This window comes from Sylvia atricapilla, chromosome Z (assembly GCF_009819655.1).
Source record: "Sylvia atricapilla isolate bSylAtr1 chromosome Z, bSylAtr1.pri, whole genome shotgun sequence".
NCBI classification, from domain to species: domain Eukaryota; kingdom Metazoa; phylum Chordata; class Aves; order Passeriformes; family Sylviidae; genus Sylvia; species Sylvia atricapilla.
Window position 1 is genome coordinate 70,026,748 of NC_089174.1, and position 144,179 is coordinate 70,170,926.

The window sequence follows — 144,179 nt, forward strand, 5'->3', positions numbered from 1 at the left end:
TATCGAAGGGGGCTGTGAGGCGGGAGCTGTATTGGCTGTCAGGGCAGGGAACTCTGCGCTTGCCAGCCCGTGGAGCCAAACTGACTGCAGCTATGACTTCAGTCTGTGTGGTATCATTTCTTAAACAACCACAAATGGGATGTATTCTCTTTTTGTTATTCACTGGATCTTCTTCTCCAATTAGCAGGAACTGTTTTGGTTCCTGACTCCAGAAATGTACTGCTATGGTATGTGAGCTGGATGTTTTTCCCAGCCAAGGCATGCTTGACATGGCAGCACAATTCCACACTCAGCATGCTGGGGATACTCATCAGCATGCTGGTGATACACAATCACTCTAGAGGGCTTTGTGATGTTCCCGAGCCCCTTCTTTTCATGGCCTCTGCACTTCAGAAGTGACTTCTGTCACCCAGAGCATGAGCTATTGCCAGGCTCCTGTGCACAACTGGCCTGAGATGCTGCCACTTTGGCACAGGAGCCTGAGCCGCTCTTGTCTCAGTGAAGGTCTCTTTTCTCCATCTGTGAATAAGAGACTCAGGGATTAGTCAGCAGACAGAAGACACAGTCAGGTCTCAAAACAGATGAAGGCATCCTAACTCATAAGTAAGGGCTAGAAGGAAAGAGGTGATGTGGTTGTAAAAGTCCTACAAGAGTGTCTTTGCCAACATGCCTGCCAACCTTGTAATGTGGACTTTAATGCAAATTTTCTAGGACTCATGACCAAAGCCTGAGAAGGAGGAGAGGTATGGGGTGGGCCTAACATTTTCCAGCACTGGAAACAGCACTGCTGGCAACCAGGTCAAGTGGCTGCATAGCACAGAGGAACATGCACAAGAATAGGAGACAAAAGCCTAAGCATGGTCCTCAGAGTGACGGAATCATAGAATGATCAAGGTTGGAGGAGATCTTCAAGGTCATTGAGTCCAGCTGTCAACCCAGCAGCACAATAATCATCCCTAAACATAGTCCCAAATGCCACATCGAGATGCCTCCTGAACACTTCCAGAAAAGGTGACTCCACCACCTCTCTTGGCAATTTATTCCAATGTCTGACTACCTTTTCAGAGAAAATATTTTTCCTAATATCTAGTATGGACCTTCCTTGGCATAACTTAACACTATTTCTTCTCATCCTTTGGCTTGTGACATGGCAGAAGAGACTGGTTCCCACTACATCCTCCTTTCAGGCAATTGCCAAGAGTGGTAAGGTCTATCCTGAGCCTCTTTTTTTGCAGGCTAAATGTACCCAGATCACTATACTACTCCTTATCAGACTTGTGTTCCAGACCCTTCTCCAGTTCTGTTTCCCTCCCCTGAACTCTCACCAGCACTTCAATGTCCTTTTTGATGTGAAGGGCCCAAAACTGAAGCCAGGATTCAAGATATGGTCCCCACCCCAGAGGAACAGTCACTACCCTGGTCCTGCTGGCCACACTATTGCTGATTCAGGCCAGGATGCCATTGGCCTTCTTGGCCACCTGGGCACACATTGGCAAACTCCTCATTTCTTCCCATTTGCTCTAGCTTAGAAGTCAGATTTAAAAACTTATAATTCCAGGCTAGGTCATTAGGCTTCCTGAGCATGCTAGTTTTCAGCCTTGGTGGAATTAGAATAGCTTAGCGTCCCTTCCAGTTTCATAGATCTTTAAGCTTTAGATATTTGGGAATCTCTCTTAAAATACATGCATGCATCCCCTACCTGAACAGTGGACCTGTGCAGGTGTCTTTGGCACATTCCAGGCAAGCCCAAGGGAGTTTGGGGTCAACCCCCACCAAAGCTTCCAAGGGAGCAAATGTCTCCCACAGACATTCACAATGTGCAGCAGAGGGATGGGGAACCTGCCATCACAGCATGGGGTACTGACCTGAGCCCACACCTCGAACAGGGCATGCATAGGGAATAAAGATGAAGACAGACCCCTTCTCCACTATCTCTGGCTCCATATAGTTTTGCTTGCGGATTGTTTTTTCCAGTATCAACCTCCAGCATCCAGCCTGGGCATGGTCTTCATAGACGAGCCAAAAGACTCCAACTAGAACTTGTGAACTGTGGCTTTGTGAATGCTGACTAGGAAAAACTGCCAAATCCCCACACTGCAGTTCTGGGAATCCAGTTATAGATGTCTTTCTATACTGTTCTGTCTCTTTCTATTACAATGGCTTTAAAGGCTTCAGCAAAACAAATCTGACTATAAAAGTCCTTTTTTAAAAAGAATTCACATGAATGGGTGAATGTAAACTAGTTCCATCTGCTTACTACCCCCTGTGTATTACAAACCGCTGAAATGAAAAAATCACCGTGCTGAGGGAATTATCTGACAAGGAAGATGTTCTCATGCCTTTGACGTTAACTTTTGATTCCACCTAGGTAGCTCAGTATTAGTGGTAGGAAAGGTTCTGAAATGTGTGTTTGCGCACTAAAGGCTTAATTTGGAAATTAAAAATTAAAAAGAGCAGCTCCTTGCTTTGGTGTTTCATTCACAGCTATTGATCTCTAAAACTTACAAAATTTGGATAATCTCTTTCATCAGTGGACATTCAACTAGAGACATATAGTCTTGCACTACTTTTACTGTTTAAAAATTTAAAGGCCTTTCCTACATGACAGCTTGACCAATTTGCTGAGAAGGCAGGCAAGAAGTGCAGCAGGGTAGCTGTGTAACCTGGCACTGCCATTGCTAGAAAAAAGCACCATTCTTCTGCAGAGCTTCAGGACAAGGGCCTGCAGGCTTGCTCTGTCTGAACTTTTCTTGATCTGCCTATAGATTTGTTTTACTTTCTGTGACAGCAATTTCTCTAAGTGATGAGTTGCATGAAGTAACTAATTTTAATTTTGTTTTATTTCTTTGTATGGTGCAGATTTACATAGGTAGAAATAACAATTAGTACTTCTATGAGTAATGGAGATATTTACATCCAATACAATATCAGAATGGAGATATAGCATGGAGCTTAAAGCAGTACAGGGCATGAAATGATGAAATCTGGGGCACAGGCTTGGCGGTGGAGAACTTGCTGCTCCCCAGCAGTGGTCAGATAGAAAGATATGGAGTTGTAGCTGGACAAACTTGGATTTAGAAGTAACAAAGGTAACAAAAAGAAGAGCCTTTAGTGTATGTGGAATAAACCACATACAGAAAATTCAGCTGTCAAAGTTAGCTGCAGACCAGTGGGAAAAAAGGATGTAATGTAATTCCATCTTAGGTAACACAGACAAATGACCTCAAGTAGATGCTAGAGCATCAGTGTGATAGCTTTTCAAGAAAGAACACCAGAAGCTGAAGATTTGCAGTCTTAAGTCTGCAGGCTGCAGATTCTGACTTGTTTAATGCATTCTTTGTCTATGTCTTCAGCATTCATGATGGATGAAGGTGGTCTTAGTGCCTTGAGCTGGAGGACTAAGAATGCGAGAATGGTCAACTCTCTGTCGACGCTGAATTCGTGTGTCATCTGTTTCCCCAGCTGGATCCCTACAGATCAGTGGGATTCATTTGCGAATCCTCAAAAAGCTGGCTGACATCATCACAGGACCTCTCTTGATGATTTATGAGCATCTTGGGAATCGAGAGATATCCTGGCTGACTGCAAACATTATCCCAGTTTTCAAAAAGGGCACGAAGGAGGACCCTGGAAACTCCAGGTCTGTCAGCCTCACTTCAATACCTGGAGAAGTTTATTCTGGGAGGTATTGAAAGGTCAATGCATGTATCAGCCCCCACCAACATGGCTTCATGAAAGAAGAAAGTCCTGTTGTGGAATCTCTTTTCCTTCTACAACAGGGTAGCCCACCTAGTTGATCAAGGGAGGCCAATTTTTTGGTACTGTCTCTCACAGGATCCTTCTGGACAAAATGTATAGCTCACAGCTGGACAAATACATCGTGCCATGGTGAGCAACTGGCTCATGGATGGGGCACAAAGGATTGCAGTGACTGGGGTGACATCAAACTGGTGTCCTGTCACTAGTGGGGTTCGTAGGGCTCCATCCTTGGCCCTGTGCTTTTCAACACCTTTATAAATAATTTGGAAACAGGACTGGGATAGATGCTAAGCAAGTTCACAGATGATACAAAACTGGGAGGAGCCATTGACTCCCTTGAGGGCAGAGACCATGGAGAAAGACCATGACAAATCAGAGGGCTGGGCCATCACCAACTGCATGAAGGTCAACAAGGGGAAGTGCTGGATTCTGCACCTGGGCCAGGGCAACCCCAGACAGACTCTGGGAAGAGATGCTGGAGAGCAGTGCCGTGGAATGGGGCCCGGGGCTCTGGATCCAGGGCAAGTTGAACATGAGCCAGCAGTGCCCTGGCAGCCAGGAGGGCCAACCCTGTCCTGGGGACATCAGGGACAGCACTGGCCAGCCGGGCAAGGGAGGGGATTGTCCTGCTCTGCTCTGTGCTGGGGCGGCCTCACCTCCAGGGCTGGGGGCAGGTTTGGGTGCCACAGTGTAAGAAAGGCATTGAACTATTAGAGAATGTCCAAAGGGGAGCAACGAGAATGGTGAAGGGTCTGGAGGGGAAGCTGTGTGAGGAGCAGCTGAGGTCATCTGGTCTGTTCAGCTTGGAGAAGACTGAGGGGAGACCACATTGCAGTTACAAATCCCTCATGAAGGGAGAGGCAGACCCTGATCTGTTCTCTGTCATGACCAGTGACAGGATCCAAGGGAATGGTCTGAAGTTGTGTCAGGGGAGGTTTAGGTCATATATCAGAAAAAACTGTTTTCACCCAGAGAGTGGTTGGGCACTGAAACAGGCTCCCAAAGGAAGTGGTCACAGCACCAGCCTGACAGGGTTCAAGAAGTGTTTGGACAATGCTCTCAGGCTCACTAACACTTTTGTAGTGTGACTTTTGGGGCGTCCTGTACAGGGTCAAGAGCTGGACTTGATGATCCTGATGGGTTCCTTCCAGCTCATCGTATTCTGTTCTGTGATTGTATGACTTTAAGACATAGAAGAGCAATGGAAGGGTGAGCATAATCCTAAAAAAAGGACAAAAATGAGTGTATTGTAATTGTAATATTAATATTACTATCGACACTTTTAACTATATTGCAGTTTTAACTGCCTTGTTACTCTTTATTTTTCTCTATCAGATTTGGATTAGAGTTAACATACTCTGCATATCTCAATTAACAATAAAATCTTGGTTTTACTTGTATGTAAAAGTGTTTTTTCTTTTTGCCTATAAACAAAACCTTGAACATAACACAATGGAGGAGAGAGGAGTATGAGGGCCTCTTCAAACTCAGCTCCTAGCAGGGAACCAAAAGGCACTCCAACATTTCTCCTGCTTTTTGTGAGGTAGGTGACACATTTTGCCAGTTGCAAACTGCTTTAATGGGAAGTTAGACTGTTATGTTGTGTGTCATTTTTTCACACCCACAGAGCTGAGGTCTGTCTTAGCAGTGAGATTTCTTTGCTCCTCCCTGTTACCATTTCCCTTGAAATGGGATGGTGGTTTTCTTCTTAGCTGGGAAGTTAGGTAGGTACTATCTATCTCTCTGTGGGCTGCAGGGTAATGATGTCTTTTTGTAGGCCCGTTACTTGACCCTGTTTAGCAGATAATCAAGAATGATTTTAAATAGAGACAATAATATGTCTTGGTGATGCTCAGCAGATTTTGACATTGATTATTTGGATCCACCACAGATCCTCCTGTCCAACCTGTGAGGGAACATGCTCTACCTATGACTTAACCTTTCCTGCACACCAGCCAGAAAGTTTCTATCTGACTTCTACTTTAGCAAGTAATAAGAACACCAAAATTGATGTTAAATTCCCCAAATGCACCCAAGATTTTCTTTTATAATCCAGGTGCTCTTGTCTAGCAGCAGGTTGGGTGGGAGTGCCTCCAGGAGCAGGAGAGCATTGCTCCCAGGCCGTTATTCAAGATCCCACCTTGTACAGTGCAGTAGAAACCTGCGTGGCTTGTGTGGGAAGGGACCAAGGAGCATTGGACAGTGGCACAGATCTACAGAGACATGCTGCAGAGGGGATCAAACAGGGAAGTAGGCACACACCATGCTGCAGAAATAGTAGCAGGATTCCACAAATATTTCCAACTCCATTTGCCAGTTACAACATGTTACAGACCTTGCTGTTGTTCAAGATATTTTCCAACAGTCAAGTTATAAGTTTACTCCCTAGCAAAGTTCCTGTTGATTTTAGAAGTGTAGCATCTAATCTGTGTGTTTAGGCCTGAGTCAACAGAAATGAAGTGCCTGATATCTGTATTGCTCCCTAATGTTACGTCACCCAGTCCCCGGCCCTTCACACACATGAATGTTCTTGCTCTGTGTCTTCTTGTGCATACCTATTACAGACACTGATGTTGATGGGGATCCTGCCACAGCACAAACCACTAGCAGCTACCATGACACAATTATTCTAGGATATTGCCACAAGTTTGCATTTAAGTGTTTGTGAACTGCTTTCTCTGTCTGAAGGCTTATCCTTCTTAAAAACAAATTAGTCATATTGTCTGAAATGGATTCTTCTAGCAAAAAAATTAGTTCAGACATGTGAACAAGAAACCAGACTACAGCTACTGCCATGTTTCTGATACACCATTCCTGCATTCGAGGCCAGATAATGCTAACAAGAATTTGTTAACATTATCTACCCAGAAATTGCATAATCTGGCATGTTTGTTATCTGCAGGGGGAAGTCACTATCTTCTGATGGATGAAACCTCACAAGTTTCTGTACAAACAGTCATATCACCCGGATGCCACCAAAGATGGCTGTTTCGATGATGCCAAGAAGGAAAAAAATCCCAACAAATTAAAACGCCCACCCCCAAAAAAAAAACCAAACCAAACAAACAAACAAAAAACCAAAAAAAAAACCAGCTCACAAAAAGTAACAAAACATTTCTTAGAATAGAATATTACAAGACAAATGTTAATTCTAATTTTACTATAAATATTATGTAAGCTCTAGGGATGGCATGTTCAGCCCACCACCAGTTGTCTCTGCCAAGGACGGAGGCTGTAGTGCTGTGCTGCAGTCCATGATGTGCAGCTTCCTGGAGTGTAAGAGGCTCCTCCAAGCAGAAACTCCAGTGTGGGAGTCCAGCTTTTCTGCTGACATGGCTCTGCCTGCCTGCACTGACCTGGCACAACTCTGTCCTGCCATCACCAAAAAGGCATTCAGCATCAAGAAAGAAAGTGGCTTTGGCTGCTTTCAGCCATGGTTTGGCACAAATGTCAAGTAAATACTCCTAACTGCACTGTCACATCAGTCCCTTGTTGCCTGTAAGGAACCAGACCTCATCTAAAGAAAAACAGAGGGCTCTGGACCTTTGGAAAATTTGAAGCTCCAACCATACCTTGGAGGATTTGTCATTACATGGCACAAAACTGTGCTTGTTTCTTAGGGACAAAGTGAGTAAAGTGGCATGATGAGGACTCAGCATCTTGCCTCCAGGCAGTGGGTCTTTCTGAGAGGTTTGGTGCCTGACCTCTTCCCTGACAGACATTGTTGCAAAAGTGATTCCAATCACAACAAACCTTCAACTCTTTGCTGCCACTTACCCCAAAGTGGTGAAAAAGCATGTGTTACCTATTCCTTGTTTGTGAAGAGAAGATTCATTTTAGCCTCTGAAGAACCCACAGGAAAAAGAAATGAAGGCCGAGTTGAAAGCAGGATATTAAAATGTCTTCAATATGAAAATAATGGACCTATCATGGGAGTTAAAACAGGAGTAGAGTCCATGGCAAGGTAGTAAGTATTCTGAAGGCCAGGACTCCTCTGCTCTATATATGAAAAGGGTTTGCCAGCAACATTTTGTGGAGATTTGTGGAGGGCAGGTATGCTGAATTTTTCATTTCTGTGTACAGTTCCCTAAGCAGTTTGGGTTATCTGCAAAGCCCATCTCCATTCCTCACAGTTCCAGACAGTAGCTTTTTAAATAACAGACTTCAAATAATGAAGCAAGGCTGCGCAAGCCATTAAGTGGAAGTTCTCTCTCCCTTCCTCATGCACGTTCAATTCTTTACCATGTTATTCCTAGACAAAGCTAATGCAGTCAGATAAAACAGATCTAGATAAGCACATTTAGGGAGTTAAGTCCTGCAGTTTCAAGTCCAGGTATATCCCTGGTGGATCTTGTATTTTGAATAAAATACAAAACATTTCTAGGTATGAAATCCAGGTCAGTGTAGTTTTTTTATTAACTACCAACATTTCAGTTTACACTTGCTACCCAAATTGAGGCATGTGGAAAGAAAAGGAAGCACAAAAAGCAACACATCTCTTCCTTGGGTAGCGTAACATTTTCTCTCGAGGTTTTGGATTTTTGCTTGGCACATCCCTGGCTGTCAGTGCGAGAAACCCTCTGTAGGTTGAATGGATACAGCATCAGCCCCCTGCCTTAATGTTTAACTGAAGCCAAGGAACACAGTGGTGCAACCCTTGGATGGTACAAGATTTCTTTTGCAAAGTTTACAAAGCACTTAATTCATTGACTGTCTAGTCTAGGGTCTTTCCTAGAAAAGTTTCCTGGAAAGGGACAGTGTGTTACGGGTTCCTAACATGGGGATTGTGAAATGTCACAGTTTGGATCCAAAGCCATTGAACTCCTTCTGCCAAGAGTTCAGCCCTTCACTGTTGCAAGGGAGGGGAAGGAGGTCCTTTTGAAAAATTCTGCTCTAGTCTTGCCTGAATCTTGTGGACCCTGCTCTGAAAAGGGGTTCTTCAGCTGATGAGGAAGATGAAAAGTTTGGGGAGTTTGTAGCTGTCTTGTAGAATATTCAACAAGTTTGTCATTGAGTGGCTGGTGTGGAGAGCTAGCTAGCTGTACACATAGGCAGATATTTAAATAGATCTTTGTCATCCTGCACCATCTGTTGTGTAGAGTTTTTGAAGGCTGTCCATGGTTTTCTGGACAGCAGAACTTTGCCTCACATGAATACCAAGGTTATTTCAAACACAATGATACTTACCTTAACTGTGGTCTGTTGGAAAGTAGCCCACAATTTCCTGTTGCAAGTCCAGAAGAGTGTGTTGTGGTGTGGGATGGGAAGTGGCAGCATTTGGGTGGGACAATCACACATGCAGCTGGCAAAGAGGCTGCTGACACAAGGTTCGTGCTCCTGCTTAGGCAGACATGCTCTGAAAGAACTTTAATCTTACAAGTAGGCATTGAAGTGGTAATAGGAATAAAGGATATTTTCTATTCTTCAAAGATATTTATTGTTCTATTCAAAATTATTAATTGAAGAGTTAGCTAACTTCATTAACTTATAAACTATTAAAATTTAAAGAATTCACTATTTATAGATTTGACAAGGAAGTAGCAATCAAATGTACAAAAGCAATAGAACCCAGTTAAAGTCTTGCTTTTCATCCATTACAGGTAGAACTCCAGCACTTCCCTGAGTTTTATGAATCAACTGGCATATCACTGTTATGCACAAAGACCTCAGTTCCTAGAAGGAGAAGTTTGGCATAATGTGAATGATGTTTTTAAATCCTTCCTGCTCTGCTGTAGAAAATTAAGGTGTGTGCTGTAGCAGAGTGCCCTACTGCAAGCAAGCCACAAGCTGGGATGGACATTCCTGTGTCTTGTGTCTCTGTAGTTCATACCTACTTAGTTGTGGACTTCTGAAACCACGTGAAAAGTTTTTTGCATCTTTCTAGGGTCACTTTATGTCACCAGAAAGTCAGGAACACAGCAAATTTGAAAATGTTGCCAATGAAAAAAAGGTCAAATCCAACAGAAACTTGACTCTACACAGGTTGATTCATTACGGTGCTCTTCCTGATTTTGTGGTAGAAATCAAGGTGGAAGATAGCAGAGAGGGCTGGAGTTCTTGATTTTAAAGTAACAGAGAAATGAAAAATATCTTGAGAGTAGGCATCCAAGGAAAAACTGTTGAATCTAACACTGTACTGTTGGAACCCAAGATTAATTTTGCAGACTATGATATTTTATTCTTCTTTGCAAGTGCTAAAAGATTTTAGAGCAAAAAACCAAAAGCTCACATTTCTTCATTGTGATGTTGAGCCTTGTTCCTGAACATGCTTTTCTGGAGGGGTATTGGTTTAGTATTTATGTGCTCCAAAGTAAATGAAGTGTCATCTTGTGCTGTGATAAGCTCAAATTGCCACACTGAACATTTCAGCTTGGATCCCTTTGAAGGATCTACAAGCTATGGGCTCCAATGGATAGAATCTATAGCTAACCTAATGACTGGTTTCATATTTGTTCTTTGTTCAAATATGCTAATGACCTCACTCAAGCCCATTAACAGTTCCCAGGGGAATAACCACATAAGACATGGTTTGCTACTGCTGCTACAAAGGCCTTCATTTCGACAAGAGTAAAATCAAGTTTGTTACTTCTTACAGCTCATTAGTAATTACGGCTCCTGGCAATTCCTAGAGCTCGTTAGTGTTATTGTTCGCAGTAAATTGTGATTGAATATCTGATTATATTTCAGCAGCAATTCAACAGTAAACAAGTTCATCCCATTTTCTGGAAGTGTTTTTAAGGTTTTTATATATTTATAGCTCTAAATTCATTTCAAATCACTCAGAACCAAGAGCTCTCACCATAATTCATGCTGTCATCCCATCTAGCAGACGGCTTCCATGTTTGTGCATACCTGGGACAGACTGCCCAGCCACTTGCTCCCCCAAGCCTGCACATCCCAGTGTTGCTGTTCTACACTTGCTTGGCTACTGCTTTAAAGCCCCTCAGTGTTCTTTAACCAGTCTGCAATGTTTACTGCACAGAGAAAACAAGTTTCTGGTGCTTTGTGAAGCCCTTCTAAGCATTAGTTCAGAAGGTCTGACTCCCAGTGCCTATGTCTTCCCAACCCACCACTGAAATGTCTGAGAGGTAAAACCACAAGTATTTTATTTTGGTGCTCTGAATTTACATAACGGTTGCTCACACTCTCTCCCAAATCACTTCCTCAATTTCCCTGTGTCAGGATAACCCTAACATCAAGCCATGCATGAACTGTGCTGGGGTTTAATACCAGAAATGAGAGGCAAAATCCACAAGGTGATGGCACAGTTCTGAGCCCAACACAGGCTCTTGTCGCTCCTCTGCAGTTAAAGCTACATATTAGGCCTTAGGGGACAGCCATCAGCATGTTGTGATCAGATTTCCTACAGAAAATACATGGTGAGGCTGAGAGCAGCAAAAGGTGATAAATTCACCCCAGGAGCCAGCATAACTCACACCTCCCTTCCCACCACTGCTCAAACACTCTCCCACACTTTGCTTTGTCTCTCAACACACTTCTTTGTCCTGTCTCTCTCTGCCTTAGGTTGGCTTTGCCTCATTCCTTTCCACACTCTGAAGGGAGTGGTGGTATGCCACACTGGCTGCCACGGGCCTTGTGCAATAGCCCTGGTGTTTATTTGTGGAACCTGGGCTTGAAAGCTGTTGCTTGCTCACTGAAATATGTTGGAAGTCATACACCACTTTTGTGTTTTCTTCATGATTCCCATAGATTTTTGTAGTGGTGCATCCTGCACCACTACTTTCCAGGCTGCAATATGATCTGAGAAATGCTTGTTAGGCCTTGTCCTTGAAAACATCACCTCGGCTCAGCTTTTCCCTGAGCTTATCAGAAACACTGTCTGCTTCCAGAATCTCCTAATAAACTTGTTTTTCTCGTGACCAGCCTTAGAAAATATTTTTCTGGCCTGAATGGCATAACATTCCAATTCTCACACTTTCAAATAAAGTGCTGACCCAAACTGTGGCCAGGATAAAACCACTGTTATGACTAAAGCCTGCTGCTCTCTGGCAACCCTGTAAAAAAAGTCCAAAATGGGGCCCTTTGAGCTCTCATGGACTGCAGCAGGTCTGTGACCAGCAATCTTCCTCTTAGGAGATCCCTCTCAGAGCCAGCAAACCCTCAGGCTTGCCATACTGGAGGATCACTGAACCATGATGTGTCCTGGGCCAATACCCTCACTCCTCAAGGCCCAACCCTTTGCCCACTGGGAGATGCAAAAGCATCTGAAGGAAGTATTTTCACTGACTTCTGAGGGGGATTTTTTCCACAGCTACCTTATCTTGCACTGACTATGTCTGTGTGCATACCCTTTGTGCATATACTGTAGCAAATCTGGAAGTTAGGTTAAGTTACAATTATAATTCAGGCTAAACACTGTTAAGTGATTTCTCTGTTAGATTGTTGAAGTTAAGCTGTAAATTAAGGTATAAGCTCAATTTATAAGCATTCATTTTCATCCTTGTTTACACTGTCTTAAAACATACACACACAGAGACACCACCCCCAGGTAATTTTCAATTAATTTCTGTTTTGATTGCCTAGTTTTTGTTTGGTTTTGTTGTTGCTTGCTTTCCCTTGTTGTGCCTCAGTTGTCCTTTTTAAGTAGAGTGAATCTTACCAATGAACTGGTTGTGCTTTGTAGTTTAATATTAAAATCTGACTTTTGCTTATACCCTTGTTGGTAATTTTTTAGGCAATCTCAAGCACACTTACTCAGGACAGATTTAAAACCAGCAAAAGCTTCCAAAACAAAAAGCATGATGTTTTAGGAGTACAAATGCTTATAGAAGGAGCAGCCTCTAGAGGAAAAGAGGAATGGAGAATACAGAAAATTCCCACCAGCATCTGGCCTTTATGAAGTTTACTTCGAATAGATGACCTTTCCTAAACTCTGAAAATTATTTTTTTGAATGTGGATTATTTAACTGTAAGTGTTTACTTGGATTTCAAAGGCTTAGGAGCTTTCCACAGACGTGCCTATGCACTGCCTCAGTCACAGCACATCATCTTGCTTTGATGTTGACTGAGCAACTGAAAACACACTTTTAACCAGATGTTTCTATGGGAGGAACCTGAGACTTTTTCTTGTGTTTATGCGCAGCCCACATTCATAAATCACTCCAGTACCTCACCTTTGTTCATAAGCTGAATCTCTCTTTGCAATTCAGGTCATGCTGCCTGTGAAGGGAAGAGAAATTGTCTTCTCTCTCAGCTAGGCCCTGACCAACTTTGGCTTTTTGATAAAGCTCTCAAAAGTCCTGAAGGCAATGGCATGTGATGAACCAATGCTGAACAAGATGCAAAAGACAGGATGTTTATGGAGAGAAAGGGTAAAGATCTTTATCACAGCATGCAGAGCAGAGACGAGGATGAACAAACACCATGGCACTCTGCAGGGGGAGCTGCAGAGGGAAGAGTATAGTTAATTGACAAGCCTGGTAATTTCACAGTCAGGCAGATGGTATTTCAGAAGATGTAAAATCCACTGAACACTCAATGTAGTTTCATTAGCAACCGCTAACAACTAAACACCAGAATTTATGTTGCTCTCTGAGCAAATAAATGTCTGACAACAACTGAAAGTTAGTATTAAGGACAATTCCCATCAACTGAACTGCACTGATGGTAGATTGGCAGATTTATGAGTAGTAACTTCTCACACTAGGTTGGGAGGAAGAGTGTGGCTGGTTAACTATCTGGAGAATGATTCACTTCCCTATTCAAACCACCTCTAAAAAAAATACACACCTCTAAAAAAAGATCACTCACAGAATCACAGAATAGTTTGGGTTGGAAGAATGTTAAGGTCATCTAGTTCCAACCTCACTGCAATGAACGTGAACATCTTCAGCTAGATCAGGGTGTTCAAAGCCCACTCCAGCCTGATCTTGAAAAGTTACAAGGGATGGGACATCCACCACCCCTCTGGGCAACTTCTGTCAGTGTCTCACCACTCTCATTGTAAAATACTTCCTTATATTTTACTTCAATCCACCCTCTTCCAATTTAAAACCGTTATCCCTTGTGGGCCCTATCTTAGTTGTAAACCCACCTGAAGCATAAAAATGCTGCAGTGAGATCTCCCTGGAGTCTCCTCCTCTCTAGGCTGAACTAACTCAACACAGGCTTTCCTCACAGGAGAGATGGTCCAGCCCCTTTGTGTCTCTCCTCTGGAGTTGCTCCAACAGATCCATTGCCTTATTATGCTGGGGACCACACAGCAGGATGCAGCACTGGTGAGTCTCACCAGAGCAGAGCAGAGGGCCAGAGTCACTTCCCTCAACTTACAGAGACAGCAAAATTTTAATTAAAAAAAACAAACCAAAACTCTTCTTCCTTTACCTTTTATTATTATTGTGTAGGGAAGATAAAAGCAATAAATATGTAAGCATTAGAAGATGAGATGGAGTCCTTTGCAGTGCCCATCTCCTCACAGATGCAGTGGATCAGTCTCTTGCCTTTATTCTCACCATCTGCCTGGATGAACTAGAAGGAATTATGTCCGAATATGAGTCCTTACAGAAAACAGGGAGAGATGTAGGGATCCCACCTTTCATCCCACTTTATGCCTCACAGAAATACTCAGTGCCCAGTCCCAGGAGCACAAAGAATCTTCACAGGTTTTCCTGACAACACCAGGTATGCAATATTCTTTTTGATTTCCCTTTTTAATGTGCCTTCAAGAAGACTCAAAATGATAACCAAAACAACGATGGATTGTCTTCTAAAGTGTGAATATAGCTTTAATAAAAGTGTAACTTTCACCTGGAAAAAAGAAATATGTCAAGTTTCTCTAAAAGACTACTTTCAAAAACACCTCAAGGAAGTATGAATACCTAAAATACACCAGGGAAAATGTATTGCAGAAATTATTTATTTCATGCCAATTTTAAGTATTTGACTATATATATTCCAACACACATTTCAAAAATGTTATCCAATACAACACTAATTCAGAGCACAGAGAAAAATGTTTAACTCAGTGAATTTCAAAACAAGGTATTTATGCATACATACTTGTATCATAAGGCAAAAGAAGATAGTCTATCCATAAGCAGCACTCCTACAGCCTATCTTGATATACACTGGAGAATGAAGGTCTATTACTAAACCCATACTTACAAATGAATTCCCTTACCTTCCAGATATCTCTACAGAAACAAAAGGTATTTCTACAGAATATAATTCATTTCTATGGTGACAGCTGAGGAGGTATCACTCTGAAACTACTAGTTTACAGGATTATGTCAAATATAACATTATTCTGAGGAAATAACTGAAGCAGCATACTAAAACACACACGCACACAAAAGCATACTGAGGACTACATTCCAATGCATTCTAAGAGAAACAAAGAATAAGCCTGATTTGGCTTAGCATATGACCCAGAGGGTACCAAATATAATGTAATAAAATCAACAACAGCAATTAATGTTTTTAAAAGGGATCTAGTTCAACGTGCTGCCTTTTTTTTTTTTTTTTTTCTCCCTAGGAATGCTGAATTTCTGTTAATTAAATAGTGTAGGAGTGTCTCAGCTTCAGATTAGACTACTTAATTAGAGGCACAGCTAGTGTTAGGTGACTGCCATGAAGCAGTACATATTCCTGCAGATCCCATTAGAGAAGAGGAATGTAAAAGTTTCAGAAAGTTTACAAGATTCACAACTCAGCTGCTCTGAAAAATGTAACTATTTTTTGAATTTCAAAGAAAAAATTTAAAAGCTAGGACACAATATATCCCCTTAGTAGTGCTATTATTAATAATCAAAATGCATCTATTTGTCTGTAATGAACCTGTCAGATTACTTTAAGAGGCCTCATAGAAAGTTTTCCTTCATAAAGTGATCTCTATTTGGTATTATGAATGCCCCCCAGATTTCAAGTAATTAAAGCAATAATGAAAACTGAAACAAAATCTAGTATTTTTCACATATTTACAGTATTCCAAGACAAATTTAATAAAATATAAATTACCATAATTATAGAAAATCATAGTAGTAATTTTTAATACTTCCTATGTAAAAATCATTGTTCATGTTATATTTTAAAATAGCATGAATAAATATTGAAAAGACAGCAGCTTTCCACCATTCCTATTCATACTGTTAATGACTACTTTACAAGTGCTTGATTGCAAAATAAAGGCAGATTATACACCCATGGGTTTTCCAGTAGTGTAATTTATAGAAGTATAAAGTTTTTTTCTTAACAGGTTACTCTAGTTAAATATGAAGTTATGTCTTCATTTGCCCAAAGCATCACTATGAGCACAGATTAGAAGTTACATTCTCTTTTACCTTCCCTCATAAAAACACTTCCTCACTTCACAGCTGAGAGATGTAACCCTCTTTAGCTTAGCAGGATATTTATTTCCCAATATACATATCAAAATATCTATTCAGAAAAAGAGAACTACAAATCTAGTAGAAGTAGTAAGTTTGACATCGACTTTTTGCTATCCGTACTTTTTAAGAATTCCAACACTGATTAGGTACCGTTTTCACAATGCTTTTTGAAGTTCATTGAGACCTGCACACACTCTTTTCACTCATTAAAATCTTTGACAGGAAGACATTCAAATCCCATAACTTCGGTGGGATTTTTGGTGTTTTGGGTTTTTTTTTTTTTTGGTATTTACTGATGGAGAGAAAACTGCAGAAATTATGGCAAAATGTATACACTAACTGCTCAGTAATTCAGGAAGTGAAATAATAAATATATAATTGACATTCTTTAGCAGCAAATAAATGAGACTCTATATATACACTGATGGAAAAATCTGTTAACACTCAGTTCCCAAAAGCACAGTCTGCAAAGGGATTGTATTTAAAATCACCTGCCCAGGAGCATCAGAACATAGACTATGCAGGAACATAGTCTACAGTAAAGTCACTGCTTAAACATATCAAAGCTAGTCTTTAATTTCATTTAGCTGTAGTGCTACTGGCACTGGAGCTATAGTAGGGAAGAACCCAGAAGAGTTGCCACAATCTGGCTGAGAAGCACCATGGAATCCCAGAACGGTTTGGGTCGGAAGGAATCTGTAAAGGCCACCTAGTCCAACTCTCTTGCAATCAGCCAATACATCTTCAACTAGATCTGGGTGCTCAGGGCCCTGTCCAGCCTGGCCTTGAATGTTTCCAGGGACGGGGCATCCACAGCTCTCTGGAGGGGGTTAAATCCTTGGGGGCACAGACCCTAGCCAAGTTCTGCATTATGTGTACTAAAAGTAATCAAACTTGTTTGAAACTAATCCAAGTGAACAGCAAATAATTGCTCTTTTATAGTTGTACACCATATTTCTTTATTGAAAATATTCCAGAATCAGTCATATGAACCCATAATGAGCTTTTAAAACATACTTTAAATTAATTAGCCAATAAATTGCATGTAATTAGAGCCTGGATAACTCCTGATCAGAAATGCACACTACAGAGGAGATGTGACTTCACTTATCAACTCCTTGTTTAACTGAACAGTATCCAGGGAAGATGTGACACCAGACACTGCCAAGCACAATACAGAGAACTCTAGACCTTTCCAGAGGTCAAAAAGCAGCCATTGTTTCTCCCCTGCACCACTGCAACATCAAAAATGTTAATGGATTCCCACTTTAATGGGCTCAGAATGTCTATGCTAGAATCTGAAATCCCACTGACATTAATTTATACAGTCAACTCTTCAAATTTCTGTATTCCAATGAAACCTGCACCAGGAACAAGTTACCTGTTATGTATAAAATCTTGACCGTGTTTTCCCTAAAAATACTGTTTGCAGCCATTTCACTGAGAGGGGAAAAACCAGGCCCCAAGACGGGTCAATCCCACTATCTGGTCACCAGGGACTAGGTCAGGTTATTTCACAGATTTTCAAAAAGACAATCCTTCTAATAGCTTTTCTGAATTAGAAAATTGGCCCTGAATTAGATCCCTTTGCGATGATATCTTAAGAGTTAAACTAAGAGTTTGGATTTTACTTCTACCAAAGATTTTTATAAATAAACTGCTGAACAATTAAATGAGATACAAATTTTGAAAACAGAAATACAGAGTCTAAGAACATTCACGTGGATGGGTGTCCAAGAACATATACACCGTATACAACCTTTCATACAAGGATGAATTCAGGATAGCACTACCCAGTAGTTCAAAAATAAAATAAATAGGTGCTACCATAGAATTGCTAAAGAAATATCTGGATAAAGAGAGACTCATCCTCTCAACTTCCAGTCCCTGATACGATTCCAGCCTAAAATATGGAGCAAGCTTTTAGAAACACAAAATACTCAAACTAAAAAGTGGCCTCATATGAATGATCTGGAAACTGCATGAGCTTGAATGCCTGTGGGCATGGCTGATATTCACTGTATTCACCTAAGAACAAAACTGACAATTATTTTATGTCTGCCAATTTATTAATATAATTACTTCTATACAAATAAAGATTTTTTTCTCCTTCATAGTAACAATTCAGTGTTTCAAAACAAGCAGATCAATGTATTACAAATACTACTACTGTCAAAACACATGTACTAAAATCACAGGAGGTAGAGTTAGATCCCCATTAACAATTACTTGAGAAAACACAGACTATTTTTAAAAATTAGTAGGCTATGTCATTCATGAAAACTTTTCAGAATAACTCATTCCTAGCTGCTTTAAGGGATGTGTTTTTTAAGCATGATAAACTAAGTATGATATAAACACATTCTCTTTCAGTTTTCAACACATTTTTTTGCAATAAGCATGTAAGAAAGCTCCCAAGTGGTAAAGACTTCAGACAAACTGGAAGAAAGCAACATTTTAAATTCAAATTATCAGTTATCAAGAATTTGATGACATCTTTTACCTTATGATTACATTTGAAAATTCATTCAACTAACTACAGTTTAAAAATATGCCTACAATAATGAAATTATTGTGAAGCGTTTACATTGTTAATAATTGGCATTTCTGAATGGCAAAGTATTATTCTTTTTGCAACAATTTACTGCAAAATACAGGCACCTTAAAAACTGATACATAATGCAACCAGGGTATTCAGGATATTAAAAGTGTTTATCATTACCTAGTCATGCTATGTATTTCCCTTCTTTTAAAGAAATACTCTGCAGTTTGAAGCCGTGCCTGAGGTGCGTGCAAATTAGGTTTCAGTATTTAACTCCACTTTCATAGTATGTTTCTTTTACAGTTACAAAAACACTAGTGTGCCAAAATTTTGAATCATTACATGTGTAAAGACCTTAAGCAGACATTGTATCTTCAATACTGTATTCTTGCCATTGCACATATGCTCATATGACAGTGACACTCAGGCCCATATTCAACTATTTACACATGCTAAAATCATGTATCTGCATATAATGTTGGTAAAGAAAAAAATACAGCCTTTCTTGACCAACACCCATCACTCCAAAATTTATGCCAAAAAAATTTCAGCAAATCATAGAATACCAGCGTTACTTCGTGTGGCAACAGTGTTCTGTGTCCAGGGAGGTGCAGGCACCGGCAGGGAAACAGAGGAGACAAGTCTCTTTGGTTTAGCACGAGAGTCCATTTCATTTCCTCCGCCCACCCTGAGCTGGGGTGGGAGAAGGCAAAGAAAGAGAGGATGAGGGGCAAGAGAGGTGAGAGAGAAAACTCCAGTCCTGTCTCCCCGTAAGTGGAGGGTCTGGGGGCGGGGCAAAGGGCAGGTAAAGGCATTGACCTGAATGGAGGACCTGAAAACACTCCACATACCAGGATGGAAGGAACCTCAAGGAGATTATCTGTTGACAGCAAGCAGTGTGGTGCAGTCGATATGCGAGGGAAGGGAAGCCATGCAGGACAGGCTTGAGAGGCAGGTCTGTGCAAAGCAAGGGCAAGGTCTTATATCACTTTTCTGGAGACATTATTCCGATGGCTGATTTTTATAATTGTACAAAAATTTCTAATTCTGACCAACTGGAATCTTACTAGGAGTAACTTGTGCTTATGATATCTTGTCTTTTCCATGTGACTCCTTGTAAAAAAGTGAGTCAGCATCTCCTTTGTAGCTCTCTAAATACTCAAACTTGTATTTTCTGATTTTATGAAGAAAGTCTGCCATTCAGGCTTTCTCCTTGTATGGGGTTTGATTCAAATAGCACTGAAGGCAAAAGAAGCCTTATTTTTCTTCAGAAGATTTTGGACTAGGCATAAAGTATAACTAGAAAAGTAATAGAAAGTATTTATTATAGCAATTTGTTAAGCTTTCAGCCACTACCACTACTCAATTTAACACCCAGGGTCTGGCCTTGGCAGGATAGGCTACCCCTCCTGCCTGAGGGAATGCTTCCTCCAGTGTGCTCTGTGCACAGTGGTTTGGTCAGTTCTGCTCCCCCTCAATGACTTTGGCCTTGTGGTTCCTTCCCCCTCGGTGTGTCCCCATTGGCTTCAGGTCAATGCCCTTACCTGCCCTTTGCCCTGCCCCCAGACCCTCCACTTAAGGGGAGATGGGAGTGGGGCTCTCCCTCTTGCCTCTCTCCTCCTCCCTCCCTGGCTCAGGCTGGGGGGAGGAAATGAAATGGACTCTTGTGCTTAACAAAGAGACTTGTCTCTTCTGTTTCCTTGCAGGCGCCTGCACCTCTGTCCTGGGTTGTAGTTTAGGATGTATTCTATCACCATCTTCAGTTAATGGCCCATCAATGCCTTTTGCATGACTCAGAGATAACTCCCAAAAGGAGTTATCTCTCTCTTTAATGGGCCATTAGGGCTCTCTTCCCTGAGTCATCATCCCATTGTGAGACGCTCCGCCCACGGGGAGGAGCCAAGCATTCTCACCTGGATATAAGCTGAGATTTGGGACAGTAGAAGCAGCCCTCACCCACTGGATTCCCAGAGGACCGGAGCTACCAGACCTTTTTACAAGATTTCTGTTTCAGGAAGACCACCTTGTCTGGACTGTTTCCATCACCCTGATCAGGTTGTACTCTGACTCTGTCACTGGTTTTTCTTTTTGTATTTATTTTATTTTATTTTATTCTATTTTATTTTCCTTTTCTTCTCATTAAATTGTATTTCTGATTTAGAGCCTCTCACTTGGTTTGTTTTCAAAACCACAACAACCTCCCTGGACATGATGATCACTGTTGCTGCATGATGCAACAGTAATTGATTTAACTGCACTTTGGATGCATCAATATGCTCTCTGGTTGAAATACAAATTAAAAAATTCCAAAAATCTCTTCCCCAAACTTAAGACTGTTACAGTTCAAGTTGAGCTCTAGATATATTTATGAGTTAACCATCTATTAGCTAGTTTTCCTCTTTTGATCACGACACAAAAGCCCACACTGATGCACAACAGTATTTACAACAGCAGAAGCATATTCCTATCACAAGTGGTGAAGTTATCATACACGTGCATTTCCAAAAGAGTTGTTCCTTCACGATTTTTTTTAAAGCGTCTTTGATGGTTCAGTGATATATCACAAATACAGTATTTTCCGAGAAATGGGTAGGAGCTAGATTTCCACTGAATTTTCTTTAGCTTTGATGAGCTTAGACATCATCAAATATTTTGCTTCGAGACATAGACAGGTATCTTCCACCAGGCTGGTACCTGCAGAATCAATTTTAAAGGTGAAAAAATGTCACAGGAAATAGAAAAATAAAGACCCATAAAAATCATCTAACTCTCATTGCAATCTTACTTCTTAACTCCAGTGAATTACAGGCTTTGATTTCTCTGAAATTAGTTCATGAGAACTTGAAAGATAGTCATTAAATTAAACCTCATGTGACAAAGAGAAACAGTTCTATAAATACTAGGAGTCTTAAAGAAGTGTTTCCTGAAACAATGGAAAGAAGTTGGATATTTGGTTGAACAGGACTTTTTTTAAAAATCCCAACCACACTAACAACTAAACAAACGAACAAAAACCCAAAACAGAATAAACCCAAACAAACAATGGCACCCATAAAGTAGCTTGTGTGCTTAACAGTACATCTCATGGGGTATTCTTAGAAGAAATACAGTATCAAAGATAATGCAAACAAATGTCTGCATGCCTAGTGGGAAAAGAGAAACTTCATAAATTAATTGGTGGTCCAATATATTTTACAAACACTTTAAAAGCACAAATAAGCTCAACATAAGCACAGTGTAGTTCCTTGCTGTAGTAATTACTGAAATCTGAATGAACACAAAGCCAGAACATGGTGTCCTAACTGCCCTTACTGTCCAAGGATGTTCTATCTACTGCGGGAGCTCTAGTTTTGAAAACTATTTTTACATAAGCTACTCCTAAATTAATTGAAATTCCATATACAATTACTCTTGATTTATTACCTCCATGAAATCAAATGAAGGTTACTAGGTGAAGCTCAAATAAGCTTTGAAGCTCTTGGTTTTCTTTTTAAAGAAGAAATTTAGAATGTTCCACTTTGCAAAGCATGTACAGATGCCTGGAGACTTCTGACACTGTGCTTGAAATGCTCCTGGTTTTAGCAGACAATCCCTTTCACACTGCATAGAAGCCAACTGCTGACAGAAATTCTAGGCTAGTTCCTCTTCAAACTCTTGCGCTTAAAAACCTTTCAAGTTTTTCAAGAACTTTTTAAGTAAGGTAGCATGAGACTAAGCCAGTTGTTTGAATCAGCCTGTGAAACTTGGCAGTGCCATTTAAAAGCATTCTTTACAGGTTTCTGAGGCAGCATCTGTTTACTGACCTTATAGATTGAAATCCACTGAAATAATGACATTTTCTGACTCTTTTTGACTGGTAAGCTAGTTTTAGCTTAAAAACAACAAATGATAAGTTTTTATACGTGAAGTTTAAATTTGTCATTTAGTGGTTCTACACCCTAACCACTCCAAAAAATGAAGGACCCATATAATGTAGTGCTTATTTCTTAAATATGAGCAGAGCTTAGTAGTTACATAAGGTATTCTATGACTGAGGAAATTTGCAGTCAAATTGCAGTCACAACCACAGAATCACAGAATTTTCTACTATAGAGAGAACTAAACAATGCAGTCTGATACTCTCTGTTCCGCAAGTTCAGATTTTAATTTACTTTAGTAGTTCCACGATCTAATACCCAGCTGTATTCCCGCAGCAGATCCTGTAACATTCAGTTTTCTTTCCTGCAGCCTTTTCATAAAGGATTTTATACTGGGAAATCAAGTGAGCTTTCTCCAGTTGAGCTCTGTAGGAAATTAGGGAATACCTTATATTGCACATCTGTCTGTTGAGGTATACACTTTGACCAGGTAGCTCAGTATGCAGCTGCAGGTTGGTTCCCTGGCTGACAGGAAAAGGGAGTCCCAGGCAAGGTGCCATGAACAACTAACAAATGGCACAAGGACCCTTGGCCCAGCCAGGACACCCAGAGACTGTGCAGGAGTCAAGGACTCAGCTGGAAGAGCCTGGATTATGCTTCACATGGACCATAAGGGTGTAAAAGCTCAGGGATTTTTTTTGTTTTGGGCTCCTCCCTGGAGGCACCAATTGCACTCTTGCTGTCAATGCACCATGATTAAAGGAATCAGATATCTAGGACTCTGCCATGGGAAACCTGTGGTCGAATTGGAAATAGAAACTTTTCTGACTGTGAGAGTGGGGTAAGCAGGGAGTGAAAGGGGGACCCTTTGGGTCACTGCTGCCTGTGGTGAAGAGGCTTCAGTCTCAGCAGTGAAAGCCTGGGGTGGCACAAGTGTGACCCCCAAACTATGCCCTGCCTGAATGATCACATCAGGATGTTTCCTTAACATGCAGGTCATTTGCCAGTTTTATATAGAGCATTTTTCAAATTATGCCATCCATAACATTATATCCAGCTCAAATCTTACTCTGACATCTCTAAAAAATCTGGAGCATCTTCAAGTTTTAATAGGTTCTTAAATTATTTCTTTACCATAGGGAAAAAGGAAGAAAGGAAAAAAAGTTAGATGAAATTATAAACTTAATTTACAAAACTCTTTTTATGAAACTGTTTGATACAGCTGTCATAGGTCAGAAAACAGAAGGCATTAGAAACTTTTAACTGGAAATTACAGAGAATATTCCTCACCTTCCTGAGTCCGATTCAAGGGGGTCGTCATTAACAGAGTCTGCATTAAAATCCAAAGGCTCTGCATCCTGGAGGAGTTCTATTCTATCTCTTTCAGTCCTATTATTTGAACGGGTATACTTTGATAGTGCTGAATAAGTAAAAGGAATGAAAGACACTTATTTGCTTTGTGACCAGCCTGGAGTGTATGGAGAGATCAAATTTAAAAACCCGTAAGAATAACAAAACACTCTAATCCAAAGCAAAAGTGTAATAATTTGGAGTACATTTAGTATTAAACCAAACTTGCTCAGATTTGTAGTATTTTGATTTTGTATCTCCATAGAAATACAACTACAACTTTCGCCCCTTAAATAGGTTGAAATCTACCTTGCAAAGAATGACGGAAAATGAGAAACTACAGGCAAACATTACTTTAAAGAATCCATTAATCCTCCCAGCAGCTTCCTGCTTTAACTAAGTTGTTTGGAGGCGTTGTTTGCTTTTGTTTGTTTTTTAAAAACAATCAATCTCATGAATTAATGAAATACAGTTGTTTTGCAGTTCACTCTATAACCTTCCCTAGGTCAGTACCTTTGGCTTGTTTTAGAGTTGGAATGCTACAGAATCACATGATGACTTTAAAATGTAATTTCAGTTAGTCTACCACTAAAAATCTAGGTTTACAACTTTGTACAGAGGAGCGGGAAACCTACCAGGATTTTTTTAAAAGCATATTCAAAGCTTCCCTCCTCCTCCCCTTTTTCCTCCTTTACCTTCAATTTCATTTTATTTGTTGTTAGTTTACAAGAGCACAAAAAATACAGAAAAAACCATTCACATTCTGACAAACTTTTTAGAAGTTTAAAGCACCACAAAGAAAGTATTTTTCTAAGAGACAGTATTAAATATAAGTATATACACTTATGTGATGTTACATTTGTTGGTCATCTGATTGCTTCATTATTCCAGTCCAAGATAGTTAATTTGCAAGCAGAAGAGGTAAATTTTAAGATTTACAACACCCAACTTCAAGATGTACCATGAAGTTTCTTCGTTGACAACTGCTACTCTAATGACAATCATTAGACATCACATAAGACCAAGAAATTGTTCTGAAGAGTAGCCAGAATCTCCAATCCCAGCTAGCTGGAGATGGAAAGAAATACAGTACTCTTTTGAGTGCCTTAAATGGCAAGGTGGCACTCAGCCACATAAATGAACATAATCTGCACAGCATCTAAGACAAAAAGGAAAATATTTGAAACTACTCTCACAGCCAGTGTTGTGCAGACAAGGTACTGAAACAAAACAAAACAAACTTCCTCTCCAACCCACAAAGCTTACGTCTACTGGCATTGGTCTCTGAGAAGCTGGATTCTTTCTGGTCTGTGTGGACAGCTCTGCTTCTGGTGGAATCATCTCTATTTCCATATCGCTCCTTCCACTCCTGGGAAAAAGACCATGAAAGAAAATGTAAGTTGGGAGGAAAAAGCAACACAACAACTGTTCAGTATCTTAATGCTGGAAGAATTTTTGTTTCATTTTAAACTCAAAATGTATTGCTTCCCTAAACCACTTATCATAACTGTTCTTAAGAAAAAGACTTTCAGAAAACAAATTGCATCTCAAAGTTCAGCCAGCTGCTCTGAGTTATGGTGAGAACCGCCGCTTTTATTGATCATTACTTCCATCTAGTGGCAAAACGGAAAAATAACACAATGCACACAGCACAGAAAAACTGACAGCTTGGTGTCAGCTCATTTCTGTCTATATTAAATGTATCATACACTTACTATTTTGCTTCCCAACAGGTTCAAGTTTTAAAATTATGAGATGGAGGGAAAGGATCAAAAGAAAGGTCTATGCAGTATTGGCTGTCATCTAGGATTAAATTGTACCTGAGTTTGGAAAACCAAGATGTTTTAGTCACAGTACTATCTTGCAATGCATCCTTTCTCTCATCTACCTTTTATTGTGGCTTTCTATGCTAGACTTTGTTATAACTAGTGAAAAACTAAAGCTTCACAAATCTTTCAAGACAATATGCCCAGAAAACCTTACTTCAACCAAACATTCTGACTGTTATTATGTGGAAACTATTGATTCTGTCTTAAATGGAATTCCCTCCTCTGGAAAAAAAACAAAAACAAAACAACAACAACAAAAACCAAACCAAAACAAAACAAAAACCAAAACAAAACACAAAACAAAACAAAAAAACCCAAAAACAAACAAACAAACCAACCAAAAAAACCCCAAACCTGTGCCAGTGACTTTCCAATGAACACAGAAAGCAACAAGTTTGGGAGGAATCCACATTTCAGTATGACAACCCTGCAACTGCTGTTATTTCAAGCAGAGCAGTATCAGTATAAGAGACTGAAAAGCCATGTCGAACTATCCTGTAGCCTAGAAATCAGGACCCTTTTTAATGTTTGTTATATCTATCAGCATACGCCACAGCACACTGAGTAAAAATAGTGTCCAAGTAGAGTCATTAAAATTGTCCTTTAACCTCCTATAATTAACCCCCAGTCAAGACTATTCAGCAAGATTAAACTGATTCCATCAATTATTTGCAACTAATTTTTTTGTGAAATACCATTGTGAATTAAGTATCAATGGTAAATCCTATCAGCTATTGCAGAATAATATTATAAATTAGCTGAATAAATCTCATACCCTTCTTCTGTTTTCACCTTCTTCCTGCCTCTGTCGTTTTCTTTTCTCTAAAAGTAAAAACAAAACTTTGTCAGAGCTTCATATAAGGAAAATCATTTACATTTTTTTAAATAAACAATGAAAATCTAAAGTTACCTAACGAAGATTCTTATTGAAATACATGACTCTTACAATTAAACACAAAACAAAAAGCTGCTTGTCTATCATTACAGAGTTTACCATCAAAATTAAACAAACAAAAACAAAACAAAAAGTTTGTCTATCATTATGGAGTTTCCCATCAGAATTATTTTGTCATGATGCTATCTTGGATCATAGTGTAACATTTAGATACCAGCTGGAAAGCAAAAAACCAAAAACCAAAAACCAAAAACAAAACAAAACCAAAAAACTCCCAAATGAACAAACAAACAAACAAACACACCCCACAAGCAAACCGTTTGAAATAACTGGGAAAGTATGATATTAAGAAAAAAAACTTCAGCATTTTTGAATCAAGATCTTAATGAAGTTCTGTGAGAACCCAACCTGTGACCCAAATACTTTGTGCCTATATCTTTTATAAAGTTGGAAGTATAACACTACAGTACCAATGTCATCATATCTTTTATTTAAGGGAATGAAAATTTGATCTTTCCCCAAAAGAAAAGAAATACTAGTACTCTAAGTAAACACAGGTTTTGTTTTTCATCAACTATGGGAATAGAAGTCTTCCATAATGTAACATTGTATCTAGAAATTTTAACTTCTAAACATTTACTCAAAAATTGCAATGGCTTTTAACAACTTTTAAGGAACACTTTCAATAGAAATTAATATAAAATAAAAAGCTTTCCAAACCAGCAGGTAATTCCAATTCTACATAAAAAACATACTTTCTCTAATAAAACACTAGTTGACATAGCAAAAAATTACTGAATTTGTGCAGCTCAATCAACACACTTATGGAAGAAAGATTAGTTAGTTGATGATAAAGACAATTTAAATGTTAACCATCCTTTATAACAGATTACACAAGCACCTGCTAAGGTATTATTTGATCAGTAACACACTATAAGATAATTTTGAAATATCTAAAAACCATATACTGGATGAATAAAACTTGTTAAGGATGTTAATGAAGTCCAACAATGGACTTCACATAGTGACCTCAGTGCTGTAAGTTTATGGCAGTTTGTGCTGTGGCCTTCCTCATTACAGCTTTCAAAGTACTGACAGACAGTATGCATCTTTTTTTTTCCTGCAACATTTCAGACAAATGTAATCCAAAAACATATATGATAAGGGAAAGACTGAGGTACTTAATGCTTTCTTTGCCTCAGTCTTTAAGACTGAGACCAGTTGTTGTCAGGGTACCAGGTTCCCTGTGCTGGAAGGCAGGGATGGCGAACAGAATAAAGTCCCCCAAATCCAAGAGGATGTGACCAGTGACCGGCTATACTGCTTGGATAGACACAGGTCTGTGGGGCCAGATCAACACAAAAGCACAGAGGGAGCTGGTGGAAACGCTCACCTAATCACTTTCCTTTAAATTTTCAACTGGGTCACAACAACCCCACTCAATGCTAAAGGCCTGGAGCAGAGCAGTTGGAAAACAGACTGTTGAAAAGGATTTGGGAGTGCTGATTGACAGTGGCTTAACATGAGCCAGGGTGTGCTCAGGTGGCCAAGAAAGCCAGTGGCATCTGGGTTGTATCAGCAAGAGTGTGGCCAGCAGGATCAGAGCAGCGTCTGCCCCTCTATGCTGGGCACCGGTGAGGCCACATCTCAAATCCTGTGTCCGGTTCTGGGGCCCTTAATTCAGGAAAAACACTGAGGTGCTGGAGTCCAGAGAAGGGCAATGGAGCTGGGGAAGAGTCTGGAGTATGAGTCTGATGAGGAATAGCTGAAGGAGCTGAGGGTGTTTAGCCTGGAGAAAGCTCAGACTTTATCACCTGACAACTCCCTCAGAGTGTAGTGAGGTAAGGGTTGGTCTCTCCTTCCAAGTAACAAACAACAAGACAAGAGGAAATGGCCTGAAGTTGTGCTAGGGAAGTTTAGATATTAGGAAAAAATTCTTCACTGAGAGCATTGTCAGACACTGGAATAGGCTGTTCAGGGAAGTTTGGAGTCACCATCCCTGGAGATATTTAAAAGATGTGTGGTATTTGTGGACATGGTTCAGCGATGAACTTGTCTGTCTTGGTTTAAGGGTTGGACTCTCTCTTAGAGGTCTTTTCCAGCCTTGATGATTCTACGGTAGTATGGTTTTACAGGAAAACTAATTTACAGGACCTAATTTACCTCTTCTGATTAGTTCTTTTCCTTCATCAATCAAATCAGAGGTCATTTCGCTATCACCCATGAACTGCTGGAATCCTAGAAGATTCAAACACCGAGTTCCTAAACTGGTAAAAGAAGAAGCAATTTCCTTTATTAATTTACGATTACTAGTTTAGATACATTACAGAATAAAATGTAAACCAAACTGTTCAGAACTGTATGAACAATCCAAGTAAAGAGGAAAAATGGAGAAGACAGACTATTAAACCAGCTGAGAAAACAGAAAATTTCAGAACTCAGAACAAAAACTGGTGACCTGAACAGTAAAGGTGACCTAGGTGACCCAGAACAGTAACACATTCCTATATACAATTGGAAGTGATGGAATAACCCTATTCTAACAGAGAAATTAAAATGCATATAGTCTGAGAGTAGTGCAAATGACATTTCTTTCAAATGCTTTTAATATAAGATGCTTGCTTTAAATGTTCTCAGATACAGCAGAATTTATGCCTATGTCATCAACTCTTCCTTGCCAGAAGACAATTACTGTAAAAATTCTGCCTGTTATAATTTCTGTAGTTTTGAAACAGTAAAAACATTGGAAATCCACTTTCACCTCAGGGTTTCACTCAGGAGAATGTATACTGCATACTTTTAAGCTGTAGGGATGTTTGCTGCTCTTTTGGATAGCAATTGGCAGCAGATAGCAAGATTGGTCCACCTTTTTTAAGCCAGTCCTGGAATTACATAGCATGAAACCACTTTCATCTTTTCAACTTCACATCAGAAAAAACAACTGCTGTTTTTGCACTGTTTTTCTTCCTCCCAGCTGGAGTACTGATGTATTTTTTTCTTTATACTACCTTAAGACTGCTGGATTGAACACAGGAGGCTCAGCTTTCCTCAGAAGACTTTATTCAACCTTTGCTTTTGCATGTATTTTAATCAGCAGAGGTCATTAAAGCAACCCTCTCTTCTCCTTTAGTTTCTATTCTTCCTTTTCCCTACAGCATTCAAGGCTCAGGGATGATCATCGTGGACAAAAGGTTCCACAAACTTCTCTTTTCTCTTTCCTTCTCATTTGCTTTCCTGTTTGTTGTTTATTTTGTTGGGGGTTTTTGCTTTTGTTTTTTAGTTCCACCACCACTTTTGTCATTTAACCTAAAGGTAAGCAGGGAAAACTCATAACCAGATACTTGTTGTCTTACTATCTATAGATGCACGTACAATATTAAAGGACATCCAAAGCATTTCACTACATTGTACTTGACTAAAAACACAGATTGCTTCTAACTGGCAATGCAAAATTGAACATACTAACATAGAAGTAGTTCAGCAAGATCAGACTAAAAGTATCTCATTCCTTAGAGTCTTCAAAAGCAGGCATTTTGAAATTATAAAGCAAGAATGTAACAGTGTTTTCTGCAATTACCCTTCCAGCCTCCAACAAACTGTGGCTTAGGGATGCAAGACCAAATGACTTAAACCAGTATGCATTACCAGATGTCTGGTAACACATCAGAAACTTGATATGAGTCTGTTAGAAAGTTCAACACCTAAAATTGCTGCTAGTGCTTCTTAATTTATTAGAAAACTTGGTTGAAAACAGCTTTCTCACGGTAATTTTTATCTCAAAAGTATAATCTAAATGTCCCCAGGCTCCAAAGTTTGAACAGATCACCCTTTAAAATCTAGGAATGAAGTCTGTATTAACTCATAACTGAGTTAACTTAATCAATATTTTTTAAATGTACACATTTTACCTATATAAATAGCAGTCTATGGATTTAGGTTTTGCATTTTTATTAGAATGACACAACTCAAGTGCTGGAAAAGGAGTACTATATCACTTCCTGAATTAGATGAAACTAATTATATTAATGTAAAGAAGCATGGAGGATCTCTCTTGCAAATCACTCACCTGAAGTATGTAGCAATACAGAGAATGACAACAAGCATTGGGTAGTATATATAGAATCCATCTGCAATGAAGGACAGCACTCTCATGGATCCCATTATCTAGGAAAAAAAAAAATCCACAAGAACAAGCTCTAATTTGCAATATTCTACATAAACCCATGAAGATTGTGCCTTCTCACATGAATACACAATCCTTTACAGTAAGTGAAACAAAGGCAATATTATCATAGGTCTGCTTGAGAATAAGCAGATGTAAAGGTCACCTCCCACACTTTGAGGTATTTTCTCAAGGCTAGATTTTCTAATGTCACCGACTCCAGAGGAAGAGCAAATGTGGTGGATTTTTTTTACCCACTATGAAGACAGTCTCTAGACAACACAAAGAATCTAGTTACTAACAACAAAGACTTAAGATGTAACTTGCCACAGAAACCAGTTTTAAATAGGAAGTTAGGACTGCTCCTGATCTATAGGGATGCCCTACATGCTAAAGCCAGTGAAAGCTAAAGCTAACAGGAATCTATGTTAACTACCAGGATTAATTGATAATCAATTAAACAATAATTATTGATTTATATTAACTAACTAAGGAAGAAAGAACACCCTGAAGTCTAAAGTATAAAGATAAAAAGACAAAAAAACAGCGCTACTGATGATTCTAGAAATCATTACTGAATTCCTCACCTATAACCAATTATTTTTACCCTGTTGAAAAGATTGAAAAGATTAGAATATGTGAATTTTACTGTAAGATGTATTTTAAAATACTCTGCCTGTTCTCCAAACCTTATTGAAAGCTCAAACCCACATTTTCTTACTTACAGATGTATAAGCAGTTGGCTGAGTGTTTTTGTGAGAGATTGTTGCATCCATATGGGTCAAACCCAGAAAGTTCAAGCACAATGGTGGAGTAAGACGGCAAAATAACCTGCACAAATGCAACAGGGAACAGCTTTTTAAAGTTTCTCATATTATCTACAAAATCATAAATGGATCTAACATAGAATAATGATGTAGAGCCCATTAGGAATTATACCCATAATAAATGACAAGTTAAAGAATGTAAATGGTAGTTCCATGGACATTTTCAATTCAGTATTTGATAGAACATCTGCAAAACATATACCAAATACTCACATGCCACTGAAAAGGAGACTGTATGCATCTGTCTGATGATGTGAAGCTAAGTAATAATAGTTAAATACACGGATCCTGAAGACAGTAGAGTAAACACAGATACTTAGGAAAAAGATGGTAAGAAAACAGGCCATCTAGGGGGAAAAAAAGTGTTATTAAATTCTTTAAATGTAGAACTCTATTAAAGGCTTTAATGCGTTCAGCAGATAGCCTGTCACATGCAGAGACCATCTCCAGCCTTAATATTTCATTCTGAGATGTGAGAACACCTGTGCTGAGTAGAGTTTTAGGAATTTTTCAGAACAACTTAATCTGGAAATAATAATTATAACATTCTACACATAAGCTAAATCAGTTGGTGCTAGAAACATTCTACTATTTCTTGTTAATGTAAATAAAACTGCCGTAATTGCCTCATTCATTACTATGACTGATCTGGCATTTCATCCCACAAAAAAGGCATAAACCCAAGTGTTTTCTGATCAATCTTTCCTAAATATACTGAATTTTTTCAGCTCAATACCTTTACTGATAAATCTGTGTGCACATATGCTACCCACACCTGTGACTGGATTCCTGGTCACCTGCAAATTCCTGTTTAGGAAACTGAGGTCACACCATGGCTGATTAGACAGAAAGTCTAATTAACACCTATGCTTCAAGCTAGTGTTTCAGAAATTACTCAACTCAGGCCAGCTGGATCATGCCTTCACCTGGTATTTGAGAGTCTTAACAAGTGGCAAAAGGCAGACTCCCTCCACGGAAATGAAGTTGTGTTCCCTATATTTAGAGACTTGCTGGAAGTTGACAGATTATTTAGAGAGTTATCTTTAAATCTATTTTATCTACTGCTGTTATCATAACCATTGATCTGAAAATATTTTTCTCCTGTGATCTCCAACTTACCTCTATGTATATATAATTATATGTCTTCTCTGCCAGCTGTATGAAAACCGCAAATAGTGACAGAACTGGTTTTGTGCTGAAAAATGTGCACTCTGACCACACAACAATTACAGAGAACGTGGCCAGCACAACTGCAAGCACTCTGTAAAACCATGGTCGGAGAAGGCATTCCCAGTACCACTCTGGAAAAAACAAACACAGAGATATCCAGAACACGTTAACAGAAACTACACAACCATAAACAGAACTCCCTCACAAAATGCTTCAAAGTTTGTTGTTGCTTTATTGCAATATATAACTGCTACTGAATTTGTAAATAAAACTAAGGCTTATGGCCAAGAGCATAAATTAGTATCTGATGGCTTATTCAATTCATTAATGCATTAATATTGCAGACTTGCTTCCCCCTCTGCTGCAGCTGAACTTTTAAATAAAGTTCAGAATGGTATCAGTTATACCTTAACATACCCAAAATCTGCATGACAGCACTTACCAACCGTTGGTGTGTAGAAATACTGAATAATTTTATTTTCTGGTTCCTGGGAATGAAAGGTATGAACAAACTGTCGAGTTGCACTGCTTTCATTTTTTGCCACATCTTCCAGGTAAAATGCCTGCTCTAGAAGAATTTGCCACTGGACCTGTGTACGACGGTGTCTCTGCACTGAATAGATTACCTACAATAAATTGCAAAAAATTAGGGTTACAAGGTACCTGTTTCAAAAAATGGCAGAAAATCCTTGCAAAATCCCTTGAAAATGTGAACACTGCAGAACTGCAAAGACTGTATCTTCAAAAAAGCAGGTGGTTAATTCTCTACATAAATGATAGAAGTACTGCATACATGATAACTGACTTTTGCAGGTCTTTCATCACAAACTATCTGTAGCAGTTAAATCTTACTTTTCCCAACCTACCACTTTATTTTTGCATCTCGGTAAATATCAAGCTTTTACTGTAATTTCTTTTTCGAAATGCACTGTCAATCAACCATTACAAGGCTTATGCACAGATAGATAATATAACACAACCAAGATATAACACACAAAGAACACTTTGCATGCACCCATAATTTTGATCACTTGGGATATTAAACATCCATGCTTTCTTTCACCAAGAAAAGTTTCTGTTAAGTAGCTTAAACCCACTATACTCAACAATCCAGATGAACTGTATTCAAAATCTTTGACCAGCATTTACTCTCACTACATTAGCATAAGTGAAGCATTCTCCCATCTATTAATATACCTGCTTATGAAGTTTGGCCAAACTTTTTTCACTGGGATAACTGTTCTGTCTTTCATCAAAGTCTTCATAATCATCCATGTTCCTACCCATTCTTTCCTGGTACTCAGTAGGGCACTGGAAGGAAAAGTGAAAATTAACTGGGAGGCAAAAGAGTAAGAAGCAGCCTTTGCTAATTATTTGTGTAAGACTGGGGCATTTCATGCACCTGAAAAGCTCCCTCTAAGCATACATTTTTCTCTTTCTACAACACTATGTCATAATACATCTGATAATTACATACATCATAAGAAAGTTTCGTTTCACAAAGAATTTCAACTCTCAGTCTCAATAAAAACTCAAACAGAGATTTTGTATTAAGAGCAAAAGAAAATAATGTACAAGTATTCTGTATGTGCAGGAAGCACCTCCTCCCAGCTGAATAATTATGGTTGAAGATAAGCAATTGGTTACCTTTTTCAGTATTGTATCAACACATTTCCTCAAGGGGTGGTTATATTTGATACTTTCACTTACTTTACGGACTTCCTGTTGAGAGAAAAAAATAACAGAGTAGTTTAACTCTGCGAAATTAAAAACATCAATTAAATAAATTTTTCATAAACTATAACTTTTTACTGGTGAATTAGAGTTGCAGCTCTCTGAACTGGAAAAGACAACCATCAAAGTTATTTAAAAAAATACAGCTTTCTAAAAGCCACAGCGTTACTAAATATCTCATAAAAGGTAAGCGAAGTATCTGTAAAGAAGACATGCAATTTTTTTAAAAAAGAACAGCAGTGAGCACAACAATACAAATGTGTGGAGAACTGGTTTATATGCACAAAGGCTGAAATGGAAAAGACTTTCTTTCTTAAGTTAGAGACGAAAAGGAGACAAAGAGTAAGTCCCACTGACTGACTCAGGGCACTGACCACCTCTTTAGGAAGCCTGTTGCAGTGTGAGACCATCCACCACCCTTGTGGTAAGGAACTGCTTCCTAATGTCCAGTCTGAACCCCTCTGGACACAGCTCTGAACCTCTCCCATGCATCCTGTCACTGCCTACCAGGGAAAAGGGATCAGCATCTCCCTCTCCAGGCATCTGAACAATGCCCTTAGTAATTTGCTTCAACTTCTGCTCAGACAGAGGCATCAGATGACCACTGTTGGTCCCTTCCAGTGGGAATAATCTGTCTGTTTTAAGTGATCGTAAAAAAGGTCATCACGGCTCATTTTCCAGTAAATTTTGTAGTTATGTCCCACTTAGACGTTTAGCAGTTTCTTCAAAATGCATTATGGATGAATGAAGATTCTGTTACTAATTTGTATTGACACATAACACAAATTTCCACCCTACCCTACAGTTATTCCAAGCCATGGTATCCCAGCAGAAGAACTGGGAATAGCTATTCAAAGGGCTAGATTTCCGTTCTGTTTCTGAACTACAATAAAGCCTATTGCTCACTGACATTTAAAAATGGAGTCTCAAAAAAACCTGAAAAAACTCCATTATCTATATATTCTCTTCTCAAAAAGCATGTAAGCACGACTGCACAATTTGGAAACTCTTCACTCTCCAGAAATACACTGTGAGCAGAGCACAAAAAAGTACACAATTTGAAACCTCGTGAAGCATCTGTTCACTTACTCACTCTGAAATGTTGTTAATGACCAGTACTATTCCAAAAGTGTCAATAAAAGCATAGACTCAACTCAAAAGTGTCAATAAAAGCATATCAAGTTTCTATGACTTTTAAGTTTATCACAGCAAGGACAATTACTGTTTTGACTTTTGCACAGGACTGAGTGTTATCAAGTGACACATTACGATAATTTTCTTAGTTTACAGATATTTTATAATAAGTTCATGCTCATGATAGAATTGTTGAACACCAATGAATTCAGACACAATTAAGAGCAGCCTTCACTTTTTTTTCACAGGGAGAGCTAGTTACTTACCTCCATAATATCCTCTAAATTCTCCTCTGCATCTGCTTTTTCAGTCATCAGTTTGGCAGCTTTGAAATAAGTCTTCATAAGTAGATAACCCCTCTTGGCCCCATTCCAGTGAGAACGAGGGATTTCCACCAAACCGTAACCCAAAAGCAACACAAGAAGGAACAGACCCCATGTGTTTGCAGCAGCTATTCCAATAGTCTGAAGCTGATTCCTAATGAAACAAAACAGTATTAAAAACCCAAACAAACAACATCCTCTTATTCCACCTGCAAGAAACTAGCCTTAAAGTATCAGTATGTACCAATATGGCTTTCAAGTTCACAGGAAGGGACTTGGTATCAATTTTTTGCCTGGAGCCAGGCCTGCTGCTTGGCCATATTTAAAGCTGCCACAATTTTCCTGTATCTCTCATGTTCTGCTCACTATGGAGAGAAGATAAGGACTTGTTTGCTTGCTCTCAAACAAATTGTTCTCCGAAAGTAATATGTTCCATTAGGAAACAACATGAACTTGTCAAACTTACAGAAAGTGAGGCCAAAATAGCATAATGGCACTCACTGTAAGAAACAGCTTAGAACCCAGGATTTTAATTCAGAATATCATGTTCAGAAATTTGTATTCAGATTTGTATTCCATCTAGTATGGAAGACTATAATCAATTTATAGATGTCAATTATTTTAACTTTCCTTTTCATCTTTAAAGTCTACAGAATTCAGATGCACTACACAGGAAATACTGATTTTTTGAAGTATGTTGTTCTGAAAAAACTGAAAGCTTCTGCACTAACTTTGCAAATGTGTTTGTATGGAGAATAAAAGCACCGTTGTAAATACAAGAGGATTCCTCTGCTATACATACCAAAATCAGAAAACCAAACACCAAATTTCTATAAATCCTTCTAAAAGCTTCTTTCATATAAGAAGTTAACATAACTTTCCAACTGCCTGGCAAAATACTGTAACGAAAACTATTTTTTTCAGAAAGACTCATTTCATCCCCAGAAGAAATTATCCAGATGGCTCTGTAAGAACTCACGGAAGAGTTTACAACATTATTCTTACCACTGTAAGTTGAAATTTGGGTTTACAGCCACATATATTAGAAATGCTCCAAAAATCAGCAAGTAAGTGCCATAATAAATGGCATTCTCAATCAAAGCAGTTTTAATCTTTCCAGTGATAGAGAACCCTCCTGATCTAGCATATGACTGCATGAAAGGTAGGAGAATCCTAGGAGAAAAGGAAACAAAACAACACCACATCAGCCAATAAAAAAAAAAAAAAAGAAAACAAAAATCCCACCAACCACCAAAAAAATCCACCAAAAATATCCCGAACCCAAATCACCAACCCCCCAAAAAGTACTTTAGCAGTGTCAGGTTACTGAGGCAGGGGTGTTAAAGTTTAAGACTCCCAAGCTTCTAAGAAATTAGCTACTTAGATGTTTTTATTCTAGATGTACCTTTCTGATGGCAAACCTTAAACAAGCTGCAGATAAAAACAATATAGTTAGCTTTGCTATGAAAAATCTGTGATAAATAAGAATGAACTACCAACCCTGATATCCTTGAATAACTACAAAAATAATTATTTGATGATGGGTTGATCAGAAACTACACAAAGCACAGAGAGCCCAAAAACCCCAAAGATATATCTTTTTTCTGTAGCTATATCTAAAGCTTTATACAATATTTTCAATATAACCAACTAATTTACAATATTAATCAAAAATCACACAAATTATTAATGGAATTATTTTGGCATGTGGTTGCCAAAACCCAGTTTTTCAATCTATTCATAAACACCTACAGGTGTAAATTGCTTCATTTCAACTACAAAAGTGAAGCAAGGGTAGATGGCTGCCACCTGAAATTTGCTTTCACAGAAGCAAGAAAGAAAAGGAATATGCCTAAATTAGTACAGTAATTATTACAGTAATTTCACTACTAAATAATAGACAATTTAACTCTTTGCCATGGTGATACACATTTTTAAAGAATGGTATGACTGCTAAGATGGTACACTTAAAAACTATATCATGGTCTTTGCCATGCTCTTTACCTTACTTACCATGTTAAAAACTGAGATGTCCAATATACTACACGCCAGAAAATTGGCATAATTCCATCAGGAATATAACTCCAGGGTTTGAAACATTTTTGCTTGCTGCAACAATGTAAAGATTATTGTTAGTTGTAGAGTCATGAGTATAAAAAGCATCTTCTAGAAATTCCCATCTAGAAAGGATTTTGAAAAGAACATACAACTAGTAAAATACTATTTGAGTCCAAAGTCAACAATCAACCATCTCCCAAGTAAATAAACTGAATGATCACTTTGAATTATTTATCATTTTCCTAACCACAAATAATGTATCTGGACAGGACATCTTTCTTAGAGGAAAAAAACCCCAGAAGTTCAAAGACTGAAGAGGACTATTCAATAATGCATTTTGGGGTTACAGTTTCTGGTTCCAGTAGTAATTATTTCATGCACAGAAAGAACACTTGTTTAGACAGAGAAGCATTAAACTTTAGTTAGTGCAGCAGATTTTTAAAAATTATCTAGGCATATCAACATCTAGAGCACTTGGTCATACAAAGAATGTATTAGTTGCTTCTTCTGCCACCAAGCTGGAAAAAAGACAGTCTTATATAAATTTTGATTTAGTAAGCCAATACTCTTCTGACAGTGTTCACTTCAGAAGACTAGAAAAGTCATATGAACCCTTTTAGGAAAAAAAGAAAAAAAAATGATTAAAGGACAAGGTGTCCAACTAAGGCAGTTTGGTTTTTTCCACACACCTGTCTGGGTAATGAAGCAAGGGTGAAGCAAGGGTGAGTCAAGGGGCAATAAACTCAACTTAGATAAGATTACATAATGAGAAATAATTAGTGTTTTCCAGGTTCAAACTAGTTAAGCCTGAGTTGTATATTTTTATGTGTACAACCTAAATATTTTCAAAAGTATCATATTAAGATAAAATGACAGGTAGTATGACTAAAGGTTTCAGCACCTCTCCTATGAAGACAAGCTGAGTGAGCAGGCGTTGTTCAAACCTGGAGAAGAGATGGCATCAGGAGACCTTACAGTGCCTTCCAGAACCTAAAGGGGGCCTAAAAAAGTGAGGGAAAGGGACTTTTTATACAGGCACAGTGACAGGACAAGGGGCAATGGTTTTCAACTGACAGATGGCACGTTCAAATTAAAGATTAGGAAGAAAATCTTCACTGTGAGGGGTAGTGAGGCACTGTCACAGGCTGCCCAGAGAAGCTGTGGATGCTGCATTCCTGACAGGGTTCAAGGCCACAATGGAAGGGGCTGTGAGCAACCTGGCATAGTGGAAAGTGTCCCTCCCCTTGGAAGACGATTGGAACTGGATGATCTTTAAGGTCCCTTCCAACCCAAACCATTCTGTACCTCTATAAAAAAAGTTTGTCTGAAGCTATAGGTAAAATGAATTTGAAAAGTACTCAGTAACCTTTGTGTATATAATTAAATAGGCTTAATTAATATCTGCTGGGTGGTCTTAAGTATAGAGTGTAATACTGTGTGACGAAGTCTGTAGTTTCACTATTCTTCCAGACCCTGCTTTGGGGCAGCAAGACTGGCAATACTTTGCACAGACATATCAGCTGACATCTTAAAGGCTCTGATCATCTTACAGAAAACTACGCTGCACACATTAAATTTACAGGGAAACTGCCGGTGTAGGCCAAAGGATGAGCAGGCTACCATTACTTTGGTGGAATACAGTATATTTCAGATAACTGCAATTACCATATACATGTAATTATAAGAAGCAATTAGATATGCCCATGACATATAAGACAAGCAGCTAAATTTATTCATATGGTATAAATTAAAGGTATAAAATTAGATTCTCAGGTTTGAAATCTTTAAGATCATAAAGGATAAGCATTCATCAAAGTCTCTCCTCATAACCACAATTGCTCAAAAAGCTTAGTCCTATTGCTTTAACAACAACAACAAAAAACAAATCTAGTAACATAAAAACAGAATAGTTTAGTAATCAGCTAGAACTACTATATAATTACTACATAATTACTCCCAGTAGATTGACCTTTCACCACCTTTTCCCTCACTGTCCTGTATATTTGCAAATTTCAAATTTTGCATCACACAGATAACATTTATTTATCAGTATTAAAAACACAGTATGCTCCTATCAATTAAAAAAAGAAAATCATAAAATACAGTGTAAAGAAAAAAATCATTTAGCTCATACCTTGGAGCAAGAGTAACATAAGACCCATTATTTTCTGCAGGACTGGAGTTAACGGCAAGTTTGCATCGATTATAAATAGTCTAAAAGACAATTTATTTTATATCAGTGACCGAAGAGGTATAATGCTTATTTGAAAGTAATAAGTCATATTTAAATGACATTTCCTGTACTCTAAGTTTGCATTTGAATTAATTAAACCAATAAACGTTCAAATCAACCTGCAATCAGCAGTCAAGTAAGTAAAATGCTGAAAGTGTCCTTATGCTGCCTAAGTGGAAAAAAAAATTGTTACAAACAATTAATGAAATTTTAAAATGTTTGAAATACGTTTGTTATCTGATGAGAACAACAAACAGTAAAATTAATTATAAACACAAGGGATTGTCATGTTTAATTTATTAAGATACTACATGGAAGATTTTTTTGGCGTTTCTAAGAGTTGGTCTTTTGCCATCATTAGTTAAGAGAAATGTCATACACATTTGATACAATTAGGCAGGAAGTCTTGCACATTTCTTACCGTACTGACATCCAGTGGCAGTATGAATACAATCAGGAAGCAGAGATACCAAGCCAATAATGTTGCTACGATCACTAGCCTATGCTGTTTCTTGAAGTCTCCATACCGGTGAAGTAGGAATAAGGCCAGGAAAAAGACAAACACTATCTCGAGGCCCAATGCTGCACCACTCATTGTTAAATATTGGCTCCAGCCACACCACACTCACTTGGGAAAGCAGATCAGAACTGCAACACAAAAAGACATTTAACTACATTAAAATCTCTGGAAGATATTTACACAGAAGAGTTGTTGAATGGACACTTTTAAAACACATTAACAAACTTTTCATACTTCACGTGACCAGGATTCTTATCAGACAAAACCAAAGATCTTCAGCAAGGTGCCCTGAAGTCCTCTGAAGAAACTAAAATATATCATTCCAATGCTATCATTTCCAGAAATGTATTTAGGACAACTCCTCTCATCATCCTGATATACAACAGATCCAGGAGGTAAATCTCTGTCCTTGAACAGACACCTAGCCCAACTTAAGGTACAAATTTCAAGATGAAAATCTATTCTGCTCTTTAACCTCTTTAACCTCCATTTAGGAGTAATTAACTAACTTTTACAAAAGGTTAAATGTTTAAATTAAGTGTTTCTGGATAGAAAATGAACAACTTTTTTAATGTAGCATACATCAAATACATATTTAAAGTGTACATAAGAGTTAATAGAGCATAAAAACACAGCAAAGTATGTCAGTCTACTCGTAATGCACCTTTTTTACATTTGAAATTTCAGGAATTTCAATTCACCTTCCTACTCCTCCTGTGCTATTCAGAGAAATTACTGCATTCTCAATTCATTTCGTATAGCTTGCTATGATGCATTTTTGCTTTGCTCATCCTTCTCTTTAGTTACTGTTGCAGTCAGGAAAACAGTCAGGAAAGTTCATACAGCTTCATACAGACAAGCTTATGCAAAGGTGCAGTGAGCTGCACAAATCCATTACAGAAAAGTATAACTGACTTGTTAAAGTTTTATTTAAACTGCTGCACACCTTTTTAATAAGCATCATTTTACCACAAGCATTTCACGCATTATTAAAAAGATAAAGTTTGTTACTCTGACCATCTGACTTGCCTTTCCATCAAGATTAACGTTTAGCTAATTTGATTTCAGTGAAATAGTTTTTGTTTTGGCTTTGCTGTTAAGACTTCCAGTACTTTCACTTTTCTGGAGATTTAAAAGGATTGCTATTACTGAAATTCCCCTCTACTTACTTTTAAATCTCTTTAGAACTTGGTAAAGTGAACCGTTTCTTTTACTAATTTCTCAGTAAACTGCTTAAGCAGATCTTGTTATACTTGAGGACACTAAGCCGTGAAAACTCTCGTTTTTACACTAAAAAAAAAATCTAAAGTTTGTGATGCCACTACTACCTTGAGGACACAGAGAATTATTCTGTGACTTTTTTTCCCCCCAATGGAATTTGTTTCTCTCCATTTTCTACTTTCACATTTGAATTTCAAAAAGTAAGAGCAGTCATTTTGCTCCATATTGGCTGTTACATACAGAGCATCCCGTATTCTGAAAATAACTTAAGTTACCTTCCTGTTTCTAGTCAAAGTTTCACAGTTTTTCTTTTCTGCCTTTCATCAAACATGTTTATCAAACTACGAACACTTCCATTCCGACAAACTATCTCCTTAATATCTGTCTGTACTCTCCTTTAGCTAGGTCATTTGTACATTAAAAACTCAGGATATCTCACCATTTCTCAACCACTTACTTGAAGAAAGCCCTTGACTGTTCTATTGTACCATTCTTGTTTCCTCAGATAAGTCTTTTGTATTTACAGCATAGCAGCAAATTCCACCGAAGCACAAATAACAAAACAAGTACGTATCAGCTTCATTAAGGCATTGCTATCTGGCATGTAGCCTTTCATGCCCATTACAGCCACACCTTTTGCCATGTAAACAAAAAAATTAGACAGCATTCACTTCATTAGTCACAAAGTTTTATTACAGTCACACCTAAAAAGCTTGTTACCAAAACAGAAGGTAAAAAGTTTTTGGGCAAGATGCTGCACTCACCTATCATAAGCGTTCTCCCAGAAGTGCTATAAAAAGGTACTGAATATGCTAAAATGAAGATGGAATTGATTCCTACTACAACTGAACTCACTTTCAAAGACAAAAGTGATTTTGTAGCTATCAATAAACTACATCTTTATATTATTCTCTGGTTCCTATTTTAATCTCAAAACACAAAAACAAAGGCCTGTTTTTTTTCACAAGACTGAGACTAATAACAGAGTTTTTGAATTAATGAACACTCATTTTCAAAATAACAGTTTAAAATTTTTAGACAGAAACCATTTTAAACCAGCTCTCCACGCAGAAAGATTACATGGAAGAAAATCCACTAAGTGAGAAATGCAATTCTTGAGATGAGCTCTTCTGGTGAACTAAATACAACCCAACAATGCAAACATATCTGGGTCCTGTGCTACTAGAATCAGGCCTTAAAATACATTACTGCAGGCTATAAAGCCATGCCTTCCTGTGGAAAGCAGCATTTGCTACTGAACCTGGTTGTTAGCTCAAAGAAAGGTAACCTCCTTACCTATCATCCCGTTTCATCACTTTAGACAGCCATCTCACTATTGGCATACAGCTGGCTGAAACTCCAGAATCACCAAAAAATGTTCTGAAATAACTACTGCAGAAGAGCTCTCTTGTACCTTACAATGGCTTAGAAGATGCTCCTATTAAAGCAATGACAAAATAACAAGAGCTCTCACCATGAACGGAGAAGTATTTATTGGCAAACTCGGTTTCTGAACAGCCAGGCAGATTAATACAAGTAAGATTAAAAGTTAAACACTGGCACAGGAAGTGCAACTTAAAATACAAAGACACACTCTTTGTGTTAGCTTAGAGTTTTTCTGCTCCTTTTCAGACACAGACAAAATCGGTGAAGTTTTTAATTTTACCCAGCTACTAATTCCGTATGCACCATAAAGGGCTCACTTCAGGCTTAATTCCCTTTATATGACAGACTCCCTACTATCAACAGTATTAAGTTACCCTGCCAACCCATAATAACTGCACTCATGACGTCTACATTACAAATGAACTAACTACTCTGCCTGGTAAGAAATCTCAGGTTACTAAAGGAAACAGCAGAGAATAAAAACCCCACACTTTCTTAGAGCTTTAATACAGCACCAAATTTAACAAAGACACTTCAATATTATATTCTTAAAGAAGGGCTAGAACAAATAAAGCATATCTGTGAAGGATTCCCCCAGTCTCCCAACAAACGCCCAAAGAGGCCTGAACAGAGGGTAAACACTGCTTCACATGCCTTACTAGAAAGTATAAATAGGATAATAGGATGTTTCCTTCACAAATTCAGCTTTATTTATTAAGGCCTCTGAATTCTTTCCCTGCAGGAAACACAACACTACTTCTCTACTCTGTATTTCTGTGGCTGATTACTCCTGTTTAACACAGGCACAAAACTCTGCTCAGCTGTACCTGCTCCCCCAAAAAAGTTTCCAGATCTTTAGGGTATTATTATATACACTATCATTCTCAGAAAGACCTGAAACCTCTCATAGTTTTGTGCCTTCTGTAGTTTTAGTGGTCATAGTATTCCATTAGGGAAACTCTGAAAACCATTAAAGTATATGACAGGGGAAGGGAAAGGCCTCCTTAGCCGCAGCAGCGGCTCCTCCCAGCTTCGCTTCCAAAGCAAAAACATCCTAAGGAACAGAAAATAAGTCCTACTAAGCAATACATAAGATTATAAACTGATCCTCTTTTATACAGTCGGTCTGTGAGTCATTACTGAAACAGATTATTTTACTTCAACTATTTATCCTTGACAAACCAATACTGTTTTTTTACTGTGTACTTACAAATAGCTTTAGCGCCAGAATTTTTTTTCAGGAATTCAAAAAGAAGGCGGATCTGACAATCTGTAGCTCTGCCTGTCCTTCAAACATTACAAGTAAAGACAGCCACCATGCTTCTGTTTTTTCTGTCTGGTACCTCAGACATTTCTAAAGACTTTTTTTTTTTCTTGTTCTTCAAGCATTCTCAGATAGAGCTCAAACAGATTTGAAAAAGCTGCATTTCTAGAGATTTTGGGTATTTCAGTTGAAACCAAGCAGCCTTTCTTTGTATTTTTAAAGATCATAATTACATCTGAAGAAAAACTGTCACCAAGAAGGTTGCTGAACTATGAAAGGGATTATCAGAGACAGTCAGAGACAGAACTGAGAGCCTTAACATACCAAAAAAAAATATCTGGGCAACAGCACCTCTCACATCCAGCTGAATTCACAACTCACCTGCAAGTACAAAAGCTGCCATCTCCAGCAATATATCAATGGCCAGCTCAACAAAGACCTTCTGCCTTTCTGTCAGGGAATAATCTGCTAGCTCTTACTGAGGCTCTACCAACACATTTCACTTGGCAAAAAAACCCAGTGCTTGGTTTCTGAAGCCTTCCCTGCTTTGGCAAAACTATGCTGCTAAGAATCATAAAGAAAGACTTGACTCTACAGACATGTAGTAGTAGACTGCAGCCTTTAGTACTGATAGAACTGCCCCACACTAAGAGCCCTCAACACTTACATCTTAAAACAATAGAATGGGATAACTTACATTTCAGAACTTGTAAACAGAGAAGAACAAGAGGCAAAGTAACACCACAAATAGTCCCTTCAGCCATTTTAATACCCAAGCCTGTATAGTGTGTTGTGGGGATTTCTTTTAGGTTGGTTTCAGGTTTAGGGGAGGGATAGCATCGTGGGTTTTGGCTGGTCGGTTGGTTTGGGTTTTTCTATTCACTTTTATTATTACACATTTGCCCTTACTGCTTGGGAGAAATAGTAGGTATTTACAAACAAAGTATTTATAGACAACAAGTATTTATAGACAAAGACCTACTTTATCTCCGCACAGTGAGAAAGCAATCTAAAGAAAGAAAATAGCCACAAACTGCCCAAGAAAATCAACCACAGATATTATCTGACTGCACTATTTGAGAGAAACAACCTATGAGATTAGTGAAAAAAGCAATTTGCACAGCTTTGTTCTTCTAAGAAACACTAGTCAATCTGTGTATTGACTGATACTTTATTGACTGAACTTGTCAGTCCAACTATTTTGCAATGAAGAAAAATTTTAAATTGACTAAACATTTATTGGATAATAGATCTATATTTAGAGAAATATGTTTTGTATCTTCTAATTAAAAAATAAAATGCTGTGCTGACGCCACTCAGAAAGGCAATACTCTGATTTTACAGGGAAATAGGTTCCGCACAGCAGCACTAAATGCAAGACAAATGCTTGGCCAAGGAACATTAACATTCTTGTGTTCAAATGAAACCAGGAACCATCAGCACAAAACCACGGCGCAAGCTCATTTGCTTTACATGGTGCTGCCTTGTCCTTTGCTAAAGGATCACAGATTCATTAAGATTGCAAAAGTCATCCAGTCCAATTTTTAATATATTAAGTACCACAGAGGCTAAAGCTTTCAAATAATTTAGTCAAGTATGCTGAAAATAACACACAGAAGAAGTTCCTCCATAGTTATGGAGGAACTGAAATAGAATCAAATACAAGCACTGTACAGTTGCACTGTACAGAATCTAAAAAAAGAACAGAAATCGCTATCTGGGCTACCAGACTGATGCATTCACACAAAGCAGGTGTCAGTAAGGCAGTCACACAACTACTGCCAATATCGCAGGCAGGCAAAACGACTATTTGTTAATTTCCAGGTTGTAAAAAACACTTGGATTTTCCGCAATTCATCTTTCAAATTCCCATACATTAAGAAGAGTGGCATGATTTACAAAGAAAAAAGAGCTGCAGAAAAGGTGAAATAAACTCAGCTTTTGTTTTCTTAATCAAAACTCCACCTCTTTTTCACCTGATTATCTGCTTAAATAATCTATGAATAATTGTTGCGTGACTTAAGTTAAAACTGGAAACGGTTAAAAATACTTTTTAAAAGATGATATGAATGTTGATAAATTATGAAAACATAATTTTCTGTATGTGAGTTAAAGTTGTGCCGTCTTTGCCACGGGTTCCATTACCACCCTCAATTTTACAGGTATGTCTCTCCATCGTTATGCAGTAAACAAAAGAGAGAGCATTTGCAAGCAAGTAGTTTACCGAGCGGGGTTGTAGGTGTGTTCAGGATCAGTTCTCCATCCCCACCAATTTCAAAACAAGCAGTCTGGGGGGAAAAAAACGCAGGAAGAGCTGCATTGCTGTAAGTCCCGCGGGCTGTAGAACACGGTGTGAAAAGACTGCAGGGTTTCAACAAGCATGGCGAGGGTCAGGACCAACCACGGGCAGTTTCAGGTGTTCCCAGAGAAAACCTTCCACGGTGACATGTGCCAGCTCTCCCGGCCCGGCAGTGTGCGCACAGGCCTATGCGACACACACCGACTTCCACGGACACGGAACCAGCACCGCCCCGCGCTACGTGCTCGGGGTCCCTGACGGGGGGCAACACCCGGGCTAAGAGCCTGGAAACGAACGCGCCGACCGCCCCCACCCAGCACTGCCCCACGACCATCCTTCCCTCCGCGTCCTTGCCACAGGGGACGTGCTCGGGGGCTGCCGCTTCCCACCCGGCTCTCGTCCCCGCTCAAGAGAACCGGCCTGGCCGTGACTCGGCATCTGCGGCCCCTCTACACCCGGCCCCGCGTCCCGCCCACCGCCGCCTCACCTCTCTCCGAGCCGCCGCTCAGTGCCGCGTCCCTCGCGGGGCTCCGCCGCCCGCCATCCCGGCCGGCACCGGGCTCAGAGCGTAGCGTAAGGAGCGGCGGCCGCTCCCGGCTTCTTCCGCATCGGAGCCGCCGCCATTCGCAGCCCGCCGCCGCCGGCCTTGCACCGCCCCACCCCGGGCGGGCGAAGAGCTGCCAACTACAGCTCCCGGCAGCCTCTGCGCTCCCCCCGCCGCAGCTTCCGGCCGGCGCCGGGATGGCGCGGTGCTGAAAGGCGCGGGGAGCGCGCGGGCCTCCCAGCGCCATGTACAGGTACGGGGACACTGGGACACGGGAACTCCGGGACGAGCCGGAACGCGGGGATGCGCCGAGATATGGGGATGCGAGTACCGATGCTAGGCTGCACGGGAGCCGCATGGCGCCGGGGCTACCCCTGAGCCCTCGCGGATCCCCTCGGGTCCCCCGGCAGCGCGGGGGTGGCTGTGCGTGGGAACCCTGGGAGCGGGTGTGGGACTCGGGGGAGCGGGAATGGGCTCCCGGGTGTGCGTGCGGTGCGGGGATCACACGTGTGTGTGCGGCCTCGCGGGTGGTCCCGGGGGAGCGGGGAGCTCTGCCCTTGGGGCTGGAGAGGGTGCGGCGTGCGCGGGATCCGCGGGATGCCCGGGCCGCCTCTCTCCCTGCCGCAGCGGGCGGCAGCCGCGGGGAGAGCTCCCCTACTGCATCCCGTCCCGCAGCCCGCGCTGACGCCCCGCCGTGCGGGGGTCCCGCCGGTGCTGTAGGGGCTGTGTCCGGTTTTAGTGGTGTTGGGAGGCTGCCGTATCCTGCCGCCTCCACAGGCTCTGCTCCCCGGCCCCTCGCCCGCCCCATCCGGGAGCGGGGCGCGCTCAGTCCCTGGCGGGATCTTCCCCAAAGTCTGGCAGACCGAGCACACGCCTGCGCTGTGGCCGCTACTTGTGCTCCCAGTGCCCGCAAATCCCACACTTAATCGCCCTGCGTGTGGATGCGGAGTACGAGTGACTGAAATGCTTCAAGGATCCCCATCCTGTGCATGGTGTCAGTCTGGCAGTACCCTCAGAGCCTCTGGGTTTCGCTGTGTCTGCAGAAAGCATCTCCAGGAGATCCCATCCTCTAGCACTAATGTTTCCACCAGCTTGGAATGGGACTCCGGCAAGACTTCGGAGCTTCTCTCGGGCATGGGAGTGTCGGCCCTTAAGAAAGACACGCTGGGCAATGAAAATACACCACAGGACCTGCTGGTGTCGTCGCCCTGCCTTCCTCCAAAACGGCAGAAGGTGAAGGACAACGAGAAGGACTTTGTTATTGTGCGCCGGCCATGGCTGCTCCGAGAGGCAGAGTCAGGTACTGTCACCCTGGTCCAGGTTCTGCTTGCCCTTCAGTAGAGTTGGAGAGTGGGCACTACTCTGCTCTGCTTTATTGTTTACTTTTGCTCTTACCCAGCAGAATGCCACTTCTAGATCTAGTGGTTTTCAGGCTTGGGGTGATAAATCCTCTTCTATGTATGCCTTTAAACAAGGACAGTGTGTCTGGCTCAAGAATTGTGGCCCATGAGTTCATGGTTCTCTGCTTCCTAATCCTATGAGTGCCTGTGTATGTATGCTGGGGGATTATGCTGCATGTCCCTGTCTGCTCTTGTGTATGGGACATAGGTGGTGGAATTTTGGCCCGGGAGGGCTGTGTTACGAATCAGTGTTTTAAGGTTGCTTAAAGAATCAGCAGCGATAGTAGGTTAAAGACAAAAGCAAAAGTGTGACGAAGCTTGTTGCAAGCGTTCACTCTAGTTACTAGATGGTTAAAGCACACAGAGAAAAAGCAAGCTAAAATCAATCAATCTAAACTCAAAGTCAGTCCAAAAATTACCTGTTTGGAAGCAGGAGGAGGAGGGTAAGTAGGGAGTACAGGCTGGGGTGTGCAAGCAGAGCTGTGTCCTAGCTCCTAAAGGAAACGAGCAATGTGCCAGAGAGCTACAGAAAAGCACATCAAAGGGTGGAAGCCTGCTGGGCTGGAAAGGGAGAGAGCAGGACCCTTGAAAGGGGTGTCACAGAATACTGGGTTCCTTTCCCTGATGTCAAAATGTCGTTTTAGTCTGGGTAAGTATGGCATGCAAAATAAATAAGCAGCTCTCTCCTGACATTATGCTGTCACACAGAAGGTGGGAATGCCTTCAGACACTCCTGTTTTTATATAAGGTGGAATGCTGGGTCAAAGGCAGCTGTTACTGAGCTCCACCTCACAGAAATCTCCCATGTGAATGATGACATCTTCTGGAGCCCTGAGAGAAACTGTGATTGCACCACATTGTTTCACATGTCTTGGAGTGGTGATAGCATGCATGTTTTGGGAAGCAGTTTGTAGTACCTGATTTTTTTCTGTGTATCTCATAGAAGCTTAGCTTACCTAGAGCTCCCTTAGGGAACCCTTGCATGCCTAGGAAGAGTGGGCATTACAGCAGAGGGGAAAAAAACCTCCAGAGAATTATACAAGTGTTAGATTACAAAGCTAGTAACTAAGATTCTCTTGTTCCCCAAGTGAGTATGTGAGTAGTGTGCATGGCTTTACTGTGTATACAAAGTGAGTATTACAGGAACCTTTGCATTTACCAGTAATGCCTAAGTAAAGATGGTAAAAATGTTTTCCTACAATGATGAGCTGCAAGGGGGATGAGTAGTGGAGCTGATGTCTGATGTAATGTGATGTATAGCCTATAGAGAAACCATAGAGGGGCTTTTAGCAACCAAACCAAGCAAGGAATCTGACCAGCAGGCAAAAATGAACCATATTTAACTAGAACATGTTTTGCTCTTTCCCTAAAGGTATTTCTTTGGATGCACTTCCAGATGAATTACTTTTGGCAATCTTTGCCTATTTGCCCCTCAAGGATTTGCTGAAAGTTTCTGTGATTTGCAAGAGATGGCATCGACTTTCGTAAGTGTTACTTCTCGTCATTTAGCACAAAGAAAAAGTCTTTGTTTCCACAGACCATTAAATGGTGTGGTTCTCATCTTATTTATACGTACATCATTCAGTTCAGGCCATATGTGGGTATGTATAACTGAAAGATGTGTCGCATGTTTTGACATTATTGTAGTCTGTTAAATAGCTTTCCCTTCTCTAAGTCTGTTTTTGATACTGAAAACTTTCTGTGGTTGTACTCATACCTTTCACCTGTTACCCATTTAAACTCACTAACAAAATTCTGTGCCCCAGGTTTGATGAATCTCTCTGGCAGACTCTTGATTTGACTGGTGGGAATCTGCTGCCAGGAGTGCTTGGACAGTTGTTGCCTGCAGGTGTTACTGTGTTCCGCTGCCCGAGATCATGCATTGGGGATCCGTTGTTTAAAACAAGCAAGTAAGGCTTTTTCTGTATGTTCTGGATCCTGAAACTGGATCTCAAATACTCAGTCTGTGTGTTCTTGGTTTTAAGGTAATAGTAACCAGCAGCAGTGTTTGTGCTGTCTCTGGAGCGTGGAAGAGCTAATCGGTGGTTAAGCCTGTGTTGAAACAGGAGGATCTGCATTTACCTGTCAGTTATTTAAAACCCAACTGAGGTGATTTTTTTTTAAAATATCAAGCACCATAATGCCCTTGTAGATTTTACCTTGTAGGGCAAAGAATTATCATAATCTCCAGCATTTTTATATGATACACTCAAAAAATAGTTTAACTCCAGCAGGATAGACTTACAGGTGTTATGAGAAATCATGCTTGTAGTGTATGGGATATATTTGTGATGTAAAGAATTTATGAAACAAGTTTTAATACAATTTTAGTGCATTTAATGCTTTCTTCTTCTTTTCTTTTTTTGGCTAGTGTTCTTAAAATTCAGCATCTGGATTTGTCAAACTGCACAGTGTCTGTTGCAGATCTCCACAGTATTCTTTGTCTGTGTGAAAAGCTGCAGAACCTCAGCTTGGAGGGCCTAGTGCTTTCTGACAGCATCATCAAGTGAGTGACATGTTTGGGAATATTCAGTAAATACCTTCTGTTTGGTGCCATCATTTTGTGCAGGCTAGTAAAAGAATGCAGTGGAAAGTTGTTCATTGTGGGAGTCTTTTGGTCTTTTGACATAGTTCTGGGTACCCTTTTTTTTTTTTTTTTTTTTTTTTTTTTTTTTTTTTTTTTTTTTTTTTTTTTTTTGTCCTCCCAGTTCCCTAGAGCAGCAGGAGGTTGGAGAAACTGCTCACATTTCTAGGGTTTATGTGTCCATATTCCCACAGCTAAGCTATACAGCAGTGCTACTTTTATTTTCCCTTTTTTGTACTTCCACTTGTTTAGTGTGCAGGTTCTTTTCTGTTCTAAGGGCTCTCAGTAGCTCTCCCACCAGGTGCCCATTGTGCTTCTGCACTGTTGCTCACTTTTTGGGTGAACTTCTGAAGTCCTGGAAGATGAGAGCTTCTGTCAAGCCAGCAAAGTGTTTTTTGCAAAGACACTAATGGGTGTGCAGTCAGCTTCCTCTTCAGTCACACCAGGGGATTGTGGAGGTGCCAGGGACCGTAGGTCAGATGGCAGAGACACTGACTGTCTTGCTTTCTGATGCCTTCCCAACTCCAGGGAGGGGGAACCAGAATGCAAATGAACCAGTATAGTTTGTCTTTTTATACTATCAGTAGTAACAGTTAAAACTATCTGAAAATTGGGTACTAATCAGGCACTAATGATGGAATTTTTATTGCCTTCTGGGCAAATGTGCATACTGAGTGTTCCAGGTTTTACATGTGTGCTCTAGTCTTGCAAACACACACATTCAGGAATGCTATTTGGACATAGATTTTGTCCTGGAATAACCTCCATCTGGCAGTGGGGTAACATCAGAAATGGGATGGTTGCTTTGTCTTTTGTAGAGGTGTAGTTATCGCTGATAGGCTGTGGTGGATGTTTATTAGCATACAACAGGAGAAGTTGAAAAGAAACCATTTCCTTGTAAACTTAGTAGTTTGTAAATACGCAGACTTGTCAGCAATGTCAAGGAAATAGACAGGTATCCCTTTTAATGCTGTGCGTTGATGCAGCAAGTACAGAGTTGGGACCTTTAGTGACTCAAGTTGGTCAGTTGATTAAAGATGCAGTGCTTCATGTTTAATGAACAATTCCCTGTCCAAGAAATTAAGTCTTATTAAATAGTCACATGCTAGCAAAGCAAGAAATGTTCCAGCACTTAAATTTTATCAGATTTTCTCTCTCTCTCTCTACAGGAGCATTGCTAGAAATCCCAATTTGATACGACTAAATCTCTGTGGGTGCTCAGGGTTTTCTGCAGAAGCCTTGGAGCTGATGTTGAGCAGCTGTTCTATGTAAGATAAAGGTTTTGCTATTCCTGAAATAAAGGATTTATATTTTTCCTTAGGCATGCCAGTAATTCTTGTATATAATACTTATTTCCGTGTGCCTTGTTTTGTTCCTAAATGCTTAACAGTTGATGATTAGCTGAATAACCTGGTAATTTCTTTCCATCAAGCTATTTTCTTCTTTAATAGCAAAGATGCATTTCAGTAGTTTTTCATGGGTTTTCTGAATCATCTTTCTGGGTGCGTAAACCCTATTTATGTTCCTTTGATATCATGTAAATTTGATTTTCTTTATGAAAATAGTACATGATTGTCACAAATATGGAAGTGTGTGTTTTGGAAGTGGAAAGTGGAGTTCCAGAGCTCCTTTTGCAATCAGAGTACGACATGAGTGGCCAAGAAAACACTGTGCCTTTCCATGGTAGAATAATCCTTCAGTAACCTTCTAGTTTATGAAGGGCTGTGTTTAGATTGACAGCCCTAGTGATTAAACCATCTGCTGGCAGAATGTCATTGAACTGGGCCCCAGTGAATTCGTGATTTATATCCCAATCTTTCTGCTGACTTCCTGTGACCTGCAGGACAACATACGTAATCATTCTTTCTGCAAAAGCGTGTTTTTTAATCAAATTGTGAGTTAGTGGGCAGCCAAAGCCTTAATCCTTCTGTTGCTTGGTCTGATGACTCAGATCATGAGCTCTTTAGGGGATGGCAGTCTGTGCAATGCACAGTGAATAGCAGATGGCAGACCTGATCCTAGGAATGCTAGTGGCAATTTAAATGTTTTTTCATTTTATGTAGAGAGTGCTAGCTAAATGCTGTAGTTGTGCATTCACTGTGTCTTTGTGCCTTGGTTACAGCTACAGCACCTGCACAGAGAACAATAGTTGGTCCCAGCCCTATGGTGACGGGCTATAGGTAATCAAGCACGTAAAGAGAGTTGAACTCACAGTATGACCGGTGTTGATATAAAACTATGAATTATTTTATGCTAATTAGGATTAATTGGTCATCTGACTAATGCTAATAGTGGATGGTTTTTCCTCTCAGTGTGACCATCTGTTCAGCTGTCAGGTCACAAACCTGATGAAAATACAGTGTCTCCTTGTGGCAGTTCTGGAGAGAGCTTTCACTTCCCAAGATAGTACTGAATCATTCCAGTTGAAAGTTGCTGTGGGAAGTTACTTTAACCTCTTTCCCAGACCAGGATCTAAAATTAGCACTGTTCAGGTAGATGAGGATTTTCTCTAGTTGGATCTTGAAAATCTCCAAAGACAGATTTGGCTGGGTAACCTGCTTCATTCATTAGTGCCTAATTATTGTCATACTAGAATTTCTAGTCATGAATACAGTAAGTTGGCAGTAGGCATGTTACAGGTATTTGCTTTAAAAGTATCAACTGTAATGGGAAATATCAGATTGTCAACTGCATTTCAGCCGTATTGTTCACAACTCTCTTAATTTGTGTTTAGGTTGGAAGAGCTGAACTTGTCGTGGTGTGAATTCACAGCCGCTCATGTCAAAGCAGCAGTCGGTCACGTTACTTCAAAGGTCACCCAGTTAAATTTAAGTGGATACAGAGAGAATCTACAAATAGCAGGTAAACAGCAGTGTGACAAACCTTTATCCCACTATTGGGATGAAGCAACAGCCTTTATATTTTCTTCTGGTTGGCATTCACTCTTTGTATAGAAGATTCATGTACTGACAGTATAGTTTGAAGTTCTTGCTGTCAGAGACTCATACTCATATTTCTGCCTCAGGCATGAAGGGTGAGATGATTTTGCTTCTGAGTTTAGAAACAGTCAAGTGAAAATTCATTTCTTCTTAACTGGAAGGAGGCAGGACTTTGTGTCCTATGAATTAGCATTCCAGATACTGTCCCTGGAGTGTTCTTAAGGCTTCTGCTGTTGTGTCTGCTGAAAGCATATTCTAAAAGAGAACAGTCATAGTAAGTGCTTGAGTTTCAGACTGACATCCAGGTTACAGTTAATTTGGAAGGCAAATAATCTCAGTAATCAACATTTAACCATTTATTTGCTAATAGGTCTAGGAAGAAAAGTTCTGTTAAGTTGGAGGGTTATAGAAAATGCAGGTAAGTCAAGATTTGGGGGAGGGTGCATCAAAATAAACAAGAGCATAGCTAAAGGGTGAAAGTTCTTTTGTGGTAAAGAGAATTTAATTTTCGCAATAAGTGAATATGACAGTAGGGCACTGGATGACATGCAGGGGGTGACCTCTCATTTATATTTAAATATCACATAGACCCCTTTGTGCATTCCCTTTGTGGGGAAATAGGCAAATCTTCTTATCTCAGCCCCAAACCCATAAACAAATACACTACATAGTCTTTTCCACATCAGGAATTTGAACCTTGGGCCCTCTAATTGAGCCATTAGAGACCATGTGCTGACCCGTTCTGTTTGTCACTTTCTCTGAGTGACGTTACTCTGTTTCAGTGCAATTTTCAGGCATAAGACTTGAATAGTACATTAATAATCATAATTAAGGTATTGTTTAGTTTCTGCACATGAATTCTGAAATACAAAATTCTCTTGCATGTTGTTGAGCACCTTGCTATGGGTTTTAGGTGATATCTGAACCACAGGTGATTCCGTGCTATTTGCAGATAACGAAAAGAAAGTCAAAAATTTACAGTCTAAATCAGAAAAAACCATAACTTTTTGTCATAAGGAAAGAATTTTTTGGGGGTAAAATGGGGATGCCTAAAGGATGGAAAATTTTAGTTACTTTTCACTACATATAAGTATTTCAGGCTGCTCACCATTACTGTGCCTCAGTAGATTTCACAAAAATCTAATTTGAATTACTGTCTTCCTAAGTTGCTGGTTGATGCAACTGACTTCTAGGGATAATGTGCTGAACTAAACGCATCTGTATTGCTGAGGGTTAAAAGAAGTCCATGTAAGGTATCTTCATAGGCAGACTGTATGCTATGTCTTAAGCATGTATCTTGTAGTTGAAAAATTGTGCTTCAGTTGTTGGGTTCCAGTAGAAAAATATAAATGAACATGTGTCCATGTCTATCTTGTTACTGAAAGGGGGACTATATGTGACCTCTTTCAGATGTGAAAACACTGGTGGAGAGATGTCCTTTACTTGTCCATTTAGATCTCAGGTAAGAAGACCTGTATTGCCAGTCCTTAAATCCTGGTGGTTCAGGGGATTAGCACTGAGGCAACATTGTGTAGCACTGCACATCCAGAAAATACTACTGCTCAACTTCAGCCTACTAAAGATTTGCTATCTGGCATGACCTAATCTGAAGCAGGTAAGTAATTGAAGATGTCTTTGTCACCCCAGATACCTACAGGATTTGTTAACTAACAAGAGATGGTAATTGATTGGTAGAATAGATGGAAGTGTTTAGATGCCTACAGTTCATTAGCCTAGCATCCTAGAGAGAGTTTAAGTAATCTCTAATACAAATTTGTTACTTGGCCGTGTAACTGTAAAAAAAGGTGTATTTTGGTTTTGACCTAGTCAATTGCAGTATTTTGAAATCTCTGAAGAACTTGCCTGTTCACAGCATAAGTTCTGCTGCAAAGTATCTGTGTGAAGAGAAACTTCTGCTTCACTTGCACCTTCGCATACTCAACACATACACATCAGACATGGGTTGCCTCCATATTCAGAAACATACTTTGGTGGTAGAAAAAGCAGATATTCAATAAATTCCTCTGCCTGAATCTTCAAAATACCAGATTTACTGCTGCTGTATACTTAAACCTTTGTTTAATGTGTTCTCTGTACAGTGACAGCATGATGTTAAAGCCTGAGTGCTTCCAGTATTTTAAACAACTTGTGTTCCTACAACACCTGTGCCTTAGCCGATGTTACCAGATATCACCTGCTGCCTTAGTGTAAGTAACCTCTAATTTGCTTTGGTTTTTTAGTCATGCAGAGGGTAAGTTAATTTAAATTTGCTTTATTTTAGGTTAAAATTGCAAATAGTGTTTAAAAAACCCTAATGGTATGAGGAATTGGGAATAAAACTAAAATAAAATAACCCAACTGTTAGAACCTGCACCCTTTGAGAATCCAGACTGGGACCAAAGCTGAGATAAATCTTTCAGTGGTGCAGGCCTTACTCATGGAACTGGCTGCCCCTTGTGTCTTCTGTTAGTGGTATTATACCAGTGGTGCTCATTGCTGGCAAGGGAGGTTGTAGTCCTACCAGTGACAAGTACTGATGTCAGTACCAGATTTCTGAGTGTGCAGCAAAGTTTGCTAGAGCTGGCAGAGTTGACAGTACTGGCTGGACTAGTAAGCTGTGTATATTTGCTTTTGTGTGCACCTTTATCAGTTATTGATTATGACTGAAATATGGCTTAGAGTGACTGGTTCATGAGGTCATTCTACCTTTTATTAGTATAGAAGCTTTCAATCCAAATACTTTCAGGAAAGGTGTTCAGCACAAAGGAAATGGCCAACAACAAGAAAAAAGGTTGAGTGGAATGGGATTATTGAAAATGAGGATGTGAAGCACCTTTGTTGTAGCAGCACATGCCTCAGCCTTTTGACTTTGTCGAGTACTTGCTTGTAAGATACACAGTTCAGATGATGACTGGGAAAATGTAAAGCAATCAAGAAGCTGGATCTGGCTATTCACCAAGATACTGCTACAAATTGAAGACTGATTGATAGTACTCATGGGCTTGTGTCCTCTGAGCCACATCCTGGAACTTCATCTGGGTAATTTCCTTCACTTGTTTTAGATTTTTAAGTCCAAGGATATGAAAAGGGAAGAATCATATTTCAGTATTTTCAATATTTCAATATTCTCACAGACTGAAAATATTTCAATATTTTCAGTCTGTGAAAGAGATTAGCAAAGAAGTAATTTATTCAGCCAGTTTCCTGAATATCAGTGCTGACTACTAGTTTCAGTTAAGTATGTGCTTAAGTAGTTTACTCTCTTCTAAAAATTAGTAGAGATGGAGTTATCCAGTTTGGGTACAGGCTGAAAAACCCCAAAAAAATTCAGTTGCATGATTAATTTCATATTTTTCTCTTTCTAGAGAGCTTGGTGAAATTCGAACGCTGAAGACTCTTCAGGTATTTGGAATAGTGACTGATAGCTCCCTGCAGCTCCTTGAGGAAGCACTGCCTGACATGAAAATCAATGGTTCACACTTTACCAGCATTGCAAGGCCAACTGTTGGCAATAAAAAGAGCCATGTGATTTGGGGCATCAAATGCAGATTGACACTGAGAAATCCTAGTTTCTTGTGATCATGTACAATGCACCAGATGCCATGGACACACTGTGCATTGAAGCTCCTTAGGGAAAAAAGTGCTGGAGCACCTTTTATCATAGTACTGTTACTCTCTAAATTGGTTTTACACCCAAATGTTGTTTTGTATTTTGTATCAATTTTTTGTACTTCAAGCCTTTAGAAATTTGATTATGTGTGAGCAGTTACAGAATATTTTTTTCAGTCTTTCTTTTTTTACAGGGGATCTTTGAAAAAAAATTATGAAACAAATCACCATAATTAAGTATTGTCAGCTTCTAGCAACTCTCTGCAGCTTTTGGAACAGTTTGCAGAGGTGCCAGATACCTTTTTAAGGTTTATTAAGGAATTTGCAGAATTCAAAATGAATACTTATATATTAAATCTATTCAATTATCTAACTGAAGAAAAGGTACAGTAGGATGTATTAGTCAAACTTGAAAACAGTAAATTGGGGATATCTACACAGAAGCAGCTAAGAGACAGCTCAACACCTAACAAGTTAAGCAGCATAAAGGACCTATAGTGAAGTTCTTATTTAGGAGGCCACAAAGGAAACTTTAATCTTTTGTAGCCTTCATTGTCAGCCAAATACAGTCTGAAAAGCCAGTTCAGAATTAGCATCTGTAAAAATAGATGCTGGTTATCCACTATTTCATGTTGTGGTCCTAGGTATTCTGATTACACATTACAGAAACTTAATGTAGCTTCTGTGAGCCTGATCGTAGGTAAAACTTTCTCTAAGATCTTTCAGCTGCAACTGATATATTAGTAAAAGTTTTGTAGGAAGAGGGCTCAAAGAGTTCTACTTATGACCAAAAACCAGAACCTAAGACTGCTGTGTAAGAATGCTAAAAGGGAGAGATGCTTTGGTGCTATCAAGAGACATAAATTTCTCTGTTGTATTAGTTTGCTTGTAGTAGCATTTCTTGTATTTTTATCACTAACCACTATTGTCTAGTGCTGATATTTTTTTAAAAGTCATAGGGGAAGCTGAGTAACTTTCCAAAAATAAAACCAAATAAAGGCCACATGAAGGACATGTAATCACTTCAAATGAACCTTTCATTTGCATCTGTTATCAGGGCCCTCATGCATAAACCTAGAATGTTCCAGCACATATTTTAGCTCATAATTCCTAGTGCAGAACTTGGGCCCTCTGTAGGACATAAACATGCTGCTGTTTTTCCCATGAATGCAGTAAGCAAGTAGCTGAATTTATTACTATAGGCCATTGCATAGATACAGCTTTTCACATTGCGGTCTTGAGAAAAAGCATTCAGGAATGAATACTTAGTTGTGCAGATTAATTACTGTGGGGAAAGGTTGTATGAGTACTAGAATTTGATATTTAACTTGACTTCATAGAACATAGTAAATAATGCATTATCTTGTTAATCTACATGGGTTTGTTTAACAGTGTAAGTAACAGGTGTTAGTAATGGGCTTGTACGCCTTACGAAGGTGTTAATGGGCAACATACCTTGTGGAAATTGGAGGAGTGATAGGAGGCTGGAGAATACAGGATATTCTACTGCCTCAGTGTGCTGCCTTAGAATTCTGCCTTAAATTACTTCAAAAAGAAAAAGTAAATCTTTGCAGCGCAGCATTACTGTAAATTATTCTCCTTATGCACAATGTAACTCCATGCAACTTCTCTTGAATTTAATAAAGATCTAAGAAATTGCTAGATAGTACAAAATGACTGAGGGATGGTTGAATGCTTTCCATGATTTGCCACCAACTTTGTGTCATGGGTAAAAAAGAAATTTCTCCGAGCAGTGTGTCATCGTTTTTTAAAGGACACAGTGTTATCATAAATACTTTCAGCATTTATTAGATTATGCTTTAAAACCCTATGCAGAATTGGAACTAGTAAGCCTTTAACTAGAAGGAATAATTTTACATACCAAGGTTCAGTGGGAAGGGGATCAGCATTCCTGTTGCTTGTCTATTTAATGATTATGATAGCAGCTGTAGTAGATATAAAATGAAAATCCTCTGGATAAGGTGCTCAACTGCTCCTTTTCTAAGGGAAATAGTAAGAAGCCTTAAGCACTCCATAACAAAACCTGCTACACTGATTAGTCTCTGTACTACATGTAAGTGCATGAAGGCTCACAAACCATTAAAACAACCTGAAACAGGAAGTGAGAATAAACTGAGCACATGAAACTTTTGAAGGTTGAAATAAGACACAGGACAGCTTCATTTGTCAATTAACTTTTTCATTTTTATTAAAGAATGTATAAACACCACTTGGGGGGGAGAAAAAAAAAAGGCAAAGAATAATAGGTCTACTTTAGGTCTAGAACACAGTGTAGACTAGGATTAAATGAAAATACCATGGAATTGACTCAGCAGGTAGAAGGGGTGCAAAAATCACTGCCAGTCATGCAGATTAAATCAGCATTAAACCAAGACTCAGTCCTGTCCTGGAATATTGTCTACCAAGTAAGTTGTCTGTACTCTTAGTCCTTTGTCATAAAGGATCCTTTAAAAGATCATGATTAAAAAAAAGGTAGCTGCTTACTATTAATTATAGATTTCTGAATAATCTTAGTCAATTTAAGCATTCACCAGTAAATGCTTCAACATGACTGCAATTAAATGCTGACAAAACCAGCAGAGACCACTACTGAGTAGGTCAGGCTTCCATTTTGCTAAATTCAGAATTTGACTTGGAAAATTTAGCAAATCCTGATCTAGATTTGGGGCTGTAGGGCCTGAAAACATTGCCTTTTAGTGTTGATGTTCATAATGAGGAATGACAGGCATGCTTAAGAGTACGCTTACTGATCAGACTAACCATTCTGCCTTAAAACATTACAGCACACAAATGTCTAAATAAGCCAGGGGTGGGATTTCTGCCGTAGGTTTGCTGTGCACGTGTTCAATACCTAAATCTGATTGAAGAGTGGTAGAGTCCTAGAAAGTAATGTTAATGGCATTGGTGGGCTTGGGGATTTTTTGAATGCTAACAGCATATTGATCAGTGTACTTGACAGAGGCACATAAACAATCTCTAACTAGTTACAGATGGATTGAGAAAAACTAGAACACCCTAGTCTGTGTGCACACAACTTTTAGAAAGATTAGTCTTTTATGTCTTTACCTTCAGACAAGCTTTGCCTATAATTTTAGACAGTAAGAGCTTTATTCTGATAGTTCCTGACCTTACCAACTTTTGAAAGCTTGTTTGGCTACTTTGATTTTACCCTCTGGATCTACAATCACCACCACAATGATAGTGTAAATAACTCCGCAGCACACTTAGAAGGTGAAATGTACACAGTGATAGCTTATTCAGACATCTCCATCAATTTCACATTTTCCTAGAATTGAATGGTCTGGTTAAATCAATATCCTCTATGTTTTAAGTTCTATTCACTCTTAAGTCTAGAAAGAAAAAACCTTTTGTCCGTTTCCTTCACCAATAAAGAGCAGTTTACATTTTGCAAGTGCCAATAAAAACACTGAATGATTTGCCACACTGGAGAACATTTCCATTAGGCCTGGGAACATCTGTTACAGAAGTCTCTTCATTCAAAAGTCATCTGAAGAAAACTCACTCTTGCAAACCAATCTGTAGTAGACGAAACATACTATTTTCAAGTCACGTAGCAGAAGAGTTCCTGCTGTAGGAATATTTGTTTTGTCAAATTCTGCCTCTCCTATGCAATTACAAGCACAGATTTCAAAAGGCAGTCACAGTTCACAGTTTCTCTAAAAGGCTTAAAAGGTCATTTGCTCTTCTTTAATCAGAGCTTTTTTTTTCTTCTTTCTATTATCAACTTGATTACCTAACATGAGCAGAGGCATGTGAAATTAATTTGTTGTCATTTACATGTCACTGGAATGCAGAATAGGATTGGAAATTTAACTTCTCTGGAGAAGGTAAAAACATTTTGGGAAAACAAGAACATAGGTATTAGCTTGTACTCCAACTCTTAGTAACCAGCATATCTCATTCTTCTTTAAATATTAAAAATTCAAAATCTCAAATTCCAAACCATTCAACTTAATAAGGCCAAATATATTTCTTAATGATAGCCACTTACATACACTAGTGTCTCTGATCATCTGCCTCCCAGTTAATCCATTCAGTGAAGGAATATATCCTACAACGTGATTTCTATAATTTGTATATTCCTGATGAAGGGCTCAAGAAAACCTTTGGGTTTGAACTCCCCATCTAGCCAAACAGAAAAAGTAAAAGCTACCTCATTCAAGATTTATTAAAGCAGACTTACACTCTTGATGTACGTCTACAAAGTAGAAAAAATACTGGAAGAACAAAAAAAATTGCCACAAGTTGTATGAAACTACAAAGTTGAACAATTTTTGAAAAGCATACAAAAGATTTGTATTTTCATTTCTTTTACATCAACATCATGGTTTACCAAAATCTATATATCCTTGCATCAAATTGCTAGTTTGACAGTCAACTTTTCTACAAAAGTGTATGTATGAAGTATTTAGTTTCATCAGTCCCAGACTGTTACTATAAAACTGTACATCAGAATGTTTAATGCTACTGACTTAATACTTAAACTCATTTACCTGTGTTTACAAAGCTTTCAATGTTTGCCTTACAGGTTAAAATGTCAATTTTCACTGAAGTTAGAGGCAACACTTCAGACATATTTTACACTAGATGCAAAAAGAGCTTAAATATTAGGCTAATGATTCCCCAACCCAAAGGAATGAAAAGCATTTCTAGCTTCTTCCAAATGCTCTTGCATCCAAAAAGGCCAACTTGCAATATAATGCAGCATTGTGATATCCCCATGGTTTCCCTCTATGGATCCATAAATGTTTCAGCAAAAGACATCAGGCTCCTTCATTCTTCCAGCAGAACAGTGCACAGTGAATCCTCTGTGTCAATCAATATCGAAGCTATTGCCCCATCATTGAACTCAAAAGATGTTCCTCCATCTACAACCATACAAGCATCCCAACAACGGGAACGGACACAGACTCTGCAAAAACCCAACAAGTAATTTATCACAGAACAGCTTAAAAATTTAAGTATTTCACACCAGCACTTAACAATAAAACTGGTTCTGGGACATTCTTTTGCTTGGGCCAGTAAATGCTTAACCTCCACTTAGCATAGTACTAAGCACTAGAACCCCCAAGTTATCAGTGCTTTGTATGGACTTAGCAAAGATTTCCAGCAAGGACTGAAGGACTTGGTCAATGGAGCCTATTGCTCCCAGAGTCTCAGCACAGCCTCTAATTTAACACTTGGTGTTCAAAGCTGGAGTAGGTGTAATTTTCAAAGAAAGAAGCTAATGACGGTGCTTAGGTGTAATTTTCAAAGAAAGCTACTGATGATCCTATTTAAGTGCGCTTTACTTAATCTTCACAGAAAAGTTTACAATTGATTTAAGATTCTAATATGCGGCCTTCCTGTTATGTGAAATATATATTTTCAAGTAACAATGCTTGAGATTCAAATAATTTGGACATTAATATAACCTATTTTGTTATATTAATCATTTAGAGAGAGGAAAAGTAATTACAAACACAAAGCTGAAGGTCAGGGTGCTTCAGACAAGTTCAAGAACTGCAGCACGTTATTGTCAATATTTAGTGTCTGACTATACCATATTTAAGTTAACAAGTTTAAATCTAATCTTAAAAAATTAATTTCTTTCAGAGCTGAACAAGACAGAATAAAGATTTCGCTCAGAGCTCCTTCAGACATTTGTTTTGATATAAAATGTTGAATTTACTTTTAATTACAACTGAAATACTGTATCACTTTCAATAGTTTCTATGTTATTGTCTGCATGTTCAGTTATTCTGATCATATAACTAATGGCTATATGTGTTTACAACTGTGGCATATGTTTTTATAACTGTTGCAAACTCCACATATCGTAGAATCATTTAGATTGGGAAAGATATGCAAGATCACTGAGTTCAACCATTAAACAAGCACTACCAAGGCCACCACTATGTTCCTAAGTGCCATGCCTACATGTCTTTTAAATATCTTCAGGGATGACAATTCCACCACTTTAATGGGCAGCCTGTTCCACTGCTTTACAACCTTTTCATGATAAAATTCTCCTAATATTCAAACTAAACCTCCACTGGCACAAGCACTCAAAATGACAAATTAGCAAATAATTCAGTTTGGAATTGCATTTACTCCAACCTTCTGCTGAAAGCAGGCCTTACTTTAAGGACAGTTATGTTGCTTAAGGCCTTGCCCAGGCAAGTTTTGAGTATCTCTCTGTTTTGAGAACAGTGATAAGACAATCTACAGAGACAACCTGGTCTACTGCCTGACTATTCTCACCATGAATTTTTTTTTTTTTTTAATCAGAATCTTACATCCTATAAAGTCATGGCTGTTGCATTCATTATACTGTGCTCTGAAAAGAGTTTAACTTAAGTCTCAGTTGTAACCACCTTGGGTAGCTGAAGACAGCAACTGGATTGCCCCTCAGTTTTTTCTCCTCCAGGATAAAGGAAAGCATTGTTTGAGTATTTCCTTTATAAACCACTTGTTCCAGCCCCCTTTTCCTCCCAGTGGCCCTTTCCTGAATTCACTCCAGTTTGTCAATGTCTGTGTCTCATACTGAGGAAAACGGCACATATCAAAAACTGGGCACAGTGAGATTCTTTTATTCTGTAAGACTGTGCAGGGATCAAATATTAAAAAGCTGTAACACAACTAGGAAGCATTTTCACCCTGCTGTTACAAGAACAATACTCAAGTCATTCAAAGCACAAAGTGGATGTTGAAACACTTCAAGGGAAAGTCCTAGATTGCCCATACTTTGACAGATACACAGAAAGAAGTAATTCTTCACTACTGCAGCCAACACTTACTTTGAAGAGAAGCCACGCTGACGGCTACTTGAGAAAACTCTGTTTACAATAGGCTCTCGAACACTGAAAAACATCTTTGGTTCCTCTGGACTGTAGAGCAGAGACTCATTATAATCATTTGTTACTGTAAGCAGAGGAGTCAGACATTAATTTTTCCAGAGAAAATAAGTTAATCTCAGAATCACACATTCCTCCAGGCTTCTCTATCAATAGGGAACATCAAGTCTTGACATATGGTTAATAGTCTTTACATGCAAAAAAATTACTTTTAGGGAAGATTCATTTCAGATCTGCATGATGAACACTCAATAGCTCTCGACTGGTGATTAAATATTAACTGTTTGAAATTTTAAGAGAACTGAAATTCTCCTGAAGAGGATATACAGAAGTCTAAACACATCTTTATTTCCATTTAAGACATTGTTTGCCAACTGTGCCTAATTAATGTCTGTAAGAAAGACTATTACTTCAAGAGTGCTAAAGCCCTGAAAGCTCAGTAATACAGAATGCAAACAAAATGAACTGCCAAAGATACTTTAAAAACATCTTGCCTTTTTTACTAACCTTTCTGTACCAGTTCTGTGTTCAATGGCATATTCAAACTTCCATGCTTTTTTGCTGTTGAGTCAAGAGAAAGAAGCCCAGTTAGATAGACGTATCTTTATATAAACTTGGCTAGTAATGCCACATTGTTCACTCACCAATCTTAAGGATCTCTTCAATAGCTTGATGTGCAACCCTGTTAATATTATAGGACCTAGACAGAGAAGAAGTCTTGTTTGCTGGGCAGTACAATTTAGGACAAAAACCGAGCAAAACCAAAGAAACTTGCACACTGATGACAAACTAAATTCAACATCTGGGGAGGAAAGAGAGTGCTATTAGGAGTGAGGTGATAACAGTTTATTTTTAAAAAAGTCTTAAGTCAACTCTTGCTTTGGCATCTACCTGTCGCCTTGTAAACCTTAAATATCCATTAAGTGATGTCTTCAGGAAAGAAGAGCATGGAATGTAGTCTCCTTGTCAATAATCCCCCTGCCTTAAAACCCCAATACCTGCTGAATTTAAGTCTTCATTAAAAAACTGAAGTATGACAGTTCTAGAGATTGTGTTCTTACCCTGTATATCCAACCCTTGCTAATTGATTTATTCTCTTAGTTCTCATTTATCAACCCAACACTTCTTTACAAATATTTTACCTCTTTAGAGGTAAAATGTTTACCTCTTTATTTATACTATGGTGTGGTCTTGAATGTCACAAGAACTGGTGTATATAGAAAAGAAACAAATCAGACAGCTCTGCATTTGGATGAAGAAGTCAGCACAGCCTCAGTCTGACCTAAGTCAGAACTTCAAAAAAAGTCTCCCTCCTCTGCCCACACTCAAAAGGGAGCAGGTGCTAATCACAATCTCACAGGCCCAGGTCTCAATACATCTTAAATTCTTCAGTCCAGCACTTTTATCATGGCAGTAAAATGCCTCAGATTGCAATACATATCCACTACACCCTTATTTGACCACTGAGCTGCTGAGTATGGATGTCCAAGGCTCTCTCTTACACTTAATGACAACCTGCACACCTAAGCAGATGCTATCAGGGTATCATTTTACCCAAGTTTTGGCAGCTACAGAAAGCGCTGGACATTTAAATGTCTTTCAGTCCCAGGAAGTCTAAAATTTCAGGAGAGCCTTTAGACAACAGGCCAAGGGAGATCACTCCATTGAGGCTTGGCCTCAATTTAGAGAAGTCCAGCAATACCGATTACAGCAATGGAGAAGGGCAATCCTGGAGCTTGGTCCCTGATTCTAGGTTTGCTCAGCACAGAGTGTATAAGCAAATGAAATGCGTAAGAACAGCACTGAATTAAGACTGTACTTTCCCAAGGTACTGAACACTAGGAAAGTTTCCCTAGCAGTCTGCCAATTTCATCCTTGGCAAGCTCCAGGACTAAGCTATGCTGCCTGAATACAAAATTCTGAATTACAATGAAGAGCAAAACCTAGTAACCATGGTTACAGCATGAATACTCATTTTTCGAATTTCATTAAAAGCTTCTGTTTTAGTTCATCTTAGCCTGCCACATAAATCCAGTGCCTACTGTACAACTTTAAATTATGAGCCCAAACACATCTCTCACATGTCAAAACTAAACCAATTGGACTTACATGCAGTACTGAGCATGTTTAAACTGAAGTTTAAATAATTTATCCCTCTGATTAAGCTAGCACAGTTCTATGTAGATAAGGCCATCTCTGTTTAAGGGGAGTATTTTGGTAAAGAAATTGTCCCCTGTCAATTGAGTATGAAAGAAACAAGAGGCTTGAAAGGAGAATGAACATTAGATGTGCCAGAGAACACTTAATACTGCTTCCAAATACATGTTTTCCCATTCTTCTTAAAGCTCAAATTTTTCTAAGATTACAGGGCTACATCATCTAAGCTTTTTAATTTTAGCCAACCAGAGCAGTTCATAGATCACCCCAGTATGCTCTCTGCAAGTCACAGCAGAATCTCTTTCCCTCACCACTCCCAATCATTCATCTTCACATATGGCATGCTACATCTTCCACTGAAATTACACCTAAAGAAAACTTTTGTTTCAGTGCCACAGCTCCTCACCCTTTCAAGGCTTCTCTCCACACCCACACATGAGTGCCCTGCTCTTCTCATACACCTGGGACAGCTCTGAGCCATACTGACAGTGACAATATTAGACTGACTTACCCATAGCCCAACAGAGTCTCAGTAAGGACAAAATGCACAGGCCAAATAGGTTCATCTAGCTTATCTGAAATGGTATTTTCTGTCAAAACAGCAACATGTACTCACCATGCTTTTGATCCTGTTCCAGTACACACATTAAGCCCTGAACTCTTCTGTTTCTCCCACGGACCATCATCAACTGATATTTCATAATAGGAGGCCCTATGAAGCGAGAATTTAAAACTGGGTTTGCAGGACTTAAAGTTCTCCCTGAATAAGACAGAACACACAGCCTTATCAGGCACATAACAATTCAGAGGGGCTGCTTTTAAATCTGGATCACAATTTCACAGGCTTTGTACAGTGTTTTGACAGCTATTTCTGATTCACTATTTTATAGTAGTTTTTATGATGGACTAAAATGATTTGTAGCATGAACTTCCAGGCACTTTTTCTGCAGCCACTTTTCATGTTAATTTACATACAAAACCACCTCTGTGGTTCATCTGCAGGGCTTGCTGGACCTACAAATAAAACTATTAATAATTACCTTTCTTGCATAACTGTTGTACAAAATCTGTGTTTATGCTGTGATTGGGTCTCATTAAATTATGTCAAGGAGCACTAAACATTTCAACATCAGTAAGTAATAGCATGATTGAACCTGAATTCTTGATCACTTCAGTAATTAAAAATCCAATGATTCTTCATTAACAGCTTTACACAATCAGCAGGCTTATATTTCTCTCTAGGGCATATAAAACTCAAAAGTACTAGGACTTGATGTACACTCATCTCCTGCACGTAACTGTTCATCTCTCAGGGGATTCCTAGTGCTAGGCCTAAAGACCAAAGATTGTCTCTACAAGCTTCAGAATATCCAAGAGTATATTTACAAATTTAACTTGATATTCATAGTGCCTAATTCAAACTGTGATACAGGCTTCAGATTAATAGATATCCTCTCACAAATACCACATTCACTGTTTTATGCATGACTGAGTTTCACCTTTCTTAGTAAACAGAACTAACTGAGCTATTTTTTAGTCTGGATCCACCAGAAACACAGCTCTTGGCTCTTTGGTGTCAAACAGTTTATACTCTCAGTAGCTAAGGGCATGTTGTGTAACCACTCTTGAGAAGATGGGAAGATTAGAGAATAGGAAGTAAATTAAGAACACAGGTGGACAGCTTGATTCAGTTTAATGTAATTTTTGCAAGCTGGGTATGACAGGTTTTCTGGTTGGGTTTTTTTTCTTTTCTTCAATTTACTTATTTTCATCACTAACATGCAGAGTAAGACTTTAAAAGGAGCTCCTAAAGTCATTTTGTCTAAATAAACAGCAGACCTGTATTTGAAACTAACAGAAAATTCATCTTTATGACATTTAAGTCTTCATATGTAAGGTCCTATCAATACCATACTTATTTCCAGAAGTTTGTTTCTAGAGCTACTCTGTTCCTCAGTGGTTCTCAAATACATTGGAACCAAGAGCACAATGTATACTTATAGCTTCGGAAAACAGCTTTGTGTTCCACCATCACTGCACTTTAACGAAACTTCTTAAGAATCTTAATAAAATTAGGTTTGATTTAGCAGAAGCAGGATTTGTATCTCTTAGAGATTAATTCCTTCTGCCAGTCTGAGGCTGAAGTCCAGATAAAAAATAAAGCACTCACAGGACATTTATACTATTTGCACCTGCAGTCAGTGTCCCAGGCACTGTATAAACACAAGCTGTTAAACTCTAAAGTGGCCTTTCTGTTGTTTTTTGTTTGGAGGTTTTTTCCAAGATAAACAATAAAGTGAAAACTGATATAAAATACAACTAAAGGTTTGGTCAAATCCTGACTAGGGATCAAATCTTTTACCACAACCCCAGTCACATTCCCCATGTCCTTCTTATTATCTGGCTGCCAAAAATGTATTGATGTTCAGGACAGAAAGGATAGCCAAATGTATCCTGGATAAGGCAGCACCATGATTTGATACAAACACATTTCTTAAATTTTTCATCAGTAACAAGATTTCTGCCAAAAGCAGGCCTATGCCTTTACATTCAATGACAGAAAGGCAGAAAAAGGAATCATGATAAAAGCTATTTCTGCTTGGTCATGCTAAAAGCTTATGAAAAGATATCTGAGAAGATATGGAGGAGAGGAGGCAGTTTAAGGACAGATATTTAAATCATCAGTAAAAGGGAAAGAAAAAAGCCAGGAAAAATGAAAGAATAACCAGAGAGGAGGCAGAAAACCAGAAATTAACATTACTGCACTTACATCTTTGAAAATACACTTTGTAATCTTTGTAAATTTGTATTTACACTAGTGTAAATCACTAAGCAATAACACAATCAGTGTTAAATATATATAGACTAGAACTGAAATTTGACAGTAAAATCTTATCACTGATTGTCCATTGCAATGTCATAAAAAGAAATTAAGTCAGTTGTGCCTTGCTATAACAACAAACAATCAAACATACCTGGATGAAAGAGATTCACCAATGAAGACTTCATTGAGTGCTCTCACTGGTAAAAGATGTGGACCAGAAATATCAGACCCTGCAGAGATCAAATATAACAGTTTTGAATCATGGATATAAAAGACAAGTTTTCAAAAACCATTCACAATTTATTGGAGGATAGATTCTGCTGCCTGGGTTTGTTTTCTAGAGCTAATGCTCCATTTTCTTCAAAGATTTGCTTTTTCACTGATTTACTCTGTGGCCAGTTGCTGTCCTTTACTGCAGACAATAAATATTTAAACTGAGGTCAGCAATAACACTTAAGGTCAGACACTTTTCCCTGAAAAGTCACAGGCAACCAGGCAGAATGAAGTCTTCTCTTCTGTTAGTCACTCTTCCTGCCAAGTTAAATTCACTGGCAGTGACTTAACAGATGTTTCTGAAGAAGTTCAGAGAATTAGGCTTCATACCACAAGGTAATTAAAGGGGATTAACAAATTGTTCATGTTGACAAGGACATCTTAGTGAGCAAATGCACTACTGGATACAGGTTAGGCACAGAACCATGCATCTTTCAATCAACCATAAAGAAAAGAAGGTGTTCAAGAATTATCTATAAACAGATTGTCACTTTTAATGTCTTATTTGCGTGCTGGTAGTCCAAGACCAGCTTTTACAACTCTCAACTAACCTAACTTAAAAGTTAGCATGTATACACACACATGCTCAAGTAGTTAGAGTAATTCTAAGAGACAGCATTTTAAAAACGATCAGGTATTTTGACAGCAGGTATTTCAAATATTAAAATTTTTACAAATCCTTATCTTCTACTCCAAGTTATCACATCCAAGTGATTATATTCTTATCAGATTTTAACCTACTTTGATCCTGGAACCTTTCATTTATGTGAGCCCTGCTGTGTTGCTCTTGGCTTAGCTGCTGTTCATGTAAATCCACAGGGGTTGGGTTAATCCCAGTTCCTTCAAGATACAGTCGGATTCTTTGCCGCCACTGCCACCTAAGAGAGGCAAAAGAAGTCAGTATAAAATAACCATTACAAAATTAGACAGTATCTGAGAGTCCCCATGCTCAATGCAGAAACATATTCAAAGTCATATTTCAAGTTTTATAGCTTCCACTATAACTTCTAAATTTAGAAAGTTAGTAATATTAATTGTAAATTCTTTACATTTAGCAATTTGCTATCTAATTTTTTTTGCATGTGTAAAGTAAGAGGACACTGGCGAGAGGTAGCCTACAAAAATTGGAACAATCTCTCCTTTTAAGACATGTGATTCTAATATGTGAATTAATGACTGATACAATGGTTTCAAGAATAAAGAGCTCTCAAGAATCTATACAGAAAGACATGCTGCATTTTTAACATTGTTTGTATTTGCACATGTCCAGAAAAGCAGCTCTACACATCTTTTTATAAATAAGGCCCCAAGTATCTTCTCACTTTAAAAATCCCTCCAGGCCTAGGAATTTAAGGTGCACAAGAGGAATTCATTTGAAGCAAGAAAAGGATATAAAAACCATGTTACAACAGATTTTTTTATTTTTCCCCAGAGATATAAATTCCTTTTCCTCTTATAATCTAAGATATGTCACGAAACAAAATAGCAATAGTTTTGACTAAGAAAGCATATCCCAAGAGAGCATTATAAGCACACCTTTTCCCTGTTCATACTGTTGATATCCAGGTGACAGTAACCAGTTTTTCCTAAATTTACAAGAGACCTATGATTTATAGGACTACATGGCTATTTTTTCCTCTTGTCATCATTACAGATACTCATTTACACATCCTATCTGCCCTTAAATACCAAGTATGATTTTAAGTAGTCATGCAGGAAGCATGATGTAGTAAGTATCACTATACTAGCCTCCTTACAATGCTCACGGCTAGAACCCATGACATCCCTTACAAAATGGGACTGTACCCCTATTAAACACCCCTATTCTGAGAGCCTGCTACACCACTGACCACCAAGAAAAAAAAAAGTGGGTAATCTAATATAGTTCATCTTTCATAAATCAATAATGTTGGTTGTCTCATGGTTTACAAGGTCCATGTTAACATAAATTGTCGCATTGACGTGAATGTTATGGATAAGGAGAAAAAACAATTGACCTTTTCCAGTTCCTGGCAACTCACCATCCACTACAACTCCAAGATACCAGAAGCACTTCTAGACAAGGATTCAGTTACCTACCTATTCCAAAGTTTGCCTAGGGCCAAGCAAATTTAAGAACTCTCAAACGAAACACCTGCTCATGCACCTGCTTAAGAATAAAGTTCCTACTATTTCAGAAAAATAATTAGAGAAGTCCTTTCTGTTTCACTCTGGTAAGGTTTCAGCCCCATAATGAGTGTTAACAGGAATGTCAGCAACAAAAATATAACTTTGTTTCCAACAAAACACCCGAATTCCCAAATGTCAAGGGAGATTATCTAAATAAGCAGGATGAATTTTACTTAAGCAAATTAGAATGATGGAGATTAAAACCTTCTGTTTTCTAAATCTTAGAATATGTGAGTAGAAAGTACCTATTCCTTTAGCAATACATATTGAAACTCCTTCAGTTATTTATCCTGACAACTATATTTTTTAATTTCAGAACTTCTCTATGGCACAAACACAGTAACACTTCAAGTTACAAATATAACATACTAAAAGTATAAACAAAAATCAATTACTATATACTTTCACATGAGTAACTGATTTGTTTGATAGTTCGTCATCACAAAAATATCCTGCAAAGTTATTATACTACAGAACAATGTGTCTTCCTAAGTATTAAAAACTCTTCCCTAGTCTGTCCTTTAAAATTCAGCTGGCTTCTTTTTAAATCAAGTGAGATTATTCTGTTTTAAGAATATCTAGAACTGAAAACATCAAGCTATATTCAGCATGAAGAAATGTTTTGCCTTACAGTAATCTGTTAACAAAATTTAAACTACTTTATCTCAATCATCTAAACCTCACATGCAACACACTGACCATTTCCTAACTGTATGTCTTTCATTATTTATTTATCATTATTTTTCATTATTATTTATCATTTCATTTATTCTTATGGCCATCATTGTACTACATGTTTTTGTGTCCTTGTCCTGGGGTGACTTTATGATGCTTGTATCCCCAGCTGTCTGTTCTGTTTATGCTGGATATTCTGCACCTTTCAGAGGGTTCCGAGAGCGAAGGGGAGAAGCCGCGCGCAGTCTGTCTGCAGACCCTGCACTGCTCCTCATCCTCCTCACCGACTGCGCTGTCTGCAGCACGGACAGCGGGAGACAGCTCTCTGCTTTTAGTTAGTTTTGAGCTAGCTGAGGCAGAGAAGTTCCTCAGACTGTGGCTTTTCTTTTTCTTGGAATTGATCAGCCTGCCCTGGACCAAAAACCCCTAAGAGCACCGGGAGCTCACACCTGTGTCCCACCGGGGCCTGGGACGTGCCTTTCCCAGTGCAGGAGGGACTGATAAGGGACTGAACGAGATGAGACACACCCCATGACAAGGACCTTCTGGATTTGCCATCTCTTCAGAACTGCAAGAGGTTGTATTGTTTAATATTACTCTTTTTTTCATGTTTGTGAGTACTTTGCGTGTAAAATAAACAGTTTTTTCCACTTCTCTAGAAGGAGATTTTCCTCCTGAAACAGCTGGGGCAGAGGCAGCTTGAATTGGCTTTCCAGAGGAGACCACTTCAAAAGTTTCCTCCAAAATTTGCCCTTAAGCAGGACAGTCCTAAAATACATTAACTAATATACCCTTTACAAGAATGCAGTTCCTCCTTTATGAACTTACTATGTCAGAAGCGAAAATCAATTATTGCAAGTCATACTGAAATGAATAAAATGTAATACCAGAAGACTTTTTGCTGGAATTGGCAGTCAATTTTATAATTTGTATTCCAGTCTCACTCTTGACCCACCAACTCATTTTTCACCATTATAAACATCTACACAAAATTCACAATTTCAGCCATTAAGATTTTACTGAGCTTCACCCGCTCCTTAGGAACTGTGCGCATGATTAGGTGTTTTCCAATCTCTCTATGTTTTTGAAAACCAAAGATCAGTGAATCCTACCTGAACTCACCACGATAAAGCTTCTGTAGTGCTTCAGGAAATGAATGTGTGTATCTCACAGGCAAGCAGAGGTGACCTTCTGATCTGGTAGCAAAAAGTGACAATGAAAATGATAGTGTTACTGTTCAGATTTGATACCTTTTGAAAACAAAACAAAACAAACCTCCCTACGTGTTATATCTAGCAAAGCTACACTTCTTAGACCTTTACGAATACCTACTTTTCTTGCACAGTACCACATCAGCAGCAACACATTGCTCTCAGCTCCTTGCGTTCTGTGTGTCTGAAACAGGATATTTCTCCTACATTTGCCCTAAAAACTGTTCCGCTAATCATCCTGCAGGAGTATGTAAAACACTAATAAAGTTCCTGTCACCATCCTAGGCAAGCAATTTAAGCTTAATATAAACCTGGCAGGTTATAAAAAAAAAACTTCCTCCACTTACACACAAGTTAGCTACCAGCATGAACAGCTAAGCAACATGCCTAGGATCAAAAGAATCTCATGGCAAAACCAGAAGACTAAACACTGCTCCCTTCCATGAGAAATATGTGACAATTTGAAGGCATTTGTTATTTAAACCTTACTAGTCAGGCTTGGTAATGCAGAATAGCTACTAAGAGTATTTGAAAAGTTTTGGAAGGGAAGGTACCTTATGGCCACCACTTTATGTACTAGGAATAAATTAACTGTCAATATCAAAAGCAGAAATCTAAATCTGGAATTCTCAGCACACAGAGCCTTGATGAATGCTGAGTTTCACTTGCCATCCATTTGAATGAAGATTATACTAACCAAGCAGTACTAACACACTGTGTCCACTGAGCTCTAAGACTGATGTGGGCAGGTGGGCGCAGCTTGTGCAGTGCTTATAATAGGACAGCTCACTGCCAACAACTGGCCCAGGAGACTGAGGTATCTCACGATTTACATTAAGAACCCACAGCAAACTTCTTCATCTTAGGCTCTACTGGATCCACCTTTTTCACAAAGAAATTAAGTTTCTGTGTGTTCATGCACCACACTCAGTTGTTTTTACCCAGCTGCTTTTACCAAGTCCTTCTTCCTACGTTCTCTACTGCCATCTCTAGCCTCAAACTTCTGGTTAGTAATATATGTTAACTATCTGCAAATGCTGTTACACTGGTGTGCAAGAACATCTGTGGCAGTACAACACAGTCATGCTTGTCCAATACTACTTAATGTCCTCTCAGATGATACAGGATTAACTCCCCGTGGAATAATTTTCTAAAAAAACAACAGATTCTTCAGGTATCTACAATACACTAAAACAGACATTTAAACTGCCAAATGCTACAGGTATGTCTCATGTACCATGAAAACAGATGCACAGTGTGCCTAATATTAAATAAGGCATTGCTTTCCCAAATATGTTTTTACCTTTCAGGATCAGTATTTATTCCGATGACTGGTTTAAATTTATCAAAGACCTTACTGGCTGCCAACAACATTGTACCATCACCTAGAGAAAAAAAAGATCAAAAGTTAGTTTCACTTCACATTCCAGTACCCCAAAATGAATGTACTCGAGCATTAGCATTATGTGCATTTATGTCAACAACAAATCAGGCAAGCTGGACAAAAATAAAATGGGACAAAACTACTGACACCTTATCAAATAAGAGTAGTGACAACTGAATTCATGGCAACCATGACTGGAAAAAGTACAACTTATCTGACATGTATACATGCCCAGGCAATTCAATGTGGCAGAAGCAAACTTTAAAAGAGATTTATGGAAATTTGTGTACATTTATCAGCAGGTAAGAGAAATTCTTTAACAAAAGTAAATTTAGAAAATTTACTAAAAAATTGCTGAACAAAGTCACAGGAGACCGGAAACAAAACCAAATGTTACTGTGAATCACATAAAAAAATTACTCCAGCTTCATCCCAGTTGTCCTCCTAAAAGGTAATTTAAAGGTCTTATTTGATTCCAAATAGGCACACTTGGAAAAGAAGTGTGGCTTAGGTAAGTAGAAATCTCAGAAGTAGAAATCTTTAAATGTACTGGTTTCTCCAGATATTGGTATTTTTTCCTGTTTGTTAAACAGAAATGAAACTATAACCTCATTCACTCTTTGCACGAAGGTACAAGCTCTGAACAGCACGAAGACATAAGCTCTGAAAACCTCAGATGATGTGTCACTTCCCAGCTGCTTGCCTCAACCATGAGAAATTTTGGCACATACAAACTGACACTTTAGGGAAGTTCTTTGAAACCTACAGGAGTGTAGCAGCATGTTCCAGGAATGAAACTTCCTACCCATTCTTCACGGTGATTAGTACCTAAGGCAAACTAGACTAGTGGGAAGAGAAAAAGCTGTGATCAAGCCTATTTGCCACAGATGAGTGAACACTATGTCAGAGCCCAGCAACACAATGCTGTATTTGCAGCATATCCCAAAGAGTAACACTGAATGAACTGCTGCAATCCAATATTAAAAATAAGCAATCAGGTTAGTTGCTCTGTTTGTTCATCTGGAAAACACTTTTCAGTGGCACAAGATGCTCAGAAACTGCAGACTTTTACCTGTACCATCCAACTTGATACGCCAGTCACTGGATTAAGTGTGAAAGCAAGAAAGACAGTTTGAGCAATGGGACCATAAGGTAGTATGTTAGTCTACACTTCACATCCCAAAAAAAACAGTGAGTAGGTTTTAGGGCTACATAAAATCAGATGGCATCAAGCATTTTATCCTCTTTAGTTGAAAATTACAGTAAATTCCACAGTTTATATTGCTTCACACACTAAAAACTTCCAGTGGCCATGCACTGGGATTCTTTTTCCATGGGCCACAATTACAGATACTAGAGGTAGACAAGATGGTATTAACTACTGCTTTTAGTCAGATTTTCTGACAATTAGATTAGCAATTTTTTCAGAATCAGCATATTTCCAGTTGCTTCAAACACTGCAAAGCATTTTTGAGAAACATATTTATGAAAACATACTGAAACAAATTCTTCCCTTCCATAAAATCATACCTCCTGCTGATATAACAGCATCTGCCCACCGAACTGTCTCTTCATTATACTCTCGACGCTTAACAAGACGAACTTCTATCCTTTCGTTCCTGTAAAGTTCAGAAAAAGTCTGAATTCTATCCTGTATTGTTCACTGTCACAGCCTTCTAAAATTTGTCATGCAGCTAAGGAGTAATTACAGTTATATTGGGCTTAAAACACTTGACACACAAATCCTGTACTACTTTCTTGTCTGTTTTCAAGACAATAGTAGAACACGCTAGTGAACTGAACTGAGCCAGTTCCATGATGGCTCTTTCAGGAATGACTGTTCATCTGCACCCCTCTCTTTTCAGTACTACTATTTTAGCAGCATTTGTAACACGAGGCTTCCTTTTGTTTCACACAATCCACGGGTATTTGTGCTGTGTCTGAAATCCTTAACATCCATGATACAGTCTTACCGTAAGCTGTCTACAACATGCTCCACGTTTTTTGTATGAATGCGATGCCGTTCCAGCAGACCAGCATAGTTAGATCCCTTCAAGGCAAGCTGTAAGACACAAAAGGTTTTGTAGAAGTTAAGTAAAGTAAGTGCTCTTGAGCAATGCAAATAGAAGCTATAAAAAGAGTATGTATTTTCCCTCAGCAGAGATATGTTTTTATAAGCCTTCCATTAATTACATTTCTATATACACAACCGTAAGGTTATATTGACTAGTTCATTAAGTTAAATTAATCAAATGGCCACAGCAGTCAGGAATCACAAACTACACAAATAAGCAAACAAGCATACTACATTGACTTCCATGCAAGCTCAGACATTTTGCTCCTGAATCTTCCAGCTGATTTAAACTACGCATGAATCCATACAGTTACACCAACTACATTTCTCCCATGTGCTGAAGCACCCAGTTAGCAAAACATTGTGCTGTAGAGAAGACAGACAACAGAAAAAACAAGAGGAATGACGATTAAGAAAGGAGAGCCTGAAATACCTACAGCATTACCCTTCAAATTGTATTTGAGCTAAAATGGAAGACTGCCAAGTGCTGACAAAGGTGACATTTTCTCTGCATCAAAAAAAAAAGCTTAAGGACAATCTACCTACTATTTTTGATACTGTTCCCTGGATTATACACCACATTTTTCAAACAAGTTGATAACAATATCAAGACAAACTGTGCAGGTGCATTCTAGTCTCATCCTCCCTGGAAACTGAAGAATTGGAACACTTGATCTCAACACAATCTTTAGACCATGGAAACATTTTGCAGTTTATACAGATACACTCATAAACAGGCAGGTGAGATTACTGACTTGCTGCAGATTAGTTTTTCAGCAAGTTGTTGTACGAGTAATTCAGTCACCATTCGTTCTTTATCTTATTTAGAAAGGGGGGCCCTCATCTGGGGCTGATACTGCCAAATATGTGTGTGCATGGAGATAAAGAAAGTGAAAGGAAGTGGGTGCAAAGAATGTTAAGCAAAAGTAGTCTATAAATACAGTCACAGTGAAAGTGATCCTGCTTTGAGCAGCAGGCCCCTGATGCTCCTTCTAGCCTGAATTAATCTACAATTCTACTGCCACTGCTTCCTTTTCCCTCAATAGTTAAAACCAATTTATCAGCAGAGAAACAGAACTTCTAGAGTCTGTGCAGAGAAATTCATCTGTGCCAGAAGCTCTAAACAGGCACTTCCAGCAATTTATTCAAATGCCTTTATTCCAAGTTTTTATACCATTCCAAGAGAAAGTGGTGCCAGACAGCCTTGTCTAATCCCATTTTCATAGACTCTCAACTCCAGAGAGAAGGGGAGAGGACTGTCAGGATATGACAACTGAAGTCAACCATAATCCAATACCCAGGAAATTGTATCTTTATTCATCTGACACCCGTTCATGTCAAGAAATCCGACCATAAACTAAGCATGTAAGATAGACTCAGCACCAAAGTCACAGAAAAGAATGTAACTGACTGCTCTGGAACTGCACTGCTGCCCCACTCAGTGTATTTACAACTGGCAATTAACTTGCAGGAACAAAATCTTCAGGTGGGCTTATAGCTGGGATCAGGAAACCACTTCCAACAGAGCTACCTGGATGCATCAACTGCACTAAAGGAAGACAGTCAGAGTAGCTGCCTGCCAGCTATACATGATCACACATAGACACAGGCATGCAGATAATGAGAAAACATCCAGATCAATATTGCAGATTATTTTTCCAAAGCTTGTTCACATTGGTTTACACGGATACAGGGTGTTATGTCCCATTAGCTGCCTCACACACTTAAACCCTTTGTTTCTACTCCTAAGCTACAACGCCTGTGCACCCCAGACACCTCTTGGTCCTGCAGAGTCCATGGTATTGCACTGGGAACTTGAATGATGCCCCTGTGGGCTCTGGGGAGGGAAAGATTACACAGCACTGCCCATTGCTGGGTCTGCCGTCAGCAGCCTCCACTTGGAGGAGAAAGGAAAAGGTAAAGGAGTTATCTGCCTCCCACAGACATCTGCTGCTGAGCACCACAGGCCTAATTTGTTAGAATTCTCAATTGCATGTTCAAAGCACAAATTGATCTTGCTTTACCACAAGAACAACAAATCCACCATCAAATAATTTCCAAAAAACACCATTACTAAAATCAGGGTTCCTCTAGAAGTATTTGCTGCAAGTGAAACAAGCACCTGACAAGCAGACTGCTGTGGCAGTGCATTTTTTTTCAGGCTGCTGTTAGTTCTACACAAAATAGAAACTGCAAACTCCATCTTGCAATTTTAGGTACTTCATTTATTTGACTAATTTGTCAGCATGCTATCCTTCAACTCGATGGAAGAGAGCTTTTATCTCAGAACAATAACAATGTAATAATTCTCTTTGTGATCATTTGCAGGTTTTTGAGCCACCAACATCAGTTAGCCAACAGCTAACACTTCCCTAGCATCACCAGGAAGGAGAGGTATGGGTAGTGCCATTGCTATGGAACAGAGTCGGTTCTGTAATTTACACTTGCCAGAGCTGAGTTAAATTATTTGATTAACAGCTTCAGAGAACAGAAGAGGTTGCTCAGCAAAACCTATCAGTATTCTGACAATCGGATGAACCATTTCAGCAGCACTGTAGGACAGGCATTGAATGTGTAGATCTTTTAGAATTTAGCTCTAGAACAAGTAAGCATACATTACTAAGCAAGAAAAATGAAAAGTTAGGGCCTTTAGTTTAAATGGCAGTGCTACATCTATGGAGTTAATCAATTGTCCTGATTTGCAAAAGGCTCCAGAGATTACAACAGCTTGTTCATCTCCAGCCTCATCTCTCTGTGTTCAGAGATTAATAGCTTGCAAGTTCATTCATCTAAGGAGTCACAAATAGGAAGCCTGACTGAGCCTAACCACAGTCAAGGAAGTCAAACAGGAATGCTAATCATCAGCTGCTCTTACTCAACTACTCTCAAGAACTGGGGAAGTGCCTACAGTCCTTGTGGTCAGAGGCACAGAATCACAGCGTGGCTGAGCTAGAAGGGACATCTAAAGGTCCATTCCTCTGGTCCAACCTCAAGCTCAAGCAGGGGCACCTGAATCCACTCATCCAGACCCAGATGGCTTTAGAACTTCACGGATGGAGCCTCTACCACACCTCCAGGCAAACTGTGCCAGTATCCAGTCACCCTCACAGTGAAAAGCTGTCTCTCAATATTCAGACAGATGTACCTGTATTTCACTGCCTCACATTAAGCACCTGAGTGCCACACTAGAATGATGACAAATACTGCTGCTGGAAAGAGATTTGCACTTAGGGCAAAGTGTAAGACCAAACTGAGACTAGCACCTGGTAGCTTATCTGGAGTAAAAACTTCAAAAGAGCTGAAGGCAAAGATCAGGCAGTCCAGCTGCTGTGTTCATGATCACCTCCCTAAAGAGCCTTGAAGGCACTGTATGTGTATGGTCAGCACAAGGACAGCCTGACTCCCAAGCCCGATCATCAGACAGGCCCCCAAACCTATGCCAGGCTAGAGTTTTGTCAACTGACTCCTCAAAATGGCACAAACAAAGGTTTTACATGAAGACAACTTTCAAGTTCTCCTTTTAGAGGAAGCTCTGATTTACAATTAGGCCTGTTAATCTGACCTTAATACCACACAAAATAAAATGCATGAATATATATACAAGAACTATTCTAGCAAAAAGTGCATTAGCATATGAAAATAGAGACAAATTGGAAAAAAATACATTCAGGCACAACTTCAGTAGTAGTCTTAAACCTCACAGCAGAAATGCAATGCAAAGTAGGCTTCCAGAAGAGCTCTTAGTGGAAAATATACTCAGGGGAACAGAACATTTCCTATGAATGGAGCTATTTTTCCTTAGTCTGAAAAAGAAAAGGTCTAAATCAAGTATCTAAGAATATTAACTCTCCTTGAATATCATGGCCTGATACTTCTTTAAGGAAAGAATGATTTTTTCACAAAGTTCCTCTAAGTTCACAAAGTCACTTATTCAAGGGACTTTTGCTTGAGTGACTTACTTCTGTAGTCTTAGCCTGCACCTCTGGCAAGTCCCAGCTGATTTGGTTTAAACTGTGGGTTTGCTGTCTTTTAGTAATATTTGCCACGCAGGAACAAAGCTGCACAAAGACATGGCTTCTAGACACAAATACAGAAGCCCACACAAAGCCAAGTAACATCAGAATACCCACTGTTGTCCACATATGTGGATTATGGTCCTTGACTTAGAAAATGAGAAAGGAAAAGCCATAGCTGAGTCCTACTGGCATTGCTCATTAAGCATTAGGATAAAAAAGTATGTTCTCTTACAGAAACATAGATACCGTCTGGAGTGAATTTGTCAACTAATCACCTTCTGCATCTCACGCTAGTAGAACCACAGTGATCTGGGTTGGAAAGGACCTTAAAGATTATCTAGCTCCAGCCACCCTGCTCTATACAGGGACACCCTCCACTAGACCAGGTTGCTTAGAGCCCCATCCAGTCTGGACTTTGAGGGACGGTGCATTCACAAGCCTGAAGCCTCAGCCTTCAGCTGTGCCAGAGCCTCAGCACCTTCACATAAACCATTTCCTCCTAACAGCTAAGCTGTATTTTCCCTCTTTCAACTTAAAGCCATTCCCTTCCACCTATCAATACACTCTCTGACAAAAGGCCCCTCTTCAGCTTTCCTGTGGAGCCCCTTCAGGTACTAGAAGGTGCTATAAGCTCTCCTCAGACCCTTCTCTTTTCAAGGCTGAACAGCTCAAACTGTCTTTTCCTCACAGGAGAGCTGGTGCTCCAGCCCGATGATCATCTTTATGACTCATCTCTGGACTTGTCTGGTAAGATTAAATGGAACTTTTCAGATGTACTTTGGCCTTATATGAATGCATATATATCATTACTAGGCTTTATGCTTAATTTACAGCACTAACTTTCACACCGCCTTAAACTGTACCAGGATGGAGTTAATGCCTTGGTACACCAATCACTTGTTCTAAGTCTGTTGGTCATACAGAATTTAAACTAAGTGTCTGACCAGAAAGAAAAAAAAAAGAACTAACAACAACAAAAAGCATAGACCTAGAAACAATTACTCTCTCAAATTTACAGTGAACTTGCCCACACATGCACCCCAGCTGGAAAACAAGAACAGATTGCTACTTTACAATCTACCTAATTTCTACAGAAAGAACCACCAAACAATACAAGCAGATTTAGAGATCAATGGCTAAAGAGAAAAAAAATAGAATTTTAACCTAAAGACAAAAATATGATGAACACTAACATAACAATCTGTCTCTAAGCAGAGTACAGCACTTTAAGTCCTGTATTTTCAGAAATTGTCTCTTGAGACTTAACCACGTGTCCCAAGTATAGCCAAAGTTAGTGCTCAGTTTTGTTCTGTTTTAAAAGAAACAAGATCTTGACAGACTTACAGAAAAAATATTTTTCTCAATACATTAAGTTTTGAACAAGAAACAGCTTTGAATGTGAGATGTGTTTCAAGCCATACACTTCTCTTAGCTTTCCTGACTAAACTTGACTTTCATTCAAAGGTTCCTTAATTATCAAATGTCAATCTACAGGCAAGTAATTATCCTATGTTCTAGTATTAACTAGTTAAAACAAAGCTTGATTTGTCACGCTAAAAACAAATGCGGTTTTCCTCACACTAAACTTCTGGATTTCTTAGGAGCTCAAATGACATACTAAGCTTCTGTATTTCAAAATGTAAAAATAATCCACATAGCAAGTATATGGGATTAAATCATGGTTCAGCTTCTGAATCTTAGATAGTAAAATGCCAACAATAAAATAGATAAACTGAGTAGCTAGCCTTAGCAGAACTTGCCCAACAGAAATCTGTACCTCGGAGACACATTTCAAGTGCCCCACAGGAAAGGGTCTGTGCTAGAGCAGGCACAGCAAGCTTGAACTACAACTCTGAATGGTTAATGTTTCTATCAGCCATCAGCTGGAACTGACAGGGAAGCTGAATTTGGTGGTTGCATACAACAGATACCCAGGTTAGGACATGACACTTTCAAGGTAAGCACAGGACAGCACACCTACCTTTGATTTATGGCAGAAAACAAGTAAAATTTGTGAGCTTCAACTGCTGTTGAACTGTTGTCACAGCAGTGACACCAAGTTTGCTGACAACACCAAGACCTGTGGTACAATTGATATGCTGGAGGGTGGAAGTGTCATCCATGGGACCCTGGCTTGAGGGGTGGGTCTGTATAAACCTCATAAAATTCAAAAAGGCCAAATGCAAGGGGCTGCAGCTGGATTGAGGCAATATCAATACTGGCTGTGGAATGAAGAGATTAAGAGCAACCATGGAGACTGGAAGGTGTTGGTGAATGAACAGCTGGACATGGCTCAGCAATGTGAGCTCACAGCCCAGAAGGACACCTCAGGCTGCATCCAGAGCCCTGTGGGCAGCAGAGGAGGGAGGGGATTCTGCCCCTTTACTCTGCTGAAATCCATCTGGAGCACTGCATCCAGCTCTGGGTTACCAGCACAGGAAGGGCATGGACCTGTTGGAGTTAGTACAGAGGAGAGACACACAGATCATCAGAGGGCTGGAGAACCTCTCCTGTGAAGACAGGCTGAGAGAGATCCTTAACATCTCTCCTTTCACAGAAGTTGCCTGACTTCTTAAAAGGGGAAATGTGGTCTAATTGTTCTTGCACTAGAAATAGTAAATGTATGATCAGCTCTCATTTGGTTTGGCTATAGATAAAGACTCAAGACAGTAAGGCAACCATAATTAGAAAAAAAAAAACCTAGTCAAATTTAAGTATTTATTGAAAAATTCCAGGCTTATTGAATACCACCATTTGATAAGTCACTGGCTTAATGTGGCATGTTGACCCTGACTAGCTGGATGCCAGGTGCCCACCCAAAGCTGCTCTTATCACACCCCTTCACAATGAGACAGGGAAAATATACGGACATGCTGACAAGTTGAGATAAAAACAGGGAGAGATTACTCACCAGTTACTATCACAGACTAAACAGACTCAGCTTCAGGAAATGAACTGAATTTATTATGAATCAAAATCAGGGCAGGATAATGGGATGTAAAACAGATCTTAAAAACATCTTCCCTCCATCTGTCCCAGCTCTCCCTACCCCCACCCCCCCAGTGGCACAGGGACATAAGCATGGGGATACAGTCAGTTCATCTCAAGTTGTTTCAGACACTGCTCAAGTACAGCGCCTCCTTCCCCTGCTCCAGCCTGGGGGCTTCCCCATGGTAGATAATTTTTCAAAAATTTCCCCAGCCTAAGTCTTTTCCACAGGCTCCACAAATCGGCTTCAGTTTGGGTCCCCTCCACAGGGTGCAGTCCCTCAGGAACAGGCTGCTCCACTGTGGGCCCTTGTGGGGTCACAGGTCCTGCCAGCAAACCTGCTCCAGTGTGGGCTGCTCTGTCCACGGGCCACAGATCCTGCCAGGAGCCTGCTCCAGCACGGGCTTCCTGTGGAGTCACAGCCTCCTTTTGGGCACCTCTCTGCTCCACTGTGGGCTCCTCCAGGGGCTGCAGGTGGATCTCTGCTCCCCCCTGGACCTCCACGGGCTGCAGGGGCACAGCTGCCTCACCATGGGCTGCAGAGAAATCTGTGCTCTGGTACCTAGAGCACCGCCTGTCCTCCCTCCTTCACTGACCTTGTGTCTGTAGAGCTGTTCCTCTCACACATTCTCACTCCTCTCCTCTCTGAGATCAATTACATTTGCACAGTAATATTTTTTCCCCTCTTAAATATCTTACAAACCGAGGTGACACTACTACCTCTAAATGGTTTGCCCTGTGACAGCCCATTTTGGATCTATATGGCACCAGCTATCAGAAATAGCTGATTTCTGGGAAAATCAGGGGGAAGCTTCTGGCAGCTTCTTACAGAAGTCATACCTGTAGTCCTCCCCACCACCACAACCTGGCCACACAAACCAAATACACTCAAGCTTTTGCTAACAACAGGGCCAGTTTCAGTAGAATTATGCTTGCAGTACCAGTGGATTAACTCATTTTGGGACACCCAGCTCCTTCAAGGGCCTGCAGGTCAGCTCATTCAGACTTGCACAAGTGCTCTAAAACCCTCTCCAAAGTGAACCTTTAGAGAGTCTCAGTGAGCAGCTGCAGGTCCTGTGAACTTAAAATGCACTGGCTTCTGATTAATAGCTAAAAAATCCAATCCACAAAGGCAATGCATTTTTGTACAGGAAGGCTTTAACAATGAGTATCTGCTTTAACTAAAGCATCAGAGAAATTGAAATAAACTCCTACTGTGGATCAGAAGTAGCAAGGCTCAGCTTTAAGTTTTCCATAAGGCCTTGAATATGAATCAGGTTTTCCAATACAAACTACTGTTGAGTTGCAAGTCATAGCATTAAGTCCAATTCCTCCTCCCTCCCCAGTCTGGATTACTACATATTATACAGGCCTCCAGACACTTGCTTTTAAAAAAATATGCTAAGCTAACAAATCCACTAAAAGTCAGTACCTACCACACAAGGCAGGCAAGAAGGCTGGAGTTACTGGACCAGCACTACTGACTGATTTACTAACTTGCTGTCAATTGCTCAGATTTTTTCCCAATATTATTTATTCCTGGCCATTTGCTGTTTCTACAAGCTTGCTGCATCACCCCTCACACTGCAGAAGTCAAGTGGGCTACTTTAGCTAGGAATATTTTTTCCTTATATTTTCCTCGCTTTTTTCTTCAGTAATTTAGACCCCTCACATTCCTTACATAGTTACAGCAGGCCTTCAAATGCTGCTGTATACAAATGCATCTTCTGTAGAAAAATGATTGTGAAGTATAGATTTTGCATACCATTACTTCTGTAATAGCTGACTTTACTTGCAACAGTATGTTCCCAAAGTTTTACAGAAATGATGCTTCAGGGCAAGAGTTTGATGCATATATGAACAAAAATTAAAATACCATTAACTGTTTACTAATTGTTCATCCACCACATTAAAGCAGTTTTGTCATTTTAACCACTACTACACAATACTACACATAGCTGTTTGCAATTCAAAAGCTAATGCAGAGCAAACTGTTGCATGAACAGTGGTAACTGCTTTTTGCACTCACAGATTTCTAGAAAACGTGTGGAATCTGGGCAATCCAATAATTCTCATTAATTCAGCACAACACCAACATGATGCTGTAAATCACAATTAATAAAGTCAGCATTAAAGTCACATTAAAACCAGCATTAAAGTGACTTCCAAGAAGCAGCCTTCTTCACCTGTATAAAGCATCATATCCTTGGTGATATAGTCCCAGGTTTAATTTAAGTGAATTGCACTGAAATGCCCTACTTTTATATCTGTTTGCTATATATGGCTGAGTATACCTAAATGGTGTGCTGGAAAAAAAAAATTGTATGGAAAAAATAATTACTACATCACACTTAATAGTTTCCATCATTTTCCAGACCCCTCTTAGAACAATACAGGAGGCATTTTTTAATAAAGCAGATGCAAGTAAAGTGACTTTACACTGATGTAAATGTATTAAATTTCAAAGGTAAACAAATGCACATCATGCTTGTGTAACTTGGAAAGCATTTACACCCATTTCAGTTTCCAATGTTCAAAATTTTTATTCCTGGGGGAAAAAAAGTGTCTTTAGCTTTTTATAATTCCTAGTGGAATATAATCTGTGTCTTGAATTCTGGATGCTTCAATTCACTAAAGTGAGTTACTACTTTTCCTTTTTTCAAGATAAGGTAGAGAGTAGTACAATCCTAACAGCTTTAAAACACTTTATGTGCTCCATAAAAGAGCATCTACTGAAAAAAAATCACATTACAAGGTAAGAAGATATGGGTAGTCTGAATTCAACAGAACAAGGAAAAATTTCACAGTACCATCTCATTCATTATGGAGGTTTCTGTTTAAAGACACTGCCTTCAAATATACCCTGTACATCTAGATCAACAAGACACAGTGTTAAATGTCCTCATACTTACTGATTTTCAGAAAAGCAACTATTTTAGTTGTCTGCTAAATTAACAGATTTCATTTTAAATTAGAATTCTGTTGAACTTTGAAGTTTGCATCTTGCTTTTTCATCCTGCTGCCTTCCTTCCATTTGCAAAAATTGCAGCGTTCTGAAAATATTTGGCTAGCACAATCCAAATAAGTGTTCGAGAGGCTCACAGGCATCAGTGTTGAAGTGCAGTTGTCTAAACCAGGAATCTAAGAACAAAATAGCTGGCTATTTTCCAAAACCATATCTTCAGGTGGTGGTATGAGAGTTACAAGCCTGTAACACTAGTACCTAGGAAAAGCAATTCAAAAGTGATGTTAAATTAAAAGGGTATCTTTCGCCCCTTAATGCAAAAAATAGCAAAGAAGTTTTCTGTAATTAAAAAAAAAAAATCCAGCACCTATCAAAGATAAAACAGTGTATTTCCCACAAGAGAGAATTTTCTAAGACATATGAAAACTTTACTGCACAGACTAGCAACAACTGGTGCTGTAGACTTGTAAATTAGGAGCAGGAGGGTGGGAGGAGACTGTTCTGCTACACACCCTCCCCACACCTCATCCCAAGTTCTGTGGGGTTGTTTTGGGGCACAACATAGGAGCCACAGATGAAGCTCACCTACCTGCTGGGCAACTCTCCTTCCTTCCTTCCTTCCTGGCCAGCCCTGCTCAGGATATTGCTGCTGCCCTACACACCACTGGCCTCTTTCAGGGAAGGCAATATCCTGACAACAGGTTACCTCTTCCCTAACCAAACACCAGTTTTCTATAAAGCTGTATGAACTTCACATCACTGAGATTACCACCTCTAGCCATTAGTTGCAGTGGTCCAGAAGAGCCGAGATTTGTTCCAAACCTCCAACTTGCTGCCCCTCCCTGCTCCAAATAAAGACACATAAGCCAGCCACAATAGAATATCAACTCTAGTCCACACTGAACAGCTTCCTTCCAATTAAGACCAACACAAATGCAACTTCTTGTATGTTGTCAGAGATAGAACTATGTATGAAATGTGTTTGAACAGGAAAATTCATCTTCCTAAATACCTTACAGCTGTGAGAAGTCAGCAACTTATCACATTTACACTATCAAACAAAATGGAAACCAGAAGTCAGGAAATCAGCTTTATCTATTACTGCAGCATTATATTCTCTTAGTTTACATAAGGACAACAGCAGTGTTCCTCTGCCTGGATTTACTGAGAGTGAAATAAACAGAACATGAAACAACCTTCAGTATTAGGTGACTGGATAATTCATTTTTTGTAACTAGTCATACTTAGATGCTAATCCCAGTAAACCAGGTCACAAGAAATGCAAATTGCTGTCACTTCTGGTAAGCAAACTGTTTTTAGGGACTTGGAAGAAAGATCAGTATAACTTAAAGTTGGTAACTGCAAGTTTTAGAAATCCAACAGCCGCTTCAAATTTCAAAAAGGCAAAGAAAAATATTTCTTGCATTATATTATGCACAGAATTTACTGATGTAGGACTTCTTTTAAAATTTTTGTTTTATGGTATTAGAAATCCATTCTTATAGGTCTCTAATCGCTCTTCTGAATGAAAGACTCTTGACCTCCACACAACAGCATACACAGCATTTAATTACACTTTTCAGACTAGGTCAGAATTAACTACTAATTATGATAGATGTCAGATGTGTTTATATAGAGATATGAACAGATTTTGACAACTTATTTGTAGGCATGTAAGAGAATCTGCCACAAGATAGGTAAAAACAACTGCCTAGAGTTGGACAACTCCACGGACATGGACACCATGCCATGGACAACATGCATGTAGAAAGGCAGTGGAATATTTCATCCTTCACAGACCTACTAAACACTGCAGAGAGTATTTAGTAGATCTGTGAAAGTAGCCCTTGCTCTCCATCTCTTCTCCATTAGTTTTGCTCTTCTGCTCTCTGGCCTGCTTCTTTACTTCTCCTATCTCCATGTGGAGAGAGAATGAATTCTGGAATTCTGACCTTGCAGCTTTGGCTTTGCAACATTACATAGTGCTTGTATAATACAACTTACTTGGTGTCCAAAAGAAAGGCCACAGAAGGGTTTAAGCTACAGGTGGCTAGGGCCTTTATGGCTTACTAGAAATGTCAGCCAGTCACCTTCATTACAGGTATTCTGCTTCTTGGAGAATATTGTGATTTTTACTGTGTGTATCATAGGTAATGATAGATACTATGATCATATAATATTTTAGTACATATTGATGTATGCCAATGATTCATCTTCAGCCTCCTTAAACATGGAACAAATCTCATTTTACTAGAATGTGCCCCCAAAGGCACCACCATTTCTGTATCGTTACTTATTGCATGTTCTGTCTTAATACATAAATACATTGATTGAAACAGCTACATTCAGGACTGCTCTCCTGTCTTGGTGATCAGGCAGAACTAAGTCCACAATTTTCATTAATTGTGCTATACTGATATCTGAAGCTTCCAAGCATCAGTTATCTTCTAGAAACTTGCAGACATCTCTTTTGCTCACAACAAGCAGGCAAAAAGCCCATGTATGGTTGCTCAAATCTACGCCTCCAACACTGTCTTACAAGTGAATTTGTGTATTTCAGATAGCCAGTGCCTGGACCTCTGAATGTCCACGACAAAGGATGACAGCACCGTGCTCCTCCTTTGGTGCTGGCTCCCTCACACCACAAGCCTCCTCCAGAACCACCTGTTGCCTCAAGTTTGCTTGCTTTTCACTGTTTGCATTTTGTTCTTACGCAGCTTCAAGTAAACTATGTATGTTTTTAGAAATTATATCTTTGTTTACATTATTCTCCTCTGGGAGGAGAAAGATGATTGATGGTGATGTTCACCAACGAGGTCGAAGAGGTTGTTACCTGTGTAGCCAGTCTTGGCCTGTTTGTAGAATTGTATATATATGGAGTCAGAAAAATAAAGAAGAGCTTTCCTGCTTGACCTCCTGCTGCTTGCTTTGTCCTTTTGTGCCCCTAACAGCAGCCACAACCACCCAAGCCTGAGCCCCTGCAACGCAACCCCCACCACAAACACATCTGGGTCAGCCAGCAGCTCCGAGCACCAAAGGAGCCAAATCCCTCCTTTGCTCTTTTGCTTCTACTCTTTGCCTGTATCCCAGCAGGATGCTTACGTGAACTCAACTCCCTCCCTGCCTTCTGTGAGGCCTTTCAACAACAACTGAGCTACAAACCTGAAAACTGTGTGTCTGGGCTCATTTCTGAGATCAGCTGCCTTGGTGCAGCTTCCTCAGTCTCCCCAGGAGAAACAGAGACACAGAGAGCATGGAGCTAACACCAGAAAGCAAAACACATCATGTTCCCAAACTGCCCACAATGGCAGGAGGACACTTCACAGCAATCACTCTGCTACAAAGTGATCTCTGTCCCCAACAGAGAGGATAAGAGTCCTCTGAACCTTCACATAACATATCCAGTGAGGCTGCCATTAACTCAGTCTGAAGAAAAATTATTTGAGACCAGAGACACAGGAGAAAGTAAATACAGAAATTTTTACAGGTTAGGTAAAAAATTTAAGAAATGGGCAGCAAGGATAATTTCTTTCCTCTCTTATTTTCTATTTCAAAAACAAAATTCTAAAAGACCTTTTCAATGTGTTCTTGCACAAATCTTTGTATTCCCGCCCATACAGCAAGAGCTTAACTCAATGTTGCTACACACACAGTTAGGCAAGTTTGGCTTTGTCTACCTGGTGACATCAAGTTATATTGCTGCAATTCCTCACATGGCAGCATTTTAAGGGGAAAGACAGATCTTAAAAAAGCACCAGTCCTAGAACAGAAATTCTAGAATTGTCAAAATACCAAGAATTATTGTGTACCTGTAAGCTTCTCCAAAAGGACAATCTCCAAGGTGTTTCTGCAACTATTACAATCACAACTTCATAATTCCTTTTTTAAAAATGCATATTCAGAGTGATACAGGTTACCGATCACACAAAATATGCATTCTCATGAGAAAAGAAACAGCAGCTATCACTGCATTCAGTCATGAGCACCCTAAAGGACATGCAATACTGCTCACTGATTCAGTGTCCCAGTGTTGCCTGTGCAGAAGCAGTTATGGAAAAGTAACAAAACAAACCCAGTCTGCTTTTCCTGGACTTAGTTGCACACTGAAGACAACCTCTCTACTCAACAAGAAGAAATAGTTTCTCACAAAAAGCTAATGAAAAGAAAAATCTTACAGTTGAGCTGTGAGAGACTTTTCTCCCCCCTAACCACTGTATGAAAGGAAGCACTGGGACACCTCAGCAACAGCAACCTACACGAGAATCAACACAGACTGACATCAAACTGGTTGAACTGCGACTACAAACTTATACAAAACACGTAAAAAATATCTGGACAGGAATTCCATAGGAGGTAGATGACCAACTGAAGCACACAGACATTGCTGTAGATGCTGCACGTTTTATCCCAATTCTTTACAAAACAAGGCCATGCAGCAGTTTGTCTTTGCTACATAAGTTAAGCACGTGTACAAGCTTAATCCAAACGTTGCAAACTAACAGAGATCTAAAATATTTCCAGTTGTAAGAGACTACAGACTTGACAGACACAAACTAATGTGTGGACAAATTAACGTAATGGACTCATCCGAAATAAAGGTGTAATAGTATGAGCTCACGACATGGACTTCACAGACTGCTGACAGTCAAAGTAACTCCTGCTGGTACCATCTTTCAGCCCACCGGTGGCAGATGAACACTGGAAAGAGACAGCCACAGGGCAAAGGGAGAACTAGGTGAGGCCACTGAGCACGATGGAGATGACGACAACAAGACACCGGGCGCACAAATCGGCTCTCAGAGATACTTGTTTTCCTTAGTATGCCTTCAGTAATGAACCTTTACAGTAAAGGTTTCTTACAGACTAAAGAAAAATGCTTTTCTAAAAACTGTAACAGGAAGATCTGAGAGATTTGGCTATCTGGATGGAGAAAAATACGTTAGGATGGAGTGAGGATTTGAGGCAAGAAAACTGAGGAAATGCGCATCAGTCCACTCTAAGACACACAGGAGATTTTTCACAACATTGTGTTTTCCTCAGCATGCACTTCTCTAATCTTTATACTACACACAACAAGAAAAAGACTGCAGTTTGCTGGGGACTGCTGGAATCCCTCCGAAGGTAAAACCCAAACATGCTTACTACACAAATCTCTCGGCAGCCTACAAGCGATAAATGCCCAGCGGCGCGGCTCGTGCCCCTCTCCCGGGCGGTGCCGCTCGGTGGCTCCATCGGGATCGGGGGCACGGGGAGGGAGGCGGCGGGAGGGCAGAGCCGCCGGCAGCGGGGGCAGAGCGAGGGACATCGGCCGCGACCCCGCTCACCACCACGGCTGCCAGCTCCGCCCCACCAGGGCCCAGGGAAGCCCCAGGGACACAGCGGCCCGGCGGCGTCCCCGGAGCCGGGCATCATCCCGGAAAGCTTCCCGAAACCAGTCAACCCCGGTCATCCCTCGCCAGAGCCGGGCATCAGCCTGGGTACCCCCCAACCCCTGCTGCAGCCCTGGTGGCACCGCCCCCGGTGGCCCCCCCGCCGCTCACCAGCTGCTTCAGGTCTTCCTCGGAGAGCCCGGCGTAGCGGTACCGCTGCTGCTCGAACTCGTACCGCGTCGTCTTCACCACCACCGCCACCCGCGACGGCCGGAACCCGCCCCCCGCCGCCCCCGATCCGCATGGCGCGGCCCCCGCCGCCCCCCGCCCGGCCGCCGCCGCCGCGGAGGGGCTCAGCCCGCCGAGTGCGAGTAGGCGCCGGTGGGCGCCGCCGAGCAGCGACAGCCACAGCGGGGCGGGGGCAGTCGCCTCCCGCTGGCAGAGCAACGCGGAGCGGTGAGCTGCCGCCTGGCCAGCGAAGCGGAGGCGGCCGCAGGGGAAGCCCCAAAAGGAGAACATCTCCCGGGCTCTGCGCCGCTCCCCGGACCGGGCGCAGCGCTGCCGGCGGCGGCTACAGCCGCTCTGCGGCGGCGCCCGGCACACATGGCCCGGCCGCGCCCGCCGCCCCGCCCTCCCCGCGCGCAGCCGCCGGCCCCGCCAATAGCGAGCAGCGCCGCCGGGCACCCGCCCCGAGCAGGGGAGGGGCCAGGGAACTCTTCCCGGCGCGTGCGCCCTCCCCGGCCAATCGGGGAACAGCGCGCGGCGAGAGCGTGCCCCACCCCGCGCCAGAGAACGGCCGTCTGCGCATGCGCAGAGAGCCCGCTCCCTGCCCACCCGTGCTTGGCCCCGCCCTGTATTCTGGCGGCGCGCGGGACGGGGTGCGAGGCACGTAGGCGGCGCGCGGCGGGTTTCCTGAGCGCCTGCGGGGCCGTGAGGGGTGCGGGAGCAGTCCCCGCCGTGACGGGATAGTGACAGTGTCCACAGTGCTGCCCAATGTCCCGGGGCACTGCAGCAGTACTCCAGTGCTTCCCGTGCCCTACACTGTTCCTAGTGCACCTCAGTGGTGCCCTGTGTCCCAGGAGACAGCGACAATGCCACCAGTGCTCCACCAGGATTCTCAGTGTCCCAGGACACTGTCGTAATGTTAAAGAGATAAAGGGGGGGGGGGGGGGGGGGGAAATTACTTGGTCTTAGTGCGTGTTGAAATCTCACGTGTTGCTGCTCCTGTTCTTGGTCTGTGTGGTAGTTTTACAGCACCGCAGAACGGCAAATACGAACTGATAACAGTGTATTACCGAAACTTCAGATAGCTTCGGGCAATATACAGGGAATTCTGAGACTAAGCAGTGTTGTGAGACTAAACTGTATCCGTCCCCCACCTCCCCCCCAACCCTCGGGACAGCGAGAGTGCCCCCATTATTTGTGGCATAACGGAGGTCCCGTTCCCGGAGGGGCTGTGGGGTCGGCACCACGCAGGCCGTGGAGGTCAGGTGGGATGCCTCGCTGCGTGCCCGGCCTGCTTCCTTGGGGAAATGGCGGGGGAGGGAAAAGACCTTCGGAAAAGAATTCAGGAAAGTGGGAAAACACAGCACGCGCGGCTGTGTTTTAGAAGGACTAAATACTGCATCTGGTGCGGAGAGCTGGTGAGATACATGTAGCTTAAAGGCTTTTTTTTTTTTCCCCATGTTCGTTCTGGTCTTTTGTGACATTTCCCAGTGTCAGGAAGGGCAGGAATGACCGGGCCCGTAGCGATGCGAGACAGCGTCTAACTTCTTCAGGTTAAAAAAACCCCAACCAACCAACCAAACAAACCAAAAAAAACAACAACAAAAAAACCACAATCACGAAATTAAATAATCGATCCTGAGTTACTTTTTAATATTGTAAGCAAGCTGTCCAGAAATTCTGTGGGGGGAGTTGCATGATTATCAATAACGGCATGCACAGCCATCGACTGCCACAGACGGTCTTTCTGTATTGAAGGCTTCACTTAAATACACATTTTTCATTACTCACCTTGTCCCTGATCTTCTCTGGGGGAAGGGATTGAAGCAGCAGCTCTTGCCTATCAATGCAGCACTCTTCTACACTGCTTTGCCAAGAGTTTTAGGAAATGAGCATAGCTGCAGCCCTTCAGCCCATCCCACAAGACAAAGGCTCTCTCCCGTCTTTGCTGATGGGTAGGAGGATTTTTTGTCTGCTGATTAGCTTAGCCTTGAAGGAAAATATCACAAAATAGATTACCAGGAGACCAATTAAACATAACTAATTCCCTTGCTAACCAGAAAATGCCTCGTTCTGTGTAACCATTAACTTTTAGGTTCTACAAGGCTGTAGGTAATACAACGTCCTGGTGACCCAAAATATGTAACATTTTGAAAATTTATGACGCTGTTCTGAATGGTACCTATAATTTATTTGACCATTCAGCTGCTCCTCTAAGATTTTGTGCTTTGTGTATTGTCCATTTATATTGAATTGTTTTGATCTTTGAAAATCAAATCAGCTTCAACCACTGAGTTTGAAGATGGAACAGTATTTTATTCTGAAATCATGCAATTATCATGTTATGGTCTTTTGAATTATTTCCCATAGCAAGCTTTTAAGCATAAAATATGAAATATTTTAAAAATGTAAATTCATATCAGTAGATGATACCTTAAAGTTCTGGCTACAATGCTGAAGCACAGGGTATGAAGTGATTAATCCATAGTTCCCAGAAGGAAGTCTCTGTCAGACTAGCTCTTTGTCAGAGTACATAGATTGTCTGATACCCCATTGTCTTTGTGGAAAAATATTTAAACTTTCTATAACATATAAAATAAAGAGTTTGTGGAATGTTACTTACAGTTTGCATCTTACTTTATAAATGGATCTACTTACAAAATGGTCATTAGACACTAATCCCTCCTGCACTACAATTCTTGATTTGAACATACACCCTGATATAAAGCAAGAAGGCACACAGATCTGTCAAAAACCCCTTTACCTATTTTGAGATATATTCAGTTTGTGACGTGCCATGTCTTCATGCCTCATTTTCAATTACTTTAAAACAATATACCTAGTGGATTAAGGGACAGATTCATTCATCCAAAACTGAATTAATAAATAAAGGAATTTAAACCTGGTATCCTTATGGGACACAAATATGGACTAGGAGTGAATTCCCACTGTAATAACTTTTTGAACCACTGGCTGGCCAAAAGCAAATTTGGTTTGGGCATAGAGTACTTAAAAATTCTTCATGGAAACAGATGCCTCAATAGTTCCTTAAGTTAGAAGAATGCTACTGAGAAATGCCCATTTTGGACACCAAGGAGTTATATATAATACGTGATGTAAATTTCAAGCCACAAATCCTTAGAAAACCAGGCATCATTAGCTCTATATGCTTCAAGTTATATAGTGAACTTTAAAAAAATACCTATGTAGAACACAAAATATCCTGAGTAACAAACTAACTGCAAAAATTTCTACATAAACAATAAATGATTCCCTAAATTATTTCACTAGCTACAAAACTGGCAATGTGTGACTATGCCAGCTGTTTTATGTAAGATAATCCCCATATGTAGCCTATTTCCACCCAAAAGACTGTATATGTTGCTTGTAGTGCAGTTACATCAGGGAAAACTATTAATTTCTACTCCTTGAAGTCTGTGAATAATGCCTTCTTGTGATAGTTTAATAACCAGTATATAATTAACTTATCCAATTATTTGCATTGTGTAGACTTACTCTACGTGACCCTCAGTGCTGCTGGTAATGGAAAATGATTGTGGTTTGTTTGTGTTTAAAATGGTGATGCTGTCAGTGTTAGATGCATTCACAGGGGAAGAGGTAAAAGCACCATCACTGTAACATTTCATAAAACCAAGTCCTCGGATTTTGAGACCAGCTGACTGCAGCTCTTAATTCTGATAATCCACAGAAAACTCTAGACTAATGGTTAGAGAACATGTCACTCATGCAACACATCAGTGTCTTACAAGGCACATAGATTAAAATATTAGCAGGTGTAGTCTGATAGAATTTCTGATCCCAGATACAATCCATGTGCTTGCATTTTGCTTGCAACGTATGTACCCTCATCTCTGATTACATAGTTGAGTCATATAATTTGTTTCAGAAATTCCAAATTACAAAATCAAGGAAGAAGCCTAAGAAAAAGCATAGTAAATGCAGCTATTCTTATCAAGGCAAATTACTCACTTTTTTTTACACAAAACCAATGAGAGGAGCTTTCCTGTCCACACTTCCATTAGAACATATTTTAATTATCAGATATTTACTGTTCTAATATTCTTCCCACTCTTTGCTTATACAAACTACACCATCCCTCAAGTGGTCTAATACAATTGACTTCAACATTTCAGAAGCAATTTGAACATGCTCAAACAGACACATTATTTTGCACTATTAACTTTAGTGTTTGTGAAGCAAACCATTCTGAAGTCCATTTTTTAGACAGAGAACTGCTGTAGAATGGGCTGTGCAATGCTTTTTCCAAATTTTCTAAATGTGCATGCCTCTGTGGTAAGGCCTCTAAAACCCATCTAAGGGAAATGAGGATGCTCTTTCCCTCCCTGTCCATGTTATACTGGTTGTGACTAGCAGTGAAAGCAAATGTGCTAGAAGTTTTCCCTGTGTTCATTTATTAAATAAAAACATTACCTAACTCTTAACTTCATACAGTCTCCCAAAACTATATCTGACGTCACTAAAGGTCATGATACACCAACCTGAGGGACAAGATTTATGAAGAGATACAAATGCCTCCAGAATGTAAAATATGACATTCAGTCTATCCCATCCAAGTCGATTTTGCTAGAAGTTCATAATCTTTGTAGAATATATCGTTGTTATTAGGAACTGTTGGTTTTCTCTCCCTAGGAAAATTACTACTGCATGAATGCATTAGATCTTCCAGCTCTACGTCCCTTATGCTCATAAATTCACGGCTGGGGTTTGTCATAAATAAAAAAAAATCATCTGGAAAAAAAATTAATGGTGTCTAGTTTCATATAGGTTTCGGTCATGTTTCTAAACCTCTTTTCAGGCCACAGGGATCCATCCTTCCATGGTCTGTTTCTCCTCCCTCCCAGAAAGTGCTGCAGCTTGAAGAGAAGCAGAAGCAGAAGTACACCACTCAGCCGCCATCAGCATCACAGAAAATGCCAAGCTTACCCTGAAACTTTTTCCTCAAATGATGCTTTTCTCTGATTTCTGTCACTCAGAAACTGCCAGTTTTCATGAAGAATTCAAACTGCCTTAGAGCATTCTAGCTCCTGTCCAGTTTTTTTAAAAGTGAAGAGTGGACTCAATGTGGGTCTGACAGATGGGTGCATGGAGTGCACAACCACTTACATATTGTTTCCTGCAGAAAGCAGACTTTAGATTCTGCAGCATGGAACTGCAGAAGCTCTGGGACACAAGACTACTAGTTACACAGAAATTTAAGTTCTAAGAAAATTGTTTATTGTTGAGACATGGAAATTGCTCTTCAGGTGTCATAAAACGACAAACTACATTTTAAAACCAAGTTAATACATCACATAATGGTGTACCTTCAGGCTTGAGGAACAGTGAATTTTAGTGCAGTGGGACTAAAGAGAACACATAATTAGGTTCTTAAGAGGAAAAAAAATTTCCTCTATTAACAAAGTATCTAATGTCTTTAAAATAAACATCTCTTTTCCTCCTCAGCTTTCAGAAGATGAAGCTTTGTGTTTGAGTGTGTGCACCTGAGCGTGTGTTTATACGTATACTTGTGTATACACGTAAGGATCTTGGGAAGAGGCAGATTGAAAGAGCCTTTATTTATAAACCTTGTTTTGCATGCTGTGGGAGCAAATTACAAAGTGTAAGTCCTGTGTCTGCAAAAGTTCTGTTGTCCTTGCCCTGGAAACCTCCCTCATCTGACAAGGATTTTACAGCTGTAGTAGAATTTAGAGGGGTATCATGACAGTCAGGTGCTTAAATACTGTTTCACAGAAAGCTCTGATTATCAGGACAGACTTTGAAATCAAACTCTGCATTCAGTACATAGCCAGCTGAACTGCAGGGCAAGCTTATCACCATGACCTGTTGCTAAACACATAGGGTTGCTGTGTTTTACAACTGTCTGGGTTTTTATAACATGGAGCTTTGTCCCTGAGGATGAGTTGCAGCAATGAAATATGAAGCTCAGTGATGTAAGTATTGCTATGGTCAGGAGTGAGGCTGATGACAAAGGACAGAATGTACAGCTAGTTATGGAAACAATATTTTTGTTACTGGCAGACTGAAGTCAAAGAGAATCCCCATGCTTCACTGTGACACAGGTGCTCTATTGGGAAGCACTCTCTCTTTCCTGAAGGCAAAAATCAAGTTCCACTTACATTTGCTGTCATCCAGATCAGTGTCAGACAAGTGCTAATTTTGCTGGGCTATTTAAGATTCCGTGTAATCCAGATAACTATTTCAGCTACATCTGGACACTACTCTTGGCAGTGCACTGAGAATTCAGAAAGAAACTAGTATTGTTCCTTCATAACTTCATACACATGTTCAGATGGGAAAACTAAATTGTAACTTGACTCTTCAGGTGTGTTGCAGCATTTTAGACTGAGAAATCATTACAATTACCTTAATTAAAAGGAATTGAGATATTTCAGAACATTGTTTCAGCTCTGAGAATGACAGACCATACGCAAGACATCAGAGAAGTGGCAGTGGAGGGATTGCAGACAAATTCTATCTTTGACAGAATGAAAACACAGGGCATAAGTGGTGTGTTTCACTGTGCATGGCCTTATGAATGACCCTGCAAGTCTTGATTCACAGGTATTAGAGAATTGGAGGGTTTTTTCTGACAAAAATATTTAGGTGGAAGGCGGTAGTTTGTGGAACAACTTTTGCACAGCAGCTGTGTCTCAGCCACTGTTGGGATTGTTGTGCACATGAGAATGTGTAACATACTTGTATGAATGACACTGTTAGGAATAGCTACAGCTAAGGCAGAAGTAATCTCAGATAATCTCACAAATTTAAGGGTTTTTTTTTTCAATGTAGATATTCCATTGTATTGTGCATGTATTTATTTCTGTATATCAAATGGACAATTAATATACACAAGTGCAGGTGCTTGTTTTATTCAGCTAGAAAGTGTATCTGCTCGCTCATGAACCCCTAAGTTTTAAAGCTCATATAGCCCTTAGAATGGGCTTTTACATTTTCATGGTGAATTATATTGGTGTGTAAAGCTGAAAGATGAAGATCATGGTTCTTTACCCTTAAACAAAATTCTGCAGCCATGTACCATTCCAGATATTTTCAAAATAAACATTAAATAAAACCCTTTGTATGAACGCTGGTTTCTACAGGCCTTGGTCATGCTATACTGCCACCCCAGGTTGTGCTTGTGTGTACCTACAAACAGGATGCTGAATGTTACCATACAATTTAAAGTAAATGTTTTCAGTGATGCCAAATTCAAAGCTTTCCAAATGTATATCTTTTAAATAACAGATTAAAAGTAACAAATGTCTGTTCACATATATTATTATTATTAGTTCATGATCATTGGTATTATCCATCAATATGATGAACAAGTACTTATTCCTATAAAATTCCTTACTCTAATAATATATCTAAATATATTTAAATCTAAAATTGAAAGTCTTTGTAACAGTTCTTGACTATTGGATGCCATGGTGTTATTCACAGCTCAGTGCAAAGCAGGCTGCCTGGAATCGTCAATAGTGCATCTGAAGTTCTTTCTCAATGAATTAAACTAAAGTTGTCTCTAAAATTAATCTCTACTTAAAAGTCATAAAGTAATATGCATCCGATTTCCTCCCTCCAGGGGCTGATGAGTCAGCTTAGACGTTTTGGGAAGATGAGTTCTCAGCTGAGCTGTTGTAACCTCTGGCAGGTATCATGAGCAGACAACAGACTGCCTGCGGTTCCATCTAGAATGATCTGAAAAAGAATTCATTAAAAAAAATCTTGCTTATTTCAGTATATTCATGTTTTGAAACAATCTAGCATTTCATAATACCACAGCAGGTTAAAGTTTGGATAGGATCAGTTCTTGGTTTAGGTAAATAGGTAACTAGATAACACAGGATTATTCACAAATATTTGAGCATGTGAATTGTGAATGAAGCCTGTGACCTTCCATGTCAATAAAGACAAGCATAAAAACACTAAGGAATCGGATGTCTAGGTGGGGCAATGTACCCAGGATGCAAACTATCTCACTCTGTGTAGGGTACACTGTCTTAATACTTCATTACAGATGCTCAGAAAACTGAGAAATCCAACATATCTTCAAACAGCTCATTGGTTATGAGAAAGTGGTTTTGGTGCGTAATCTCTGTGACTTTGACTCATCTGCAGAAAGTGCTGCAGATAGTACAGGCAGAACTGACTAAAAATATCAGACACATACCACTATCACAGTATCTGCTTTAAAATTGCTGCTACCATCTGGTCACCCCTAAATACTTACTACTAAGAGTTTTCAATCTCTTACAGGTGAAATGAAACCTTGTGTTTGTCAGAGTATTAAATATGATTTTCTTCCTTCTCTTTCATGCTGAGCATTTAAAACCAATGACAGAGTGTCTTTTTTCTCTCCTTTATGTACTACTGGTGTCTGCTAAAAAGAATACAGAAACTCCAACAAATAAGTTAATTCTTAACTTTTCCTTTTACCTCAGTTTTAATCACTATCAGGTGTGTGTATGTTAGCTATATAGTTTGGAATCCTTAACAGTTGATAAGAATTTAAATTACATTGAAAAGACAAATTTAATTTAAATTTAATTTGAATTAAATTAAATGCCAAAGACAACAGTTTTTCAGGAGTTACTGTGCTGTTGCTAAAGAGTAGCTCCTTTAAGTTCTTTAAAAGTACTTTACTTCAAAATAGAAAGAAAACTTGTGTAACATTTTAAATTTTGATGAACTCCAGCATAAGAGAGAGTCCTAATAAAGCTGAGATGGGAAGTACATGTATAGTGGGCTAGAAAATGTCCCTAAAATAAAACATTTTTAATTTCTGCAAATGCATTTGCTTTTGCATTTCTGTGTTATGATACAGTCCAACACACTACTGGTGTTCGGAAACTACTGGTTATCAATACTAGTAGTCTCCAAAATCCATTAAATTCTTTATGGATCCATATGGGATACACTCTTATGTCTGCACACTGTGACTTTTCTCCTAATGCCTACAGCTGGGTATGGAGAGACTTCTTGGGAGTTACTTAGTCCTAGATTCCAGAATCTTTGAATTTATTCTAATAGCTTCTAAGATAAAATTCCAGACAGGACACCTCAATCAAAAGAAAGGATCCCTCAATCAGGATGAAGGTAGGAGAAGATTTCAAATGGATGAGGTGGAGTATGAGGAGTAACAGATAAAACATTTCTTTGCCTAGTGACACTGCCTTCCTTTTACCTCCAATGTACTTTACTTCTTTGACTTTGGTCGGTGAAGAAGTTTACTGTTCTGTTTAAATTCACTTCCTCAGCTCACTTTATAGTCAGAGGGAAAACACAAAATTGATTTTGAAATTTCGGAATTGATCGCATCCACTCTCAAAATCTATTTAAAGATGAATTGTTCTTTTTCTCTCCACTTAAGACTTACAGAGCAATGTGTTGGTAAAAATATTCAGGCTGTAACTGGTGAAATATGATCTGATAAAAATATCAGGCTTAGCAAATTATTCATTGTAGACTTTATGAAATTATTATCTCTACTTGAAAGTAAAGCAATTCAACTAAAAATTTTAAAAATATTGGAATAAATGTCTATAGTGAACTCATAAAATCATAGAAATAATTCATGAAATATTCGACTCATAAAATCTCTACTACCTTATACATTGTCCACATATAGCATTAGCATACTCTAGATAAAGAATTTTCTGTAAAGAATGCTTACAACGAAGTCTTGCTAATATACAAAATCCCTTCAATGTCCATAATTCACTTATTATGTATACTATATTTTATTTCTACTTGTTTCAAGCACTAAAGACAAGTATTATAAAGGTAATATAAAGACAATTATGTAATTTTTCATATCTTTTACAGTGTCATGAAATACACAGCATCATCTATATGAGTTCAGTTTAACAAGAAAGAAATTCCCATATTAAGAAAAGAAAACCATTTTGGGATGGGGTGAGAAAAAACAAATAGAATGAAATGAAATAAAATGCAGGCATATTTTGTAAATTCTTGTATTTCTTGTAAAGAAACAGTCCCTGAGGACTTATATTCAACACTTATATATTCTTAAGGAGAGGTAATCTCCGAAACTGAGTTATATCAATAAAAGAAGATGACTTATTCACGTACACCCTTCAGTGAAAATGAAAGAATGAAAATTAAAAGACTGTAACAAGAGCTCTTCAAAAACCAAGATCTGTTCTCTTGTATCTAAATGGACATTTCTATTCTGATATTTAAAACTGACCTCTTCCTGTTCAAAACCCATGAGGCCTATTATTCTTCCATTTTTGTAAAAGGGAGTTCCAGGGACAGTCATGAGTGAGATTGAATGTCTGAAGATGGAGAATGACTTGGATACCAGTAACTGAAATGTGTGCAAATTAAAACCTTGTGGCTCTGGGAAGAGATTAAGATAAGTAGGAAATGCTAGAAGCCATTTAAAAAGTGCTTGAATGGGATTGTTAAAGCTGTTATTGCAAACTGAAATAAATGAGACACAGATGTTTAAACTGAAAGGGCAAGAAAACCCAACACCTTACGCATTTCAGAATCTGTTTGCTGGCTGCCATCTTAATATTTGTATCTGAAGCGTCTGCAACTCAAATAAATATTTAACTTGTATATCTGTGTTTCTACACTGCTTTGAAATTCCCTTTCCCAAAAATGTTTTTTTTTTCTTCCTGAAAGAAAAAATAGTTCTTATCATTAGGAATTCTGGGAAGGAATCGAGTTCCATCCAAAATTTTCAAGTTATCAGAAACTGTGTGCTGTTTTGAGTCAGCTCAATACAAGAAGGATATAAAAGTACTGGAGTCTAATCAGTAGGAGCATAACCAAGATGGTGAAGGGTCTTAAGGGGAAGATGTTTGAGGAGCAGCTGAGGTCACTTGGCTTGTCGTCCCTGGAGAAGAGGCAACTGAGGGGTCATCTCACTGGGGTCTTCAACTTCCTCTTAGGAAGGGGAAGAGGAGGAGCAGACACTGATCTCTTTTCTGAAGTGACCGGTGACAGGACTTGAGGGAATGGCCTGGAGTTGTGTCAGAGGAGGTTTAGGTTGGACATTAGGAAAATGCTCTTCCCAGACAGTGGCTGGGCACTGGAACAGGCTCCCCAATGAAGTAGTGACAGCACCAGCCTGGCAGAGGTCCAGAAGTGTTTGGACAATGCTCTCAGGCATACGGTGTGACTCTTGGGGTGTCCTGTGCACAGCCAGGAGTTAGACTTGACGACTCTTAATGGTCCCTTCCAATTCAGGATATTCTATGATTCTATGATAAAAGGGGAAAAAATAGTTTCCTCAGGGAAACAGTACTTAGAGCTGTTACTTTTCATTAATTGATTCTTGATGAATAGTTGTTGAAAGGAAGGTTTATAATATAAGGACAGTGCATTACCTAGCTGCAGAGGGAAACTAATCCTGTGAGCAACAAATCAAAGTTGCCTGAAGTAGTCCATCTGTTGAAAACTCACAGCTCATTGGCAGCTCCTGTATCTGCTTGGCACAAACAATGAATTTGCTCCAGAAATATGACTTCTCCTTTGTTAAGATAGAAGAGCTTTTAAGTCTAATAGCTCTTTCTGCAAATGTGACCACAACCTTTGTGTGGGTTGCATTTATTGAAGCGTTAAGGCATTAATACCTTATATCTTATTTTAAGATATAAATTATGATTTATTTTTCTTTCCCAGTGGCATTTTTCTCTCTGAGGAACCTACATTTTTGTTATGATGAAGAAAGGTGGTAAAGCTGGTGTGTAAATGGTGTCCTGCAGATTTCCTAGTTGTGGTAGTTCTTAGAGCTGATCAAGAATGATGTTTTAAATTAAGTTAACCGTGGCATAATAAATATCTTAGTAAAAACATCGTGCTTCAGGCTTTTAGTAACAAGCTAGTCACTGATGTGAATAGACTCATCTTTTACTTACTCAAGGTAAAATCGACATCTCTAGTCATTTCTGAATATACTGAAAAAAAACATTTAGGTAATGCTTAATAATATAAAATGTCTTAAACCTCAAGCTTTTGTCAACAGTATTCCATGGCCATAAATATGCGTAGATACTGGAGCTGGCAAAACCTTACATTTTAGCACTAGTAGATCAAAATACTAAAAGGAATTACCCTATTTCTATGTGAAAAAGGGTATCTGTATCAGATAAAAGTTACAGTCAGTACTGAAAAAAAAAAAAGTCCAATTTTCATTACTTTAAGCAAATACCCTGAAAAGATTACACATTTCCAGCAAAACTTCTGCTTACCAGATCCAGTGCTGCTCACTTGACTTAGTTCATCATCTTCATCATCACTATCACAGTTTAATGGCTGAAAAGCTGTTTCTGACTCTGTGTCTACTTGATAAGCATCTGTCTCTTGCTCAGCAAAGCTTCGCAAGGCCACAAGGCGATGATGTATTGCTGCATACAGGTGTTCAGTGTCTTTTGAGCTTGCCTGCAGAACATAAAATGTACAGGCCAAAACAACTGAGAAAAAGCTCTATTTTTAAAATGTCATTTAAAAAATAATGAAAAAGTTTTATTTTGTCATTTCTAATCAAAATTATCAACTTAAGATTCACACTTGATAATTAACATCTAAAGAATAATGTAAATATAAAGAAAGAATAATGTAAATATAAAGAATGTGAAGTTTCTTATGTGGTCTGAGCTTTATATGCAGCTGTTGTTTACTTTCTCTATAATTGCAAGAAACATAAGCTTAAAAATTACTTTCCTTGAAGAACAGCTCAGTTTATATGGAGTACTTTATATTTTGGAATGATTTCTGAGTTTGATTCTAGAAGTAAGAAAGCACTGGCATATTAATATATACAGTCACCAGGTGGATGCTGTAGGGATGGATACCAGCCTCTTCAGCGACTGTAGAAGCAGCTTCTGGCAACCCTTGCCACACCCATACAGTTCTCATATATTGTGATTTCCTCATACATGTCTGTTTTTACTGCCCAGGATTGCCAAGACAAATTTACAGAACACAAATTATACACTCTGTGAAAACAGTGTGGCACACCTGGACATCAGCACATTTATAATTCTCACAGACACACCAGCAGTCCAGCATAGCCATAGTTAGGTCAAGCCCTGTTAGGAAGTGACAGACTTACAGTATTTGCATATACAGCGCATGGTGCTTTGCTTGTGCGTGTTATGTGACACTTCCTGGAAATGATGATTTATTTTTCTTTCCCAGCAAGCTGAATCCTTCCTAGACAGATCTGCTGGGGAAACTGTAAACTTCCTTAAACTCACGTGGATGCTCTCACCTTCCAACTTGGAACATATGTCCTATTTATTTGCAAGTAAGTCCAGCACATTTCCATCTCCAATTTAGCCTTTGCTGGAGAAAATCAGGGTTCTCAAGACTTGTCATACATAAGGCGATATTGAAACTCTGTATTCTTCTCAACTGAGAAATGGACATCCTACACTGGATGCATTTATTTAAAGTGCTGTGTTGAGAACCATGGCAGAAAACCGCTGCCTTTTACCAGAGTAACTTACAAAATTGTAACTACCTGTGAAGAAACTGTCAGTGTATTGCTTCCATTAAAAAAGAGCCACTTCTGCATATTACTGGAATGATACCATTCCATTGGTGGTTTGTGAACCAGAGTCTGGAAATGTCTATCTTAAAGCCAGATCATATAATCACACCTGTTTTTTTGAAATAGCATTCTAACGCATTCCATGATAAAAGCCATGTAACATATAAGCTGACCATAATCTAACAGAGCATGAATGCCATTTGCTAAAACTAACCTTCAGCAGCCCTTCAGAATTCTAGATGAAGTGGGGCTTTTGGTGGAACTGTGGTCTCTACTCACCTGAGTTAGAAACACTTGAACAGAATGGTCCTCTTGATCTGTTGCAGTGAAGCACAGGCTCTTTCTGTTTGCTCTTTTTATAACCATTTGTTCCCAGAGTTGGGTGTTGAGAATCAGTCTCAAGCTACCTTGATTTCGCATAACTAAAATAAGAATGTTAATATGACAAGCTGCAGCTGTTTTCTCCAGCACTTGTATACAACTAAGATTTTCATCAAATATTCTTTTTAATTTGGTCTAAAACCCTGTTATAGTAAGATTTAAATTTTTTAATACCCAAATGTGTTTGTTTCTTTCAATATGTCTGGAACACAAAGGCAATAATCTGCTGAAACTGCAATACAGCACAAAAAAGTGACAGCACAGTAAAGACAACATTCCAAAAGAGTCTTTAAACAGTGCTACTGAAAAAGCAGCACCAACAAAAAGCAAACTGTTAGACTGGTGGCTGAGCTGAAGACACAGTGCAGCAGAGAAGTACACAGAACCTAACAATATATGAGAGTCCAGTTCCTCAGTCAGTAACACAGAGAGCTTTATCAGGTAAAAAGATTCTCAGCAACTTGACTTAAATATAATGATCTCCTCAGATTTAAGCACTCTGAAATAAACCCTGGCCAACAATAACATAAGCTATTTGGTGCTTTCTGTACAGAGTATTGCATTATTTAATTCGTACTTAGCCTTGACTTCAACATTCCATGCTTATTGCTAGAAGTGTCATTAAGCCTCAGGGATCCTCTACCTCTTTCAGTCCAGGTTAAAGAAAGCTTATTAAATACAAAGAGCTTGCAGTTAATCTGAAAGAGAAACACATGATGAAAACTGCCAGCCAATACTAGTTTTATTGGCTCTAAAACTTTATAGTTGTAAAACTTTTGATATGGCTTTTAATACACCAATATGCACATGTACAAAGGTAGATGTATAGATAAATCACCATTATTACTTAAAATGAAATGGCTCCTAGATCCGTGCTAAACTCCTTTCTCATCATAGAAAACATTCCGCATGAATCCCAGTTTACTTTTTCAGTTATTTCATCTTCAATAACTCTTCATCTGTGATATCCACCAGCAGTGCTAAATTTGTTGCCGAAGTTGTACAATATGCCACAGTACAACCTTATTTCCTCCCTCATTACTTCTACTAGAAGAGTACTGCTCCCAAGACGGTAAACTTCTGTCTTCTGCCAAGACAGAAGAATTAATCGAAAATGAAATAATGTTAAGGTTTTTAAAATCCAAGTTGCTATTTTCTGAGAAAATAATATTTTGAAGACAAAGAATAGCAAGATATACCCTAGCAGGTTGGAAAGATAATTGCTGTTTTAGCTGAACTATAAAACAAATTTAACAATACATTCCTTTTTTTCCCCAAAAAACTATTTCATAAACCCCACCTTTACTTGAATCTTCCAGTTCTAAGGTTTTGGTTATAGCTAGTATACTGTGTACATGCTTAAAAAATACCACTGAAATTGTCACTTGCTTAAAGGGACCACAAAAAGAACAAATACAATATTAAAAAAGAACGGACCAACTTACAGAAAAATGGGTTAGCTGAGGCATAGGGTAAAAAAGCAAAAATTTAAAATACAAATTGAAATTATTTTCAGATTGCTGCATCCGCAATAGATCTAGGTGCTCTTTTCAACAACAAAACTACTCACCATCAAGGTTTTAGGAAATACACACCTGTAATACATTGTGTTCTGTTTCTTCTCCAGTTATAACTTCAACTTTATCTAACAGGATTTTCTCCACTGGCTTGGAAATACAAGCAGCTGCTGATTCAATTAGTGTTGCATTCCTCAACAAAGCCCTTTCTGTAGGGGAAAAAAAAAAAAAAAAAGAGAAATTCTTTTTGTACAGGGAATAGTTTGGGAATATTTTTAGGAAAACAAAATTAGTACACAGGATATGACCTCAGTAATACCTATGGGTATCTGACATTGTTTAATAAATTTTTGGCCAAAGGAACAAACATAAGAGGAAAAGGCAGGAATACAAAATACCTCAATAAAAAGGCTCATACAGAATTGAACAGGGCTGTTTATAGTTGCAGAGGTCTGTCCCAAGGGACAAACAGAAACAAGGCCTAAATATTTAGAAGCTGATTTTCCAAATTAAACTCATCTGATATACTGTTATGCCAAGTATACATATCCCAGTATTCAGAATAATAATACATATACAAATGGATATTTAACAGGTACACAGAAGGACAGTATTTGAAAGGAACAATATTGTTACAAAGCTCTGTATCTTTGCATAATCTATACACATGTTCTAAAGGCTTTATTTTTATAATTTTTAACTTGTAAGAATGCTTACACAAATCATAGTATCTAATATGTCTGTTAGTGAAGAGGAGTGCAAAATTTGTCAAGAAGGGTCACAGTAGGGGACTGTTGGGGACCCCTTCACAGCCTAGGTTTACATGGCTGGCTTAGTAGAAAATTTCACACCAGAGTCACAAACAAGCCCTGGAATTTCTCTGTACAGAACTTTCAGTTCCACAACTATGATCCAAAATAACCAAGTAATTTATATGAGAATTTGAAAAATACAAGCAGCAGACAGCCCAAAATTGTAATTCAACAATGTGGTCCACAAGGCATTCATAAAGGTTGCTGCATTTTTTTTTCAAACAATAAATAATGACCTGAACTAAATATTCTGTAGTATTTTCTTGAGTAATTCAGATCATGCTTTCTGAAGTTAGTCCAGTTCAGATGTTATAAACAAAACTGTAGCTGCTTTCTGAATATAGATTTTGGCACATACTCTAAGCATACTCATGACTGGATAGCTTGAGAATAGATGAAAATCATTGACCACCACTCATTTGACATCCTTTAAAATACAGTGAAACATAATAATAAAACTAACTGTTCTTGTTTGCTGATTATGCTTACTTGTTTGTGGCCCAAGATGAGAAGATCCTGTGGATATGGATGTTATTTCTCCTTTGTGTAAATCAGCTTCATTACACAGCTTGGAATGCCTCTCAGGACTCTAGAAAAACACAGGGGAAATAAAAACTCCTATTTAAAAAATGGCTATATTCCTTTATATCAAGCAGAATATTGAATTAAAAAATGGCTATATTCCTTTATATCAAGCAGAATATTGAATCATTTAATGCATGCTAGGCTGAAGATCAGAAATAGCTGATAGCTATTTCATTAATAGCTATTTTATTAATAGCTTCAGAGTAAAAACTAGCCCAGATAATACAATTCCAGTCTCTAGAGGAAGTAATATTATTATCATGGCATCAGTTTATCATTCTTTCTCTAAGAAGAATGACCTCTTTGTGTGGATCCTGGGCTAGTATTTAAATCCACTGAAGAACTTAGATGTTAAGGTACTGGTTTATTTCCAGTTCAAGCCCATAGTTCTCAGAAGAGTAGTTTAAAACTCTCAGACACCATAAACTTAAACTTGGAAGTTTAATTAAAGTTGTTTGTTTTTTTAAATTAAAGTTTTTGGGTTTTTATTTAATTAAAGTTTTATATTTTTTTATTTAATTAAAGTTTTATTTTCAGCAGATAAATTTTCTTAGGCGTGTCTAATATAAATGCTTGTGGCTCCTGAAAATGTTTAGTGGCTCAATTCATACCTTATAAATAGATCTTGGCCAGAAGTCATAGCCCACACCTATGGTTGCAAAGCTTTTTACCTGGCAGATGAGCATACAGTTTTCATCCTACTTCAATTGCAAACTGAATTTCAATTCCATTTCCAGAGGTACAGTCCTCACCTTGGGAACCACTTTTTAGTCATAGAGTCCTCCTTCAGGATTAAGCTGCCTTAAAGCATGCACAATATGCTTTAATGTGGACACTCTCTAGGCTGGGTGTCTAATTTTTCCCTCATACTTATTTATCACAGAATCATAGAATGGTTTGGGTTGAAATCTAGTTCCAACCTCTCTGCCATGGGAAGAGACACCTTCCATTAGACCAGGTTGCTCAGAGCCCCATCCAGCTTGGCCTCAGATGGTCACCCTAGATGACCTCCAGGGATGGGACATCCGCAGCATTTCCAGGCAATGTTTTCCTGTGGTCTCACCACTCTCAAAGAGAAGAATTTCTTCCTAATATCAAACCTAAACCTACTGTCCTTCAGCTAGAAACCACTTCCCCTTGTCCTGTCACTCCGTGCTCCTGTACACAGTCTCTCTTCAGCTTTCTTGTAGGCTCCTTTTAGGTGTCCAATCTCTTTATAGTTATGATGGAAGTTATCAGAGCAGTAGGAACCACATTCTTTTATTTTACATTGTGTGTGTTCCACTTTACATGGAATAGATAAAAAATGCTTTTTCAAGTTAAAAAAAAAAAAAAAAGAGCAAAATAGAAGTGCAAATTGGTATGCATTAGTAATTAAAGAACCTATCTAGGATGTTGAAGATAACAATGCCTACCCCTCCAGCAGCACATTATTAGATATTTTCTCCTCAAGAGACATTGGAAGCATATTTACTCATATCTTTAAAAGAAGGAAGACCTAAAAAGAATCATTCTCTGAAAAAGTAATTATACTTCTAAGTACACTGACCTTGATAAAAAGTCTGCTAGCATGTGCAGATCCCACCAAAACTCTTTCAACCATGTTTTCCCCAAACACAAAATCAGAATTGCTGCTGTTTTGTACACCTCTTTCTTTGAGCAATTGACTTCTGTGGGAACAAAATAACATAGGAATGTGATTTAGAACTATTTAAAGCACTTTAAAGATTCACCACACCTAACATTACAGAAAAACAAAAATATAGTCACATAATTAATCAGGCAAATTCTTTAAGAGACTCTGTGAATATTCTCTATGAAACATTTCACAAAAGGAGCAGAGTATCACATTGTATTTCATTATGATTATTGAGGATATTCCTTAAGATCAAAGAATAAGCAGCAAAACAACATGCTGCTTTTCCTCATAGAAGTGTCTTACTCCAGAAATCTTAATGAGTTACTTTTGTTTCGCTGTTGCCTTTTGCTCTCCCAAAGGACTACCAAGAATTAACCATCCTTTCAAGATGGTGCAGCTCCAGTACTCTGCAGAATAATGCACACCTTGGTGCCTTACAAGGACTGCTTGGTCATCCTCCTTATGTCTTGGAAGGGCAGGGAGGCAGTGTATCCACAGACACACACAAATACTGAAAAAATGCATAGATGTGATAGCAGATGGCTTAAGATGAGGTAAAAATAAAACAGGAGAGAAAAGTGTTTCCATTTTTCAATTACCAGTTCCATAGATTTACTTAAAATAAGAAGAGAACTCAATACTTGCAATCCTTTGGTACTGGCCAACTATATTTTAGAGATTACATTCAAGAATATTCTATACAATTAGAATTGTGATTTGACCTGCTAATTACATAGCCACTTTACATTAACAGTGTTCAGTTTTTGTAACAGTCACTAGAGAAGTCCTTGTAAACTCCTTTATGTGGAAGTTGTTCCTGCTGCTGGCTGGGTTTTGCTTTTGGTTTGTTTTGGGGTTTTTTTACGAACAGGTTATAGGTTGTTTATGCTTTCTATAGACCTTAATTCTGCACGTCTTGCTGGCATGAACAGCAAGTTCTTTTCACTTTCTGTTCCTGAAGGATGACCTGGCAGGAAGGCGGCCTGATACTGTGTCACAAACTGCACACTTCAGCAGCACTTACTTCTGTTTCACAGTACTATTTATCACCCTTGGGAGAGCTTAACATAACATATGGAAAGAATATTCCTGTTAATTAACTGGGTTTGTTGGCAGAACTTTGATGGTTGCCTCAAAAACACAGTTTCTCTGTTCACAATTACTTGTGTGCTTGAAATCTCTTCAAGGATGAAGGGCTTACCGAGTACTTCCTCTCTCAATCTTACCCTTAATGTGAAAAATATTCCTTAGCATCCTCATGCTTGATGTGTTGCTAAGACTAGGAGTAAACAGAGAAATCAGACAATACTCATCGTTTCAGCCTTGAAAGCTATGCATGTTTTGGACCATGAACAGGGAATCTGAAATGCGTTTATGAGTGTTTTTATCCTTAAACATACCCCTCACTAAAATTCACTGGAAAATGACCAATTTCCACACTGATACTTCAACTGCTACTTCTAGGCTGCTCCAATAGCAGCTAAGGACAGCACCCCAAAAGAGGTGAGAAAACAACCATTAGAGGCTTATTTCTAAGAAAAAATGTGGGAAAATGTTTTGATTATATTCAAAACTGTAAGAAAAAATAATCAGTGAAGATCTTCCTTTTAAGAGAAAGTTAACTGCAAGTGCCAGCCTTAAAATGTTAGTAAAAACTCAACAGCCTTATGTTGCTGCTGGCAAGAACAAAGTGTTCTTGCCAGAGATGCACTGTCAGGGATGCAAAGCATTCTTGCCCCAGGGATGGCATTGTCATGGAGATCCAAAACAGTCACTGATATCAGGGAATGATCACTAACAAAGACCAATGGGAGGAGAAATATGGATAAAGTACTTGCATGGGATTATGAGAAGGGAATAGATTCAAGTACTAGCCTTCTCAGAGTATCCAAAAAGGTCTGAGTAGCCACCAATTCCAGTGCTGGCCTTGAACCCTTTCAGTTTTCCAAGCAAATCCTTATGCCAAGTTGACTTGACATGATTGCAAGCCTGTGCTTTCCCACTACTGTATTTCTGTCACTTATGACACAAGCTTTCCAAGCTTTTAATCAGAATCAAGAAACTGGATTTTTTTTTCTTTTCAGTTCATTATTATAGACAGCCCAGGAAATGAAAATTAGTGGTTTGATGGAATATGGACAGCTGAAGCAACTGCAGCAGGATAACAAGGTATTTTCACTCATCTCTCCACAGAATCATATAATGGAGAAATGAAGAAGTGGAAGTGAGAGCGATGTCTGCAGGCAAAGCAATCCCTGCTGTTGCATACCTCTGCATTTTATTTTATAAATAAATGCCTTGATTGAACATTAAAAGCAAACTTAAAAAGTTTTCTTAGCAATGAGAAGGTCTGGCCACAATGTTCACTTACTGCTCAGCATGTATGCAGAGCTTAATAAAGTCATTTGTTTATTGTTGATGAGAAAACAACTATGCCAGAAAGATTTTTGCCTAAGTATTTTACAGCATCAGTCACTTAATATGAATCAGAAGAATGGTACTTACATCCCCCTGCAATCTCAGAAAAGCAGTAAGCACCTGGCTGTATTTAAATTAGTTTTCAACTATCAAAGGAACCAATATTTACCATGATTTAGACAGAACTAGTATTGTGATATTCAGAATTCATGAGGCACAAACACCTCAAGCAGGATCTTTGTAGCAAACAAAGACAAGGGAAAGAAATACCGTTAAGTATCTTTAAATTAGCTTGTTGGCACTGAATCACTGCATTGTATTTCTCTACATCACAGGAGAAAGTCACTCACCAATCTTTTCCTAGATATTGTGCAGCTGACAGAATGTAAATAAATTTAAAGTATCAACAGCAATTGATTTAGCTTTTCCAATTGATTTAGCAATTGATTTAGCATTTCCTATACATGCATTACCATCACTCAGATTCTGCTGAAAATACAGTGTGCTGCGTGGCTACATGTTGTCCTCAGAGGGCATCACAACAGCATTAAATGTAATAGAAAAGATTGGGTTTTCCAAAATCAGAGTGAGCATCTGCCCTCTAATGATGTTCTTTTTGTTCTTAAGAATCTAAGTGTTTTGTGCATCAAAAAATCCCTTGCCTCCTCAGAACCCTAGCATTGTGCATCCTGACCTTTATCTGTGGTCCATCTAGCCCTGTAGAAGACTAGCACAGACTCCTTTGCAATTAACATATTCTGTACCCTCCTTGGGTAGGAGGCAGAATTAAGCAGCATTAGAAATCTATTATCTATGACCCTAGCAATTCTGAAAAGTCATCTTCTCAAAAAATGTGATACCAAGTGTATTCCTGATGCTCAAAACTTCCAAGTATATAACCCTCATCAACATCAGCAAGCAGTATTAATACCACAAGAAAACCACAGACCTAGAGTTCTCATGATTTATTCCCCAGAGAGAGAGATAATAGCCTACTTTTGTGCCAGTATGACTTCTTCTCAGTGCTGGCCTTGACCCCTTTCTGTTGCCCAAACAAAACCTTGTGCAAAGTTGCATGTGTGACCAGAAGCCAGTGTTTTCCCAGTGTTTGCACTGTATTTCTGTCACTTTTGACATAAGCTTTCCAAGCTTTTAGTCAGAATCTGACTGATCACCAAGAATGGGGCTCTTTCCATCACATACAGTATCAAAAGGATAGGGAAACATCCTAGTCCAAGGACATCAGCTTCTTCACAGAAATTCTGAAGTCTGTGCTGCACAAAAATGCTAGCCTATCACAGTCACCACAGGTAACTTTTTGTGCCAGAAATTGTGCTTTGTGAATGAAAGTAGAGCATCAAATGCAGCATTTACTTGGTCTTCCAAATCAATCCTGTATTTTTTCTTTATGCCACTTGTGTCCAATACGCTGACATGTATTGGTAATTACTCAAAAGAATGAAATTTCCTGCGTTTCTCTGCATCTTTTTTATGAGATGCCGCAGACATGCAGTCAGGAGAGATGGCATACCAAAACAGTTTCTGGCTTGGTTGCTGGTGAGAAACCACCTGTCCCACAAAGATTAATTGCAGTTAGGGGTCCATTTTTTTATGGCATATGAAGCTCATGCCAAGACACAAATCTTGGCACCACACACAAACACCACTGAGCCCCGTGTGGTGCACATGGCATGGGCTTAGTACCATGTTAGACACAGATGATGAAAGGGCACACCATCAGCGAAGTGACAAGATGATTTAGAAATATAATAAGCAAAATCTTACTGTGTTTTTTGAGAGCTGGAAAGGCTCATGGTAATAGATGATCCCACTGCTGTTTTGGAATTTAGTGAATTCTCAGCTGATGAAAAAGAGCTGTCTTCAGATAGCTAGGAATAATAAAATCAAATGGATTAATTAGAGGTAGTATATTTTCTGCTATTAACAGACTTGCTAGAATCCAGAGTCCCTAAGGTGTATGGATAGACAGACAGAGATATATATATGTGGTTGTTGGCAGAGCTTCCTCCAGCTGTGCACTAAGCCAGTGCCCTCAATTAAAATACTAACATCTCACTTTCTAATGAACAAAATCCAAAACACCCAAAGCTGATTTTCCCACAGAACCCTAATATCAGAAAGGAAAGACAGCCTGCAGAGAAGAGAGATTTTTCAAACATGGTCAGCATGAGTTTAACATTTCACATGATGTAAGTGATACATCAATTCCACTGAAACTTACATGGGAACTTTCTTGAAAATAACACAGTGGAATAATTAATTGCTTTAAAACAGCACTGTTTTGTTTGGTTTTGGTTGGTGGTTTTTTTTCCTTAATTTGAGCTCCAGTAAAATTATTTTTCTTTTTACCTGAACACATGCTTCTTTCTTAGTCACTAGAGATACTACAGGAATTTCAGGACAGGTCAGGGCTTGTGGGGGCTGTAAAGTGGCAGGTCTAATGACATTCCACAATTGACTTGGTGACAAGGATCCTTGCAAAATACAAAGACAAAATATTTAAACATATACTTTTTCTTCACATCTAATTCATACCTGTATGTCTTGCCTCTTAAGTGAAAGTTTCAGAACATTTTTAAATAACATTTACTGTTGCTGACTTGCTTCATATTCTGAAAAATTGCTATGGTTTCTAAAATACACAACTCTGAACTGAACCCAATGTGTTATCCTATCAGATAAAAAAGTAATGTGTTATATACATAAACATTCTTATTTGTACTTATAAAATATATTTGTATTTATATATTAAGTATATCTTTATACTTATATTTATTGCATTGTTTTAGATATGTCTTTTGGCATTTCAGATTTAGTTCTGCATCTTCAGATGCCAAGATGTTTCTCCATTGCCTTCTCCAGGAGCAGAGGTATTCAGTTAGAAACATGAAATTTCACTATGGAAGGTTATACTCAGTCCACTCAGGAAATAAGCAGTCAGAGCAGATGCTCAGCCCACAGTATAGGACCATAGAACATTTACACTGTCAAACAAATAAGTCATGAACTGCATAAAGGCACCTAGCCTATCATTCTGTGTGAAAAACAGTTGTTCTTTTTTTGCACCGGTATCTCTAAAGGATGTCTTTGCAGAACTAGAGTGAATCAATATTACAATGACAGTTACCTTCTCTTGTACTTTTGATGATACCAGGATTTCTTTGAAGAAGAGCTGAGGTCATGAATATGTTATTCTTCTTTACTACAGAAAAGGAGTTTAAAATTGAATAATGAGTAAACCCAAATTTTAACCATCAATTAATATTTCTGTAACCCATTCCTGTTTTGGTAGTAGCTGAGCAATATTCTAATGTATCTATCTGAAAAATATCTCCAAGGTAAGCATTACTGTCTCAGTTTTTACAGGTGGGCAGACTTTGTCGCCAGAAAGCACCAAGGGCTTTCTGGCTATGCCACATTCTTTTGGATATTAATGAATATTTTAAGTGCAAAATCTTTCTTTTAAAACTAGTTGTTCCTGTTTTGTAGAAACATTGAAATGCCAATGCCATCTGGTTGAGTTTTAGGCATTTTTAAGATGATTAAGTGAGGCCCAAATAAGAATAAATAAATAAATGTACCCTGCCCTGTTCTGCTAAAAAGGCCGTCATAACTTACTAGAACAATGGCAGTGCACTATTGATGTTTTCACTGTTTTAATAAAGATACCAAACTCCAGTGAGAAGGTGATGGCAACCATGTTGTAGCAGTCTAGGAGATAAGGGGCGTAATGTGTATGTTACTGATATCCGAATAGCTGTGGAGCCAAACAAGGACTTCTGGCTCTAACTCACTGTGAGACAGTGCAGGATGTGGCTGGAGAAGGGGCCATGCAGAGCTAGGGCAGCACTCTTCCAGGACAGCCATAAGCACAACAAAGCACAGCACAGCAGGAATGAGGCCAAGAAGTGGGCATGGACTCTAGGAGTGTCAAGACCACCCAAGACCCCCAAAGACCCATTTCCAGAAAGAACAAACTGCACACGAGAACTGATTAGCATAAAAAGAGAGAAACTCATCTCCAGAGTGGGGAAATCCTTCTATATAAAAGCACCCCCAGGAAGCCTGGGTGTGTGCCCCAGGATCCTGGACATGCCTTCAGCCAGACCATGCTGATGCGGCAACCAGGCCGGATGATCTCTTTTTCTCTCTTTCTTCTTTCTCTTCTTTCTCTCTTCTCCTCTTTAATCTTCAATTCTATCTCTTTTCTTTCACCTTACCCCTTCATCCAAAATCCACCTCCATGTGTAGTTTACCAGTAAAACTTATTTTAAGCTTTTGAAGAACCTCTGACTTTGGTCATTCCTTTCCACCATGATCACCTACAAATCTTGAGTGCTGCCTTCCCCTTAAGGGTAGGATGCCCCATATGTACCAAGTCCTTTAAAATGGCACAACTGATACAGTACAATCACTACATTTTCATTGCAAGAGTGTGTTTTGTTGCTATTGAAATGCTGTGAACTCTTAACATCGTTTAGAAATCCTCTACACCTCTACCTCTAGTGTCTGTCAAGAACTTGTCTCTGGTAAGAGACACAGGCTAGCATTTGAGACCACTGCATCGTTCCTGTTACTGCTAAGAGTGAGGATATTCCCTGGGCCCCTTGTTGGGTAGAGAACAGGCTCTTAGGATGGAAAATTATATTCCTGTAGGAACCATCACCATTATAATGCAAGCAAACTATTAATGTAATTACCGTAATTTAGTTTTGGTTTTTTAAGTATAATTTGTATCACATTCTGTAAATACATGTTTTTAAATTATTCAAAGATTTCACCTGTGCTCCAGAGGATTCCCCAACTATAAAAAAACCTCTTATCTTCTACTGAACTGCCAGTCCTCCTTATATAGTACTCCTTTCTCTTATCTAAATGCCACACTAGTCCAACACACTTCAGCTCTATCTTGCAGAAAAAGCATTTCTGCACACATCTTTATTTTAGATAATACTTGCTTTTCTGCATAAATTTTTATTTACCTGTCTGGGAGGGAGGAAAAGTAGGAAGGATGTTAAATGAAGATGACCTCCCTCTTTTCTGTGTGAGAGCTGAATCTAAAAGAATAAAAGAATGAAATTACTACTTGCTTGGAGAATAAAAAAGACCAGTTTTAGGGTTAGCCAGGCTGATGTCATGCTTTCATTGACAGCAGAATAAATTATTATCTGCCACCTACCTTCTGAAGCAGACTGTTAGGTTATGTCTATGCTGCTGATCCCAGGAGGTCTCTGAGGCCAAGCAGCACAGCCTGTCTCAGGCACACAGCTAATCCTCTCTATTAGCAGCTCTGTTCTGGAGACCTCCAGGTGGAGAGGTTCAAAACAGAGCCAGACAGTGACCTGTCACTTAAACAGCAATCAAGAGGAAAAACACTCATCCTGCACTCTGCTTTATTGTTTGGTATAGGCATGCCCTAAAATTTCTAGCGTATCTATCCCAGCTTAACTTTCAGAGTAAACCAAACTTAGCTTATCTTAAGTCCTCTTAAGTACATTCAGATGTGATTAAAACAAAGATACACTGTACATATATTAATGGCTGAATTCAGAAGTACCTTTCTGGTACCATCCATATGTTAAATAGTGATTGTAAAACACAGATGAGTCCTTCTGCACAGTAGCCTCAGTGATTCGTGTTCATTTCCCATGGGAAAAATAGAGTCCTTAATGGGCCTTCCCAGTCAGCTCTTGGCTGGACAGAAGGAGGGGCCCTTCTGGAAACTGCCTTACATTTCAAAGGATTGCCCTGGGAACACTGATCTCTTCCAGAAACGAGGGATACAATTCCTTTCCTTACCTCACCCTCCCTTGACTGTGTGAGCAATTTGAGAAAATGGTGCAAAACTTATATATTTTTCACTACTTTATGTAGTATCATGTAAGTATGGAAAAAATAATGGATTTTTAAATTAAAAGGTATTTATTGGAAATTACCAACAAGTATCATTGTTTAAGTTTTCATGACTTACAACACGCCTACAATTCAGAAACATTTCTTAGATGGGGTATTCATTATTTTCTTTACCAGATGAGAATACAGAACTCCAATTAAAACATGACTGGAGATAAATGTCATACCAGTGTTAGACTGAGAGTCAGGCTTCTGGAAAGTCAAAGATGATGATCTTGCACGTTTTCTGGAACAACTAATGAAATCTAGAGAAAAGAAAATATAATGTAACTGGCAGGAGGCATCAGCACAATGTTATAATACTGAATTAAAATCTGAACAAAATAAATTCCAGGAGGGATTTACAGAACAACTTTAAGGCAGTACCTAAGAGCAAAAGGGCTTTGGAATCTGTCAACACCTGTCACAAAGCCCTAGGGAGTCTTCTTTATTTCTACTAAGTTCAGAGAACTTAAAGCAAGCGCCTAGTGTCACTTCATAGCCCATGGGGTCAGAAAACATTAAGAACAAGAAGCTACATTATAACATTACCCAAGCAAACAGGAAAAGGCAATTAGGAGCTCATACAGCTGATGAACATGCTTGGTCAATTTTCAGGGCTTCTGGAGCTTGTCTTTCTGGTAAATATGAGAGGTAAGACAGAAAAACTCTTGAGGGAAGACAGGGACCTACATATTAGGATGGAGTAGGTGGCTCTATAACCCACAAAATCTTAGTCTGGTAACTGGGATTTGCCCCTGCTCATAAAAAGAGTCCAAACACTGTTTCCACAGGCAGACCTATGAATAACCCAGTTATATTCTGCTGTTTCAGTGAGGTGGTCATTACCATTTTCAGCTTTGCAAACTGGGTCTTCTGCAGGCCGCTGGAAAAAAAAAATAAGCATGGAAAAGTCAAGGAAAATAGAACAGTCATTTTCTAGGCAGAGACACAAAGTTCAACAATCCAGCATATATGCATTGTCTTGTTTCTGTTTTCTATTCTTCCTTGCTCTATTTTCAGATCAATTATTACAAGTGTTAACCACGGCTAAAATCTTATACAACTGCTAAGATAATTGTCTTATATAAATCCCCATTTCTCAACCATTTTTATCAATTATGAAAAAGGGGGAAAAAAGGCTTTGTACCTTCAAAGACCGCACCTTCTTTTCAAAAATAAATGTTGCCTGGGCAAGCACTGATTTCTCTGGAAAAGAGAAGAGATAATTTTTAATAACAATTCCATAACAGTTTTTATCAACAACAGCTTTGAAAATGCTGTACAATAACAAACAGGAGTTTATCCTTTTGTTACAAAGGAAGAAACTATAGAGATGCAGTACATAAAATAAAAAATAATAATAATAAAAAAAGTTATAATCCCCAAATCTGAGTGTGAGTTTTGCCTAGCTAGATGGCATGGGATTTGGCCTCATAATTTTAATACTTCTTAAGAAAAAATAGTGCTTTTAGCCTTTACAAAAAACATCTGCCACCCTTTAAAAACAGAGGTGAACTGCAACTTTGAGTAGCAGAGAAGAGCAAGGATGTGAAATGTAAAATATCCCTAAAGGAAGGAAAACAAGAGATTGTGTTAAACTTGGCATTTCAGCTACATTTATACATTCTGCTCTTTAAGCTTCAAGTAGGTGGATGTCTGGGGTCAGCTGTAATGTGTGTGTATGAGAAATAAACATATGGAGCTCTACAGAGCAAATTCTAATCTCAGCATACTTCTGCATCTCTTAGGCATAACTAAAAATATTTGCATCTATGCTCTTTTTTCCTATGAAATATTTTTCTGAATACATTCATCTCACTTCAGATTTTATGTTGATTTAGGGTTCACTACTTCTACATCTCATACAACTTCTTCAGGCGGTTTATTTTGTTAGGCTTGTAAGCTTCACACCCTGTGCAACTCTAATGGACTAAATTTGGTTGTCAGTATAAAAAGAAAACCTGCTTTCACCAGCACCACCGATTAATGACACGTTTGTTACATGAATTAAGGACACAATTAAAAAAGCAGACACAAATAGATCGTTTTTTAAAGACCACCCCATACATGATTCATCTCATGCTAGCTTGATACATCTGTCATGTGCAGTAAATAGACACAATCAGCTTCTGACTGTGAGCATATTTTAGCTGTGTACTTTAGATGATAAACAGAAAGCTAAATGCATGTATTGCTCTCCATGGCTGATAAGCACAGAGTACAGACAAGGGTGACTGCTGAGCTATTTGACTGGCCTCTGGCCAAAGAAATCTCACACTTGGTGCCTTGTTAGCTGACATTTGACAGAATATTCATCACATATACAACATTTTTGTAACACTCCTTTCCTCTGTTACCTCTTCAACAAAAACATGCAAGTAAAAATATGTGGACAGATATTTTTTTATCTAGAATTGCACACCTATCTGTGACTAAACAACTCCAGCTTTGGTATCAATTACTCAAAGGTTTAATAAAGCAAACGGCATGGAGGAGTTGAGATTACTACACAAAAATGTATTCAACTATTAAGGAAAAAGTAAACATTGTTAAAATAAATGCTTCATTTATGTAAACTGAAGAAAAGAGCATGAAACTTTTACTCAAACCCAGGGATATGCAGACAGAGGAGTAATAACTAGTACAGTTTTGTTGTTTTATATTTACTTGGGCATTGTATGTGTGCAAAGTACAGGATTTAACAAATTTAGCATGCTTTGCAATGAAAGTCTATTTCTTCCTTAATAGAAAAAGCAGAATAAAGTTCACATTGTTCCTGAAAGAAAGATAACTCTGTGTCATTGAAAGTTGAAGAAAAATTCCATAATCTGGTTGCAGCTAGGGGGTCACTGGCATGACATGAAGCAATTCCACTACTATTCACTAGAGGGGAGTGGCACACATGAACAATAGCATCTCAAATATTATTTTTTGAAGAGAATAGCATTTTTTCTGTCCCCTTAAAAACAAACAAAACTGGCATTCTTACGAATGAAGGAAAAATACAGAAAGTAAAGAGTAACTGTAGAGCCTTCATATTCTTCTCAGTAATCCTTAAGCTCAAAAGCTTGAGGATTGCACTATTTTTAAAGGCACATTTTCTACTCAAAAAAATGGAATTAGCAAAGAGTGAAGTGCTGTGCAAAAGGAATTCACTTTCTGTCACAGAGTTAACTTTTCCTACAGCTAAAAGGCTGCAGGGGATTTGAAGAAATTAAGAAAGCCCACTACATTTGAAACAGCAAGATGATTCCAATAATATTTTAAAACCCAAAAGTTTCTGAAGAAAAAAAATCAGAACTGCTTAATTACCAACAGAAACACATGAAGCTCCAGCAAAATAATACCCTTCACAGAAAAATATGCATATTTTAATATTGCAGTCAATATAAAGAATATATCCCATCTACTGCTCTTGAGCCAAAGAGCTGCCTGTAGATTTAGTCAGAGGTTGCTGAGGCTGCCACAGTTATTTATAGTTTTTACAGTTCTATAATGTTTCTACTCTAATCAAGCAAACCTTTTTGTAATTCCTGAAGCATACTCCACAAAGCTCTTCAGTAAAATCTTCACTCCTCAATCAGGCTGTTCATAACAGGGTTTTAAAAATATGTTTGTGTTAACTATATATGTATCCTAAGCATAAATTTCCATTTACATTTTCAGCTTCTCAGATATTCAGGGACAACATATCTGATCTCCACAGAAAAATACACCCAGAAGTTTTTGTGGCTGTAACACATCAAGGAGTTACCACAGTCGAGCTGATGTGTAATTTTAACACTGGTCAGTACCTCTGCATTTCTCCCCTTCATTTCCTGCATGAAGTCTGCCTCTGGCAGGTGGCTGTGCTGGGCGAAAGAGAAGTGCTTCTGCACCCTCTGCACCCAGTCACGCAGTGCCAGACTCTGTCCCAGGAATAGGGAGCAGCAGCCAAGGCCAGGCACGGCAGATGCAGGCAGAGGAACAGGAACGGGTGGGCTGGAACCATTTCCCCTCATCATCACCACCAGGACACAGACAGACATGGGCTGGCTAGTGCCTTGTTCAGACCGGGCCACTCCAGTCCTTGGCAGCTTGGCACTTGTGGATAAAAGAGGCTGTTGGGAAAGTTACCAGAAAATAATGCCAAATGAGCTGCCTCTGGCTGCAAGGACTGGAACAATCCACCAGCCTCAGCCAAGAGTCCAGACACAGGACCTGTCTGTCTGTGCATGAATAATCACCACAGACTGGCCTCTCTCTCCCTTGCTACAGTTCCCCTGAAGCTGCTGAATCAGAAATGTGTTGGTAACGTTTGCTGTATTCAAAGATCTAAATAGGCCTTTGCCTGGAAGATGCATTAGAAATGTCCAGTTTCTTTGCCTGAGACTTCACCTGGATGTTGTCCCAGCTCCAGCCTCCTGTCCCGCACAGAAGCACTGTGAGATGTGCTCATACCTGAGCTACCTGACATGGAAGGCACCCAGGTTACAGGATAGAGATTGCATTGCATTTGAAAGAGCATTTTGGAATGAGTAAATGCTGGCTGATACCTTAGAAGCACTAGCCAGAATAACATAGAAGAAATAACGTAAAATTTCTTTTACCAGATTTGCTTGTATCCTAAAAGCCAGCATTGTCCATGAGATGTAAGGGTCCCTCTGTCTTTGCTGTGACATGCCACTCTTCACTTCCACTGCTATTGCCTTTTCTAAAGCTACTGAGACTTCACATAATATATACATTAAAAAATAAGTGGGACACTCATGATTTTGAAAATTTAGAGTTATTAATATTGTTGCATCCTGCCCTAAACAGGGCATAATGATCCTTAATGATCAGTGATAAATGATCCTTAATCTTTGAGGGCTAAGGACACAGTGGAGAGAATATAAACACATACCTATTTCTAGTTTTCAGGCAGTCCTACACTTGAAATCATGCCAAAAGTGGTGACAGTATTGTTTTGCTATTTCTCTCAAAGAAATGCAAAAAATCCCACTTAAATCTTTCAGAAATTAAGACAGGAATTGTGATCTCGATAAAAGAGATCACAAATAAAAGATTTTTTATTTCTGATGTTGAAACAGTTCATTTTTACATTTTCAATTTAAAAAAATCAATCTATTGCATCTTCACCATTACCAAACTGTCCAAAACAGAGAAAACACTGCTTTATTTCATATCCATAGCAAAAACTTACAGTTTGTTTTTTTGTTTTGTTTTGGTTTTTTTTTAAGTAAAGATGGACCAGTTGCTTGGCAAGGCTGTGCCCACCAGCAGCAGTGGCAGCACCTCTGGAATAATGGATTTAATAAGTGCAAAAATATACTGCAAGAAGGCAATTGCTGCTGTGAGAGAGGAGTGAGAATGTGCGAGAGGAACAGCTCTGCAGACACAAGGTCAGTGAAGGAGGAGAGGGAGAAGGTGAATGGTGAGGCAGCTGTGCCCCTGCAGCCCGTGGAGGTCCAGGGGGGAGCAGAGATCCACCTGCAGCCCCTGGAGGAGCCCACAGTGGAGCAGAGAGGTGCCCAAAAGGAGGCTGTGACTCCACAGGAAGCCCGTGCTGGAGCAGGCTCCTGGCAGGATCTGTGGCCCGTGGACAGAGCAGCCCACACTGGAGCAGGTTTGCTGGCAGGACCTGTGACCCCACAAGGGCCCACACCACATGAATTCATGGAGGACAACAGCCTGTAGAAGGGACTCAAGTTGTGGAAGTTCATGGAGGTCTGTCTCCTGTGGGAATGACCCTGTGCTGGAGCAGAGGAAGAGTGTAAGGAGTCTTTCCAGTGAAGAGGAAGGAGTGTGAGAGACAAGGTGTGATGGAACTGACCATAACCCCCATGCCCCTGCTCTGCTCAGTCAGAGGAGGTAGAGAAAGGAGGGAGTGAAGTTAAGATTGTGAAGGGTGGGAGGAGAGTTTTTTTAAGAATTTGGTTTAGTTGTTAATACCACACTGTAATTCTAATTTGACTGGTATTAAACTGAATTGATTTTCCCAAGTCAAGTGTCTTTTGCCTGTGATGGTAATTGCTGAGTGTACTCTCCCTGTCGTTATCTTAAGCCATGAGCCTTCCATAATTTTCTTTCTCCAGCCCACCTTAGAGGGGAAATGAAAGAGTGGTTTTGGTAGGCACGTAGCATTCAGTCAGGGTAAACATACCACAACATTAAAAAAATAAAACAAACAAAAGGTGAAAAAAAAATGGCACAAACCAAAGCCAAACAGAAAACCCCTTCTTAATCAGAAAAAACCTTCTCAAATAGAATATAATACTTGAAAACTGTATAATGTCCAAATAATGTCACTAACTTACAAAACCTTTAACTGCATCCAACTTTCCTTTGCAAAATCCTAGGAAGCACTGCACAACACACAAAGACTACATGAAAACGAGTAATCAGCTTATAATTTTATCCTATCAAATGAAAAGGCTTTGACATTGAATTATCAAGTTTCTGTGTTCTGATATGCAATAGCATATTTTGGAAGCTTTGCACGTTAGTGCCATAATTTGCAAAACCAGAAGCAGAGACACTGCTGTATTTTGATGTTACAGCTTAGATTGCTGGTTCCCACAGAACTCTAATCAAACAAAGTTAATCAATAATGACAAATTCTTGCACCTAAGACTGCCATTTTGATTGTTTAATATCTAAATTAGATCAAGACATGTAATTTGGGAAGATGTTGAAAAGAAAAGTAGATTTAATGTCACATTGGTTGCTACATCCCCAGAAGTTGTTTTATATTGCTAAAGTAGTAAGAAAAAAAAAAAAACGGAAAAACTTTGTCACTATTGAATGTGTGCTATGTACAGCTATTACTTGAAAAAACACTAAGACAAAATTTTGTGGCAATATAAATGAAGGAAAAGAAAACAACAATGGGCTAGCATTAAAGTGGGAGACATGGATCGAGAAATTTGCATTAATAAATAAAATTAATAAAATAAAATAATAAAAGAAATTATTTTCACTATGCTAGATGATGATCTGTACATAGTGACTTCAAGGAGCACCTGAGTTAAACTATGTAGTAATATGACCAATTTTTATTCAAAATTATGCAAAAACATAACTATCAGTACTTTAGACAGCAAAACTACAACAGGCAGAAGAAAAATATATATAGTGAAAACAAGAAACAAGATGAATTACCAAAATATTTTGCTCTCTAAGCTTGGGCTCATGTCTAAATATTGTTTCTGACTTTTGATACGAAAAGACATCTGTCAGTGTTTCCAGTGATGGACCATTTTCATCTAAAATGAGGTGGAAAAATAACAAAAATCCTTCTAGCTTCCATCAAGAAGAAATCAAGAACAGAATTTGCCAAACTTGCAATAGAAACACAGTTTCTGGTTTAAAAACACTCATGGAAATAGGCAACATAAAATAGAGCCAGTTCACAGCCAAGAGAAAGTGCCACAATGCTGTCAGCCAACATCTTGGGTCCTCAATTGCCTCACTACATAAGCCAGGCTTTCCTCTGCCAAAACTTAAGACAGATGACATGAGGCAAAATGGGGGTGTCCTTGAACAGTATGTCATGCAACCAACTTAATAAAATGGGTCAACTTAAAAGAAGTGTGGGAAAGGGTCCATTAAATTTCCCAGTGCTGACCCTGAGTAGCAGGTGTGCTCCCAGAAGCGCTGGGCAGCTGAATATTCTGATGGAATTCACACACACAGCTGCTCAGCACCTTTGGAAAAACAGGTCAAATATGGACCTGGAAACCTACTTTCAGAGTCTCATTTATTACTTTTCAAACTTTTGATTCTACTTATGAAGTATATTTAATACTTTCTAAGACAACTGTCTTCCAAAATAAAATCAGTTTTAATGCCATGGCTGGTTACTTTCCAAGCAAACTTAAAATTTTGTTGGTGTTTTTTTGTTTGTTTGTTTGTTTTTGGGTTGGTTTTTTTGGGTTTTTTGGGTGTTTTTTTTGCTAGAGACATTGTAATACAAGATTGATTACTTCAGTTTGCATCTATGTCTATTATATGCACATAGTGGGTTTTATTTAATCCATAAACACTCAAAACAAAATAAGAAAATAAAGTAATATCATAAATCAAACTAAGTTCTAATCTGGTCAAATCTCCAATGCTAATGAGAAGAGTTTCCCGTACATAAAGGTATCAGATGCATGTTGCTATTCAGCAACAGGCAGCTTCAGTACCTTAGTTGTAGTTCCAGACCTGCATCTTAATGGAATTTTTTCTTTTATGATACTCTTTTGAATGTCAGTGAATCAATAAACTTGCAACAGTTCCTCATGAATCCTGATTTCCCAAATATGTTCAATAGAAATCACTCCAAATAGTGAAAAAATATTTTGAGTATTGTTACAATAAAGTACTTCAAACCTATTGAGATGAAATCTTTGACAAAGTTTTTTATTATTTGAAAAAAAAAAAGGAACCACCCATTGTTGAGAATTTTATTTCTAGAGAACTTAACATGCATCACTGATATCTGGCCACTGGCTGCACTTGCTGCAGGAGCAACTTCAGTGGCCCATGAAGAGACACAGCACTGTGCTCTGTTTAAACACCCTGTACTAAATATGAAGTGCACACTGCTTATCTTGGGTTCAGACAGCATCCTGTAAATACAGTTTGGGGAACTAATAAATTACTTCACACCTCCCTGTTTGGCTCAGCTGAGAGTACATCATCAAAGAAGTTTCTGTTTCACTGCAATCAGAAAGAAAAAGTTCATCTAATTGACAATTGCGAAATAAAACTTCTGAAGGAATTTTTCCTGGGACAGCTTTACTACATTGTTGGGACCCCAATATTGCACACTCTTTGTTATACAAATAGTTCATAACACACATAAATAAGTTCTCTGTCATCAGTGACACCAGTTAGGACAGCAAGGATTGTTCATGCAGGCACAGTCCTGCATAATCAGACTCTTAACAACTTAAGACATGTTCATCCTCTCCTAAGCCCATCTTCTCAATGCTGCAGATTCTAAACACAGATAGGAATTACAATGAAAAGGAAAAGGAAATTAATTTTATCCAAAAATTCCACTTAATACTCCTAGCTCCTCCCATTGTGGTTTATCGCATGCCATGTGAGAGATGAGATTTAAAATTTAAAATACTTCTCTTCAGCCACAGAAACTCAGCTGACAGCCTGTGGAAATGTTTATAAATACAGCATATGTCACACCCACTTACCTCTGCAGAGTAGTTCTCATCTTTATATGAACTTTATAACATAAAGAAGCATTAAAATAGCAATAAAAATCACCCTACCTCAGCAATATTGTAACATAATTTCTGAGAGAAATGTAACCCAGTTGGTTGTATTTCGAACATTAGAGTGAAGTTAGTATTTTTGAGTCTCATCACTGGAGTGTAATTCTAGCAGTGATACCATACCAGAAGTAACTGTGTCACTAGACCAGCAGGACTGTGTGAAAAAGCATAACCAAAAATTATTTTAGAAACACTGAAACATCCCACTGCTCAGAATTTTTAATCTGTTGTAAAATCCAGTAAAATACCCAATGCAAGGGCAATAAAACTCATAGGCAACAAAAATTTACCCTTTTCAGGGCATTGTTCCAAATTTAAATTTCATAAACCTGTATGAGGTAGCACAGAAGTAACCCTCAGGAAGTTTGTGCAGAAATTGAACTATACAGGTTATAAGGTCATGATCCAACAACACTCACACATCCTTAAATTTCTGTGAATAAATTGGACTCAGTATTAAGCACAAACTGAAAGGCTGGTCAACTGATAAATTAGCCCAACCTCTCTAAAATGTATCAGTCATAACATTAGGCTTAGCCCTTGGAAGTCCTCTTGGTAATTTAGATTCATTCATCAACCATGTGGTAAAAAAAATGGTTGGTGGCATCATCTGCAAAAGGTCCTTAATATTAGCACTTGTTTCCATTATGCAGCCTCATCAGTATTTAACGATATTGACAAATCCCTCTTAAAGCACGGCTCTCCTCACTACCTAAATACGGGATTTTGCTGTCCACCTCTGCAGTGAGGCATCAATCTGAGGAGCTACAGCAGGACAGTTTTGCTCTCAAGACTCAAGGCACGTCGGGGCAGGAATGTCCAGGAAAACGAGTGTTGCTTCCAGGTACGGTCAGGAATGCAAGTGCTATTCCCACCCATTGTCAGGCCCAGCAGTTAGGAAAGCTGCAGAAAGCTCAAACGGCAGGGACTTAATACTGTCAGAAACACAGAGAGGCCGCATACACACATCTGGTAGTGTCCTTTCCTCAAGGAAAACAAGAATTGGAGATTTCCGACAGATTACCAGTAAAAACAATGCAATAAAAAAGCACAGCGGGCCAAGCTCTTGTTTTGATTACACACAGCACTGTTACCAACCAGGAACATTCTTTGTGTTTATTTCATTCCCCAAAAAAACCCGAGAAGACAGGCGAAGGATAGCAGCTAACAAAGCCTACCTGTGAAGCGCTCGTCCTTGCGCTCTGACACGCTGCCGCGGGGCGCTCGGCAGAGCCTGGGCATGGTCTGTTCCTGCGGGCGAGCAGCTGGCGCAGAGCCCAGCGACCACCGGGACAGTCGCTTCTTTGGCGGAGGTCGGGCACCTTCGCACGCCGCCGGGGTCTGTCACAGCCAGCACAGGAGCATCGCGTGCCTGCACATAAAACATTCCCTTGGCAAGCAGGAATTGGCTCGTTTCTCACTATGAGGTCAGCATAAGTACCCTTCTAGATACATCTCTCTCTATATGTAATCAGGTATGTTATATACGCCGTAGCTGGGTCTGGAAACCTGCCACCCTTCGATGCGGCCAGCGAGGCCCCGGGACGCAAGGATGGAGCGGCGGCCGGCGGGGCCGGGGCCGGCTCCTCGCCCGCGGGGCGGGCCGTGGGAGGAGACATGGAAAGCCGGGCCCAGGAACGGGGAGAGGGGGAGCGCGGGCGGGGGAATTCCCGGAGTGGTGCTCGTCGGGAGCTGCGGTGGGTGCGGGGGCTCGGGTGGGCTCCTGTGAGTACTGTGCCTGGTATGGGGTTTTTTGGCTTTTTTGTTTTCAAAAAGAAGATGAAATTTCAGCAAGGTAGCCGAACGGCGCGATTGTTCCCAGGCTGACGTGAACCAAGTGCAGCGTCAGCACAAATAGGTGTTGCGGTCCCTCCGTCCAGACGCGCTGTTCTGCAAGTTCTAAAGCTTCGTCCGTGCCTCCTGCTGCTCTCTTAAATGGCAACAGCCCCAAATTCCTCAAATGGGAGCTATTTCAGGCCATTATATATTGCAGGCCTGGTGTCAAACTGCCTGTAATCATTAGAGTTCAAGACAAAAAGGCCGGAATTCACTGTAAGTTCATCCGAATCATATGTCTAGTCTAACCTAGTGTCTTTGCACAGCCAATGTCAGATGTTTCACAGAAAAAAGATGCAAGGAAGTTCAGGAGCACACAGATGCTTGGTGATTTTCTCTCATTAGAGACTCAGTGTGTGTTGGCATAACTTACAAAAGTGTACTGTTTAACCCTTCTGCAATGGAATCAGAGAAACTTTTAGACTGGAAAAGAGCTCTAAGATCAAAGTTCAACCCTTAAACCAGCACTGCAAAGTTCCTCAAGTTCTCCAAGTAACCCATGTCCCCAGGTACCACACCTACACATCTTTTAAATACCTTCAGGGATGATGACTCCACCACTTCCTGTTCCAGTGCATGACTACCCTTTCAGTGAAGGAAATTTTCCTAATATGCAATGTAAATCTCTCCTGGAGCAACCTGAGGCCATTTCCTCTTGTCCTGTTTCTTGTTGTCTTGAAGAAGAGGCCAAACTCCACCTGGCTACAACTTCCTTCTCTGGAATGCTTCAGCATTGTCTGCTTTGTCTTGTAGTGAAAGTTCCAAAACGGAGCATAGTATCTTGGGGTGCAGAATCCTGAGCCTTAACTGTTAAACTTGGTATTTTTGTGACCTCCAATTAATTATATGTGCCACGTCTGTATAAACTTTAAGTCCTTGACTTGTGGTGTGCACTTCCTCATCACAATTCACAGTGACAGTAAGTAATGCATGAAGTGTGTAATATTTGTTTTGCAAGTTTTCTGTTTAAGTTGATTACTGCCTTGTTCCTATTATGTGCAACAGTCCTATTCTAGCTTCTGAGCAGCATTTCATTGTTTTATACTTTTGTCATTTATTCTAATTATCTTCTGGGATACACCATTCAAAATTTTTCAGTCATTATTTCTTTTGAATTCACAAACACCCTGCTCCTGATGGAGGTGGCCCATAGCCAGTTGCAGACAAGGTAATGACACAGAGCTATGTCTAATTTCTCCAGTGAAACTAGCTGCACTGTCTGACAACAGATATAGATATTTGAAATTAATGCCTTTAACTCCCCATGACAGTCTTTATAGAGTTATGTGGGATCAGTAAATATACATAAGGACAACTGCTGTAGAAAGAGAAAATATTGTGTGGAAACATCACATTATCCTGTCCTCTTCTCAGCCTCAGCATCCATTGCTAGCCACTGCTCAAGAAAGGATTCTGTGGTGCCACTCGGCATCCCCATTCTTATATCCTTTCTTAATACTATATTCATTTTCCCTGTCAAACTCCTTTAAATAATTAAATCTTTAATACACTGTAACAGCCAAGTGAGTACACAATGTCACCTCAGGTGTCAACTAAAAATAAAAATAAAAATAAAGGCAAAATAATTTGGAAATCATAAAGCACCCTTTTTTTTACATTTTAACTATGAATATGGAAATTAACCAGCTGTTATCTTCTTTGTAACTAGTTTTTCATTACATCATAATAAAATTAGTTTTGTATTAAGAGAGAGAAAATTAAAAAACAGAGTAGTTATCTGGGTGTACTCTTGGCTAGGTCACAAGATAAATTCCTTGTTAGTTCCAGCTCCAAATGGTGCAAGGTTCTTTGATAGGTAAAGTAACTATGAATCCTAGATCGAAGTCCTTATAATTTAATTATGAGCCTAACACTTTTGTGAACACTCAATTATAATAAACAAACCAGACAAAATCCTGAAAATGCCTACATACGCCCTGCTGCCACTGACATCTCTGGCACTCTTCTCTGTAGACCTGTTTCTATCAACAACCTCAAAGGACAGGACAGGTTTTGGGAATGCCAGCATGGTACACTCACATTACTCATACCTATCCAAAGATAACATTTGAGAATTTCTTACTTAACATGAATAATGTAAGCACAATACATACATTTTAATTTCCAGATACATTAATCACTCAACCAAAACCCTGGTCTGAGCATTCTCCACTTACTCAAATTTTGGGAGGGAATTTAATTCATATCAAAGGTGGTAACAGTGCTGTTGAGGTTTAGCCCCAGCCAGCAGCCAAGCCCCAAGCAGCCACTCGCTCTGTCCCCCATTCCTGAGGATCAGGGAAGAATTGGAAGGGTAAAAGCTGGAAAAACTCATGGGTTGAGATAAAGAGAGTATAATAGAGAAAGCAAAAGCAAAGGAAAACAAGGAATTAAGTCACCACTTCCATTGGGCAGGCAGGTGTTCAGACATCTCCAGAAGTGTAAGGTCCCATCAAATATAAAATTACTTGGGAAACAAATCCCACCCCTTCAAATGTTCCCCCTTTCGTCGTCTTCTTCCCCACTACTTTATATCCTGAGCATGATGTCACATGGTCTGAAATATCCCTTTGGTCAGTTTGAGTCTCCTGTCCTGGCTTTGCCTCCTCCCAACCTCCCAGGCACTCCCAGCCTCCCTGCTAGTGTCACAGTTCAAAAGCAGAAGAGGCTTTGGCTCTGTGTAAGCTCTGCTCAGCAATAAGAAAAATGTCTCTGTAGTATTAACTCTGTGTTCAGCATAAAGCCAAAACATGGCCCTTACTAGCCACCGTGAAGAAAATTAGCTGTACACCAGCTGAAACCAGCACAAGTGCATCCACCTCCTGCATCCAGAACATTGATAAATACAGGGAACAGAGCTGACCCTAGACTTGAGCTCTGCGGAACACCGCTGCTAAATGGTCACCAGTAGGTGTGGTCCTATTTAAGCCTGGCCATTCAGCTTGTTCCTCACCCAGCACACCGTGAACCCCCTTATCCCTCTGCTGGATGACTTGCCCAGGAGGGTGCTATGAAGGACAAAAGTATCAAAAGCCTTACTAAACCCCAGGAAAACTACATCCACTGCCTTCCCTTCGCACACCACACAGGCGAGCTTCTTGTAGAAAGAAACCAGATTAGACGAATATAAATTTCCTTCTGTGAACTCATGTCGCCTGTGCCTGATGGTTATATTGTTCTTTAAATGCATTTCTTCACAGTCTTTGCCCCTAAAGGTTGTTTTTTCATGGCATGGCCATCTAAGCAGACACAACCTGTATTTCCCCCCCAGCCCATCCTTTGAACGTGCAGGTAGGAGAGCAGGGCTGCTGTAACCCTGCATACAAGTGCACATGTATTCCTCCCGGACTTAGAGCTGTTCCAATGCATTTCTCCACTCTCAGCAGAAGCACACTCTCCCATGGCTAGATTTTTAATGTTGGTTTTTTTCCTTACTGAAACATTTATTCTTTAAATAAGCCTGAGTCACAAAGACAGCTAGACAACCCACTCCAAAATTGTTATGCCACTCATACACTGTTGATGTAAATGTAGAACAGCTGCAGGCTTCCAATCTCTAGAAAACCCACCCACTGGTGATTTCCCCAAAGAAAGCTACTTTTTGAGAAACACCAGCGAATTTTTGACTCATTCTGCGTGAGCTCTATGTTGTAGAGAATACAAATTTTTCATCAGGACATGATGCTAAAATCTAAAGACTTGCAAAATTTTATCTGAAAATAGGTGAGGGCAATATCATTAATCCAAACACACGTGTACAGAACAACTTTTACTCCATAGCCTAGTTTTGGTATTAAATTTGAAATATTGGAGCATTATTTTAAATGCCTCATGATATTTTGCAAGACAAAAATATTTTTGTTGATCCAACACTTTGGAATACATCATGAGTGAATATTCAACAAGTCATTCAACACAGTAAAAACCTAGCTGATATTTCTGGATTTCAGACAGGAAGCAAGAAAAGAATTGTGAACAAATACTGTCAGATGTGTTAAGGCCTCCAGGAAAACACATTCCTGTTTTCTCTATCCAAAACCCTGTTTTCTTAAATTACACCTTTCTAATTTTACACACTCAAGCAAGAGTGTGTAAATTGAGACCCCCATTGCTCTGCTTCTACTCTGTACCTCAGAGAGGGCAGTTGCTGAGGTCTGCCTCTGAGGCAAGGCAACAGGCTCCTTGTTAACAGATCCTTTGTGGTGGATTAAAGCAAACAGTGCTAAATAACACATGCAACAGTGAACGATTCCATTGAAACTGTAACTGGAAAAAAATGAAAAAGGGTATATAGCTGTTCTGGAGGATGTGATCACCCTAAGAGAGGAAAATGAGAAAGAGAAAAATGGGGAAAGAGATAAGAGATAGAAAGATTTCAGCCAAGTGTGGGTGATTGTGATCTGTAGTTGTGATATGGAGCCTTGGTCTCTTGTGGGTGGGGGCCCATGTAGCATCAGAAATTGGAGTTTATAACCCTGGTTCTTCCCATAAGTGCCTCAGAACCTCCACCAAGGGCTCTGGGCGTGGACAGTCTGATTTCTGGAAGATTCTGAAAGTGTGGTGGCATTGAGAGGAGGGGGTGAGAGTGTGTCTGTCTGTGCCAGGACAGAGTTCCTGAGTAAACTGCCGGAGTTTTGCATTGGCACAGTTGTGGATTGTGGTGCGGGAAAGAGACCAGCTGGAAAAAACCCTCTACCCTGCCTCTGCAGGATCTATTGCTTAACAACAGCTTGTCTTTTAGTTCCAAGCCAGCTTATTTAAGGCAAAACTGACCTGCAAGGTGCAACTATTCTGCTACAGTGATTTACTCCAGTGACCTGAGCCGCCTCTGGGCAGACACCGTCCCTTTACTGACTGCAGAAGGAGCATGGACTCTCATGGATTCTCTTCAGACAACTTCCAAGTGAGAGAGATGAATAATTTCTTGTATAGTCCACACTGAGGCAACTGTCCCTCTGAACTCTGTGGAATGCTTTATGATCACTTCTGCATTTATATAAATACTTTTAAAGCCAAAAGCTTTAAGTGTTTGTGGAATCATACCTGCTTTTTGCATGCACTAAAATGCTTACTGCCACTTATTATAAAACACAATAGACAGGCCTTCTTCTTAGGCTTTTTGATTTTTTTATGATAGTCGTTTGGAATATCTTTGTGTTCAAATATACGGTATAAAGAATATATTCTTGTTAATCTGTTTCTGCCTTTCTCATCCACCTGATGTATCACAGGGTGTTATCCATAACATGGCATTGAGAAATGTAAAAGCTGATACTGTGCTGCATTGTTGCTGTGACAATACTTCATGTTCTGCTGTAAGTGACACATTAAATTAGCTCCACGCAACATCCTGGCAACTTTCCAGTGGTTCTGTATTAGATATGCTGGGACATCGTTGGTATTACTTAATGCTATAGACAGAACGGTTGGGTTTAATTAACTTACCTCCAGTAATTACTGAAAGAAAATTGAAGGAGAGCTAGTACATAAAACTCCCACTGTGCTCAGCAGGGCACGATCACTGTCTTGTTTGCTCTTCAAGAGGAGAGGACTGGAAAATGTTCTCTGTCCGTTCTATCAGCTGACCTCAAGTTAACAGCCACCTCAAAGATTTCTCTAGGAGCTAGTCCAGAGATGGAACTGAAAGAATGAAAAGGAATGAAGAAGCGACATCTAGGAAAGCAAGATAATACTGATTAAAACAAAAGCTAAATGAATATGCTTTAGGTCTAGTGGTGCACAGAAGCCTTGAAAATTAAAATGAATACCTGCTTTTACTTAGAAATAACTGGGGGTTTTGCCTTGCTGTTAACAAGTACTGTATTCTCTTCTGGTGTCTGAGTTTTAATACGCCCCTTTTTCACTGAGTTTCCATTCTCTTCTCTGTTGGCATTGAACTCTCATTCCTCCTGGGATAGGAAATGGACTCATTACCATCAGACTTGTAATCAAATACAGAAGCACATTGAGCTACAAGACTAACATATAAATCTCTTTTTTATGCTGTAATTTATATACATACAATATTTCAAATATGTGTAAAGTTTTGATTGTAGTGCAAAGCAGCATTTGAGTAGCAGAAAATCCACTGTTTAACAGGCTGCTTATGTTTGAAGATGCATATGATGAAGAATATGTCTTAAATTGAAAACCTTATACCCTTTGCAGTTGGTTTGCATCTTCTTTACCAATGGTTTGTGTTTTGCCTTCATCTATGAGCACTGTTTGACATCTTTGTTAGCAGCATGAACAGTGGTGTTGAGGGTACCTTCAGCAAGTTTTCTGAGGACATCAAGCTGTGTGTAGTTGTCCTAAGGTACAGCAGCATTTGAGTAAATGCTAAATGGCAAGAAAATTTCGTTTAGCATTACAAAAAATAATGCTGATTAATAATGGATAAAGTTATGCTACTTAATACAATTATGCCTTGAAAGTGCATGTATTTTAAGGACAAGAATGAATAGATGAATATGATAGAAAAATTGTTTTCTATTTCACTATTTTATTATGTCAGAGGAGCAATTTCCCAAAAGATTTCCACCCATCAGATGGAAGACAATTACACTGTTCTTATTTGTTGAAAAAAAAAGGCTGGAGCCCTTTGTGCTCCTGGAAGGGTTTCCATTTGGTGGCTCAGTAACCAAGAGCCATCAGCAGATTATTGTGCAGTAGAACAGACACTTTCGATGATTACTTCAGACTTCAGGCAAAACTAGATTTTATTATCCATTGGGTTATCTTTCAAACGTTTGCAAATTAGATGACTGAATTGCAAGAATCAATTCAGTTCCTTGTGGCCCCATAGTACCTACATTTTACATGTCTTCTTTCGGTTCTTTGCAAGTACGAAGTGACTTCCTGGAGCAGAGGACAAGAATAACTTAAATTCTTTGCTGCACTATGCAGGAGGTCATGAAATGTTCAGAATTACCCCTTTAAACAATAATCTGTATTAATCTGTAAATCATTGAATAGCAAAAGCTGCTTCAGCTGTTAGGACTCAGTGTTTTAGCACATGCAGAACAATCCCTTCTCACTTCTTTTGCTTCTGGAGACATGCAGAGGAAATTCCTTAATCATTTTCTGAGTGTGAAAGTTGTGTAACTATTCAAATTGCTAAAAGTAGTGGGTTTTTCCCCCTGGTGGGGAAGGAAATCACATTCTTCAACTCAATTATCATTTATCTAAGAATTGGGAGAGAAATAAAACCTCTCCCAATAAAGTCCCTTTTTTCTGCTATGATTAAGTCAAACGTTGATATGATCAAACCAAAAATATATAGTGCCTCTGGCCAAATCTGATGTTACGTTACAAAACCTGAGTAAAAAACAAAGCCTTAATTCTATAATGCAACAAAACACCCGACTAAATGAAACAGTATTTCTCTAAGATTGTTGGCAAAACATATCCCCACTTCAAAAGTGATTAATTAGAATTTTTTTTAAAGCACAATAATTGTCTGTCAGTAACACAGTACATAAAATCAGTTAGCTAACTGTGGTCAACAGCATTTCATAGATTTTTTTTTACTAGAACCTGAGGCATCTAAAGGCCAGAACCATATAAACTTTATGAAAGTCTGGGAAATACTTTTGATTTCAACAAGAGACTGTTCAAACCCTTAATAAATCCTATTATACTTACTAAGCTCTAATTCCTTGAAGCAGGCAACCAGACAGATTTGTGATATGAAACATGAAGTATTAGTTATGTCACTCCTTCATCTTGCTTAAATAGGGATTAATTGTCTAGCCCTTTTTGTATAAAACACACATACACAATGCAGTCACTGGTTTTTTTTATTGCTTCCTGTGTCATTAAATTACCTAGGCTTATCCTGTGGACTAGATTTCCTTACGTGGAATTCATATTTTAATGGTTTTGGATTCTGAACCCTTTGGAGTTAATTTGAAGCTGATACTCAAAGCCAACCTTGAGTTGTTAAAGTCTACATTAAGTGAAATTATTAAAAAAGCCTGAGCAAGCCCTGTGTAATGCAAATGTCATATTTCTCACATATCTGATAAACACCAAAATCTCCCTCGTTTTCCTGTTAAGGCTCAGTTTCAAGAGTTTGGTACTGTAGTTTGTGCAGTGAACAAATGGGCAGGTCCCAGTGGAAGAAGACAGAATTCCAGCGGCTGCCTTACCATGCTGGCAGGCACCAGATGAAAGAAGGCTCCCGTCCTTGGCAGTCCCTATCATGCAGCTGCCAGGGGTACTGCAGGACTGCCAGTTTTTAGGCCCAGCTCCTCTGCCTGTCTCTGAATGATTTCTCAGTGTTCAGCACAAAGGAGGGAAAGAAGATCGCTTCCCACATCCTGAAGTGGCTGTTTTACCTTGCTGACACAGACATGGCAAGACTGCATTTTGCTGCCCTGATTATTCCTATTCCCTGATTATTCCATTATTCCTATTAATAAACTAACTTACTGGGCACAGAAACTTCTTCAAACCTCATCAAAGCTACTGTTCTGACATAATCTCCCTAGAAGTGAGTAATTTGTTTTGGTTTTGTTTTCAGTGTCAATATCTTTATCTTACTCTTTCTTTTTGTGTACATATACATTATTGATCAACTAACTACTCACAGCTGCCAGCTCATGGTATTTTAGAATAAACAAGAACTAAAGGAAGCATTTCTGCATGAATAATTTTTTATGTGATACCTGTGATACAGTATTTAAAATTACTATAATTAATATCGCTACTGTGGAAATTATTATCTTACTGTCAGATGAGTTTTTCATCATTAGACAAACACAAACAGAAACAAAGCTACACAAGATCTATTTTTATTATCCTTTATTCCAATAAAATCATAGCACCAAGCAGGCTAATACACAAAGTTAGGGCTGCAATCAAATGCTCTTGCTCAAATTTAGAGTCAAAAGCCTGATTTGAGTCACTGGGACTATGGAAAATGTGGGGCTTGAGAGACTGGGCTTTTGTGTAAGAGATCAGCAAGTGAAAAGAAAATCAAGGAGAAAGAGAAATACTATGTTCTTTCAAGAGAAAACCAGAGAGAGCAAATCAGGAGGTAAGCTCAAGTAGTTTTGTCTCTCCTAATCCCAGATGCTTTGTCAGTTTCCTCTTTAATCACATGAAGATCATCATAACAAGAATAGTGGATAATGACAGATTTCACTATAGTCCAGAAAGGTTTCATTTTTTAATAGTGTTCACAGAGCTCCTCCATATAAGTGGACATAAATTGCCAGGGAAAATAAAATTATAAAACCCACAGCTACTGTTGTTAAGTAATAAAAGTTAAAAGGCAACATTGTAAAATATGTTATTGTGGGGTTTTCCCTAGGAAATATGATGACAGATAGATCCCTTTGTGTCTTTCCTATAAATTTTTTTCATAGTTTAAAATATAAATAACTACTTAACTTTGTTTCTCCATAACTGTACCTAACTGCATCAAAAATTAAGTTTAAGACACTTTACATATGTAAAACTAGTGAGAAATAAGAGCTAGGCAGTGTTATGTGCTATTGTACAACTTTATTAAGCAATTCAACAAACCAATTTACTGTTCAACATAGGTCCTGAGAATGACTGCATCTGTATATAATAGCTGAGTGTTTCTGCACCAAGTCCCAGCTCAGATAACAGCTGCTTATCCTGAAACTGCCCAATAAAACCGCTAAAACTGAGTAAAACATTATTAACATAGTGGACAAAGAGAACTTGGAACATTGCCACAAGAAAAACTTTCAGCAAGACAGCAGTAAGTGTGTAAAAATACTATATATAGGAATAACAATTATATAGAGAGTCATAAATGAATAAGGGATGAATTCCTATGACCCAAGGCATAAACCACCAATGCATTTGCAAGAGGTGGGAAGAAATATCCAGCTGAGGTGTTATGGAATTGCACATTCCCCTGAAGTTCACTTGAGCTACTTTCATGAACAGAATGATAAACCATTTATCTTGTGTCTAAAACTAACAGTCTTAAAGCAGAATCTAGCTTTTTTTAAGTCCTGCATTTAGATTTCTGTGAAACCTTTTGTGAATAATTTGACTTCTTCTGATTTGCTGTGTCACTCCCCTACATGTTAAGAACTGTAATATATTAGTCACACAATGTCTTTCTTCAAAACTGTTTCTGCTTCCTATTGAAACATAAGTTTTCTGATTCTGTGTTTTTGATAAGACATATTTTGTGACTTGGATCTATCAGGTTACTTTTGCTAAAGACGTAAGCATACTCTGACAATATTTAGGTAAAAGAATAAAATAGGTAGGAAAAAATAAAGTAGTAGATTAGGAAGAGATGGAACAAGCCAAACAACTGAAGAAATCATTTGCATGAATATTCCTCCTCAAATTGCTTTGCACATAAAGGGATGGGGAAAGGTGCTGAAATAAGTAAAAGATTTGGAGGACAAAGAGAACCAACAATTCAAGACATAAGAAATTAAGGAAGACTAGAGGCTTACAAGGCAAAGGATCCAGGTCAAGGCCAGGGGTAGAAATCTGCCTACTAGGGACCACTTCTACCTTGCTGCACTTTAGAACAATGCCCCATAATGTAAATGCCCTGAATTTGTACTCTGTCAACTGGCAAGGCTTCCAGAGAAATAAATGGGACTTTATGATTTCTGAAGATTTATCTGGCAGTCTAGCCCTTTGAAAAGAGTACAGAGAGAACCCTAATAAGGACACAGGCAGATATTTCTTCACCTCCCTAGATCAAATAAATCCTACTCTTTCACTATTTCTATTTAGGTGTGCATCTTCTTCCTCTCTGATTTCTCACTGGGACTTGAATTTGAACTTGTTCTTGCCTGTGTCCTTGTCTGATGTTTTTCACCTCTCCTCTGAGGCAGAAGTAGATCTGTACTTAGAACTCTAAGGCTTAAGCTTCAAAGAAAGTTATCTTGACTGTCAGTGTCACATCTGGACACAAGATTGCAAACTCAAGTTACATAAAGAGCTTGATCTATAGCGTTGCACCTGCTCTAAATATCTGTTCACAGGCGCATTATGGAAAAGCCACAGCTGTCAGTCTGAAAGACTGTTCAGGTCCAATGCCACACACTGCAGCAGTACAGGGGTGAGCACATGAAAATATTAAACTGCAGCAGACTAAAGTTAGCAGAATTCTAATAACAGTGATTTGGTGTCTTCCAATCTGTTATGGTATTATTCAAAATCTGTTCAACTGATGAAGGCAGTTCCAAGGGAAGGCTCACCAAAGACAGCTTGTGCAAAGTCACAGGTATCGAAGCACAGCCAACTCTGTAATGGAAACTACAGTGGTTTATAGTACTTACAGGCATGGAATCCTTCCAGCCACCTTCTTTAGGTTATTAAAAACCCTAATTATGTTCATATTCCCGTTAGCTGTGAGGAACTTGTATTCCAGAACTATCGTTTTCAATATTCTTTATGCACCATTACTGACTATCTTTTTCACATCAGAATTTGTGTTTAGGATTTCTGGAATACGAAGAAAAAAAAAGGTAACTGCTGTTACTGTCTCAGGAATCTTCATTCCCTTCTGACAGTCAGTGCAAATATCAGCATCTTGGCTTTGTGAAGCTTTTGTGAGAGTGTCTACATGGAATGTTGGAGCGTATTGCCAGTATGTTTCACCTCTCATCACTGCCCGTATGTTTCAGTGAGATGGCAAAAAAGGCAAAGATCTGTGATTTGTGATTTAGCTGAAGTGTTTCAATTACACAAGCTCTTAAAACTTGCCTTAAAATTTGCTGTGGTGTATTTGTACTGCCAGTTCATTTACTTGAAACCTATGTCTATATATATTCTTTTTATATGTATATATAGAATATATATATTCTTTATATATATATATATATTCTTTCTTATCCCTATTAACGGTAAGAAACCTTTCCATAGCTAGAGAAGCATTTAATTTCAAATGCATTTTCATTAAAAATTGCCTTCTTCTTTCATGCTGTAATTTCATCAACTGCTATCTTCTTTCCATTGAAAATGAATTGCCTGTAAATAGAAATTATACCATTTTTGTCCTAACACAAGTAATTGAACAGTCAAGAACACAAGAAAATATAAAAAGAAATGGCAACTTCACTGACAAAAAATAGCATAGGCTGTTTCTTTTTTCTGAGTCATGTGAGGCCAGGAATTCAAATTGTCAATATTTTCAAACCTCACTGCCAAAACCAAAAGGGATTCTTCAAATACTCAGGATTTAAAAAGTGCATTCAGGATCCTACCTCTTTTAGTTTTTTCTGGTTTCAATTTTAAAGAAGTTTGTATGCCTGTGTAGATCAAAAGTGGAAGAATAAATCTAGAAAGGTAGTCTTGATTTATGGTGTGATTGGGAGTGTATCATAGCCTTCCAGAAGGCTTCTGTCCTTATTTCTGAAAGGTCAGGAAAGATGTATTTTACTTTTGTGGAATATTGTGCTTTTTGTTTTATTTGTTTATTGAATTAAGAATTTCAAAGTGTATTCACATAGATGTTTTTAATGGGATCCAGGAGAGCTCCTTTTTGTCTACAAAGGATTTCTTAGTTCCTCAGTAAAATATTAAAAGAATCAGAATTCAATATTCTTGCAGTTTTAGCAAAAAAAAAAAAAAAAAAAAAAAAAAAAAAAAAAAAAAAAAAACAACCAAAAAACCAAACCAAACCAAACTAAACCAAAACCAACACCAAAAATAAAAACAAAAACAAACACAAACAAACAAACAACAAAATCGAAAAACCAAACAAAAAAACAACCAACCAACAACAACAACAACAAAAACAAACCTTAGCAGTGGTGACTAATAAATATTTCGTGTTTGGAAGTCCTCCTGGAACAAGACTTCTTATTTTCATTGTATCAAAAAGACCTACTGTTTCTCCTCTCCCTGTAGGAATCTTTAAGGGATTTAAACCCCTTTGATATCCATTAGGTGATGAGTATTAACTTGGTTAGGCTCCTTTGAAATCCTAGCCTTACATTCTGAAAGACTGACCGAAACTGCTCTTTGCAGAAACAATTAACCATCTAGTGCCAAGGCTTGGAATGTGCAGTGAGCTGTTACACAAAAGCTAAAG

The 144,179-nt window shown here is 39.2% G+C and overlaps 4 protein-coding genes across 9 annotated transcripts; 1 reads left to right on the top strand and 3 right to left on the bottom strand.

The window, feature by feature from the left end:
- Positions 1-17,040: 17,040 nt before the first annotated feature.
- On the bottom strand, positions 17,041-44,596 carry LMBRD2 (LMBR1 domain containing 2). The gene is made up of 19 exons (XM_066339374.1): positions 44,558-44,596; positions 40,642-40,868; positions 40,122-40,201; positions 37,943-38,038; positions 36,935-37,102; positions 35,873-36,083; positions 34,386-34,460; positions 33,936-34,049; positions 33,181-33,364; positions 32,688-32,869; positions 31,782-31,915; positions 31,467-31,572; positions 30,646-30,743; positions 28,743-28,846; positions 26,460-26,506; positions 25,122-25,224; positions 23,796-23,925; positions 20,847-21,342; positions 17,041-20,364 (listed from the first exon to the last, which is right to left on the bottom strand). The coding sequence occupies exons 2-18, from the start codon at positions 40,813-40,815 to the stop codon at positions 21,282-21,284; spliced, it is 2,067 nt and encodes a 688-aa protein (XP_066195471.1). The 5' UTR covers positions 40,816-40,868; positions 44,558-44,596; the 3' UTR covers positions 17,041-20,364; positions 20,847-21,281.
- Positions 44,597-47,627: 3,031 nt separating this feature from the next.
- Positions 47,628-60,223, top strand: SKP2 (S-phase kinase associated protein 2). 2 transcript variants are annotated; one of them, XM_066338940.1, is made up of 10 exons: positions 47,628-47,707; positions 48,498-48,754; positions 50,227-50,338; positions 50,621-50,764; positions 51,226-51,360; positions 52,608-52,706; positions 54,173-54,300; positions 55,788-55,839; positions 56,477-56,584; positions 57,743-60,223. In XM_066338940.1, the coding sequence occupies exons 1-10, from the start codon at positions 47,700-47,702 to the stop codon at positions 57,954-57,956; spliced, it is 1,257 nt and encodes a 418-aa protein (XP_066195037.1). In that variant the 5' UTR covers positions 47,628-47,699; the 3' UTR covers positions 57,957-60,223. The 2 variants fall into 2 exon arrangements, with proteins under 2 accessions (XP_066195037.1, XP_066195036.1); XM_066338939.1 differs by lacking the exon at positions 47,628-47,707 and having other exon boundaries at positions 48,418-48,754.
- NADK2 (NAD kinase 2, mitochondrial) lies at positions 54,245-93,552 on the bottom strand. 5 transcript variants are annotated; one of them, XM_066338935.1, is made up of 12 exons: positions 93,141-93,552; positions 77,531-77,619; positions 77,088-77,176; positions 75,477-75,558; positions 74,075-74,158; positions 70,860-70,996; positions 69,997-70,075; positions 67,638-67,781; positions 65,509-65,564; positions 65,372-65,425; positions 64,808-64,931; positions 54,245-54,632 (listed from the first exon to the last, which is right to left on the bottom strand). In XM_066338935.1, the coding sequence occupies exons 1-12, from the start codon at positions 93,486-93,488 to the stop codon at positions 54,596-54,598; spliced, it is 1,323 nt and encodes a 440-aa protein (XP_066195032.1). In that variant the 5' UTR covers positions 93,489-93,552; the 3' UTR covers positions 54,245-54,595. The 5 variants fall into 5 exon arrangements, with proteins under 5 accessions (XP_066195032.1, XP_066195031.1, XP_066195030.1 ...); XM_066338934.1 differs by lacking the exon at positions 54,245-54,632 and adding an exon at positions 60,170-62,940 and having other exon boundaries at positions 67,638-67,733; XM_066338933.1 differs by lacking the exon at positions 54,245-54,632 and adding an exon at positions 60,170-62,940.
- A 6,597-nt stretch (positions 93,553-100,149) lies between these two features.
- On the bottom strand, positions 100,150-124,651 carry RANBP3L (RAN binding protein 3 like). The gene is made up of 16 exons (XM_066339585.1): positions 124,568-124,651; positions 123,827-124,132; positions 121,180-121,437; positions 120,879-120,915; positions 120,218-120,295; positions 119,120-119,188; positions 117,265-117,339; positions 116,487-116,611; positions 115,902-116,005; positions 111,609-111,729; positions 109,964-110,063; positions 108,741-108,871; positions 107,723-107,843; positions 107,044-107,186; positions 105,461-105,650; positions 100,150-100,934 (listed from the first exon to the last, which is right to left on the bottom strand). The coding sequence occupies exons 1-16, from the start codon at positions 124,649-124,651 to the stop codon at positions 100,891-100,893; spliced, it is 1,986 nt and encodes a 661-aa protein (XP_066195682.1). The 3' UTR covers positions 100,150-100,890.
- Between the last annotated feature and the right edge of the window lie 19,528 nt (positions 124,652-144,179).

Coding starts and splice junctions, on each gene's coding strand:
- NADK2 (XM_066338933.1), bottom strand. CDS start 93,488: ATGTTCTCCTTTTGGGGCTTCCCCTGCGGCCGCCTCCGCTTCGCTGGC. Junction 65,565..67,637: donor GGAACAGGATCAAAAGCATG/GTGAGTACATGT, acceptor TTCTCTGTCTAG/GTCCTATAATATTAACAGGG. Junction 62,941..64,807: donor CAGCGTGGCTTCTCTTCAAA/GTAAGTGTTGGC, acceptor GGGTTTTTGCAG/AGTCTGTGTCCGTTCCCGTT.
- RANBP3L (XM_066339585.1), bottom strand. CDS start 124,651: ATGCTGGCTTTTAGGATACAAGCAAATCTGGTAAAAGAAATTTTACGT. Junction 120,296..120,878: donor AGTTTGCAAAGCTGAAAATG/GTAATGACCACC, acceptor TCTTTTCTCTAG/ATTTCATTAGTTGTTCCAGA. Junction 105,651..107,043: donor TTCAAGTGTTTCTAACTCAG/GTGAGTAGAGAC, acceptor TATGTTCTGCAG/GCAAGCTCAAAAGACACTGA.
- LMBRD2 (XM_066339374.1), bottom strand. CDS start 40,815: ATGAGTGGTGCAGCATTGGGCCTCGAGATAGTGTTTGTCTTTTTCCTG. Junction 38,039..40,121: donor TATGTTACTCTTGCTCCAAG/GTATGAGCTAAA, acceptor ACATTGTTGCAG/CAAGCAAAAATGTTTCAAAC. Junction 23,926..25,121: donor AGAGACCAATGCCAGTAGAC/GTAAGCTTTGTG, acceptor TTACTTATTCAG/CACTATCAAAGTATACCCGT.
- SKP2 (XM_066338939.1), top strand. CDS start 48,418: ATGCTTCAAGGATCCCCATCCTGTGCATGGTGTCAGTCTGGCAGTACC. Junction 52,707..54,172: donor ATGTTGAGCAGCTGTTCTAT/GTAAGATAAAGG, acceptor ATTTGTGTTTAG/GTTGGAAGAGCTGAACTTGT. Junction 56,585..57,742: donor ATATCACCTGCTGCCTTAGT/GTAAGTAACCTC, acceptor TTCTCTTTCTAG/AGAGCTTGGTGAAATTCGAA.